Genomic DNA, 118950 nt, shown 5'->3' with positions numbered 1-118950 from the left:
CAGCCCACAGCGATCACTCATCTGTGACACCGATCCTGTTCTCCCACCATGCGGAAGTGACCAGGCCTGTGCTTTGCCCAGTGCTAGGCTAGGATAAATCAGACCCTGCCAGCTCCCACAGCCTTCAACAGACAGCAGCTGACGTGGCATCCCCTCTATGGAGCCAGGCCAGCAACCACCAGAAAACAGGCCACTGGCCCAGATCAAGGTTCCCATGGGACAAGAGAGGCTGTGGATTGTCACTGGCTGTAACTTGACACTTACGTGCCCCGTTAGGACTTATTCCCGGGGGAGTATAAAGGGAAAGGAGGGGACAGAACAAAAATACCCTAGAAAAACATTCATACCCATTGCAGTGGCCTCTAATTGACCCCCCTGGTTGGCAGGCTCATTGGAGGGGCCATGGACTGACTGGGTCCTCGAGCCAGCCTGCAGGTCAGAGCGAAGACGCAGCAGAGCTGCATTGCGGGAGGGGAAAGCTTTCCCTTCCTGCTGCCATGCCTGTTCTGTGGATAAATAGACTTCAATTTCCGGGAATGAATTCGCAGGTCATCCATCCGCAGGAGCCAGGAACCAGAGCAGGCCAGAGATGATGGATTTGACTTGCCCTGCCATCCCGGGAACAGCCGGGCTGGGAGCTGCTCTCCTCCAGCCCCAGCGGTGTACAGAAGCAGTTGGCGTATTTCATTCTGCTCTGGCTCCCTTCAGGTTCTCGCTCAAGTCAGCGCCGGACAAACTCACATACAGAAAAGCTCTCCGGGCAGCCTGGCTAAGCAGCCCCAGCGATGCTTAATGGGAAGTATTTTTCTGTTTCATTTTCCTTTCCCTCGGAAACTAACCCGGCCTTTCTGCAGCGAGACGAAACAAGCCCAAAAAATAATTCCCCTTTTGCAGCCCATGGCCTCTCTCTACCCCTCTCCCTCTTTGGAAAGAGAATGCCCAGCACTCCTGCCTCGTTTTTCCATATCCGTGCCACGTTTCCAGAAGGAGTGACGGTTTTCCAGGGTCCAGTCTCCTCTGCGGTTCACACCAATGGCTTGTGTTGGCTCCTTGCTGCTTTATGTTCCTTTTGGGTGAGATCCTATCCTGGGCAGACCCAGGCACTATTCCTGCCCCCCTTCAGGCTGAAGCGTTCAGGAATGGGCTCGATACGAGTCCCACGGCCCAAGGACAGCACACGTTGCACAGTGAGCAGCAGCCCTGGCTTGCCACCTGCCCAGCCACACTCTCCTGGCATGTTGTGATCCCTGCTTCCCAGCCTCGGCCTGATACACTGACCTCTCTCTACCCCTGCACTGCGTGAGGGCCAGGCAGAAGGAGGAGCCGGTGGCTCTAAAGCCCCCCGCAGACAGCTGCAGTGAAAGGGTGGCCCTGTGCGAGGGGTTTGTCCCTGCACAAGGCAGCAGGGGCTCTGTGCGGAGGATGGAGGGGGTGACTCGCCTGGGAACAGCAGGCTGGAGAGGACGCGGTTGATGGCCCATGTGCCTCTGCGTGATTACAGGGGTAGACGGTGCTCAGTGTGCATCATTCGCTTATAGTAAAGTAAACACGTCGCTTCCACAGCCCGCATTCGGCTCCCCCCCCCCCCCGCCTGCCCCCACCGTGGGTCAGGAAGGATCCTTCCAGCTCTTGGCTAATGCAGCTCTTTATTAGTGGGCTGGTTTCCCCTCTCAGTCACGCCAGCCGCCTGTACCATGTCAATGTCACTCGCTTTCCCCGAGTCAACCTGAGATCCATTTCGTCCGCCAGCTCCAAGCCCACACAGCCCCTCGCAGGGGGAGACAAGGCGCACATTTGCTCAGCTTGGCTAGCCTGCTTGACGACTACCGCAGCAGAGCATGGGAAGAAGAAGCAACTCTCTTCCCAGGAGATCAGGCCAAGATGTTTGTTCCCTCTCCCAGGCTGGCTCACTCCCACAAACCGACACAACAGCTATGTCGCTCTGGCTGTGCGGGGAGGTGCCGGCATTTGGTTTCCTCTGTTCCACATATAAAGCCCATGGCACACACACACAACCAGCCTCCGGCTGCACAGACAACATTGAATTCCTAACCGTGTATCTCATTGACCAAGGGTGCTACCCTGGCAGGGCAGAGCCAAGGTCCAGCTAGCCCTGTGTCTGGGCTCTGAGACTGGCTACCACAAGGTGAAGGTGCTGGAGCCCCATAGGAGCAGCCATCGGATAATCTGCCCCCTACATTGCACTCATCCTGCTCTCTAATGGCTGGAGACTAGCATAGCCCTGAAGCAGGAAGCTGAATATCCTCGATTCCCTGCCAATAGCCCATCCCCTGGGACATCCAGGCCCCTCACTATGGGGCAATTTGGGCAGCAACTAGGGAAGAGCAAATGTGAGATCCTTGGAACCATGTCCCATCTTCTGCACTGACCCTAAAGCAGAGGGTTCGGCACCCCTGAGGCAGGGTCTCCGGCCTGAGCTATGCAGGAGGTGGGGCTAGATGCTCAGGCTGCTCCCTTCTGGCCTGGAGTCTATGAATCCGTGCAATGTTTGGGGGCAGGTTTCCTCCCTTCACTGTGTGATTTCACACTCGTCTCCACTTCCAGGTTCTGGGTGGGACGGGGTCTAGCGCGCCTGGGCCTGCCCTTCGGGGGATTCACAGTACGCCTCCAGCAGGCCAGCTCTGGGTGCAGCAGAGGCAGGAGTCCGTGCGAGCAGGACATCAGCCTCTCCAAGGGAACCGTGCTGGCCCGCCGAGAAGGATGCTGTTTCCCCAAGCCAGGCTCTGCAGCCAGATGTGCAAAGCCTTGCGTGGCTGCTGAGGGGGCTGAAGAGCTCAGCCCGGATTCCCAGACTGCAAGGCCAGAGGGAACACTGTGCTCATCCAGTCGGAGCCTTCCCCCGGGAGCCTCCTGCCCAGCTCGGGATCCCACGGTTGAACTAGAGACCTCCAGATGCCAGTGGAGGGACACGTCACCACAGCCCTGGGTGAGCTGCTCCAATGGCTCGTTCCCCTCCCTGAACCTTATTTCCAGTTTGTATTGATCGATCTTCACTTCCCAGCCGCGGGCTCTTGGCCTGCCTTTGTCAATGATCGTTGTTCTTGAGTTGTATTCTTGTAGCTCCCTGCGAGCCCCAGCCCTGGCCCAGGCCCCCGTGACACTAGGCGTTGCACAAACACAGAACAAAAAGACAGACCCCGTCCCAATGAGCTTCCAACCCAAGTATATGGTGAGAGAGAACAGACGGGTGCAGACAGACAGAGGACTGCAGGGAACCAGTGTGACCTCACGTGTTGGTTTTCTTCTCCCCGGCAGATACTCGCTGAGGGAGAAGGTATCTGGCGCCCGGGGTTGTTCAATCTGGCATGCACAGCAGTTTCCTGACCCTTGTCCATTACTAGGGGCATAGGAAGGACGGCTGGTGATTAGGGAACTAGCCTAGAAGCCAGGTAACCTGGCTTGGAGTCCTGACTCTGCCACAGACTTTCTTTGTGACTTTGGGTAAGTCACTTAGCCATTTTGTGGCGCAGGTCTGCACCATGGCAGGACCTCTGCCTCCCAGGGGTACTGTCAGGACAAATACATCAGAGAGCGTGTGGGCTCAGATACCATGGTAACAGGGAGCCATGGCTAGGCCACCAGCTAGAACAAGGCTGTTGCTGGGATTGCAGAACAGACCAAGAGGGATCACAGTGATCTCAGCACTCCAGAAACTGTTTCATCAAAACTTCTGCAATGATCTCCCCTGGGAAGGGAAGGTTGGTAGCAGGGGGGGCACATTGGTGAGCTCCCCCACAAAGCTGCAGCTAAGGGAAGCCAGTGCCCTGCTCCCCCACCCCACGCCCTGTAGGGGAGGTGTTAATATTGTCCATCAGTAGCGGCCAGCTGAGGGTCTAGTGCCCTTCTCCTGAGCTGGAAAAGCAGTGCTCCAACAGCTATGCACAGGACAGGCCGTGACTGCCAGTTCTCCAGGGCAGGACAAAGAGAGGGAGGCAGAATGCAACTACCTGAGCTGGAATTTGGCCAGGACACCAAGGTTAACCCCCCCGGTGCCGGCCTGAGGCTCATCCTGAACTTACAACAAACATGAGAAGCCTGCTGTCCGTGGTGACTCTGTGGGTGCTGCCCCGAGCTCTCTGAATTCATCAGACACCCGCTCCCGTTAGCCAGTAAGGGAGCCTTATTTTCCCCCACAACGCTCATGTTCTTTCTGAGCAGCAAAGTTCTTGGGCTGGTTTTTTTCACCTGGCGTGGCCAGCAGCTGCAGCGTGGGGCTGGGAAAAGGAAGGATAGAAGCGACTTTGGCCAATCCAAGTGGAAACGCATTGTGTTTCAACTGGCAGCTGCCTCCTCTCTGAGATGTAGTGTGGGGAGCCGTCTTGTCCCTGCCAAGAAGGCTGGTTTTCTGGAACATGGCTCTGAAAAAGCACATTATGTATCCAAGCTGAGATCCAAATCCCTGCCTCTCTCTCGGAACACATTTATGAGCCTTAAGACATTTCGTGCATCTTTGTTTATGGCAAAACCCCAGCCTGGCTGCGCCTTCCCTCTAACACTGCTGCACAGCTCAGGGAAGGCTTCCGAACTGGAGTGTTTTGCACAAAGAATTGACTCAACTATTTCGTCTTTATTATTCTCCTTGTTAGTCGAACTGTTCCTCTGTGAGCGAGGGATCTGGCCATGAGGGAGGCTGTTCAAACGGGCCAGGGAGCGAGCTCAGGAGACGACCGGATGGGAGGTGGGAAGGGTTTCGTCTCCCACCTCTGCTCCACCCAGCTGTGAGGACCCTGGGCACTGAGAGGGATGTTTTCCTCTCTGATAAAGCAGGTTTAGAAACTGCTCCTCCACTGCTTCTGCTTCCGGCAGGGAACAGAGACGCCAGCTCCTCGGGGTCTTGCTCCCATCCCCTGCCCCCTCACCCTCCCAGCTTCGGCTTCCAGGAAGGAGTTTCTCTTGCTTTCCCTTCCTGTGCAATGTAAGTGACTATTGTGCTGTGGGACAGGCAGCCTGCACGCCCATCCACCGGGCCAGTGCAGCGTGACCACCCCAGGCTTCCCTGGAGGGACCCCACCTCGGGCTAGAAAGGGAGCTCAGTCTTGGTGCCCCATGCAGTGGCTGGCTCTTTGCTGAGCGATCCAGCAGAGGGGCCAGTTATAGGGGCCATTGTCACACTAGAACTCTGCAGAGACCCCAGCTCGCACCACCAGGCTCCCACAGGCAACTGGCCAACGCTGACTTTCCTTTGCTACCGGCCAGGGCTGGATTTAAGCCAGCACCCTAGAGAAAAACACGTCCGTGGCCCATTGTCAGTGCCCCGAGCCAGCCAGTGTGACCTTCCCACCATCTCCAGCCTGTCCCAGGCTGACAGCAAAGTGAGCTCTCCCTGGACACGTCTATGCCAGCCGTTCAGCATTGACGGCCCAGCCATCTGCTCTGAAGGGTACGTCTGGATTCACGTTCTGCATGGCGAAGAGCTCTGGCATGGTGGCTTTTGCCTGCCAGCGTCACAGCCAGGGTACGGCACTGGCAGCCAAGATTTCTCCTTGGCTGACAACGGCCTTGCTGCTGCCACTTCGAATGGCTTTGTGTTTCCTTGTGGGCCACTTTCTCCGCTGGCGCCAGTCAATGAAGCTCCATCTAGGTTATTGGCTGCAGCGGAGGGAAGGAATTGGCTGCCAGTCCAGCCTCCACCCCAGTGACTGCAAAGTCCTGATTCTGAGCCCCAGCTCAGGCGTGCATGGGCCTATTGCGCTGCATGGCGCAGACGGACAGCTGGATGGGAGGGAGGAGGGAAAGAAGGAGTGCACGTGCCCCATTTAATTCTCATTAGACTGCAAATCTCAGTAAGGCAGGAGCAGCTGCAGTCCCGGGCGGCTGGGAGATCCTGGTCCTGTTCCCAAAGGGAAACCAAAGTCCCAGTCTCCCCCGCTCTTGCTCCGAAGTGGGATTGGTCCCCTGCAGCAGAGGGAAGCCCCGAGAGCTGTTGTTAATGTATACAGCTGCGACAGCAGCCAGTAAAACACCTGGCAACCAGCTTGCCAAGAAAGAGAACCTTCATTTTTGTATTAAACAACCAACCATCCTGATTTCCCCTTTTCCATCCAGAACCCAGAAATAATGCGATTCCCCCACGCTCCTGCTGCAACTGCAGCCCTCGTGGTCTCGCTTTGCCGCCTGCGGATTCACCAGAGCGTGATGCTACTTTCCATTAGCATTAGTATCCGTGGGACTGTTTGCACAGCAGCACTGATGCCTGGGGAAGGAGCATGGTTAGAATGTGAGTGCGGTGTTCCCCCCCCTCCCCGGCCCTGTCCGGTGGATTTTGCATTCCAGACACGCTGTCCGAGCACTCCCTGGAGCTTGCCCAATGGCGGGGGGGGGGCGGGGGGAGATTTGCATTTTAAATAACACAGCTCCAAATGTCACCCGGTTTGATCCCCTAAACTGGATAAATGGAATTGATCTGGATCACTGGAAAGGAAAAAATCATGGATAAACACCTGCCTGGGTGTGTTTAATCTGGGATCAGCCAGGATGTGAGTAAATATTCCAGTGACCTTCTGCCTGCTCCACCCTGAGCCATGTGGGGTGCAGAGGAAGAGGTGTCTGAGGCTTCAAACGTAAGGGATTAAGATTTTAATGAATTTCATGTTTGAAGATTTTGTTTACGCTATGAGACTGGAAGCTGTTGCTGTCCAAAGTGTAGGTGGATTCCTGCAGCCTGCAGAGGGATTAGTGCCTCGACAGCAGCTAGAAGGAGCTAAAATTGAAGAGATCAAAGTGCACTCTGGAGGAATCCCGTGTTATTAACGAGGCAAAGGGAGAGGAACTCTGAGGATCAAACACCGTAAAGGTCTCAACAGCTGGACCTGCCAGACCCCACAGGAGCACATGCAAAAGGGCTATTCACACTTGCAATTTGCCCAGAGGTGGGGTTCCATACACACACCTGGAATGCACACGTGCATGCTGAAAACACCTTTACCAACCTGGGCCGTGCTGTGTGTGTCCGTGGAGCCCAGTGAAACGAGTATCTAGTCCCATTGGGGCTGTGCGAAAATTACTCACCCTTGGCCAGAAATTCCCATCCTGGCAGAATATTTTCGTCTGTTCATCCGTTGTCAGGTTTTTTCGTTTCTTTGTTTTTTGTTGGGTTTTGGGTTTTTTTGCGGCTTTTCCCACAAATTAACCCCGGGCTCTGCAGATGAAAACAGCTTCCATTACACCGGGACAAACGCTGGTTTGCTGTGAGCCGAGCAAAATTATGCAGTTGAGGATTTCCTCCCCCCCGCCCCCCAAAAAAAATTCCCCCTTCAGTAGAATTTTACCAGAGGAATGGATTGAATTCTGACGAGTGCTCCCAGAACCCGCACACAGAAGTGAGAGAGTCTAAGCCCCTCTTTCCCTTTCCCCGCCCGTTCACACTACAGCAGTGACATCTTGCCTGTCAGCTGCATGGTAAAGACTACACGGGGCAGCACGACGACTGGGAAGTTTGCTAAGGAAGAGTCCTTACTTGTTAATAACTCCCGATTAGCTCATTTTCTTCCAGGGAATTTGAGGGAGTTTCACTTGATGGTAGAGCAGTTTCCTCCAGGGAGTGAGTGACCCCAATCCTATTTAATTGATGCCTTTTTGATATATCTACAGTGCAAGTGAGCTGTCTGAATCACCCCCTTTGTTCCCGCTGGAGGTGTGTGCCTTCAGGGAACTCATGCCCCCAGGCGGCCATCAGCCAAAGAGTTTCAGCTGTCACACCGATGAAGCTGGCAGCCTCAGCCCACACCAGTGCTAGTCATGGGATGGGGTGGGGGCAGAGTTCCTGTGCAGGGACATACACACCCTGGGCTCTGCAGGGCCTGGGATAGGCCTGTCGCCTGCTCCAGTCAAACCCTCTTGTCTACAAATGGGTTTACCGTTGGTGAAAGCAAACCAGCATTTTCCTCTGGCCCTTAATAGAGCCCCCTTCAGGCTGCCAGGAGCTGATTCGATTGAATACGGGGGGGGCACATTGAAGGCAAAAGGGAAGAGGAGTCTGTAAAGCATCGAGTGTGCAGCACGTTTACTGCGTCCCTGCCTTTCTGTACATGACAGAGCACCTCCCTCAGGGCTCCGTGCCCACACCCTGCACCGCCGCGTGGGGGTGCTCGCCCGTCCTTCTTCTCTTTCCTTTGTACAGGCCTCTCGACCAGCACAGGTATGGCGAGGGAGGCAAAGGGACCGAATGCCTCTGACAAGGTTCCCACAACACCAGGCCAGGCTCAGCCAGGCAGAGTTCACTGGGGCTGGCCCATTCAGAGGCACAGACTTGCTTTGTTTGCCACGGATCACTTACAGGCCCGTGCCAAGCACAGGAACATTGCCACACACGATTAATAATCATTTGCACCTAAGGAGCCAAATTTGCAAACTTGGCTTCCCCAGTCAGCAGCCCTAAATCTGCAGGGCGGGTCTGTTAAAGCAGGGAGTGCTTGCTGGCCCCTGTGGGCCGATCGGAGCTGAAGTGGGCGGTCTCAGCTTGGCATCCGAGATTGAAAGTTGGGCCCGCTGTCGAAGGCAGGAGTTTTACGAGCATGAGAAACAATACTTGACAGTACAGCAGTACATCTGTGCAAGAGGAATGAGTTATAGTTGCCATGGAAATCTTAACTTTTGAGGCCCCAACTTCCAGAGTCTATAATTTACAAGCACGATTACCGGGAGGGCATGAAAAAACACGGGGACTGCCCGCGCACATAACGAGCTGGACACCCAACGGCCCATTTGCAGGTGCAGTTGCCATGACCACACACATGACCTAGGGCAGACTAGTCAGACAAGTACATTTTTGCATGCACAGTTCTGAAGATCTGGCCCCGTTTTTTGTGGTGTTGTTTTCTGAGCCTTAACGCTGCATGAATAACACTAATGTGTGTTATTCATGTGTTAATGGGGGAGAGAAAACCTTTTGTAGTGGTAAACACCCATTTTTTCATGCTTTGTGTGTATAAAAAGATCTTCTATACTTTCCACAGTATTCATCCGATGAAGTGAGCTGTAGCTCACGAAAGCTCATGCTCAAATAAATTGGTTAGTCTCTAAGGTGCCACAAGTCCTCCTGTTCTTTTTGCGAATACAGACTAACACGGCTGCTACTCTGAAAGTAATGTGTGTGTGTTAACAGAGCTACAGCAAGACAGAGCTATAAGGACACATGCAAAAGCACACAAGTGCTCATTGCACCATTAGGAACCCACATTTGCATGCACAAAGAGGTATCCTGATTTGCTCCAGCATTCATGTCTTCCTGCTCTAAGGTGGGTTTTCTGGGAGCAAGATGCACACACGCACACATTTCACAGGTGCACCTGACCTCTGGCCAGGAACATTGCTCCTCTCCAAGCATTGCATGGGCTGGGGCTGTCCCGTGAGCAGAGACACCCCCGCTTTGCAATCAGAGCACACTTCCTCCAATACAAATGGGTTTGAAATCTTTTGGAGAGGGAATAATTCCCTCTTTTAATGCATGGAAGCCTCCAATACCAAATCTATACCAACACAATTAGCATTATTCATATTCCATATGCTCAGCTCTCTTGTTATGAATATTAATCTGCGTCTTGCTCCCAGACACTTTAGACAGTCTTGCTCAGCGAGGAGCGTTAATGGCAGGGATTGTCTGAACGCAGCATTACCACAGGCTGCTGGAACATCTGCCCCTCCTACTGCTCCCTGAAGACTTTGCACCGCAGCCTGGTTTCTTACACTGTGGCCCTAGAGAGGCCCTGCTCAGCCTGTGCTGAATTGAGGCAATACAATGCCCTACACACACCTCACAGGAGGCTCCCAATGGCCCTCACCCCCCACACTGTAGTGGCAGCAGGTTTAAGAGTTACGAAGAATGAGGTTGACGACACCTCCTAGACCTATTGTTTCAGGCTGTCTGCAGACTCAGGCAGGCATCAGGTACGGTCCGTTCATGTTTTCGAGTGTTTCTTTGGGCTTGTCTTTACATGCAGCCCAGCTGCACCACTGTAGTGAAGACACTATTACGCTGATGCGAGAGATTCCCCCACCTCCCCGAGAGGCAGTTGCCCTGTCAGCTTGAGAAGCTCTCCTGTCGGCACAGCACTGTCTACACCAGGGGTTAGGTCAGTTCAACTACGTCACTCATAGGGGGTGGACTTTTCACACCCCTGAGCAGTGTAGTCAGACCGCCACACGTTTGTAGTGTAGACCTGGCCTTCGCCTCCTGGAGGCCTCGCAGCAGAATAATTCGTTGTTGTTTAATGAGAGCTGAGATGCGGATCCTGTCACGTGACTCCAGGATGCCCCTCTCCCTGGGGAGGGCAGTCAGAGAAGCCCCCCCCTCAGCAGATGCGTGCAGCAGCCTTCCTGCTCAAGCTGCCCCCAGATCAGCGGCTGAGCCAACCTGCCCCATCTCCTCTCTTGCAGGCCTGGCTGGGAAGCTGTGGTTTAATAGCACAATGGAGCGGGACGTGCTTTCTAGAACAATCGAGTGGCACCTGGTGATGCTGCAAAACGAGAACAAAGGGGGAAGAAGCCGGGGCAGCGTAATGCAGTGTGTTTGTCTGGCTGCCATTCGTTCACCGGAGCACGATGCAGTTTATGGAGGCAGGGGAGGTGTTACTGGGAGCTGTGGAGAGAGGAGGCAGCTAAAGGGGACCTGACCCGATTCTGGGCTTGATTCTCCCTGTGGACAGAGTGGAGAGGGCAGGTTGAGGGAGCTGGTTGTGGGTCCCTGAGTCAGAGCCACCTGGGCACAGGGGCAGCCCTAGCTCGCACCCCGGGGCATGGCTCCTCACAGGCATTGCACCATAGCAGGGGTGATCTAACAGGCCCCTCACCATCCAGCCCACACCGCCGCCTGGGACACACCCTTCCTTCCCCTGCCATCGGGGTGGGAACATCCGGTGCAACCTTACCACTGACTATCTTTGCTTACACGTGGCCGAGCGGCTGTAGCGGTCAGCAGAATCCAGCCCACAATCCCTTTGCCTCATGCCTTAAAGGCACCCAGCGCCTCTCCAGCCGCCACTGAAAAATAGCTCCAGGAATATCAAGAGAGGAACATGGCCAAGTATTTTAGGTAGGGGGCCGGGGCTCTGCCTGATCCCTGGTGAGCAAGGGGTTAACCACAGTGTAGGGTCCGCCTGGCTTTCCACAGGGGAAGGGTATCAGAGTAGGGGCGAAGGGGAGAAGCCTTCGGGAGGGCAGGGGTCTGTGTCCAGGCTCACGGACCGAGCCTTTCTCTGGCTTGTGTTATCGATTGGGATTTTGGGCTCACAGCGTGATCTGTTTAGGCACAGACCCTGCTAACGCTGCCCGCTGAGCCGGTCCGTCCCCTCACGGGCTCAGAGCTAGGCTTTCTTATTATTTAGAAGTGATGTTCGACTCCTGCCCAGTCGGGGTTGGGGCCCCATTGTGCTGGCTGTTGTACAAATTCAAATGAAGATGCAGTCCCTGCCCCAAAGAGCCTGCAACCTCAGCCCTCCGTCCTTCAAGCCGCTTTGCAAGGGCAAAGCCCTGCCCTGGCAATGACCAGTGCTCGGTGCAGGCCCAGGGGCTGCGTGCAAGGAGCAGCTTGCAGGTTTGGGGGCTAAGAAATAAAGTGACATACGAAGGGCGGGGGTGGGAGGATCCAGTCCAAGAGATACAAGTTGTACATACATTTATTTGCATTTTTAATATATGACTTGTGAGTAAAGCGTCAGCTCCCCCATCTGCTCCGCAGCCTAGCATCATTAGCTGGCTGGTGTCCTGTAAGCGTCTCAGCAGAGGTGGGTGTGGAGCGGAGGAAGAGAGGTGGGCGCCAACCCGTGCAGGGACGCTGGTCTCTGCGGCGTGGAAGAAGATGCCGGCGCATTTTTAGTGGCGTGGAGGTTTTGGGGGCGGATCACCACCTGGTGGACCCGGCAGGGATTGAACGGGAAGCGGGCTAGAGAGAGTTTAGAGTCTCTCTGAGTCCAGTACAAAATGTGGTTTCATGCAGCATATCGTTGCTGTCATTGTTCAATAAAAGCTTTTCATGGGCCCCCAAGATCCCCTGCTTCCTTGGGCAGGCTACCAGCTTAGTACCAAAGCTACAGGAAGGAGATCTCAGGAATGGGAGGTTTATAACTGCAGTGAAGACAGCAGGGTGCTTTCCTCAGAGTAACCTCTCTGCTGCAGTATTGGAAACCCCACGCCGCCTGCATCAGTGCAGGGGAAGAGAGCTGGGCGTATGGCAAAGGGACTGGACCAGGACTCAGACGAGCTGGGTTGGAGGTTGCCTTGGGCACTTCCCTCCCGCTCACTTTGCCTTCTTTCCCCGGCTGTACAAAGCAGGAGGCTACTCCCCAGCTTCACACCGGCCCGGCAGTCACTGACGGGGGGGAGGGTGGCGCTCAGCTCCGGCAGGGCCATAGGCCGTGATGCTGGCTCGCCTAGCCTCTCTGCACACGGCACAGCTCGATTAGGTGCCCGGGTTCTTCCCCTAGCAGGCTCACAGGAAGGCCCCCCCCACTCCCGCAGGACTGGCTGGCACTGCCTCAGCAGCCCCCCTTTAACATCCCTGCGTGCCCAAAACGGGCTCGGACACAGAAAAGCAAACACCAAGAAAGTGTTTTCTTTCCTTCGAAATCTTGGCCGCCTGCCCTTTCTCACAGCGCATTCCCAGAACTCCCACACAGCCCTGGCTCGCGAGGGCAGCCCTGGCAGAGCAGTGAGGGGAAGAAAGGGAGGCCCAAAGAGCCCCTAGGTCTCTCCTGCCCCAGGCATTGATAATGTCCCTTTTTGCAGTGGGTCTTGCTGGGCCCTGCTTAAAGGGCAGTTTCATTATTTTGTTTATCTTAGTTTTATTTTTTAGCTAAGTTAGAAAAGAGTTTGTAGTGAAGGCTGAAAAATGCACCCACCCCAGCCAGCCTGGAGCGCTGGTTTTAATTTTAACTGCGCTGCACATTAAACACCCCGCCCCCATTAGCAGCTGGTCGCCCTGCTGGGAAGGGGTTAAGTGGGTGCTGTTGACTCACTGTGATGGACCCCACACCCCCGGATTCAGAGAATCTGGGCACGTCGGTGCGGAGGAGGATCTAGGTCTGGGCTCTGAAATCCTTTGGGAGGAGCAGCCCTGCCAGGAAGGAAGAGCTGCAGGGCATTGCATGGTTTGTTGTTGTCCGGTTCTTTGCTAACAAAGCCAAACCCTTGGAAGAGGGAGTTTTGGTCCTGATATGGGGGGATGAGGGGGCTTCAGTTTAGAGCAGATCGAGGAACCCGCCAGCTCCCACACCCACTGAGTCCCGTCCTGCCCCTTAGCGCTGGTGACAAGCAGAGACTCCCCCTTCCTGCTTTCGCTCGCTCTCCAGCCCCCAGAAGGACCCCAGACACACTTCACACTCTGTGCACTTCGTTCTGGGGAAGACTGAACGGCTTTATTGATCGGAATGATTTCCTGCCTGTGCTCTGATCTCCTTCGTGGCTGGGGGGTGCTAGCTGTCTCCTCCCGGAGTGCTGCTCTGGACACTAGAGACAGAACTCATTGCTGATCACACCTGGACAGCCCCAGGCTTGCAGAGTAAATGCTGCGTGTCTCAGAGGAGAGCATGGCGTGTCTGCGCTGTGTATTCAGCCAGGAGCCCTGGACGTCGGGGGCACCTTCTCTGCCCCGGCACAGAGTTTACTGTCCTGAGGGCTGAAAGACTTTAGTCTAAGTAAAGTCTTCAAGCTCGATCTAGGGGTATCTGGGTGAAATTAATAGCCTGTGATATCCATGGGGTCAGACCAGGTGATCATTCTAACCTCCCTTCTGGCCTTTACCTCTAGTCAACTATGAACACAATGTACACAACTGTGCATGTGATCAGCATGTGTGTGTTCACTCTAGTAGATATCTCCGGCTGCATGTCAAACAAACCAGACCTGAACATGAGCTCCCAACACAACACAGCACAACGGCCAAAAGGGCTAATGCGATCCCTGGATGTATGAAGAGGGGAAATCTCCAACAGGAGCAGAGTGGTTCTCTTACCTCTGTATGTGGCACGGGTGTGACCGCTGCGGGAACACTGCAGTGCCCACAAGTCAAGAAGGATGGTGCTAAATTGGAGAGGCTTCAGAGAAGAGCCACGAGAATGATTAAAGGATTGGCCAACATGCCTTACAGTGAGAGACTCATGGAGCTCCATCTATGTAGCTTAACAAAGAGAAGGCTCAAGGGTGCCTTGATCAGTCTCTATGTGGGGAACAACTGTTGATCGTGGGCTCTTCAGTCTAGCAGACAAAGGTCTAACACCATCCAGTAGCTGGAAGTTGAAGTTAGATAAATTCAGACTGAAAATAAGGCTCAGTTTTAACATTGAGGGTGACTAACCACTGGAACTGCCCCAGGGTCACTGGTGGAATCTCCAACACTGGCAGTTTTTGAATCAAGTTTGGATATTGTTCTAGGACACCTGCTCTCGATCCACCAGGAATTCATTCAGGGCAGTCCTGTGGCCTGTGCTTTGCAGGAGGTCCCACCTAGAGGCTCACCAGGGCCTTCTGGCCTTAGAAGCTATAAATCTGTAGGTATGATTGTAAACCTTAAACAATAGTCCTCTGCACATGTGTGTGTCCCAGATTTTCCTTCATTGGTCTAGTGTCTAGGGATACGAGTCAGGAAATCTGGGTGTTGCCCTCCCATCCAGTGTTTGTCTTGTCTACACAGACAATAAGCGGTTTGGTGCCGGGACTGTCTCTCACTGTGTTGGGACCGTGTCAGGCACAAAGGGCTCTCTGGACACTACGGCTAAGAACCAGGTATGGAATGGATCAAGCAGGAAGAGGCTGTTTTCGGCGTGTCCTAGAAACGGGACGCTAAGCTGCTCCAGGCAATGAGCGTTCCAGAACTGTGTGGAATTATAACCATCATCAGAATTAAAGCTGTACAAATAGCAGGGGAATAATGTTCTGACTCAATTTTTGGATTATTTCTTTAAAGGACAAAATATTCCAGAGAATAATCCTCTGGCAGTGTTCAGTTCTGGAGCCTAGACTCCCTCTAACTCCCAAGGGGTCAATGGGAATTGTGCCGGCTGACACCAGGACTGAGTCTGGCCCTGAGGGGACCTTCCTGCCCAAGCCAGCTCCAGGGCTGGGACGCTGCCCCGAGGACACAGAGCTGCTGGCCTTGGCTGGGGGTGCCTGTGTGTCCGTCTGCACGGCAGTGACTGCAGCATGTGGAGATGTACCCGAGCTAGCCTTGGCCTAGCTAGCCAGAGTATCTATAGCAGGGAGCTGGGGGGGCATGGTGGCCACATGAGCTACCCCCACCCTGCTAGACTCTGGGTATTTATTTGCACAGTGGCCACTCGGCGGCTGCCTTGTTACCAGCTACTGTCACACCTCCCCACTGCATTGTGGATAAACCTTTGTCTCCTCGCTCGAGGGTCCGAGAGCTGAAGAGAGCCCTCAGCCTGTCCTCAGGAAAACAGGCAACCCAGGAATGGGAGGGTGTGACGGGGCTGCGATTTCCCCCCGGGCATCAGGACCCGGAGAGGAGAGAACTGGTCGCCCCCAGCCCACCGCACACCGTCTGTGGCCAGCTAGGGCCGGAGAGGCTGCTCTTTGTTGGCACTGCAGCCTGGCGCTCTAAGTCACTCTCCACTTCTCCTTCCCTGTTCCAGCCATGTCAGGTTTCTTCATTACTTAGCCAAGCTGTAAATTGTCTCGTTTGGAGCACACAATTTATTCCTAATGTGCATTGTAACAGCCAGATTTTGTTTTCAGGTGTGTAATTAATTTTTTAACATGATTACTCTCCTAGGAAACCAACGATAAACAGGGTTTGGGCTCCTTGGGAAAACATCATCAGTGCAGGCAAAACTCAGGCAACAAATGAGTCAGCTGAGTTGGGGGGCGACTGAAAGGCTCGGAGGTTCTCTGCTCTCTGTGTCTCCTTCCCCGCTCCAGAGCCCTGTCATTCACACACTCAACAGAGGGATGTGGGACTGTCTGGCCCAGCAGGACAGCAATGGGTTATGGAGACTCCACCTTCTGTTTGCCTGTTGAAACCCAGCCCTTTGCTAGTGTGACGAAGTGGGACTGTTCTTAATGTTTCCTCTGAATAGTGTGGGGGTGCCTCAGTTTCCCCTAGGCAGTTTTTAAGTATCTAGGGGGTTGGAGTAAGGGTGTATGATCATTGCAGAGCCCTAGAGGGCATGTGTGTGCAGGAGTCTGGACACAGAGAATGGCCGACACCCTGTTTCCTGGCAACTGATGGCCTGGGCCCTTCCCCCCCCTGCCAGGTGAGAGCTGAAGGGTTGGAGAACAAAGGAATCAGGTGACCACCTGGCCCGGGGAAAGGAACAAAGCCCAGAGGAGGAGGGGCTGGAGGGGGTTTTCAGTTTGGGGCTGCCTGGGACATGGAGTGAAGTACAGACGTGGTTGTCTGGCTCACTGCCCCCCAAAATGGACCCAGTTGAGGGGTCCTGTTCTCTGCACCTGCAAGCTCTGTTTTAGACCATGTTCCTGTCGTCTAATAAACCTTCTGTGTTACTGGCTGGCTGAGAGTCACGACTGACTGCGAAGTTGGGGTGCAGGACCCTCTGGCTTCCCCACGAGCCCCGCCTGAGCGGACTCGCTGTGGGAAGCGCACGGAGGGGCAGAGGATGCTGAATGCTCCGAGGTCAGACCCAGGAAGGTGGAAGCTGTGTGAGCTGTGTGTCCTGAAGACGGGCTGCTCACAGAAAGGCGACTACCCCAGAGTCCTGACTGGCTTCATGGGGAGCAGCTCCAGAGCATCGCCCAGGGACTCCGTGACAGGGCAGCTTTGCCGTCCCAGCGAGGGCTTTTCCGGGGTCAGCCTGAGACACGGTTCTGGGCGGGGGGGACGATGCAGTTTAACACCAGCGGCCCGGCGCAAGCTGGTGTCTTGTCTCACCCTGTCCGCGGGCAGGAAACTCTCCGCAGAGTCAGTGCCCTGCACAGCCCAGGGACCGCACTTCAGATTAGTAACTAAATCCCCTCCCTTCCCTTTCATCCATTACAGGGGATTGGGGGGGATTATCAGGGATTCATCAGCTCCAGGCTGAGCGGCCGTGTTCGTGGCTGCACGCTCTCCTGCTGGACGGAGAAGGCTGCTTCTCTGAGGCGGCACAGGACAGACGATGAGCCGCGGGAGCGCCGTGGCTGGACCAGGGCTAAGGAAGCAGAGTGCGACGCTTTGCTGCCCACACGACTCCCCGAAGGCCTTCACACGCCCCCCTACATGGGGCCCGTGGGTGTGCCGCTTCCTTCCGAGGGGAAGCAGCCCCTTGCGCCTCGGCCCAGCACCCTGAGGCAGGCACGCAGGAAGAGATGGACCATTCCCCTCTGGATACGAGCCCCAGCGGAGGCTTGGAAATATCATTGTGATTCCGACTGGCACGTCCCAGCCGCATGCCGGTGGCAGCCGTGTCGCTGCGACCGGACGTGAGTCGTCTGTATCACATCACCGTGTGGCGGGAGCCTGGCCATCCAGCACCCGGCCAACCTGCAGGCCGCTTGCACGGTGAGACGGGCCATCATCTAGTGGGAGCAGATAGAACTGGGCTCTGGGAGCCACTGACTTGCTGTGTGACCTCAGGGGAGTTTATTTTGCCACTCTGTGCCCCGGTTTAACCACCTAATACTTGCCCCTTCAGGGGGGGCTTTACTTAATCCCCATTTGAGAAGGGCTTTCAGTCCCAGGAAGGAAGCAGAAGCAGCAGATAACAGGGAGGTATTTCCGGCGGGAAGATGGTTTTACTTCCCCTTCCCCAGAGGGTTTCCCAGTGCAGCTGCCCCGAATGGGCACGTCCCAGTAAGACGGGCAGCATCAGCAAAGGGCTCAGGGGCGCTGACTGATTCACAGCTTCCTTCTCAAAGCGACTCCCGGGCGGGTGGGCGCGATCCAGGCCAGCCGGGTTTTCAGAGCATGTCCCGAGGCAAAACGAGGCGGCTGCTTTGTAAGTCTCAGGGGAAGGGGAACCGGAACCTTCGTGATGGGTCCAACTTCGCCCTCAGGGCCAAAGCACTGGGCCAGCCCACACGCCTGCGGCTTTCACCCTCCAAAGCCAGGCCCGTGTGCTGCAGCGTCGGCTCAGCTGGAGCTAAGGGGGTGCACTCAGGTGCAGGCCAGTGCACGCAACCGGGAGGGTCGGAGCGGGTGTCTGGGCAGAGGCCTAGGAGTTCCTGGGTTCTGGGCCCAGTGCTGACACCTGCTCCCTTGGCTTAGGAGCTACCATTGAATCTGCCTCAGCGTCCTCCTTTGTGCAATTGACGCCCTACTAGTGCCCTGACCTGTGTCCCCAGGGGAGTCGTGCAGACTACTTCGGAAATGCACGGCGCTTCAAAGCCCCCGATTTTAATTCCAAAAGGGACCACTCTACACTGAGCGCGACAGCCCCTGCCAGAGGATTCCTCCCCGTGAGCCCAGCATGGAGCTCATGACCTGCTCTCTCCGGGCTACTTCTTTCCTGCGCACCCCCGGCTCCAGCCTGCCTTCCCTCACATTCCTCACCAGAGCCCCCCGGTAGTTTCCTAGCTCGATGCCTCTGCTGAGACCTGGCCCTGGGAGCTCGGGTCACTTGTGACCCCCTGGCAGTTGGGAGCTGCAGGTGGTGAACCAAAGGTCTTTACTTTGGGAGGGTTGTTTTTGAAGTGCCCCTGCAAATAAGTGTTTCAATCCAGCCCCTCTTGAATTGCCATATTAGGCTCAGGTGCTCTGAGCCGCTGTCCTGTTACAGATTCAGTCTGCAGGGAATTACCGACCTTAGTCAGACTTAACATCTTCCTGGCTGCAGGGATTTGATTCGCTCCCGGAATGAGCTGATGATGGCCGGGCTGCGCTGTCAGCACCAGAGTAAATATTTTGTTTCTCTCTCGACAATGCCCTGCCCTGAGCTTCCCTCCCGCAGCCGCAGCCGGGCCTCCTGCTCCCAGGGGAGAGGTTGCTGCCAATGTCTGTCTCCGGGGAACTCCTGACCTCTGAGCCGAGGGGATGGAGCCCTGCGGCTGGGAGAGGAACGGCCCAGCTGTAAAGGCCTCGTTTCTTAGGCTGCGCATCCCTTTCTCCTTTGCCGCCCCGGGGTACCCTGGCCATAGCAGCGCTATGGTGCTCAAGGAATTTCAGCACCTTTCTTCCCCTTCCCTTAATGGGCACCTACAGCAGGGACCCCCCAGGAGCTCCACGCCCCGCGTGCTGCGGGAGGGTGCCGCCCAGCCCAGAGGACGTGTCTGCATTTCGCATGGGCTCCCCATTAGCCATCACACTTGCAAAATGTGGGCTGGCGTTTCCAAAGGAGCTAGCACTGACATGTACTAGGAGTTTGGTTCCGAAATCCCCCCGGCCCCTTTGAGACTCCAGCCATGGTAGCTAAGAGAGAGACACCGGCCCCTGTCAGCAGAAGAGGGGGGCCAAGGGGCATGGGCCCCACATGTAAGGCACTGAGGAATTCTCAGAAGAGATGAACATGGGCAGTAATCTCCAGACAGCACGACGCGCCTCTGCCCAGAATCTGTCCCCTGCACACACCGGGCTCCCCACACACTGGGGCTGGGGAAGGCAGCAGACTCTTTCTAGATAGTAAAGAGACGGAGAAATGTATCTCTGACGAGCCAGAGACGGGATGGGATTTTGCTGGTGGTTTTCCAGGTGAAAGGAGGTGAAAATCACTTCCATTAGCTGGGCAGAGATGGGCCGGAGAATCTGCCACGAGAGAGCTTCATGGCTCTGCGGCCTGACCCACCAGCCCTCCCTGCCCAGCTCCAAAGAGCCGTGAGTCACATCCACAGGGGAGAAGTTGGAGCGGGGGGGAATGCTGACTGGGAGTCACGCTCTGCCCCCTTCTGAAGGGACAGGTCTCTGGGGAACAGGGCATGAGCACCAGGATGTAACCCCCACCCCCCCGTTTGCTGGGTGTCCTGACCCATCCCGGATCATAGCCATCCCTGGTGAGACTGGGAGCCGCAGGCTCCCTGCAGTGGCCAGGTCCCAGCGGTGCTCCAGGAACCCACCAGCTGAGTAACATTACCAAGACGAGCTCCAAGAAGCAGCTGGGTGGCCCCTCCCGGCACAGGAGGGCAGTGACCATTTCCCCAAGGGGGTAGAGAAAAGCCGCGGGAGCTCCCGGGGGAAGTCGCCCCAGCGGAGAGACACCATTCGGCTACTGGGAACCGATTGGATGATTTTGCTTTTGGGGAGCGCAGGACGAGGTACCCTCGGTACTGGCGCAGGTATCAGGAATGTGGTGGTGCCCAGAGTCCCTGGCCAGGATCAGGTGCTGTACAAATACAGTGGCCAGTTTGACGGCCTTTACCTACACTGCGTGGAAGGTTCCTCCCCGCACCGTCCCATTGAAATCTGGGGGGCTCCTCGTGGAGTGAGACACTGCTCAGCAACAGGAAAGGTGGCAGAATCAGGCCCATCACAGGTCCCTGCAAACGTCTGTGTCCAGGCATGACCCCAGGGGAAGGGTGAAATTACTGAGGTGCTCTAGGCTTCGGCCCGAAGGAGACAAGCAAGGGGAGCTGGCAGTGGGGCGGGAGTCACTCCATCCCTTGGGCGCTGGCCAAGCCTTCTTCCTGGGAGCTGGAACTGAGCCAGGAGACCTAAGCAACCAGGAGCCATGAGCAACAGCAAGTCATGAACCGGCACCTCAGAGGCCTGCAGAGGAGGCTTCCTCGGGGCAACGCAAACCCGACGTGGGGAGCAAGGCGAGGGGCTTGATCGTGCTTCAGAAGGAACATCGGGGTTCCCGGCGGCTGCCGTGCTCCAAACAAGCATTAACTCCAAACAAGCCAAGGGACGCAGGGGCACGAACGCCCCACGGTGCTTCCCAGGCAACACCAGGGCCCATCATCTCCCAGCACCCTGGGTCAGTCCACCTGCCTGCAGCGTCTCAGCCTGCTGCTCCCCGACCATAGCGACTGCCGTTCTCTGAGCGTGCCGAGCGGCAAAGCCTCACGGTCAGCTGCAGCCAGGCTTCCCAGGGCTCAGCACCCAGGACCAGGGTCCTGGCGCACGGTGTGAAGCAGGCTAGAGCTGCTGCAGGTGAGTGCTGAAGAATCCTGGAGCTTTGCATATTGTCCATTTCATGCCTGGCAAGTCGGATGTTTATTATCTCCACTCACATAACGTTGCAGAGAGTATCTGCTGGGCAGGGGTCAGGATCCTGGCCCAAAGAAGCCAGAAAGCCCGTGGATTCAGCCCTCCATGGAGGAACCCTGAGGTGGCATATAGCCGCTGTAGCTGCACGGACACCACCTCCCTCCTACTGTAAGGTGTGTGGTCAAGGCAGCTGGATGTCCCAGCCATCGCCCACGGCCGGACTGCCGGTTAGGGATTTGGGGTAGATGGTGCAGCATAGAGCAGCCCCAAGGCTGCTCCGCTTTGTACCTGGGACCAGCCCAGCAGTCAGCCAATTGCAAGATTGGGGGTGATATAAAGACGGTTAAACCCCACTTGTGTCCCCAGCACCAGTACACACACACACGCACACCCACGCCCTGCAGCTGGCCATTATGTGCCATCAACAATACAGGGCCTGGTGAATTCCGCCCCAGGCGATGCAGGGTATGCGACACCAATGAGAGCACCGCTGACATAGCTACTGAGAACACACTGAGGCCTTGCTACTGAAATCAGCCTCCCACTCCTGGCAGCCTCCCAGCAGACTTCTTTGTCCCCTCAGCTCATGCACCCTTCATGGCTTTCAAATCCACCCTTGGCATTTGTTCCAGTCTTGCCAGGCCCCCAAGCCCATCTGCACATCTGCTCAGCCTCAGCCACCTCCGCTCCCCAGCCTGGTGATAGACAGAGCACACTGCAGGCAATTACAGGTTGGAGACAGGCTGTCACATTGCAGATCCTTTAGTGGCTGCTTTGCCTGGGGTTTTTTAAAGGGCTGGTGCATCCCCAAAGGGCAGATGCGATGGAAGAAGCCGAGTCTCGGCTCCCAGCCCTGTACCTCATGCTGTCAAACTTCAAGGAAAGGGATGTTCCTGATCGGCTTCAGGGTCAAAATGTAGGTTTGGTTCAAAAGACTCAAATCCGGTTTTCAGTCTGACTGAAGCCAGGGAGAAGCCGCTGGGACAGGCTGGTAAAGCCCAGGGGAGTCTGCTCGCGGGGTGTTGGCTGGTTTTGTAGCTGTTTAACTCTCCCCAGCAGCGCTGGGAACCCTCACACCAAGGCACTGAGCCCAGAGGGGAAATGAACCAGAGACAGAGAAGGAAACTGACCAGCCTGCTCTCACTGGAAGTACACAGCCAGCCTCAAGAGCCAGCGTGGATTGTACCCTGCCTTCCGCTGTGATGATCTAATGTGTGATTAGTGATGAAGAAAAATTAAAGGGGCCCTGATTTCTCCCCTCCGCTGCCAGGTGTGGACAGGAGCAGCATCTCAAAAGCAGGGTTGGAAGGCTCTTGAATGGGCACCAAGTGGGAGGGAGGTGCCATGGGGTTATGGTGCTAGGCCAGGCTGCCAGCGATCCAGGTTCTGTTCCCTGCTCTGCCACAGGCTTGCTGGGGGATCTCAGGCAAGTCACTTAGTCTCCCCTCTGGCTCAGATCCCTGAGCTGGCCAACTCGCTCCGCTCCCAGGTGGTGGTGGGGGTATGAGACTGAATCCCTAACTGCTGGGAAGATGGTCATTGTATATGGGAGATGTGTCTGGGTAGATACTATAGGCAGCCTGCCTCAGGACCCAGGGAAGCTCCTTCATTCAACCCCTGGATAGTGGGGAAACATGCTCGCATATGAAACTGGCAACGTTTCCACCTGAGGTTAAATGCGCCCTGCTGTCCATTCCCTATCGGGGGGCAGAGGCACTGAGATGGCTTTGCTGCTGATGCTTCGCAAGCCCAGCCCTGTCTGATCCCGCGCGCAAGAACCTCCCTGACGGACCGGGGGGTAGTAGCAGGGCTGGGCCAGCAGCTGGAGTCACTTCCCCAGGGTGAGATTTGTAATGATCATCCTTGAATCCACCAGGCACCTCCCATCAGCATCTGCCGTAGGAGCCTCCCAAGGATGCGCCTCGAACCAACCCACCAGACTGGCTCAAGGCCCCTCGGCTTTTCAGCCCAACTGAAAAGGAGCCGCACAAGCTCTGTCTCCGGCAGCAGGAGGCATCCCACAGTACCGGGGCTCAGCTAGAAGCACCATCCCTTCTGCTTCTTCCCTGGGGGATCTGAGCCCCAAGGGGTCTGGTTTGCAGGCAGCTGTTCCTGCTCCGCTTGGTGCCTTTGTGACATTCTGGGCTTGCCCCATCCAGGCTTCCCACTCAGGACGGGCAAACGCTGCCCCTCGTGGGCCAGCCAGACGTCCCAGGGTCAGACTGCAGGAGCTCCGACATTAGCTGAGGATCTGGCCCCTAGTCTAGCAGGAAGCTGCTAGGTTGATTACACATGGTGAGTGAGCCATTGCCAGGCAGAGGGAGAAGTGTCTCTTTCCCCCTCCTGCTCTGAGTAACCCTGCCTTCTCCGCCAGCGCCAGCTGCTCCCTGGGGTGGGGATAAGAGCAGTGTGCCATTAACGGCAGAGCCTGCCTGAACCCACAGTGCAGAGCCAGCCTTTGAAGGCTTCCTCTGGCAGCTCCTCTGACCAGAGAAACGAGTTTCCTCCCCGGGCAGCATGCCCCCTTCCATTGCCCCAGCGCCTGGGGGCCCTGGAGCAGAATAAATTGCCCCGGGTGTAGGGAGCTGCCCTGCTCTTTGAAGCACTGGAGGTAGAGGGCGCTGCTGAGCACTCTCCACTCCCACCCTGCCCTCCCATAGGGCCCACTGCTCAAGTCCTGGGAGCTGTCGCATCGTTTTGTGATTGATCAGACTCGTGACAAACACGGTGACCTTACTGGTTCTTTTCTGAGACAGGGTGGAGTCTTAGGCCACCTTCTCTCTGGACAGTGAATCAGGGCCTTCCGGTGGGTGATCACAGTGGATCGGTCATAACAACGGCAGGACTCAATAACAATAATAGCAGCTAATGACACTTTGCCCTGCTCATGTATCTGAGATCCCCAAAGCACTTTGCAAACATCCATTAACTCAGCCTCACAAACACACCTGTGGCGTAAGTAAATACTCTTAGTCCGCTTTGCAGCTGGGAAAACAGAGGCACTGAGCGGTGGAGTGACCTGCCTGAGGCTACCCGACGGATCAGCGGGCAAGCCAGGAACAGAACCCAGGAGTCCTGACTGCCAGCCCCCTCCTGGAGCTACTGGGCTCTCTCCCTTCCATCCCGGACAGCGCCGCTTGCACTGTGGATCCCTGTGCTGTACTGGCCAAGAACTCACCTGCCTGTCTCACCGAAGCCACAAATTAAAAACATGAAAATCAAAGCCCTGATTTCTTTGATTTGCTTTTTTTTCCTCCAGAAAAGTTAAACTCCACAGGTACCGACCGCAGTGCGGGGTGCTAGGCTGTTGAGAATAAATGAGAGGCCGTAGACTGTCCCTTGGAATTTCCTTATTAGCCAGGTGAGGCAGCCGAACTGCAAGGGGCGTGATAGCAAGGCAGGGAGCATGGCTAATGCTGCAGGGCCGGTGGAGGTTTTGGCTCAAAGCGGGATAGGTTAATGTGAGCTGGCAGAGGAAGGATTGCAATAAAGAGGAGAGCAGGCTGGGTCTGTAGGGCGCAGACGAGGTCTGAGCACAGCAAAGGGCAAATAAGTGAGAACCACTTTGGTGTTACCCATGTGGGTCTCCGAGGCAGAGTTTACATGCTCCAGAGTCACACGCATCAGCATGCATTTTATATGCAGCAGCAGGGTCACACTCAGTGTTGTCAGGCTAAGTTACTTGCCATGGGCTGAGCTCCTTTCCATGGGGCGGGGCGAGTGCGCCCGATGGCACAAACAGCTTGGGGCATCATGCCAGTGTGGAAGGAGGAGGCCGGGCCCCTGCACTAAGAGATGCTCCGATCTCGGACTTCGTGTTAGCCCTGGGGCTAGACTGGCCACTCTAATGGCTCGGCATGGCGAGCCCTGGCAAAGGGAGAGCTCTGCGGCCAAGCCGGGAGCCGCGGAGCCAGTCTCATCTGTCGGGGTAATAAGGATCTATAATTCCCGTACCGCAAGGTGACACTTTACTGCAGAGAGCGGCCAACCTTTGGATAATGCTATTAGGGGCCTAACTGAAACCGACTACATTAGAGCCCTGTTGGGCCCATTGAAATCCCACGCCATGCCCGGCGCCCTTAATCTGCAGCCAGGACAGACGCTTCCTGCCAGACGCTTTCGTGACCCCCAGAGCTCTGAGGGAGACACTGCCCTGTTCTTTGGGGCCCGTTTGGCCCCAGCTCCTCCCACTCCCTACCGTTCTGTTCCTCTTCATCCTTCTGCCCTTCCACAGCACTGGCCTGTTAGTTCTTCATGGTGGGTTGATTACCTGGGTAATGATTAGCACTTAGATAGCCCTTTTCACCCAGACATCTCGCCCCAAGTCACAGAAGGGGAAACCGAGGCGGGGCTCAGCTGCGGTCTCCCAGTGCAGCAGTAGCTCAGCAACGCTGGGACCTTCGAGCACGGCCTGGCTCTGGCACCGCATGGGCTCCGTGACAGGGCCAGGGCCAGCACACACCTGTCTGCCCGGTGTCGGGCGGCACGCTCCTGCCATTGCACAGGTGCTAATGCAGCTGCCCGGGGGATGGCAACGCCAGGAGCACCCGGGTCGCGCTTTTACCACCATGTCAGCTGGAGCTTTGTGGTGGGAGAAGCCCCAGCACCTCCCTGCTCTGCCAGCCCTGGAGCCGCTGTGCTGGGAACAGCAGCGGGAGATTTTAGCCAAAGAACCCCCCGGTGTACGCAGTGCTCCAGCTAGAGCACGCCCGCTGGTCCTGGGCCCCCGGTGACAGGCGGGGCGGGGGCTTTGGCTACCACGGAGCAGCAGGAGGCAAGCTTTGTGATTCAAGGGGCGCTCTTCCCAGCAGACCCACCCTGAGCCCATGCCCCAGAGTGCTGCGGGGGGCACTGTGGAGGCCTAGTCGAAGAGGAGAGGCCTACCCCAGAGGTGCTGAGCCGCTGTGCTCACTCATGGCCAATCTCCTCAGCGCCAGGCCGCTGGCCACGCCATCCACACGGGTAATTACTTCCTGCCTCCCTAACAGCTGGGGACGTTGCTGCCAGATGTTGCTTAACAGTGCTGGGCTCCGTTCAGCAGCTGCTGCATTTCAGGGGTGACTTCAGCGATCCAGACACATCCCCGGGAGTGTGGTGAGGCTTAATTAGCTAATGATATAACCAGCTTGGAGAGCCTCCAATGAGAGCTGCTACAGAATGCATGGCAGAATTATCCATGGGAATGAGCGGCAGTCTGGGGAGCTGCCTGGTTAAGACTGGTGCATGCTGGAAGGGCGTAACGAGTGGGGTCCCACAGGGATCAGTTCTGGGTCTGGTTCTGTTCAATATCTTCATCAGCGATTTCGATAATGGCATAGAGAGAACACTTCTAAAGTTTGCGGACGATACCAAGCTGGGAGGGGTTGCAATTGCTTTGGAGGATAGGATTAAAATTCAGAATGATCTGGACAAACTGGAGAAATGGTCTGAAGTAAATAGGATGAAATTCAATAATGACAAATGCAAAGTACTCCACTGAGGAAGGAACAATCCGTTGCACACACACAAAATGGCAAATGACTGCTGAGGAAGGAGTCCTGCGGAAAGGGATCTGAGGTCCTAGTGGATCACAAGCTAAATATGAGTCAACAGTGTAACGCAGTTGCAAAAAAAGCGAACGTCATACTGGGCTGTATTAGCAGGAGTGTTGTAAGCAAGACACGAGAAGTAATTCTTCCCTTCTACTCTGTGCTGATTAGGTCTCAGCTGGAGTATTGTGTCCAGTTCTGGGTGCCACATTTCAGGAAAGATGCGGACAAATTGGAGAAAGTCCAGAGAAGAGCAACCAAAAGGATGAAAGGTCTAGCAAACAGGACCTATGAGGGAAGCTCAAAAAAACCGAGTTTGTTTAGTCTGGAGAAGAGAAGACTGAGAGGGGACATGGTAACAGTTTTCAAGTACATAAAAGTTTGTTACAAGGAGGAGGGAGAAGAATTGTTCTCCTTAACCTCTGAGGGTAGGACAAGGAGCAATGGGCTTACATTGCAGCAAGGGCAGTTTAGGTTGGACATTAGGAAAAGCTTCCTGTCAGTGTGGTTAAGCACTGGAATAAATTGCCGAGGGAGGTGCTGGAATCTCCATCACTGGAGATGTTTAAGAGCAGGTCGGACAAACACCTGTCAGGGATGGTCTAGATAATACTGAGTCCTGCCAGGAGGCAGGCGACTGGACTAGATGACCTCGCGAGGTCCTGCCAGTCCTATGATTCTATGGTTCTATGAAACCCAGTCCCAAGGGCAGTGCGGCCGATTCAGGCTGGGCAGCGCGAGGAGCTTTGCCAACACCCCAGGAGGTTAATGCAAGGAGCCACATGAGGCAGGGACAGCCAAGGGCAGAGACCCCCAGAGAAGCAGCTTGTGATTCGCTGAGGGCTTGGGGTCAATGCTTGTATGGAGAGCTCCCAGCAGTGTTCCCCAGGATGCTCCCCACTGCAGAACAGACTGTCACTCCTGCATGGCAAATCTCAGGAAAACCCCACCACAGATGTGGGGCAGAGGGAACTTTCTGCACCGGGGGAGGGCCACGGTGGGCTTGAGAAGTTGCTGGTTTCCATGGAGAAGAGTGGCTGCGAGCGGTGCCATTTAAGGTGCCCACATGTCTGGCAGGGAGACCATGTTGTCTCCCCAAGGAGCCAGGCGTTGAAATCGAGGGGATTCAAAGAGTTGCTCCTCCAGTCCCCGCCCGGGGAGGATGAGGCTGCCACCCAGCGGCCCAGGGAGATTTCGCCAAAGGTTTGGCAGAAGAGGAATTCAGAGAACTGATCAGCAGAATCCGCTCCACCCCGCTCCGGGTCAGATCCCCAGCCCAGAGTCCAGATCCCGCCAGCTTCCCCCACTCACCTCCATTTCCACAGTGCACCAGAGGGAAGATCCTGCTCTCCGGGGAGGCTGAGTGCAGTGCTGAGCCAGGGGGCGGGGGAGAGGAAATGTTTGTGTCTCTCCCTGCTCTTGGCTTAGGTCAGGGTAGCCCCCAGAGCCTGCCCCCAGCCCAGCCTGCAGCCCTGAGCCTCACAGTGGCCATTCCAATGGCTGGGGTTTTACAAATTGTTTTTACAATTTTTATAAACTGTTTATTGCAGTCACAGCGTTACCATTGTCATTTCCCTTTTTTTAATCAGCAAATTAATTACAATGCAAACACCAGCCTCCTTCTGAGCATTTTATTGACAAAGCCACATACAGCCAGGAGCAAGGGAAATCCACTTCTCCAAGCTCAGGCACAGTCCTGGGGCTTTCTCTGGCTTAGCCTGTGAGGGCAGTTAGCAAGCCATGGGCTCTCCACCTGCAACAGGGTTAACTCTGTGAGACATCCACAGCCCCAGCGAAATCTCCTCCAAGCTGGAGCAGCCCAGAGAGAGGCCCCAGACATGGTGAAGGGGCTGGAGGGACTGACCCAGGAGGGAAGTGTAAAGGGTCCTTTGTTCAGAGCTTCGTTTGTAGAGAAGTTGCTCCAGAGATAAGAAGCAGGAATGAAGACAAAATGGAGATGATGCAGTTGCCTTTTATAGTCTTTTGCCATGTGGCTTTTACTTCCTGTCCCCCAAATACAAGCTTCACAGCACATGGTCTGAAAAAGCCGTAGCATTCTGTCCATAGACAGCCCCTACATGGCTTGCTGACTTATCAGGGGCAGTCCCTGGTCTCTCAATGGGTTCACTGTACAACTGATGTCCCTTGATGGGCCACCAAGCAGGCTAGGCAGTGCTGATGCCAATCTGTCTGGGGGTGTCACCCAGATGCACAGCACAAGTTTGGAAATACAGACATGCCCTACATATCTATAACTCACAATACAAAGGTGATACAAACATAGAAACAAGATTATCGTACTTGGGAAATTATAGCAGCTTGGCAGATACCTCACATGGCATATCTGGCACAACCCACTGCAATTTTACAATATTGGCATTCGTAATATCCTAAAGTGTCCCCCAGGTTTCATACAGCGTCTCACCATGAATCTTGAAAGGCATGTTGGGGGCTGGGGGTGCGTTACTGGTCATCGTAGCAGTGGAGATGTGTCTGCAGGTTTTCCATCTGTCGTTCTGGCAGCGTCTGGTGCCCCTTTGAGCTGGGGGGTCCTGGTCTGTGGGGAGCTGGCTTCTGATGATGAGCCTGGAAAGGTTTGGGGGTTGTTTGAACCAGAAAAGCGGGGTTGGGAAAGATTTCTTTCAGGATACAGTGCTCGTCAAGTACGGTGTGATGGGGTGTACATACCCCACACTGAGCAATAAGGGCTCAAGGGCTCATTTGGGGCTCGGCCAGACCCACCCCGCCACACTTGCAGCAGATGCTCCATCTGCTGGAGGAATTAAAAGGCAGCAAATTAGCTCAGCTGGTGAGCAGCGCTGAAGGTGAGCAGACCTGCAGCCCACAGCTCCAGCAGAGCAGAGCAGAGCAAAGGGAAACCGAAAGGCTCTGACGGGAGGAAACAGAGGACCCTCCGCAGAGACAAGCAGAGAGGGAAGTGTCCTGTGGCCCTGGACAGTGGTGACTCCCTCTTGCTTCCTCAGGATTTGGATTTTCCCATCAGGCGAAGGCCTTGGACTGAGGTGACCCCGGGGGGGGGAGACGAGAGGAAGAGGCCCAGGGACAACAGCCTTTAGTAGTCTTGATTGCCAGGTTACTGGTAGCTAAAAGGGTCCTGGGCCAGAGCCCAGTGGAGTGGGAGTGTCCAGGCTCCCCTCCCCATAACCCTCTTGGCAATCCAGAGTTTTGGCCATAGCCAGTAGGTCACGCTTCCCAACCAGACCCTGAGTGGAGACCATTACGTGTGGGTTTTAGTGGAGAGTGGTAGGTGACAACTCAGGGTGTGCACTCGGCGGGGCTATTTTTTCTGTGTTGAAGCAGGTTCTCTGGGGGCATTTGGGTGACCGGTTCCATGAGGCAATCTACTTCTCTGGTGACCTGTCCTTGTTTGGTGAAGGCGGTTTTATATGTGTTAAAGTGTGTATCCAGGTCTTTCAAAGAGCAAAACCTTCCCATACAAGGATCTGCAACCCACTACCCTTCCTTGTTTGTCCTATGACTTCAGAGGTGTTAATGGACCCTTAGAGTAGGTGCTAACTACTTATGTTAAACCATCTGTTCCACCTTGTATCTAGCTGTGACACTGAGGACCGTTCCCAGACCTGCAGGAGAACTCTGTGTCGCTCTCTCTCACCAGCAGAAATGAGCCCAGTCAGAGATATTACCTCACCCACCTTGTCCCTGGACTACCCCTGTTATTTTCCCCTTGTTAGCAAGCTCGGCTGTTGGCGCAGTACAGGGATAGCGCTTATTGCTGTGCTGTGAGTCTGAGCAGAAGCACCAGCCTGAAAATTGGATCAAAGCATCCTGTTAACAGCAGTTGGACCCTGTCTCTGATCCCTGCCCGGGGCATGAAAAGCAGAGCTGATGGGATCCCAAGTGGGCTTTGCCCACGACTTCCCTGCCACCTCCTCCTTTCTCTTCCTCTTTTCCTTGCCTCCTCTATCCCCCTTGCCCTGGGGGACTTGTCCACATCCATGCCATGGAAATACTGGGGGGGGGCCTTTCAGTGCACGGAGGGCTGGATACATGGATCCACCCCCTTAATCCACCATGTTATGAATCTTCATGTCCTGACCCGGTACCCACTTGGATGGTTAGAATCCCTCCTGCCCGTTTCTCCAGGGACTGCAATCTGCATGGCAAAGCCATCCTGCTTGAGCAATGCCCCTCTGCCATGTACATTGGTCAAACTGGACAGTCTCTACGTAAAAGAATAAATGGACACAAATCAGATGTCAAGAATTATAACATTCATAAACCAGTCGGAGAACACTTCAATCTCTCTGGTCACGCAATCACAGACATGAAGGTCGCTATCTTAAAACAAAAAAACTTCAAATCCAGACTCCAGCGAGAAACTGCTGAATTGGAATTCATTTGCAAATTGGATACTATTAATTTAGGCTTAAATAGAGACTGGGAGTGGCTAAGTCATTATGCAAGGTAGCCTGTTTCCTCTTGTTTTTTCCTACCGCCCCCCCCCCCAGATGTTCTGGTTTAACTTGGACTTAAACTTGAAGAGTGGTCAGTTTGGATGAGCTATTACCAGCAAGAGAGTGAGTTTGTGTGTGTATGGGGGTGGGGGGGATGTGAGAAAACCTGGATTTGTGCAGGAAATAGCCCAACTTGATTGTCATGCACATTGTGTAAAGAGTTGTCACTTTGGATGGGCTATCACCAGCAGGAGAGTGAATTTGTGGGGGGGGGTGGAGGGTGAGAAAACCTGGATTTGTGCTGGAAATGGCCCACCTGATGATCACTTTAGATAAGCTATTACCAGCAGGACAGTGGGGTGGGAGGAGGTATTGTTTCATATTCTCTGTGTATATATAAAGTCTGCTGCAGTTTCCACGATATGCATCTGATGAAGTGAGCTGTAGCTCACGAAAGCTCATGCTCAAATAAATTGGTTAGTCTCTAAGGTGCCACAAGTACTCCTTTTCTTTTTGCGTATACAGACTAACACGGCTGTTACTCTGAAACCTGCCTGAGAAAGGAGCTACTTAAATATTATCACTGCAGCACCCAGCAGACCAGCGATCCCCCCTGGGCTCCTGCTTTGTCTTCTTAGATGTTCCCCCCACCATTCTTCCACTCTGAACAAGTCTTTTTCTCCTGCAAGGTTTTAGTGCCATGTGATTATTATAAGCTCATCTGCCTAAAGGGACTGGCTGGTTTATCTGCCTTTCCTCTTCTGATAAAGGGCCCATTGCAGAAGCTCCAGGCTGCAGAGATAACATTTAAATAGCTTCTTTCTTACACTCCATTGGGGGATTTTTATTCCTTTGCCTCTTTCTCACTTTCTCCAGGCTGCTGCTGCTGGAAAAATCCAAGAGCAGGATCAATCACAAGCCATTTTAACCGACAGGGCAGTTGCATCTCCCTGTCTCCTGGGCCGCACCCCACAGCCCTGGCCTTGCTACAGGGAGAACCTGGTGGAGGTGTCCTTAGTGAGGTAGCTTTGCTCAGAGGGGCCCGTGAGGCTGGGCCAGGACTGAGGTCGGTCCCAAGCACCGAAGCGGAGGTCGGGCATGATAGCTGGCTGGTCTGGGTGTTTAGGTGAATTTATTGCGGGTACTAGCCCAGCTACCGTAGTAGCACCCGAAGTCTGAGCCTTATCCACAGCATAGATACGACATGGGCAACAGCAGGACAAGCTTCCCCATGCTGCCCAGCCCATGTGCTCCCGCCTTGCCTGGGCAAAGTAGAACTCAGTCTCCATGCCCCATTCGTTCCTCAACTTTCTGCCCGGACTGCCCATGAGGGGGCCAGTCAATGCCCGTTGTGGCAGTGGTTTTCCGGGATGTGGGCGCCCATCCTGGGGGAGCTAGGCTGGGACCCACCTGACGCTCCCCCCAAGACATTGCTCACACTCACTGTCCACTTGGGCTAGAGTGGATTCGACAGCCTTAGGGTGAAACGCTCCACACCCCGATCCCCCGAGCTGCCCAGCCTGCTCCTGCCCCAGAGCCTTCTCCGAGGCACTGGCTCTCGGAGCAAGAGAGCCTGTGTACAAGTCGCGTGTGCCCTGCCCCTGGAACATTTAGCCTACGATGAAGAAGCCAGTTTGTTCAAGCCCTCCTCTGGCCAGTCCTGGAAAACACTCAGTCATCTCCCAGCCAGTCCCCTGGAGCCCGGTACTTAGTTCCAGTGCTACCCATTCAAAGTTAAACAGGGCCACTTTGGCAGAAACAGGCACCCTGGGCTTCCCTCCCAGTTCACCTGGGGAAGGCTAAAGTTCACATCATGACACTCAGTTTGGCCAAGCCAGGGCATCTAGACTTGCAAAGAGCTTCTTCATGCCAGCTGGTTGACAGGAGATCAATCGCCCTGTTCTGTTCATTCCCCCTGAAGCACGTGGCACCAGCCGCTGGCGGCAGACAGGACCCTGGGCTGGGGACCACGGGGCGATCCAGCAGCGTGGCTGTGCTCATGGGATGACTGTAGCAGGGCCTGGAAGGTTCAGGAGGATGCTGAGCAGAACATCTTTTATCAGGCTCACACACAAATCAGAAACCCGCCCGGCTGATTAACACATTTCCCATAAGCCACAAACCCCACAACCTGTGCTCCCAGGCCAAGGTATTCCTTTACAAACACCTGCAGCTGTTCTAGTCCTGGGCCTCTGCTGAGCAGAGTCTGCCAGTCCCCTTGAACTGAGCCAGAGAGTCCTGCTCGGGGTGTTTCTATGCAGTGGGGGCTACACTATGAGCCCACCGCCACTTCCACTGCTGCCCGAAACAGGTCAGGAAAAATTCTCCTGCCTTCTGTCCCGCAGGTGGTCAGTATCTGGAACCCACCAGCTATTGCAGATAGTAACCTTGAGAATGAACAAGAGAGCGAGATGCAGAAACCTCTCCAGACAATGAAGCTGACTGACTGTTCCTGCTAATTCCACTCCACAAAGAGAAATGAAAGGGCCAGTGGCTCCCATTAGCACGGTAAAGACTAGGAAGAAAGATGATTATCTATTGCCCTTCACAGGTCATCAGCAATTTGTACACAGCTCACTGCTGAGATTTGTAGCTGCAGGAGAGGTATTTTGTCTTGCTGTGTTTCTTTCTGTCACTGCCATTCCTACCTGAGCTCCTAGGACAAACCCCAGCCCAGGGGAGACCAAGCCCCAATTCAGGAATGCACTTCAGCTCCTGTTTTAGACCCCAAGGTTTAAAGCTAAGCACATGCTTAAGAGTATTTGCTGGATTAGGACCCAAACGTGGATGTTTCAGTTGAAGAATTAGCCAGTATTTCTATGGCTTTAAAACGACTGCGGTCGAGGTGACATGTAGCATTTATTTGTGCCAGGGCAGAGTAGAGGCAAGAGGGGAAGGGACAGAAATGCATCTGTGCCCACTAAAGGCAAGAGGAGACATTGATTAGTTCGTAGAGTGAGGAGTTAGGAGTTAAAACCTGAACCTTACCCCCAGCTCTGTCTCCAGCTCCCAGCATGACCTGGGGCAAATCATCCAGTGCATGTGCTTAAAGCAAGAAGACCCTTGAGTTAGTCCAGTCCTCTACTGTAGTTAGAGAGGCCTGTATGCTTTGTTATGGCCAGTGCAGTAGTTCTGTACCATGCTAGGGAATAGTGATGTAGCCTAGATTAGAACACAGATGCCACCAGCCATGGCAGAGAAGCCAGCTGGCAGATGGGACTTCCTGCAGTGGGGAGACACCCTTGAACTCTCTGTGCCTCAACTGCTTCATCTGTAAAATGGAGCTAAGAAAACTCCCTTCCTTGCAAAGTGCTCTGAGCTCCTCGGATGAAAGAGGCTCTAGAAATGTGTATTGTTATACTTCTCATTGCTTTCACACCAGGTACAATGAAGAAGCTTGTGTGAAATCGTAAAGCAAGTGCAGAATCTCCCCAAAGGAGTTGAAAAGAAAAGAAAAGAAAAGAAAAGAAAAGAAAAGAAAAGAAAAGAAAAGAAAAGAAAAGAAAAGAAAAGCTGCCCCATTTTGCCACCCTAGAATATCCTTTCTCTCATTCTGGCACAGACAGGCAGTGGGTTGTGGAAATTACCTTCAGGTTGGGTTCCCTATTTATTTTTTTAGTTGGTTTGTTCACAATATGGATGAGTCTATTTACATTTTAAAAAAAAACCCTGAAACGTTTCATTTTCACTGGAGTTGATCAGAGACTGGTTAGAACCAACACCAAGGGTCGTGGTCATCCTTAGTGGGGCTCAGCCTCTGTTTGCCACATGTGCTTAACATCATCCCACTGGTTGGATCAACATTATGGACTGGCCCTGCCAACGGCAACCCATGGGGGAGGGGGGCCCCCGAAGGGTCACATGACTCTCCCCAAAACACCTGGGCGGGGGGGACAAGGCCGGCAGCTGGGGAGATGAAGGGGCAGGGCCAGAGCTTGCCCTCTTCCGCCCATGCTGCCTGCCTGGAACATCCCATAGAGTGCAGTTGCTGTGTGCCGCACCGGGCAGTGTCCCCGGCTGGCAGTATGGCTGGAGGCTGCCTGGGACGTGCATTAGTGGTTCCACGCACTAGGGGGACTGGAGCAGAGCCCTCCCCCCCGCCGCCAGGTAATGTGGAATGAGGAGGGGATGGGGAGAGCGCAGGGGCAGGGTGGGAATGAGTCACATGGGGGGGCTCACGTGGGGAGCGGGACGGACTCACGTGAGGGGGTCACGTGGGGGACAGGGAAGAGTCACAAGGGGGGGGTCATATGCCCCCCTTTAGCTGGTGCCCCCTTGTGTCCCTCCCACTAGTCACCTGCTGAAGGACCAGGTGCTCCGGTAGTACAGAGGAAGCCCCATAGAAGTACTGAGAGGTGGACTGGTACGGATCAGAATCTGATTCCACAGCTTTCCGTGATGTAAGCGTCTTCTTCCGCTTCCAGAGAAAAAGGGAAATCGTCCCTCCGGCATGCTCTGCCTGTGGCAGGCATAGGAATGGCGGCTAGCCCTGGTATGTTGAGTCAATCCTGTATTAAAAGACAGCACCAAAGAGTTACAAGACAGCATTTCAGCAGAGGCGCCGGGGCAGTTACCTACAGAACCAAAAAGGAAACCAGGCAAAGCTCTCCGTCCTTTTAGCAAAGCTTCTGTTCCCGTTTCCAGGCTGGTGAACCCCTAAGAGCGGAGAAAGTCAATCTGCATATTGAATGTCATAAATAAAACATGGTTTTAAAGAAACCAGTGCTGCCCACTTGGCTCTGGGCGGCTCTTGGTGCTCGGGCTGCGTCTACACTGGGGAAATTTACAAAAACCAGTTCTGCCAGCTCGAAGACCCAGGCCCCTCTTGCACTGATTAGAATGTGCCTGTATTTGCATCCAGGTTTTGCTGCCTCAGCGCTGGTGGGGATTCATTAATTCAGCAGCCCGTCCATCGTGCCCTATCACTGCAGGGCTCTGAGAGCAGCTGGATGAGATGTTAGCGGGAGAGTTGCAGAATGCAGGGGAATCAGAGCTGGTGACCCAGCTGCCAGTTGTTTTCCTGGCCCCATTAGCTAGGATCCTCTGATTACAGTAGGGTTTTGCAAGATCCACCCGACGTCTGTGAAATCTGAGTAGTAAATTCTCCCACTGATAGTATCTGCTTCAGTCCCCATCTGGCTCCCAACACCCCCGCAAGGGAGCAGCCCCCAGCATTAATGAATTCATCCTCACAACACCCAGTGAGGCAGGGGTAGCTTACTACCCTGGTGTACCAGAAGGGGAGCTGACCCAGAGAGATCAGATGACTTTCCCAAGGAGTGCACAGCAAAGCTAGGAATTCAGAGTCCCAGGGCAGGGCCTTCACCAGAAGATCAGCATTTCTGTATGACTAGTTGTGCAGGAAACCTGAAGCTAAACCCAGGCAGGCAGCAGTGAGGAAACATCAGCAAATCCCTGTCACCAAAGACGCACAGGACAGTAGAAAGTCACCTTGCTGGCCTGGGAGTAGTGTGCTGGGAAGGGAAAATGGCTGGTTTCTGAAAGATAGTCTCCAGGAGGCAGCCTGACTTACACTGTCCGTTACCCGACCAGTGACCTCATTTGATTTAAGGGCTTCCCCTATTAGGAGGAAAGGCACCAAATGTGCCTTCATCTACTGGAGGAATTGGTGTCTGGGAGGACCCAGAGCAGGTCTCATGCCAGCTGGGCAACAAGGATTAGTTCCATCAGCACCTTATTGTCTTATAATACATGGCACCAGCACAGCCGCCTGCTCGACTGATGTTATTGCCACTGACGAGATGCCAGTTCCGCAGTGTAATAGCCAGCGGGTCACAGACCTCTACGGTAGGATGTGGAATCCTCTTCCTGCACAGTGAGCAAAGTAACCAACAAGCCATCGCTCTGGGGAGACAAAAGGCAGCCTCCATGTGTTGTCCTCAAGCTGCTCTGTGCTCCCCGGGCTGTCCCCGTGCTGTGACTCACCTTCGGGATGTCCGATGCCCGGCTGGAATTCCTGAGGCAAGAGGGGCTGGGCATGTTCAGTGAAGGGCCCTTTGCTATGGCAGGATTTACGTGCTGTCTAGGCCTGGGACTCACACACTGGATGCTACGGCGGCTGGTTACTTTTCCCGGCAGCCAACAGCATGCAAGGTGCTGCCCCATCTCAGGTGAAAAGAACGTGTGCGTGCCCCAAAGAGTGGACAGTCTAATAATCGATGTGATGAATGAACAGCTTCTTTCCCTGAAGCACAATGCCAGCCGCACCGCTTAGAGCAGGCCCTCCCGCAGAGGGGGAGCCCGCAGCGTGTCTGGCACCATTCCCTCTCCCCCGACTCTGGTCTCCTCCTCGAGAGATGACCTGGCCCCATGCTCAGGCATTGGCCTGGGGCTCAAGGAACCTGGCCTTCCTTCCTGGCTCTGCCACAGATGCCTTGGGTGCGTCACTTAGGCGGTGACAACACGAGAGGGCACCAATGCAGCCACACTGCTGTAAGCTGTCGAGTGTAGCCACTCCGCGTCAGCAGGAGAGAGACGGGGTCCCACCACCTGAATCAACCCACCCCATCAAGCACCAACATAGTGCGGCCACACCGGCCCTCAGGTCAGTGTAGCATACATCACCTCTTGTTCACACGCCTGAGCAACATACATTATACCGCCATAAGTGGCAGTGTAGACGTGGCCTTCATCTGGCTAAACTAGATTCTGAATTTCTTCCTCCCAGGGGCGTGCAGTTCACATAAGAGCGGCCACGCTGGGTCAGACCAAAGGTCCATCTAGCCCAGTGTCCCGTCTGCCGTCAGTGGCCAGTGCCAGGTGCCTCAGAGGGAATGAACAGAACAGGGAATCATCAAGTGATCCAGCCCCTATCACCCATTCCCAGCTTCTGGCAAACAGAGGCTAGGGACACCATTGGCTAACAGCCATTGATGGACCTATCCGCCATTAACATTAGTTCTTTTTTGAACCCTGTTATAGTCTTGGCCTTCACAACATCCTCTGGCAAAGAGTTCCACAGGTTGACTGTGCTTTGTGTGAGGAAGAACTTCCTTTTGTTTGTTTTAAACCTGCTGCCTCTTAATTTAATTTGATGGCCCCTAGTTCTTGTTTTATGAGGAGTAAATAACACTTCCTTATTTACTTTCTCGACACCAGTCATGATTTCATAGACCTCTATCATATCCCCCGTTAGTCGTCTCTTTTCCTAGCTGAAAAGTCCCGGTCTTATTAATCTCTCCACATATGGCAGACGCTCCATCCCCCTAATCATTTTTGTTGCCCTTTTCTGAACCTTTTCCAAGTCCAATAGATCTTTTTTTGAGATGGGGCGACCACATCTGCATGCAGGATTCAAGACGTGGGCGTACCACGGATTTATGTAGAGTGTGACAAAGTTCCTCCTCTGCCTTGGTGGGTCCTGCGTTTATTGGCAGATTTGCTCGCCTCAGAGATTCATGGCAGCCCTCAGTTTGGCCACTTTTGCTAATGGCTCAAACCTGCCATTCATTCAGCTAACCTCATCGCTGGCCAGCATGGGGAAAAGGAAGGAGAACAATCCCCACAGTCTCTGCTGGTCCATCTAGTGGGTCAGGGGACAGGCCAGGGACCTTCCCCTCTGGTGGGACCCACAGTCCAGGTCAACTCCTCCTGTATCCAATAGGGAGTTGGGGGGAACCCGGGCCCACCCTCTACTCCAGGTTCTAGCCCAGGGCCCTGTGGATCACAGCTGTCTATAGTGTTTCGTGTAACACCTGTGTAACAGCTACAACTCCCTGGGCTACTTCCCCATGGCCTCCTCCCAACACCTTCTGTATCCTCACCACAGGACCTTCCTCCTGATGCCAGATAGCGTTTGTACTCCTCAGTCCTCCAGCAGCAAGCCCTCTCACTCTCAGCTCCTTGCGCACCCCTCACTGACTGGAGTGAGGTCCTTTTTAAACCAGGTGCCCTGATTAGCCTGACTGTCTTAATTGATTCTAGCAGCTTCTTAATTGGCTCCAGGTGTCCTAATTAGCCTGTCTGCCTTAATTGGTTCCAGCAAGTTCCTGATTATTCTGGAACTGCCCTTTTTACCTTACCCAGGGGAAAGGGACCTACTTAACCTGGGGCTAATATATCTGCCTTCTATCCACACTCCTGTCCCTGTTATTTCATTAGTTGTCCCCCGGAATCACTTGGCTTCCAGGTCCTGTGGATCCTCCCCTTAGCCTGCGGGTGGGCCCTTTAGCAGTGGGTGGGCTTCTGCCCGCCCATTCCTGGATCCCAATAGGATCACTCTCCTGTAGCGAACTGGCCTGACCCTGTCACAAGAGGCAATATGATATTTTCTGTCTTATTATCTATCCCTTTCCTAATGATTCCCAACATGCTGTTCACTGTTTTGACGGCCGCTGCACATTGAGTGGATGTTTTCAGAGAACTATCTGCAATGACTCCATGATCTCTTGCTTGGTTACAGCCAATTTAGAACTGAGACTGGCCACTCAGTGCCCCATCTGTGAAATAGGGGTGACTGTCCTTTCTTTCTCCCACCTTTTCTCTGTCTTATCTGCTTAACTGTGAGCCCGGGGGCAGGAACTGTCTCCCCCTTAGTGTCTATGCAGCACCTAGCACAATGGGGCTCTGATTTACTTTAATAGCGATAAAGACTGAAATCAGAATCACAGCCAGTGACAGAGCAGAGGTCTTGGGAATAGTCTGACACTGCACAGCAATGGATTGGTTTTGATTCATTGTCACCTAGGAACGACAGCAATAACCGAGAGAAGATCGGGTGGGATCGGACACCATCCCGGGCTGGTACCATTGTCCTTGTTTCATGTGTTTATAACCTTGGTTCCCAACTCCCAACTTTGACCAGTCCTTGGTGTCACACTGTGGACTCCAGCAGACTAAGTAGCTAATGCAGGTCTTCTTTAAGCATCCACACTCTGCTTTGGCCCCGGGGTGACACGTGCCTGTCACTGTCCTTCCTGCTCTTCCTCAGGTCAAGTGAAAGGCTGCTGACCTGTACTGTGTTATTTGGTGGCATCCTTAGTATCAGAAGCCATGCCAGGAGCTTTGCTCCTTACTCTGGTTTAGACATTAGCAAGATCATAACCCGTAGTAAGGGAAATGCTGAATCTGATCTCCAGCCTTGATGGGTACAGAAAAGAGGATTTTGTTTTGAATATATTTCTTACTTTTAAATCTCCGCATGTAATTGCACAGAGTTGGATTCTGCCACTCCTACTCACCGTGAGTTGGGCCTTGCTCCTTGAGGAGCCCCATCCATTTCAGTGGGACTACTCACCTAGTCCAGTGCTACTCTGCATGAATAAAGATGGCAGCAGCTGGCTCTTAAGCAGTTTTGAGGAGAGAGCCTTTCCACTCCCTTCTGAAGGAGGCTCAGAACCCATCAATTCTTGAAGTCAAGACCCTCTCCCCTCCTCCCTCCGTGAAAACAGTGGCCCTTTGAAGTCTTGCCGAAGGAATCTCAGCTGTTTGCTGGGGTGGCTTCTAATCTTGGTTGAGAGTTGTACGCTCAGCCCGTTCCTCGGATGCCATGGAAGGGAGCCCTTAGGACAGTAGTGAAGTTGGAGTTAACAGGGCCTGGTTTAATTAAACAGTCACTATATTGCTAGAGAGGAGGTGGGTGAGGTCACATCTTGTATTGGCCCAGCATCTGTTGGTGGAAGGTACACGCTTTCGAGCTGCACTGAGCTCTGCTTCCCATCTGGGGAAGGAAGAAGAGCTAAATACACCTAGGGACAGATTGTCCAGCAGAAGGGGAACCACATGTTGGAGGTGGTCCTTTGAAATGAAGTGGTCAGTTGTGGGTTAGATTGTTATGTAGAAAGGGTTTGAAGCAGGCAATTAAGGGTAGCGGGCAGTGTGGTGTGTTACAAATGAGCCATAAAACCAGGGTCCCTGTTAAGTCCATGGTGTCCAGCAAAGTTATGAATTCAAGTTGGCAGATCTGCCTTTTGCAGATGTTTGGCAGGTTTCCTTTGAGGACAAGTATTGAAAGATCAGCTAGAGAGTGATCTCTTTGTGAAAAGTGCTCGCCCATGGGCGACAGTGTGATTTTGTCTTTTATCATTTTCTGTTTGAGTTCATTTGAGAGTGTCGTGATTGTCTGGTTTCACCCACATAGCTGTTATTGGGCCATTTGATGCACTGGATGAGGGACACTGTGTTGTGACAGGCACGTGTTGGCCCAGGGATCTTGAAAGGTGTGCTGTGGGGGGTGTTGATCACTGTAGCAGTGGTCCTGGTCTGTGGAGAGCTTGCTTCTGGTGATGAGCTTGGCAAGGTTGGGGGATTGTTTGAAGGCCAGAAGAAGGGGGTTCAGGAAAGATTTTTTTCAGGATGTGATCCCCGTTGGCAACAACACTGCAAACAGTTGTATTGCCAGTCAGTCCCCCTGGAGAGAGGCCCTTTGGCCACAGCTATCAACAGTCAAAAAAGAACTCAACAGCAAATGATAATGGTGAGAGTAATTAACCACTGGAACAACTTCCCCAGGTGCCTGGTAGATTCGTCATCACTGGCCATTTTCAAATGGGGGTGGTATGTTTTGCTAAAAGCTCTACTCTAGGAATTATTTGGGGGTGGGTCTCTGGCCTGTGCTCTGCAGCGGGGTCAGCCCAGATGATCACAACGGTCCCTGCTGGCTTTGAGAGCTAGGAACCTCTTCCCAAGCTTCTTCTCCCAGCTGTTGGGCACAAACGTTCCCTTTCAGAGTCTGGATCAAACTTCCTCCTTGTCTATTGATTAATGTGCCGGTAATAAAGGGGCTTAGCCCTGCGCTCCCAGCTGTTGTGCATCGCACTTTCCCAGCCCCAGCAATGCTCCCCAAACCAGAGCGCCCCACTCTGACTGCGCCAAAGGGGGCTGTGGAGAGAGACCGGCAGGGGAAGGTCCCCGCTCACCTTGTCCGCCCAGGGGGGGAAGTGACACCCCCCCTGGCTGAGGCGGCCCGCCCGTGCTTTGGGGGGGCTGAGCCCCTTCCCCCCTCCCCTTCCCCGTGCGCTCCGCAGGTCCCAGGGAGGGGGCGGGTCTCCAGGCAGCTCCGCGCTCAACCCATCGCGGGCGAAACTTCAGCCAGCCCCGGCGCCGCAGCCCGCCAGCGCCGTGAACCCGCGGCTCCCCCGGCCGCCTCCAGCCGCCTCTGCCTCCCGTCCCGCGCCCGGGGAGCGCTGCCCCGCGGGCCGCCCGTGCCCCGCGGAGGGCGGGCGGCGGCTGTTTGCAGGCGGGGCGCGGGGTGGCTCGGACTCCGGCAGCGCGCACTCCGCCCGGCCCCGCCGGCCGCCAGCGCAGCCTCCCCGCCCGGCGTCCAGGTTCGTACCGCCCTTTGTCCGCCCGCTTCTCCTCCTTCCCGCGGCCCGGCCTCCTGCCCGCCTAGGCCCCGCTCCGCGCCCCGGCCTGCCGCCGCCGCGGGCTTCAGCACCGCGGGCGCGGACAGCTCCCTGCGCCCCGGGCGCGCCCCGCCTCGCCAGCCAGCGGGGCGAGATCCCCGCGGGGCCCGGCCCCGGCCCCGGCCCCCGGCCTCTTTCGCAGCAGCAGCCCCGCAGCGGCGGCGGGAAGGGGCCTGCTCGGTCCGGGTTGGGGCCCGGCTCCCCCGTGCCCCCAGCCCGCAGGGCTCCCCGCGCCGGCTCGGGGCTGCTCTCCGGCTACCCCGGGGCGCAGCAGCCCCCCAGTCAGGGCGCGGATCTCCCTGCCTCCGTTCCCCGCGCCTCTTCACAGCAGGGCGGGTTATTGTGTGTGTGTGTGTGTGTGAGAGCCTTTAATTAGCCCATGGCTCCCGAGCCTGCAGGGCCCTGGAGCTGAAACAATGAATAAAAGGGGCTCCCGCCCACCGCCCTCTTATGTAAGCAAGGTGAAGAATAGCGGCGAGCGGAGGACGAGCTGCGTCCTGGGGGTGGGGGGAGATGATGCGGGATTCCCCCAGGAACCCGCCCTCCACCCCCAGGGCAGCACCGCTGCTTCCTCCCCCTGCAGCCAGGGCTTGCTTACGGGCCTGCTTCCAGCAGGATTGCAGACCCAAGAACAGGGAAAGCAGGGGAAATCTTTGTCCGCTCCATGCAAAGAGGCCTGGGGCACTGCAGAGCCGCGAGGGGATGCTCCCCCCACCCCCCCCAAAAAAAAACCCTCCTGAAACTAGGTGTGGGGCTATGGAGGGATGGCTCCTGCTGCCCGCAATGAAGCCAGGTGTATGCACTGCGAGGTGGAAGGGGCCCAGGCAGGCAATGGGGCTGTCCCATGGCTAAGGAAAGGAAAGTGCAATTCAAATGTCCTATTGCAATTAGAAGGGGTTGCTGGCAAAGGCCATCTGATGAATGGCTCTTGCCAAGCCAAGAACAGGCAGGCCATGATAAGATCGTGGCCCGATAGAAAGCCCATTGGGCTGAATAGACAGACTCCCACTGAAGTCAGTGTGGTTTGCATTAGGCCTTTACACACTGGGGAAGTGCAGCTGGGGGCTCTCTACACACTTCCGGCATTTCTAAAAACCAGGTCCCTCGTGAGCAGAGCAGTCAAAGGGAAGCGAGTCGTCTGTCCCCTGCTCCATCACATGTCTCCCATCACTGCTCGGGTTCTTGGCACAGGCATCTACAGTTCCTTGGCCCAGCCAGTCCGTCCTAAACACCCCGCTGATGGACCTCGCACCTTACAAGACGTCTCCACTGGCCCTGTTCTTAGGCGGTTCCCTGGTATGCAGACTATATTCTCCTTTTCCTTAGTTCACCCCATTTCTCTTAGTGCTATCTCGCTGACCCGCCCGCCCTCCTGTGCCTCCCATGGTATTCCTCTCCCTCCTTATTTAACATCTTATTTAGACACTCATCCTGCCCCTCCACTGTCCGTCTCCTAGCCAAGCTGCAGCTGTTTAGCCCTTTTAAGCTTTTGTACCTCACGAACCAGTCCATCCAAACCCCTAATCATTTCCATTGCATTTCCCCCAGTCCCCTCTGTGAAGTGAGGAGCGGGGTGCACAGTGGGAGCCAAGTCGCAGCATCTGCTCTTAGAAGCAGGTTTTGTGAACACAAAGTGCTTTAGGCAGGTGAGCTGCCCACCTAACGCACGTGAGAAGGCCCATCAGTATTGGTGGGCTGACTTGCGTGAATAAGGCAACCAGGATTTGGCTCTGAGTTTCAGAATGGGTGGCCTGGGGAGGGCACCTGATGCTGGGTTTTTCAGAGCTATCTGCTGGAGCTTAAGACGTAGGGTGCAGGCTGTTAACGCAGGTTAAAAGAAGGAGTTGGGTTGGCGGGGCATCAGCCCATTCCCGCTTGCAGAACAGTGCATGGCTACGAACAGAGATCAGCCCCGTACTGTACACCAGCAGCATCTCAGTGCTAAGCCCTGCTGTAAGATTTGAACTCGTGTGTGTTGAAAGCTTGCTCAGAGTGCTATCCCCGGGGTAGCTGGGCCAGTGCTGGAATCCAGCGGCTCATTTACCTGTGTAGCAGAGGCCGGAGAAAGTTCATTGAAGACAGATTGACACATAACAACATGTTTCAAAGTCAGCCTTGGCTGGGGCTGAGCGTTTGTTTCTTCGATTGCCTTATGGGATAGCATTAGTATTGAAATGATCCCAACTAGTCACAGCTATTAACACCTCCCAGAGGGGGATGAGAAATGCAGTTCACGCCTTAACTACTCCTGGTGTTGATTTGGAGCCCCCGGCAGCCACACTGATCGAGCAGACCCAGTGCTCTTTGTCAAGGATCTCTACACAGGGAAGGAAAAGAAATGACATCACAGTTTCAAATCATGAGAAGCCTCAGCGGAGATCAGGGCTCCCGTGTGGCAGGAATGGTGGGCAGAGTAAGAGACAGTCCAAAGAGCTCCCAGTTTAAACAGACAAAGGCAGGAGACAAATACAGGTGAAGGGACTTGCCCAAGGCATGCAGCAGGTCAGTGGCAGGAGTAGAGGTCAGGTCCTCTGATCCCCAGGCCAGTGCCTAGCCACAAGGCCAGACTGCCTCCAGGGAACTTTTCTGTATTCTACTATTCTGTAGAAAGCAGCAAAACGTTCAGGAGGAACCAACCCCTTCAATTTCTTGTTGCAATGCGTTATTTTGTGTTACCGCCGTGAGCTCCTCAAGCAGGGATTGTGTCTAGCTTGATGTTTGCACAGCGCCTAGCGCATCCAGGTCCTTGTCCTCAGCAGGTCTCCTGGGTGCTACCACGTTATCAATATGAAATAAGAATGAAGGTGACTTGGGATTCTTATCAGCCAGACGGATCACTTAGCTTCCTCCTCTCATTTCATAGTGTATAGACAACACAAACCTTTTTAAGAAGAAAAAAAAAACCCTGAGAACTTCAGGTACAAGCAGGGGTTTAAAGTCAGAGTTATCAGCACAGATGAGAAGTCAGGCAAATGGAATGACTGCTCCCGGAAGTGTCCTTGGGAGAGACGCAGGGAGCTGAAAGGATATTTGTCTTTGCTGCTTCATGTCCCTTTTGTTGGCTTTTTAAAAGTGCCCAGCATTGGCCTACCTCTGTTCCCATTGAACTCAGTGCAGCTGCACTGATATGGTGAGTGCCAGCAGCGGGGCAGCTGTTCAGAGCATCCGCACAGTTTGGAACTTTCATTAGTAATGGAAACTGCCTCTGTGCCACCCACTTTCCTTGATCTATATGTTGCCCGACACCCGAGAGAGGGGAAATCCTAGCCTGACTCCCGGGCACTTCATTGCCTGGGAGTCTCTCAGATGAGACCTTACCCCGTAGCTTTGGTCTGCTGTCTGTGGCCGTTCATGATCCCAGGGCACGTTTTCATATGACTTGCTGCTGGCCAATTGTCTTTGTCCAAAATTTCATCTCCCTGCCATTGCTGCACTGCGAATTTTATGGTCGCTGCTCGGCCCCAGAGGTGGCTGCATTTAAGCGGTGCTGAATGTACAAAGTTTATAAAGTGCTTTGAGATCCCTCCAGACGAAAGGGACTAGAGAAATGTGATAGGTTCGTATAAACGCATGCACCCTATCACAAATGCCTGTGAGAACTGTTTGACCGTCTCTCTGACACTCTCCATTCAGCCCCTTGACATCAAAGCCCGGCTGCAAATGGGGGCAGATTTCAGGCCCCGGATGGGCTGGATATGGGGCGGGCAGATGGTGTGTTTTAATTGGAAGCCATTTCCCCAGAACTTAGCTGATCTGTGACCCTCTTTCCCACACCCGAACGCTCCGGCTGTTGTGGAACTCAAAGCTGCTGCTGCCGCGCTGGGAGAGCTTTGTTCTGCCGCCGGGGGAAGCGTTTTGTGGAGATGATTGGCACGAAAGACCCTGTGCAAAGTTTTCCTGCCTGTGTGGTTCGTGCGCCTCTTTTCCTTGCTCACATCTTCCTGAGCGGCAGTTTTTTAAAAATGCAGAGGTTTTAAAAGACAAACGCGCCCTGCTTTGAAGCGCAGATGCCCTGGGGGCGGGAAGAGGCCGCAGCCAGCAGGTCCCTAGGGACAATGAAAGGAGCCTAGGAGGGAGGTAGCATCTTCTGTATCATGGCTCCATACACAGTAATTTGACCTCCTGCAGATGAAAGTCCAGGGAGCTGCAATGGAGTCTTCTCAGTAACCAAATCCCTGGCTGTGCCTGGCTCGTTAGTGGTGTCTCCTGCCTGTGGGAGTGTAACACCTCTTCCCTGCTCCTTAGTGCTTTTAAAAGTGCGGCCTCCTATCCATTAGCACCATTGCTCCTCTGAAGTAGCTTTTGAGACGTGTTTTCCCTCTGCTCCCTTGGGTCATTTGTTTATCTACAATTTGCTGAATCTCCCTCCGTCCCCTGTTTGGGGAGAAGACTGTTGCTGTATTACAGATGAATATTTCATTTCCCGGGGAACCTGGCTAACCCTGTGGAAACATCGGCCTGGCCCCCCACTCTGGGCATTTGCTGTTTCTCTGCCCTCTTTCGGCTGCTTTGAGTTGCTAAAAGCCAGTGTTTTGCCCTGGGAGATTTCTGCATAGCATTCAGGGAACCAGTTGGTGGGTGATGTCACAGTGCGTTGCTGCGGTAATGGCGGTGATGTTGGTAGGACACAGTGATGATGCGCTTTTGCAACAAAGCGATGAAGGAAGAGAGGAACCAGCTCCGGATTGGTCTTGGAGACCCACAAACTCCTCCCCTTTTCCTTAAAGCTGACTTTCGTCCTGGCTGAAGGTGGCGGATTGCCAGCCCTGGCGACTGAGTCCCGTTGTTTGTCCCCAACCCAGGCAGCACCAGGGCGAGGTTCACCCCCCCCCACCTCCCAGGAATCTACCTTGGCTCAGCCCTGGAAGGGCCTTTTCTGGGGTGAAAGGGGCAACGGGGGACTCCCTCACCCATTCTGTTCTTGGCCTCTTAGCTGCTTCTGCCAGAGAGGGGGCCAGCCACTTCCATCCCGGAGTCCCCATCAGCGCCCCCTCTTCATCCCATTAAGGGCTCCCTTCCTGGCCAAGGCATCCCATGTGAATGGGCTCCCTGCAGTTCTCCCTGTCCGCACTCCCCACCATGAACCCCGACAGGCCACAGCCTCCCTTCTCGTCAGCTGAGTGTGACTCATTTCCATTCCCATCAGCACCTGCTGCCCCTCCCCACCCATCTCCCCATCAGCCAGAGTCCCACCTGGATAACGTAAGATCCTCTCTCAAGGGACTGAGCACCGTATCTGCAGTGCCTACAGCCCTGCCACCCCAGGGAGCCTGTGAAAGCAACAGCCCATAGACACCTTGGGGCTGAAAACCCTGCTCCAGGACCCACTATCCCATTTACGTGAAGACACCTACCACTTTCCTGGTGCTAAAAAGCCCATCAGCACTGGCAGGCGTTTAATGCGGCTCTGTCACCGTGCAGAGCAAAGGCTGCTGTGACGGTGCAGGTCCCCGGGGCCATGCAGTCATGCTGCTCTTACCGCTCGTGGGCTGCTGCTCGGTGCTTGTGCATATTGTCACTCAGCAGAAAAGGGGCCAGCGGCTTCTGGGTCACTTACACTCCAGGGCCGAGTTCCTAGTGATCTAAGGCACCTCCGTTTTGGGGGCCCATGGGGCCTGGCGCACGACAAAGGGGTCTGATCCTCAGAGAGCGCTGAGCATCTGCCCTTGGGAAATCAAGCCCCGCTAAGCAGTTTCACTGGCGATACATGAATGCGTAGGCCGAGGCTCCTCGCTTATCACTGGCTGCAGCAGATGGCCCCTTTGGTGTCTTGAGTCTCTCCATCCCCTCTACCAGGGAGCTGCCCTGCAGAGAGCTTGGCCTTGCTTCTTAGCGTCATGTCATAACAAATGTCACACAGATAGGAGCAGACACAAAATGATTGCCCCAAATACCTGCTCTGATCTGCCGTGGCTGTGCCAGCCGGAGACATTGTCAACCCCCTGATTTAGTCCTTGTGCCAACAGAGCTTCCCCCCGGGCCTAGCCTCCTGCCTGTTGTCATGGAGCCACAAGATCTGTGCTATGCCCCAGCTTTTAAACAGTCCCTTGGAGGAGCCCCAGCTGTGGAGCAGACCCCCAAGGGGTCCCACTCTTCCTTCAGGGTAGGCCTCATGGCCTCACCATCTCAGACTGAGCCGCCTCCTGCTTCACCCCATGAGCTCTGACCCACAAGCCCAAGTGAGACAGGCCCCCAGGCAGAGATTGTTACACTCTTTGGGCACCTCAACAAGTGTCTGTAGTGGCAACAGGCAGCGGCTTCAATACACAGGAGGGTTTATGAGTCAGCTGGAAGGCAGCACTGGAAGTGTAGGTTAGCACAGAGAAATACAGGTGAGGACAGAGTCCAGCTGGCCAAACCAGAGCAACTCGCCAGCCACGCTGCAGGAGACTCTAATGCAGGCTCCGTCCCGTTGTCAGACCAAGGTGAGAGCAGTCGAGCCTCTTCCAAAAGCCCACTCTGATGCCGGTGCCCTGACACCTCCCAGTCTGGCATCCGCTCACCTTCCCTCCTGAGAGGTGGGGAAACCTCCTTCCTCTCGGTCCTTGGTTGCTAGGCGTCAGTGTTCTGCCCCTCGTGGTTTTCGGTGTCTTCTCGGGTTTTCCATTGCTCTGGGTGGGCCTCCGCCAGTGCTGCAATGACCCATTCGGACCTCCCCAGACAATTAGTGACACCCCCACCCCATGTCCCTTGCACTTCCCCACAAGCAAATTCAGGCCAGGTCTACGCTCAAGTTATTGCTCCGGGATGTGAAAAATCCCGACCGCTGAGCCACGGAGCGGTACTGACCTAACCCCCCGGGTGGCCAGCACTGTGTCAGTAGGAGGGCTTCTCCTGTCGCCATAGCAACCGCCTCTCGGGGGGGTGCCTTAGCTACCCGGACAGGAGAGCTCTCTCCTGCCGGCATAGGAGCTTCTTCACCTAGCCACTGCAGTGTTTGCCCCGTGACACACACACAGGATTCATAAAAAGTAGTACCAAAAAATTCCCATTTTGTCGCACCTGTCTCCCACTGCTTGTCACAAACGCCTCTTCTTCTTCGGCTGTCCCTCGATGCGAGGATGGAGTCTGCCAAGGGGGTTCAATGCTGGGTTTTTAAGTGGCTGAGGAGCTCAATTCGTGCCCTGCAGATTTTCCCACAGAAGTGACAGGTGTAATCTTGGAGGAGACATAGTTGATGGCTGGAGCATTGTGCCCTTTCTTTCCTCCTCTGTTGCGTCTCGGTCTCATGAGCACGTCTGTTCTCAAAGTGAGCTGTGGCTTGGGGTCTGGTGCGGGGCCACCATGTTCTGTTCTGCCCCGAGTCCTCCCAGAGTGTTGGGCTGATGCTTCCCTTCGTCAGATGTACTTTCTGTACGTCTTTGAAACTCTTCCGCTGCCCTCCGCGAGCCCTTCTTCCCTGACTTAATGGAGAGAAGAGCACTTGCTTCGGGAGGCATACGTACACAGCGGCCAGCCCAGCGGAGTTGGTGTTTCATGACCTGCGCTTCTGTACTGCTGATGTTGGCTGCAGAGAGAACGCGGATGTTAGTGCGTCGGTCTCCCCAGCTGATCCCGAGAATCCTCCTGAGGCAACGCTGCTGGAACCACTCCAGCCTCTTGAGATGTCCTCCAAAGGTTACCCAGGTCTCACACCCACAGAGAAGGGTGGGCACGACAACTGCCTTGTAAACCAGGATCTTGGTGCCTGTTTGTAGATCCCTATCAGTGAAGACTCGTCTTCCTGTCACAAACACTGAAAAGCCCTAAGGAAATTCACAGACTAAAATCTGCATGAAGTTGGCATTAGAGTTGGAAGGACCCATCAGTGACATACAGGGGGTTGTTTTTATTTTTTAAAAAGCAACAACATTCTTGTTATTTTTTTAAACTAACAAGAATGTTATTATTTCAAAAATGATGTTTAGAAAGCCAGGAAAGTCAGAGTTAATATTAAATGTCAAAGAAACCCAAGCATTTGAGAGTTTGTAAATACATGGTTAAAGCGCCCAAACGGATTTAACTCTGCCCTAGGGAGAACCAGAAATGGGGTGAAACCCAAGGCCATCACGAAAGATTGTTTCTCTTCATCACTGAGAGAAAAGCCAGGCTGCTTTCTGCTCAACCATAGCATGGTTGTGGTGGCTTTTTACCAATCCCTGCTCAGCCATGTCGCCTCCTGACAGCCATCCTTCCTTACACATCAGTCAGGTCCCCGGTGCCACCAGTTAGACAATTGTAATTGGACACAGAACTAGTAATAACAGCAAATGCAATTCTCCTAGGTCCAGGCCATTAAATTAGAGAATTTAACCAGAGAAGAGCAAAGTCTGTGCAGTGATCCAGCATCATTCCTAGTGCTCGCCATGGGGGATATTTGGGCCAGGGCAGGGAGATCCCCAGTTGCAATGGGAGACAGTGGGACTTACAGCCAGGCAGCTTACCTAGCTTGAAACTGGTGAAGCAAACCCAGTGCCGAGCTCCCAGTGCTGGGCACCCTTCATAGAGTCTGGAAACGCTCTAAGAGCTGGGGGGGTGCCCCTTCTCAGTGCCCCGCCCACAAGCTGTGCAATGCTGCAGCTCTTGTAACATGCAGGGCATGGCTCGGTCCCGGAGAAAGCGGAGGGTGAGCAGAGGTGAGGTTGGCAGCGGTGCCATCCCTGCAAGAGCAGCCACCCTGCCACGGTGAGGATGCGCTGCCCCTTCTTCAAGGCCTCGGAGAAAGCCCTTGGTCCAGAACTCACCCGGTCTTCCAAGGAGTCTGAAAGGGAGCAATGCGGGGCGGGGCGGCCACTGTTACTGCCGGGGCCGAGCGGGGAGGGCAGCCATCTGAACACAGCCGCTCCAGACTTCAAAGGCTCTGCTTCCTTCGGAATGGAATCTGAACTCCAGCGTTCTCCACTTCCTGCTATTTTGTAGACCTGCCGGGCTCTAGGCTTTAACTCCGGCTTAGCAGAGTGCTCTGGGCTGGGGACTTTCCCTCAGAGAGAGGGAGAGAGAGTGGGGTGGGGGCGGGGGCTCCTGGCAGTAGATCCCTAACATAGGGAAAGCCAAGTTCCCATCTCTAGGAAGGCACGGATATGGACCTAGGAGAAGGAGGGGGCTCAACATAAACTGGGGTGGGGTCCACCAAAAGTCGGGGCCCTGTGCCTGGTAGGGTGGCTGAGGCAGAGAGGCTGGAGGGGGGCGGCTTTGGGAAATAACGAGATGCCATCCTGAGGGAGACAGCACGAATTGGGAGCCACATGTGCTCTGCAGCCTGCTGCTGTACCTAGGGCCGCTTTGCACACAGTGTGAATTACATTCTTGCCGTGGTGTGGGGCTGACGGATCCGTCCCAGAGATGGAGGGTCGGGAGAAGCTGCTCAGCTCCCCTACTCTGGCCTCCTCTTCTCTCCTCTCTAGGGCACAGGCTGCCCCTGACATGCTCTGCCCCAGCGAGGAGCCATCGTGTTAGTGCCCCGAAGACAAACGGACGCCTGGCTGGAGAGACACGGAAAGGTAGGCACGGCAGCTGCCCCAGTCCCCTGTGTGCTCCCCTGCACCACATGCAACTCTCCGGCCTGTCGCTGGCAACTTGCTCGCGCTCCCTCGGGCTCGGGGGAACCAGCCAGCTCCTGAGCCATCCTTCTCCCTGCAAACATTGTTCCCAGTAATGAACCAACAAGCACAAATGCCAGGAAGCGAGGTGCAGTCGTCTGCCAGGGCGAGCGCAGTGCCCCAGGGGCTGGCGGGAACCGCAGAGCTCAGCAAGAAAACAACAAAGCAGGCGTCCCGGCCAAAATCAGTGCTCGGCCTCTGGGCCCCTAGGAATCCTGGGCTTCCTTCTCCTCTCCTGGTGATGGAACCTCACCCCAGAATTAGAGTGTTTTCTATTCGCGCAGCACGAGGGCTGGTCAGAAAGGGGGGGGTTCCCCTGGACATTTTTGACTGTTTATTGAAAACCCCCAAACTGAAATATTTGGGGCCCAAAACTGCTGAAAACCAAAAACGAAACAAAACTAAAGGGGGGAAGGGCAGTTTTCTGACATAGTCAGTGATTTTCAAGGGAAGTGAAACTGAGAGCTGCAGAGGAAGGTCTAAGAACCCACCCCAGCAGAGGGGGATAACCTGCCCTCATTCAGGTCTCCAAGAGTTGAAGAATGACACCCCCTGAAGCAGGTGATCTAATCACCCTACCAGGATGCTTGTTGTCCTGCATTGTGATACCCATAGAAACGGCCAGTCCCTTTTGGGATCTTGTTAAGTTCTTGGCCTCCAGTGAGCTCGGCATTTACCTGCCTGCCTTCCCCTTCCCTTGTACGTGGGTCTCCCTTTCTCCATCTAGGTATGGTACTGTGCCCATCATTGTAGTATCTGACCATCCCTCCCATGGTCCTGCTACTGCCTTTGCAAACTGTGCCATTCCTCCCACACCATTCTGCTCCCGCGGCCCCCATGTACCTGGTATTTAGCAGGCGCCATTCCCCGAGTATCTGAGAGCACAACCCTTTGTGTATTTCTCCTGGCACCCCCCAAGGGTCCGGCCTTGCTATCATCCCCATTTCCACAGAAGTCGAGAAAGACTAAGGGCTGGATGTTTGGTTCCTAACGTCAGCTTAGGCTCCTAACTTCCACTGATTCCCATAGCAGTTAGGCTCCGGGCCGCAAGCTAGCACGCTGAGCATTGGGCCAGCCTTCCTTGCCGTGCAGCTGGCAGCCTGGGGCCAGTCCTCCTGGCAGACTTGCCATGCCTTGTCATGTGGCGGAAGCCATCCTGAGGGGGCTCTGTGCTACCTGCACTGCCCGTGGGGGAAAACACTGGCAGGACATGGCTTCTGGTGGCATCAAAACCAAAGTGTGTCCCAACCCAAAGCTCAGCTCCCAGCGTTCAGCTCAGACGGTCACTCAGATTCAGGGACAGTTCTCTGACAGAGCAGGGGGGTTGGCCCGGGATAAGACAAGAAGGGCCTGGCAGTGACCATTCCTGGCTCTGCTGGCAATTTGCCATATGATCCCCAGCAAGTCACTGCCCGTCTTTCTGCACCTCCATTTCGTCACCTGTAAAACAGGGACAATTGCAGCAGCCCCGCGAGGTTCCCCCAAGGCTGAGGCGGAAGCTGGCCAGGGCATGTGGCGGCCCCATTACCATTTGGGTGCCCACTGGCAACGAAAATAGAGCAGAAACCGTGCATCCGCCTCCCAGCAGGACAGTCTCCGCCTGAGTTATGAGTAGTGTTTGCAAAGTGAGCGAGGTCAACCGGGCACTTTATCCCCATCCATACCCGAGGAGCCTTCTGGATTGTTGCTTTCCCACAGATCTCAAAGCCTTGCTGTTGATGTCGGTGGGTGTTTGAAGCATCTCAGAGCTGTTCTGGGGACCGGAGGGGTAGGACGGGGGGTGGGAGAGGAGCTCTGCAGTGCAAGGTCTCCAGAGAAACCCTTTGTCTGATGCAGAGCGATAACTAAGTGGCTCCTGGTATTCTGCTCACAGCTCCTTCTCTGACTCCCCTGCAAGGCTTTGTGCATGTGAGCGCCTGCCATAAATATTGATGGGCTGGCCGAGGGGTAAGTGTGCATTTATATACCACATTAGGTAGGTAAATGCCATAAGAACCTGCTGTGTGGGTAGAATCATAGAATCATAGAATATCAGGGTTGGAAGGGACCTCAGGAGGTCATCTAGTCCAACCCCCTGCTCAAAGCAGGACCAATCCCCAATTAATAGGAGGTAGAATCTCCTTCCTTAGAAGTTTTTAAGGTCAGGCTTGACAAAGCCCTGGCTGGGATGATTTAATTGGGGTAAGGCCAGGAGAAGCCATGGCATTGGTGCTAGCATCGGGGCTGAAAGTGTTATGGCTCTTTAATGGAAAAGGGAATTTATACCGTGGGGGGAGGAATAAGGAAAGAACCTAGAAGAAATCTGCAAAGTCAGAAACCCTTTAAGAGAATCATCCGTATCTGCAGCAATTCCAGATACACAGCCTGAGCTTAGCAGGGACTTTCAGAGATAAATATCTGCTCAGAGAACCCACTTCCTGTGCAGCAAAGCCCAGGCAGGAAAAACACAGAGGGGCTGCAGTATATCTGTTTAATAATGCATGGCACAGACAGGCAAGGCACATGCTGCTCTGTAAAAACCATGAGGACGAGAAGTCTCCCCTCCAATAGAGTCCAGCCTGCATGCAGATATTCCCAGGGCAGTGCACGGCCATGCATATCACAGGACAATCTAGGTGTGTGTGCCAGTCAAACCCAGGTAACTTCCTAGGGTCGGCACCAACATGGCTGATTCCCCTGGAGCAGTGTGCAGAGGTCCCTGGTGACACTCGCCTTTACCCCGCAAGGAAGGAGTTTGCAAAAGGGTGATGCCAGGCAGGCAGAAATCTCTCATTTCTATGGTGTGGGGACAGCCCAGAGCATATGCGGCAAATCTGAGGGAATCAATTACACAGCAATTACAGGTGACACAGTAATGGCAGGGTTTGCTTCACTGAGCACCATGGAACCTGCCCGTGGGTTTCAAGGAGAAAAAGTATTAGTAATAGGGAGTATTAATGAGAATAACGATTCCTAATTCCGCACGTGCATGACAGCAGCAGTCGGGGACTCCAGTCAGGGTCAGAGCTGTACGGTGCTGGGTTCTGGGCAAAGGCAAATAGAGACACGGGCTCTGCCCCACTGAGCTTACAGTCTAAGGATAACACCAGTACCTTCCACCTGGGGTCAGTGACACTATTGCGGTAGTGCCCAGCAGCCCCAGTCAGGGAGCAGGGTCCCTCGGCGCCAGGCACTGCACATCCACAGACCCAGGAGCCCCTACCTCAAAGAGCTTCCACCTAAGGATCAAAGGTCGATCTAGCGGATTGGAGGAGCGGAAGGGAATAGCGGGACAATGAGCAGCAGCAGGCACAGTGCACCAGCTGCCAAGCCACTGACTTTGGTTTGCAGGCATCACAACAGAGGAGCGTGTGATAGGGCTGCCAACCCTCCAGGATTGGCCTGGAGGCTCAATTAAAGATTATATCATGTGACGAAATCTCCAGGAATACATCCAATCAAAATTGGCAACCCTAGTGTGTGATTGCCCATGGCCGGGTATTATTGTATACATGGGGAATCAAAGGCATAGAGGTCATGTGACTCATGCCAGGTAGCAGGCTTGTGAGGGACAGCTGGGAATAGAACCCAGGAGTCCTGACTTCCACTTCTCTGTTCTAATGGCATCATGGGACAAAACCTAGATCTAAAAAGCAAATGAGTGTTTGTGTCTGATCAGCCTTTCAGGGCCTCACTGCAGATAGATGGTGTCGCTGGTGACCCCAGCCACTGAGTATCCCAGGGGGCAAAGCAGCTTCCTCCTGGCTGCTATCAGTGTTGCAACCTGAGAAATCGTATTCAGGGGAGCAGAACTGAGTGGCCCTGAGAAGGGGAGTGAAATATGGACCCCTCCAGTGACTGTAAATCTACACCCCATGCCTGGGATTCCCTGGAGATGTTTGGTGCTTCCTGCTTCCAGTCGGGCTGTGAATCCCCGAGGGCAGGCCCAGGTACATCAGACCTTCTGACGATCCTGACATCACACAGTGAAGGGAGGAAACCTGCCCCCAAACATTGCACGGATTCAGACTCCAGGCCAGAAGGGAGCAGCCTGAGCATCTAGCCCTACCTCCTGCATAGCTCAGGCCGGAGACCCTGCCCCAGGGGTGCCGAACCCTCTGCTTTAGCATCAGTTCAGAAAATGGGCCAGCAGCAGCAGGGTGGCAAGGTTCTCCCAAAAGAAAGGACCTGCACGCCAATTTTGGCTGCTGCAGGATTGTCCGAATCGCCCAGGTTTACAGACAGACTCTGGAGCTGAAGAAGTATGTCGTGTATTCACTGCTTCAGTGAGCGATCAGTTCCCTGAAACAGGGCCCAGCACAGGGTTAAACGCAAGTGCACCCCCTCGTTCAGGTGCTGCCTTAACTACATTGTTACAAAGCGATTCATTATTTATCTTGTCTAAACACTTTCCTGGCTAGCACTGAGATTCGTTTGCTAACCCAGTTGTTTACCTGATTGGACGGTTGACCAGGTTGTTCACCTGATCAGGTCGCTGGCTCAGCTTTTCACCTGGCTGTTCGCTTGCCTTGCCAGACAAATCAGGCATCTTTTCACGTGTCCCAACACCTGAAACACTGTACACAGTCGACAGCCCAGGGTGGCCGAGTCTGACTAATGGCCTCTGCGGGTGTCTGACATGCCCAGCACTGTGTGCAAACAAAACTCGGCTCTGGCTCCGGCTGGGGTGTCACTCCACAAAATCTCTATTAGAGTCAATTACGTTGCTGCTGCTGCCAGGTCTCTGTCTCTCGCTGACAAATCACCGGCTCAGATTGGAACAGAGCAGCTGGGTGATTCTTTATGACCCCTGTCATAAATATAAAGGGAAGGCTAACCAGCTTGCCCTGCCTCTCTGGCGGTCTGGGACTGCTCGTATCGATCAGCATAAGAAGCAAGACTTTCTGCTGAGTCCATTTCCTTATCCCATAAACACTGTTTTATTTCCTCCTTGGACATATTCAGGAATTGCTCCTGAGCTATCAAATCACACATTCCGTCAAAGCTAGTGACGCCCCTTCCTTGGGCCCATTTATCTAACAGATCCCTTATCTGGTTTAGATAAGCCACATTACTTAGTCCAGGCCCTCTCCTAAGGGTTCGAAATTTTACTCTGTACGTTTCAGATGTAATTTGAAATTGCTTTAAAACCAAATCCTTGAACTTATTATAGTCAGAAGCCTCATCAATAGGCATCTTATTGAATATGTCCAGAGCTCTTCCAGTTAATTTTGCGACCAATGTGGTCATCTTGTGAGCTTCAGGAATTTTATGGAGAGTGCACAGTCTCTCAAAGGTGAGAAAATATTCAGCAATATCACTGGATTCATCATACTGTGGACATAGTCGCTCCCATTTGTGGATTGTTGGGGAAGGATTGTTAGGGTTATCCAGTAGATTCCGCTCAGCCCTTGCCTTCTCCAACTCCAGTTCATGCTTCCTCTCTCTTTCCCTCTCCTCCATTTCTTTTTCCCTTGCCTCCATTTCTTTTTCCTTTGCCTCCATAGCTCTCCTGTGAGCAGCCTCTTGGTGTTTTTCTGCCTCTTTCGCTGCCTCCATAGCTCTCCTGTGGGCAGCCTCTTGGTTTTTTTCTGTCTCCAGTTCTCTCCTGTGGGCAGCCTCTTTGGCTGTTTCTGCCTTGGGCTCTGTCATGTTTGCCTCTCTGTTTTTAACTAACTTTACACCCGAGAGTTAGAAATAAAAACAAACAAACAAACAAAAAACTTGGCTTGTCAAATATATATACATATATAGAGAGAGGTTGTGCTGTAACCGGATACCGATGTTCTCAGATCGTGACTGTCAGCCTACAGAAAAATTAAACCTTAAAAAAAACCCTAACACCTTTGTCTCCAGGCAAATAGACAGAAAACCCCTCGAGTTGCTCTTAGGTCAAAACAACTTCAGGTCTGTGAAGACTTGTGAATTTCCCTGTAGGAGGTTAACTACCCTGCCTTTAGGTAGAGAAAACTCCGGCTCACAAAAGACAATTCCCTTTTGTCTCTGCTCTGGCCCCCAAGCAGAGACAAAAAACCTCTAACTGCTTTCAGCTTAAAACCTGCTTTCCAGCAGCCCAAAGGAAAAAAAAATATTTCCTTTTAAAATAATCTGTGCTTCTGGTTCAAAAAATCTCAAATTGAGCTCAAAATGATTTCAAGTTAATCCCACCGCTCTGCCACCATGTCAAGGTTCCTTCCCCACTCTGAACATAGATGAGGTTTTTTGCAGGAGTGGGTGGGTGAGCTTCTGTGGCCTGCGTTGTGCAGGAGGTCAGACTAGATGATCATAATGGTCCCTTCTGACCTTAGTATCTATGAATCTATGAAACTCTAGAGTACAGAGGTGGGGACCTGCATGAAAAACCCCCTAAGCTTATTTTTACCAGCTTAGGTTAAAACTTCCCCAAGGTACAAACTATTTTACCTTTTGCCCTTGGACTTTATTGCTGCCACCATCAAACGTCTAACAAACAGGGAAAGAGCCCGCTTGGAAACGTCTTTCCCCCCAAAATCCTCCCAAACCCTACACCTCCTTTCCTGGGAAAGGCTTGATAAAAATCCTCACGAATTTGCATAGGTGAACACAGACCCAAACCCTTGGATCTTAAGAACAATGAAAAAGCAATCAGGTTCTTAAAAGAAGAATTTTAATTGAAGAAAAAGTAAAAGAATCACCTCTGTAAAATCAGAATGGTAAATACCTTACAGGGTAATCAGATTCAAAACATAGAGAATCCCTCTAGGCAAAACCTTAAGTTACAAAAAGACACAAAAACAGGAATATCCATTTCATTCAGCACAGCTTATTTTATCAGCCATTTAAACAAAACAGAATCTAACGCATATCTATCTAGACTGCTTATTAGCCCTTTACAGGAGTTCTGACCTGCATTCCTGCTCTGGTCCCGGCAAAAGCAACACTAAGACCGTGAGAACCTTTGTTTCTCCCCCCCTCCAGCTTTGAAAGTATCTTGTCTCCTCATTGGTCATTTTGGTCAGGTGCTAGCGAGGTTATCCTAGGTTCTTAACCCTCTGCAGGTGAAAGGGTTTTTCCTCTGGCCAGGAGGGATTTAAAGGTGGTTAGCCTTCCCTTTATATTTATGACAATCGCTAACCAGGAATTAAGCTGGTGGTCTCCCCTGCCTGCTCACCCCTCGCAAGCGTGCCCCTCCCTTCCCCAGCAAGTTCTCCTGTGTCTCAGAAACGGGAACCCCCTGGAATCAGACAAACAATTGTCCAGGCTGTTCTGACAACAATTTACAAACCGTGCCTGCGAACAGCACCTCAGGAAACACACACAGCAATAATTGAGCAAGGTGCCATATGGTGCTGCTGCTCTCCCCGTGGCCTGGTCTTCCTATGCCGTAGGCCTGGCAGCAACAAGCCAAGCAGCAGAAAACCCGAGCCGACTGCCAGCCCGGGCACCTGGGCAAGAGAAACACGACTGCAGGGAAGGGGAGCCCCACCCAGCACCCAGGAGCACACCTCCTGCACCCTGGGAAACAGGAGCTGGCAGCAAAGCAAAGGCAGAGGGTGGGTTGTGTCTTTCCATGGTGATAGACATTTGCTATTGTGGATAATTGGGGGCAGAACTGTGACCAGTGCCGTCCGGGGGGTCAGACTCAGCACCATGCTCCCCTCTGGCCTTGGAATCTACGAAAGGGGCAACCGCCAGGTTAAACACCAGCAGCCAGTTCCTGCCACCAGGCTGAGCAGCACCCAGCCCAGAGCAGCTCGCGGGGCCAGGCCTGGCTCCGTACATTACACGGAGAGCAAGCGTCTGTCTCGCTCTCACCCTGCCGTCCCTACTACGCCCCAGTCCTGAAGCTGGACCTGCCGGGGCGGCGCCACAAGAATGCAGCGATCTGCCCCGGAGGTTGCATGGCAGGACGGGGGTCTCTGTACTGAGATCAGTGAGATCTCTGCCAGGGGGAAGGACCCTCAGGGTTGGGCCTGGCTGGCAGAGAGACCTGCGTTGGGTGAAGTGAGTTCCCGGTCTGAGCTCTGTGCTCTTGCCACTGCGACAGAGGGTCTGCCCCAGTCGCACCATTTTGCTTTCACCTCTCATCAACCCTCTGTGCGTACTCGCACGCACGGCCCAGCCAGCCCGGAATTTGTGCCAGGGCTTGGCAGGGCTGAGCCCCAGCACCTCTGGGCCTGGCAGGTCAGAGCCCGGCACCTCTGGGCCTGGCAGTTCACAGCCTGGCACCTCTGGGCCTGGCAGGTCAGAGCCCGGCACCCCCAGGCCTGGCAGTTCAGAGCCTGGCACCTCTGGGCCTGGCAGGTCAGAGCCCGGCACCTCTGGGCCTGGCAGGTCAGAGCCCGGCACCTCTGGGCCTGGCAGATCAGAGCCCGGCACCTCTGGGCCTGGCAGTTCACAGCCTGGCACCTCTGGGCTCAGCAGTTCAGAGCCCGGCACCTCTGGGCCTGGCAGGTCAGAGCCTGGCAACCTCTGGGCCTGGCAGTTCAGAGCCTGGCAACCTCTGGGCCTGGCAGGTCACAGCCTGGCACCTCTGGGCTCAGCAGTTCAGAGCCCTGCACTTCTGGGCCTGGCAGGTCAGAGCCCGGCACCCCCAGGCCTGGCAGTTCAGAGCCCAGCACCTCTGGGCTCAGCAGTTCGGAGCCCGGCACCTCTGGCCTTGCTGCATCAGTTATGAATGTAAAAAAATTGCTTGAGCCATGGAATATAAATGCTTGAGCCCCGGCACCTGTTTCATTGCAAATGAAGCCCTGGGCCCTGCACTGGCAAACCCTGTGGGGGAAGGGCCATGCCTGTGTAGAACCGTCTGTTTCCATTTGAAACAGGACAGTGACCAAGCCTGGGGAAACATTTCCTCTTGGGGACATTTTAGAGATCCAGGGATTAGCGTCACATGACTAACGCCCGATGCATTTTCAAGTTGGCTGTAAGCGTTTCCCGTCTACCCAGGCCCAGCAGTCTCCTGCTGGTAACAATGGTGGAGGCAGGAATGTAGAAAGAGCTTTGGTAACTGGAGCCAACAACAGGGAAGTGAAACTCCCTGAGCCCTGTCTACACTGCAGCCTCCCCCACTACTGCCCCTGAGAAAGCTGCACCAGTGCAGAGTTCCTGGGATGACCGGTCCATGCATTGTCTCCTCCAGAAAGCCAAGGAAAGTCAAGCAGCAGGTTGTGACGCAGCTCATTATACAGAGGACTGCAGTTCCTGGTGGCCAATGGACAATTTGTGCATCAAACAATTTGCATATGTGCCCCAGTGTATTCTGGGTAATAATAGCCACATACTTGGGAAATCTGGTTGCCCAGGTTGCCTGTGTTTACTTTGCAAGCCCACAAACATCCCTGGGAAGGCAAAGCACGTGCTGGAACAGCTGTGGTTGGATGGAAGGCATTACGTGCTGACAACTTGCGAATTGGTGTTCTCTCTGCATGGGAAGAGCTGCTCCTAACAGCCAGCTGTCTGCATGGTTTTAGAGCTGTGATCAGGAGTTGTTGCGTAGCTACAGAAAGTTTGGATAACAAGATTCTTGGTTTCATGGCTCAGCTTGGCCCAGGAGTTGTGTGTGAACTGGGACAAGCCACTTACACTTTTGGAATTTGTTTCCCTGTCTGCAGTGTGGGGGATAGAAATCCCTTTGGGAAGCCAGGGGAGGTACTTGGGTAGCAGCTTCATCTCATTACTGCTGCTCTTTTAATTGTTCGGCAACTGTTTCAGCTTTGTCTTGCACCCAGCAATGCAGCCAGGTGCTGTTGTCGGAGCTTCGAGTCCACTAACTTTGGGTGAATCTCAAGTATTGCAGTGGATTTGGCTTGTGCTAAGAACAGGAGAGTAAAACTTTGAATGGGGACTCCTGGGGCAAAGCAAAGAGGAATAAAAAGTGCACATCTGAGATGAGCTAATGATTGCTGTGAGTGCCAGCCTTCCCTGGGTGCACAATGGCAGAGCTGTCTAGGGTGGGAAAGCTCCAGGCATCCACACGGGTGGGGTCCAGGGGGCAGCCCTAGGCACTGGGATAGTGGGGGGAGGCTGCAGGTTGGGACCAAGGGGTGTCGGCAGAGTTGTGTTTGGGGGTCCAGCACTGGACTAGGAGGGAGTTGTGAGCCAGGAGGGCATCAGCCGAGCTGTGTGTAGGGAGCCCAGGGCTGGGATAGCAGGGGGTCATGGTCCAATGGAGGCAGCTTGCAAGGAGGGGCTAGTTCCTGACTCAGCCACCTCAGTCCCTCCCTCATATTCCAGGAACAGTAAGATCCCTTCACCTCTTCCCATCCCCCTCGTGCAAAGGCTGCACAGTGTTGCTTTTAGCAGCACTCATGGGCATTGCAAGCCCTGCTGAGCCCCCCCCGACCAGGGCCTTTCCCCAAATCTTCAGGGTGCGCCAGCCCCCCTCTCCCTGCGGCCTGCGCTGCGAAGGAGTTTGCATTAGAAGACAGGCTCTTTTGGACGCTAATTCTAGAGCTTGCTTTTTTTACGGCCCCGTGAAGTGCTTTGGTGTTCCAGAATAGAGTAGATGCTGTTGTCTGATGCGCTCACGTACGTGTGTGTGTGCGTGCAAGAGGGTAGCTGTTTGTTTCCCTGAAGATGAGCACACGCGGGTGGGCGGTGCGTGCGTGAACACCTGTTCAGAGGAAGGTGCTTGCGTGGTCTACGCTTTTGTGCAGTTGGAAGTTTGGGCAGGTGCCCTGGTTGGTGAGTGCCAGGCTGGAGGGGTGGCAGAGGTGCCCTGAGGGTGTGCCCCAGATTCACCCGCTGGGGAAGGAAACACAAAGTCCCTGCAGCTGGTCTCACCCTGTCCCTTTGCCGGGGGCTGGCCTTGTTTCCTGCAACCAATTCAAATGCAGAACAAATCAACTCAAGCTACTGGGTAACTACTCCGCTCGCCCGCCATGTCCCCTCTAGCTGGGGAATGGGGAGGCTGTACACCTTTTCCCTAGGGTAGCCTCCTCAGCCCCCTTCCCCTGTGCTTCTATAACCCCGTCCAGACCAGCTGTGGGACCAAATAACCCATGCACATACCAGAGTGCCTTGATGCCACCCAGGTAGGCCCATGGCCTGTTGCTTACCCAAGTAGCTCTGTGGATTGTGCTGGACAGTGGCGTGACATTGGCCCTGGGGGATGGTTCCTGATCTGTATGGGTCAGGTACATCCCCAGGCTGGGCCCCGACTAGCCCCCGCCCCTCTGTGACTGGTCCAGCCCACGGGTACAGCCCCAATTAGGAGCGTTGCCCTCAGCAACATAGCTGGCGTCTCCCACCGGGGGCTTGGCATTTCTTGTCAGGCCTCGGTATAGAAGCAGCAGGAGACTCGCACACACGTCCTGGCTGAGCAGCCTCCTGGACCTCAGTAGAGTTAGCATCACCGTGTCCCGGCCCACGGCAGCAGCAAAGTGCCAGCAAGAGGAGCTTGTCCAGCACGGCTGCCCAGGCTGGGCGTTGCCCTGTGCTGCCAGCCACGTGCCATCAGTCAGGGCTCTGGGAGGGGTCACTGCAGCAGACAGATGGAGAGTGGCCAGTGCTTCTTACAGACCCCAAGAGTCAGACTCAGGGAGGCTCTTCCCAGCTGGGTCATTAAGTCCCTGGGGCAGCCACAGTCTGCACTGATCTGGGTCACTTCGTTTTCTGGGCATCCAGCTCTGGCTTCAGCAGCTTCTTTAGGGTGTCTGTTACCCGTGGGGCGCGCTGGTGCACGCGGTGTGGGGCTGGGGAATGAAACGCACCTGCCCCTGTTTGTGCTGGCAGGAGAATGGGCTGCAATGGGGTGGGGGGGGGTCAATTCTGAGCACTGGCCTCAAGGAGAATAAAAGCAGATCAGCCTCCAGGGAGTCGGGGGGGCAGTTAATCTTCAGGGGGCTGGGGGGGCAGTTAATCTCCAGGGGGCTGCCCCTGGTTTGAAGCGTGTGTGTTCTGGTGCATCGGGGGGGCACGCTGGCTTTCCTCCCCAGCTGGATGAGGGGACAGGACAGTGGTGGCTTCTCTAACGCCTGAGCTCAGAACGGGCAGCCTAGGGCAGGGCCGGCCGCCAGTCGCTCGCGCCGTGCAGGGAAAGGCTCCGACGCCCCGTGAACAGGGCAGGGGGTTGGAGGTCGTGTATGAGTCCGCACTGGTGGTACCGGAGGCCCAGGCCTGCCCTGCCGTCCAAGGAGGGGGGACCCTCCAGGCCAGGGTTGGTGCAGAGCAGCTGGGGGTGGCAGCCCTGCCAATGCCGAGCCCATTTGCAGACAGAGGTCACCGCAGTCCCCGGGCCGCCAGCTTGCACTGGTACCCGTGCCCAGGCACTGATTAGTGAAGGGCCCCCCCACAACCCCTCGCCCAGTGGGGTGCTGGGGCCAGGGTAACGCCCCAAAGCAGCTCACCCCCCGAACCTGGCAAAGGCTCTAAAAGACGTTGGGCCGGGCTCTGCTCCCAGCTACTCCAGCGTCACTCCGCTCCCCGGACGCCAAGGGACTGACTTTGGATTTCCAGGACTTGTCCCCTGGCATTTCCCAGGACGGGGGTGAGGTGCCTCCGGGCCCGGCGGCAAAACCCCTGGAGCTTTCAGCAGCCCAGACCCACTCATCTGCCAAGGGGTCAGCATGGCGCGGTACCGGTGTTTGCTCTGCTCCGCGGGTGCTGGCTTGGTTTTGTTTACAAAGCCGGGTTACGCATTTTAAACAGGCTCTTCCAAAACCCAATTACCTCCAGAAGACAGCCGGGTAAAAGTGGCATAAGTGGCTGTGTGGAAATCTCCCTGCGCAGCAGCCTGGGGAAAACCGACACAACAAAGCCTCTGTAAATTGAGTTAACCGCTTTTAATCCTCTTTACAGATGAGGAGAGCTGATAATTATTTTCTGCAGCCGCTGTCAGGGCCCGGGGGGGCGGGGGGGATAAATAACTGCCCTGCACCAATGGGCTGCGGCAGGCCTGGAGTTCAGCGGCCGTGTAGCCAGGTTGAATTATTCTCTGTTACACGCTGCCTCTCCCACCTCTCCACTCTCTGGCTTGGACAGCTTGTGGCTTGTGCCGGCCTTGGTGATGCCAGACCATTCCCCTGTTCCTCCACCGCAATCCTAAGTCGATCCGCAGCTTCCTGCTCCCTGGACCCTGGCCTTTCAGGTAACCTTCCTGGGCCTCCTCGCTCTGTGCCCGGGCTGGATGGCTGGGCACCCCGGCTCGTCTGCTGCTGCGAGCAAAGCTCAGGGGGTGGGGGGGTGGCTCGGGTCTCACTGTGCCTCTGGGGAGTCCTTTCAGGGCCGGGTCCGCGTTACGCAGGTAACGCCTGCGGTCCATGCAGCTGGGTGGAGATCGGAAGGGGACCATAAGGAAACCAAAGGAGTAACAATAGCCAGCTGCTGGTGCCTGCACCAGAGCTCAAAGCCGTGGGCTGGGCTGGAGAGTGAGCACGAGAGCACAGCTGCGCCGGGGGGGAGTCGAACGCGGAGCGAGAGGGACAAGGACAGGAGCCCCGCTGGCTGGGGTCTGCCGAAGGGAAGGGGGAGGCAGGAGGGACCCCGGAGCAGGGCCTGGGGGGCTAGGCGTGAATGTCCACCATTGGCCGAGTCCGTGGTGCTCACTGCTCACGGAGACAGAGGAATACACAAGAGCTGGGCAGACCTGGGGAGTGCGGGGCTCTGGCTGAGGGACGCTGTGTGGGGCCGGAGTCATATCAGCACTGTGGGGGAGCGGCCGCCATGTTCCTGTAGCGACCCGCATCCAGGGTCTGTCAGGCTGATGCGGCGTGTCCCCGCATCCATCCGCAGGGCAGGCAGCCAGGAGGGAGGGGATGTGCCGGTGGGCACGTTGCAGCCAGAACTTCCACAGCCTTTGTCCGGCAGGAGCTGCCGGCGCTCCACCCCGCCGCCCCCCGAGGGGCTGCTCTGGGCTCCGTTTAAAGGGGCGAAGAGTGCTAGCATTCAGCCTCCAGCCCTGTGCACTCTCCCCTCGGCCCCCCCGGCTGTGGGGCTGGGAGTGGGGAGGAGTCCATGTTGTGAACTTGGCAGCGCTGAGAACCTTCCCCACCTGGCAGATCTGCTGCACCCGCGCCCTGCCGAGCAGGGAGGCCGGTCAGTCACTCAGCCCTGTGCTGCCAGGGGCTCCAGAGGGCAGGAGCAAGGTTCTGGAGGCTGCGCGGGGTCTAGTTCTCCCTTCTGCTGTCACACTGAGATGAGACGATCCATCAGTGCCAACTCCCCAGCTGGCACAGGGTCTGCGATTAAACCAGGCTGGAGCATGAATGTCCTTCGGCCCTTGGCTAGAGCCAGAAAGGCATACCGCAGCAGGGCTGGGGAGGGAACGGAGCCTGGCCTCGGGGAAACTGACAGGGTCCGTCATCGAGCGCTGTCAGGGCTGTTACTTTGGGAAGGGGAGTAGCCAGTCAGCAGGATTGTCAGCATCAGGGCAGCCCTCCAGGGCTTGGCCATGCTCCCTAGGGACCCTGTTTGTCACTGAGCTGGGACCATGCTCGCTCCAGGGGCATGACGCTGGTTTCCCCCATCTCCTTCTCCCTGCTGGTGCTGGAGGAGTCTCTGTGCTTGTCGGCCTGTGTGGCCAGGGGCTGACTGCATATGAGAGACCATGTCCGTGTGGAAGCCAGGAGCCGGCGGGTGGCGGAGGGTCTCTCATCATCCAGAACAGGGCTGAGCAAAATGTAAGAGGAAGCTCATGAATATGCCTGAGAAAGTTGGCGTCATCTTGTTCTTCTAACCTGTTCTGCGTCGGGCCCATCCCCCGGGTATCTGAGCCCCCCGGTACAGTCACTTTCCCTGAACTCTCCTGCCATGGAGCGTCACAGGTGCAATCTCTAATCATTGGGGTTGGGAGGAGACCTTCTTGGGGCCAGATCCCCCATCTTCCCCTGCAGGGTCCCTACACCTTCCTCTGCAGCACCCAGTGCTGCCACTGTCAGATACTCAGCCAGGCAGCCCTGGGGTCTGTCATCCCGAACCCCGCAGGAGCCCCCTTTCCCCTCCTAAGCACAGAGTTTGCCTTTGGATTTTCACTCTTTTCTGTTCTCTCCCCAGGCTTTTACTGCTGCCCGACCCCAGGGTGGAGATCAAGGTAAGCACCAAACCTCCCCTTCCTGCTTTAGAGTGCGAGGAGATAACTTCCCAGGGGCTGCACCAGCCCATTACTGCCCATATCCCCCTTCCACCCAGGAACTCCCAGGGAAAGACTCAGGCCCTGGTTATTGTCGGGGAGCGAACTCAGCGTGCTGTGATAGACTGGGGCCGACTCGCGTTAGCCTGTGACCCGCCCCAACCCCCGGCATTCTGGTGGGATTTGTTGTATCCTGTGATGTTGCCCTGAGCTGGCCCTGCACTGCTGATGCTGAACTGAAATCCTGGGGGGACTCTGGCCTGCTGCGTGTTGCAGAGCGTTTCGGGTCTGGACAGCGTGCCTAGGAGGCTGTTTAGTTGGGGGCGGGGGGAGTTGGGGCCAGATGCCCGGGGTGCTTTGTGTTGCTCTGGCCCCATGTGGATAAAAGTTGGGCAAAGCAGCGAGATGGCCGTGTTGCATTCAGGCTTTCTTTAGAACAGCTGTAGCGCCCGGCCTAACAGGGAGCTGGAAAGAAACTGAAATAAGTCAATAAACCCAACTTTCTCCTGGGATCCGCCCGCCTAGATCCATTCTGCCGCAAGGCACAGAGTGGCAGCGGCTGGGGGTGTTCGGCTCAGCGTGGTTTGATTTCTGTCCTCGTTGCTCATTTGGTAACAGGAGCTAAAGCACTGGGGCCTTTTCTAAGCCGTTGCTGTATTGACCGGGCATTAACTCTCAGCTGTGGGGGTGTTGCTGAAAGGGTGGGGGCAGCATGCAGGGCCTCAGTCTGTCCCCTCTTCCCCCGCTCTTGTTCCATGTGCAGAATTTCGTATGATGAGCCCCCTGGTGTGCAAGGGAGACAGTCCCCTCGGAAGAGGCTCCCTGAGGCGGCTGGTGGAGGGCAGGGGATGTTGATCTGTCACCAGAACAACTTCTCCCTCCCCCTCGCAACATGCTGCAAAGCCCAGTTGGGAGATCTGGCTGGGGAAACACTTACCTGCCCTACTGAAGGGTTCCCCACACATGCCATCGGCTGCTCTCAGCTGGCCCTGGGTCGGGAGGAAAGCTACGCCCTGATGGGAGCTGTGCAGCGGGCATAGGGTTGGTGTATCAGGGCAGCAGTTCCTAACGCACCCGGCATCTCCTGGCGTTCGTGAGTGGTGCTTGGGGCTTCCCCTCCCCACACTGCCGGCGAGTTCCAGGGCCAAGCCTACCGGGCACTGTGGGTACCAAGCTGCCCACACTCAGAGCCGAGGGAACGCGGCCTGCCTGCACTGCTGACTCTGGGCAGTAGCCGGGCGCTCACCCAGCCAGCTGAGAGCTGGCACACGGCGGATGGCGCTGCCCGGCCTGTGTCTGGTTAGACTGGCCCCAGCACCTGGCCAGGCTGAGATGCTGCCGTAGTGCCTCGGGAAAGGCTTAAGGACCCAGCCCAGGAACAAAGGAGGCGCTTGTCAGGCGCTGATAGATGGGCTCTTTCATTCCCCCGGCTGTCACACTGATCTGTAATGAATCTCCACTCGGCTGGATTATTTTTAATACAACAGGCAGCGATGTCTCTCTCCCGCCCACCGCCCGGCTGCTGGGGGAGCCGCACATAGGAGCCTGCAGCGGTGCTGGCAGTGAGGTCGCAGAGAGAGGGCTCGCTCCCCCGCCCAGCACGCAGCGGCACCATTGAACCGCATGGCCGGGGCGGCTGGGAGAGCTGGGGGCCGGGGATGGTCGGAGCGATTGGTCTCTGAGGCTGTTGGGGAGGCGGTGACTGTGCGGGGGACCTGGAGAAGCCATGCCAGGGCCAGCAAGGAGACAGGAGACTAGCCCAGCCTGCGGAGCAAGTGTGCGGGGACCTGGGCTCCAGTCCTCGTTTGCTTGTCACCATCCCAGGCAATGGCAGCTAGAACGGGGTCACCCTCTGCTGCACCAGAACCCGTCCCGACTCCCCTGGCTCCAGCGTGCTGGGTGCGAGGCTCTTGTCTGGCAGGGAACGGAGACAAGGGCCGGGGGCTTCAGCCTGCAGTGAGAGAACTGGACCTTCGGCCGGCAAAGCCTGTTGTGCTAGGGCAGAATAGAGCCGTTTCCTGGGGTCCCTGCTAACCCACCGCCCCTGCGGGGAGTGAGAGGCTTGTTCCGTGCAATGGGGTGACCTTGCATCTGTCCAGGGTGGAGTCACTTGTTGCTGTGTTGCCCACGCACTCGGAGTTGGTGATTCCATGTGCATATAGTGCTGGCTGCAGCCCATTCGCCTGGCCGGGGAGTGGCTCTGCGGCGCAGGGCCGATCTCTGCTTTGGCAGGACTGGATCGTGCTGCCTTGCCACCAGACCCCGGGCTCGCCTCCCACGAGGCCACACGGCCCGTCTCTGTGTGGGCAGTGGCTGGGATTTGCTTCCCCCCGGGGACTGTGCTCCAAAGAGCGAATCCGTCAGGACAGATCCCGGGGGAGGTGGCCGCCAGGTCCGCCTTGATCACAGGACTGAGGCTCCACAAGTGATGTGGGGCGGGGAGGACGTCTCGGCGAACCCGCAGAGCCCCACAGCAAGGAGACGCTCGGCCACCTCTGCCCCAGCAGGCGGGGTTGTGGTCAGAGAAGGACCTGGCTGGGGAGGTTATTTCCCCATGGGCTGCACCCGGCCAGCACTGAGTGAATGCCCCTCCGGCAGGCAGGTGAGCCCGTGGGTACTAGCCACTCACCACTGCTCTCAGAGGCAGGAGGCCCAGCCATTTCCCCTGGCTGGACCAAGCCCACAACGGTTATTATGGACTCCTCCATGCAGGGGGCTGCATCCCCTCTTGCCCCATCCCAGGCAGGTACCAAGGGCGGGTGAGAGCCGGTTCTCCCCGTGTCGCACGGTGGCCCGTGACCATCCAGCTGCACCACAGTGCAAAGAGCAAGGCCCTGTCCACGCAGCACGGTTCACCTGGATTTTAAACGCGGGTCGTCGTGTGTTGAGCACTCCAGAGGGGCCGTGCGGGATGGCCATCGGGGATCACCTTCTCTCCGCAGCGGGCCGCGTGCGTCGCTCGCACCTGGGCACAGCGGGGGTGAAACACTACCACTGACCGTGCTCCTCTGGCAGCATTTCACCTTCACCTCTCGGGGGGGGCTGCAGGTCAGGATTGAGGGGCACCGGCAGGACTGTGGAGGGAGCCCCAGAACGGTTTCAGTCCCTGACATCCCTCTCGGCCCTTTCCCTGCGGGGCAGCTCAGTGATAACGCCCCCCCACCCCACCCCGCCTTAGGAATCGCCCTGATCCTTGTTCTCTGCCTGTATCCTGCCAGAGCTGCCCAGGTTTCTGTGGTTGTCTCCAGTGCCCCCACCCCTTCCTCTGCCCATCTTGGCTCCCCACAGCGCAGGTTACAAGCTGCTGCTAATAGCCCTCTTCTCCTCCGCCGTGTTCATCTGCTCTCCTTGCCACTTCACCATCCATCATTTGGACACAAACCCTCCTGTACGTCTCGAGGTCCCCTGGCCCAGGGCCTGCAAGTACAGTGTCAACTCCAGCCACGGTGTAACACGCACACCCTGTCCCTCCTTGTCCCAGGCTCCCCCTTCCTCAGGAACCTGCTGCTTGCCAGCTTCCCAAATTGCTGGGCTTCAGGACCTCCCACGAGGCTCCCTCGCTGCTCCTGGAGGAGGACTACATTTCCCAGCATCCCTCTGCCCAGACTCACAAACAGCCAAGTATCTGACTGGGAGCTGGGTCCAAATAACTCTTTATAAACTAGGCTGCCCGGCAGGGGAGAGCTGACAGCACTGTGTGGTTGTTCATGTAACGAACTGCAGCTGAGCGCCCAGCCCTTTAACTCTGGTGCTTAAATGGCCCTAAAAACCTCCTTCCCTGCAGCTGTTGTAGGATTACTGGTGAGCGCTGGGTTGTCGTTCTTGTAGGGATGCTGGTGTGCACTGGGTTGTCATCGGGTTGCTGGTGAGTGCTGGGTTGCGTGCGCTGGGTTGCCGTTCTTGGAGGGTTGCTGGTGAGCACTGGGCTGCACTGGATAGTTAGCATATCAAAAAGAAAAGGAGGACAGCTACAGCAAATGCATCCGATGAAGTGAGCTGTAGCTCATGAAAGCTCATGCTCAAATCAGTTGGTTAGTCTCGAAGGTGCCCCAAGTCCTCCTGCTCTTTTTGCGGATACAGACTAACACGGCGGCTACTCTGAAACTTAGCATATCAAATGACTCTGGAAAGCTGAGCCCTCCCCACGCCCTGAGCAGAGGTTCCTCCCCTGCGTGTGCCGGCACCCCGTCTCCAGCAGGCAGGTGAAGCAGGTCTGCCACCTCTCCCTGAGCCCATCCCCATTGCTCCGGGCTGCAGACCAGGGCTGGCCCTACAGTGTAAAGCTCCGCGAACCCGAAGCCCCCTGGCCTTGCCTGGTCTCGGCCGGCATTAGGAAGTGAAGCATTTCAGCGCCATGTCACAGCACGTGCTCCCCGCAGAGCTGGTAAGAGCTTTGCTGGGTGCTAAAGATGCAGCTAAAGCAGGTGACCTTAGCAAGAGCCCTGCATTCCTAGTGTGCTCTGCATGGGCAACCCTGATCCTGCCCGCCTCCCCTAGGGCCTGACCTACAGCCCCACGGGAGCTAGTGCAGGACTCTCATTGAGCCTCGCTGGTCATCGCTCGGTGCTGGGGCTGCCGGCGTCCTGCCTACGGTCAGGAAGGAAGTTTGGGAAGGAAGGAAAAGCCACAATTGCTTGAAGAGCCTCAATAATGCAGCAAAGGCCTGGCCCAGCCATGCTCCCGTGTTCCAGATTTCCCAGGGCTCTGCGAGGCCGGGGCTTTTTCACATGGCTAGAGAGAACTGAGAAATAAGCCAAGATCTGGGCACGTTCCAGCTCCTCAGTCCAGACTTAATGTAGTCGCTGAAGGATGTCCCCCTCATGGGGCTAAGCCTCCAGTAACCGGAATCTGAGCTAATCCATATTTGCCAGCAGCCTTGCTCGAGCGGAGTCCATCCCATTTGGAAAAGTTGATTATTTTGTTTTTAATATTCTCGAGTCAGATTAATTAGGAGATGCTAATGGTGTCCCTCCTCTGGGCCCTGTTAGCTTCGCCGTGACCCTTGTTAATTACACAAATGGCCCCAACTCTTTTCTCTAATTTAAGACAATGACGGGGAACGTGGCTGTCAATTCCCCATCCTCCCCGGAACAGTCATGGAAAGTGCTGCCCTCCAGCAGGGAGCTGGGGCCTGGGGGTTGGACTCTCCTGAGGGTGAATGGCTCAGAAGATCAGGTCCTTGGCCCTATCCCCACCCTGCCGCCTTATCTACCTGCGTATTTGCCCCTCTGCACGATACTGGATGGGGCAAGCCCTTTATTTTGTGCATTGGGTTTTTTGTGGCCTCCAGTGTCTGAGCACCTGGCACCCAGCCCCGGGAGATATAGAAGTATCATTCGCCCCACTTTACAAATGGGGAAACTGAGGCACGGAGGGGTGAAGTGACTAGTCTAAGGTCATAGAGGGAGTCTGTGTCACCAGCTGGGAACCGATCCAGATCTGCTGAGTCCCAGCCCAGTGCTTCAGCCACCCCTCCCTTGTACTCAGGCTGTGCTCTCACCTGCCCCACGGATCAGCAGAAACCCACTGGCAGGATCCCCACAGCTGCAAGCAGGGTGGGGGCCCTTGTTCCCCCCCCCGCCCCACACACTGCAGGGGGTAGCTGTGCTCCAGGAGGGTGCGTTGGTGGGTCCCGGGACCCTCCTGCCCAGTTTACACCCAAAGAAAAGAGATTTATTTAGTCTTCCAACCTCCACTGATATTAGCAACGACCATCCAACGACCCCCAAGTGGCACTGGGGAGGGTATCGGCTCTGTGCTCACGTGTTCCTGCCGTGGCACTCTCCGGGCGCCATGCCCTTTGTGGCAGAACTGGAGAAAGGGGAAGGGGGGAAACAGCCCTTTTATCTGCCAGCAGAACCTTTGTTTTTCTTCCTGATGCTTTTGCCGAAATAAAAGGGATCCGGTGTCTGAGCTGCCCACCGTATGCTAATGGTTTGCACTTAGAAACGGGCTCCCTTCAAAGCAACACTGTCAAGATGAAAAACCTACTTGAAAATAACTCCCATGGCTGTGTTATTAATAACCCCTCGGATCGTCCCTGCTTCTGCTGTGGGTTTGCATCCTGCAGTTTGATCAGTTTGGTGGGCAAAGCCCGGTGAGTCACTTTCACTCCCTGGCTCTTGTGCAGGGCCCTGGAGCCGCAGGGGCAGTGCTGGGGCTGGTTCGATTCCCAGCAGGCCATTTTCTCATGACTCTCCTCTCCCACCCCCAAGTGTGAAAACATTTCTCAGTGTCTCCAGGCCCGGGGTAGGGCACTGGGCTGGCAGGGGACCTGGCCTAGTCCTGGCTGTCCCACAAACTGGCTGCATGAGCGGGGGAAAATCAGTTTCCCTCTCTGCCTCTGTTTTCCCTCCCAGCCTCCTTCTGCCATGTCTGTGTGGGGCCAGGACTGTCCCTCACTAGCTGTCTGTGCGGCACCTGGCCCAACAGGGCCTCGAAGGCCGCTGATGCTAGCAGGCAGTGTCAGTTGTAATGTAATTGACACTGTCTCTTTCAAGATCTGTTACTCCGGGAAACTGCTGCTGAAGACAATTGTTGTCCCAAATTAGAAAAGGTCTGGGGTCAAATTCCCCGCTGCTGTGAACTCCGTGTGTAAATTGGCACCAATTTACAGCAGGTGGGGATTTGGCCCCTTGTAACCTGTGTATTTCTGTCCTGGACAGGCTCGGAGGGCCCCCCTGGGCCCCATCACGTCACTGAGTGTGTCCCGGGCTCTCCCCACCACACGGCAGAGCGTGAACTAGGATGCTGGAGGGGTAGATGGACAGCAGGAATAGGTAGCCAGGTTCAGTCTAAAGTCGCCCACCCCCGAGGTGTTTGAGCTGGTCCCGCTCCTGCCTTTGTCATCAGCAGAACAGAGTCCCTGCAGAGTGCCGGGCTGCCCTGGGTCAGATACTCTGGAGACTATTCCAGAGGCTTTTACTGACAATCACCCACTCCAGAAGCTGAGCGGCTCGGGAGGACCCTCTCCCGGGAATGCATTTTCAGCCCCATGGACTCCTCTCCATGCTCTTCAAAGGGTGACTCAACAGATCCCAGAGATGGTCACCGTGATTGAATTTGGGCCAGGCAGGGGGGAGCACATCCATCTTCTCCTGCCCTGGCTTCAGCTCAGCACTGGTGTCTGCGGGTACCAGCCCAGCCCTGATCCGTGGGGGCAGTGTCCTATTGGGGAAAGATAAACTGGCAAATCCAGATTTGCCTGAACTGATTTCTCCCCCTTTGATTAAAGGACGCCTTTCTAACCCCTCTCTCCTGAGCTGAGAATGAGCTCTCCCCGTTTGTTGCAGTCCCCAGTAAACAGCAGCTTTTAGAGCTTTCAGCGGTTAAAAGCCGTCCAGATCTCCCAGGATGCGGGACCTTGGGAGGAGAGCTGTGCTCGGAAGCCTGCATGAAATGGACTCGGGCCAGGCCGAGGCGTCAGGTGTATTCCTGCAGCAGAGACCGGGAAATGGCTTTCAAAGGGCCCGTTGTTCTGGGACAACTCTTCTCGCTATTCTCCAGCTAGTCAGCATGGGGGGCGGTTTGATGTTGGGTTTTGCTGTTTGTTTTGCATGGCGGGTTTTGTTTTGTTTTGCTGCTGTTGGGTTCGCTCCAAAACTCACCAGATTGTTCTCTGGTTTAGCCTGTTTCATGCACCTTGTCAGCACCATTTGAGTCTATTAAAAAATACCCCGAGGAACCAGCACACTGAAAAACAAATCAGTTGCCAAGGGAGGACGCCAAGGCTAAATCTGGCTTGTCCAGGTCCAGCTGGGCTCTGGAGCAGCTTTGAAATTCACTGTTCTATTGTCATGAAATCTGCTTAACACCATGTCGGGGACGAGTGCCAGTCAGTGGGTCTGCGTCTCCCTCCCCCTGCAGCTGGAGTGAACCCAAAGTCCCCGCTCTGGCTGCGGGATGCCTTCGCTTTATGGCAGCTCTAACAGAACACTGTCCACCAGCATCCAAGTGGCCTGAAGAATCAGGGAGAGTTTAGGAGCTCGGGATTGTCCCTGCTGGGGTTTGAGGTGGGGGGGGGCAATAGTGAGGCAGCACGGGAGCTTGGGGGAGACAAAGACCTCCCTGCCATGGAGCTACCTAGACCAGAACCAGCAAGATGTTTGTATTTAAGAGTTACAGGGGAGATTTTCCAAAGCTCCTAGATGAGTTAGGAGCACAGGACTTTCCCACTGACTTTCCCTGGGGTTTGGGCTCCTAACCTGGATGCTTTTGAAAATCCCTCCTGACATCAGCATAAGGGGTGAAACTGAATTCAGCGTCTGAGCAACCCCTCCAGCCTGTCTGTCTCTCTCACCGGCTTCCCAGGAGATACCTGCAGGGTCCACCAGAAGGTGCCATGCCATGTGGCACAGGGTAAAAATTCTGGTCCTGAGGGCAGGCAAGTCTGTGCAGCTGCTCAGGATCCTGGATTTCTCTCAACCTGGAGATGAGTCCTAAGCCGCCACCTCCACACTGGCCAGATCTGAACAGCCTTCCGTCTGGAGGAAGGGGGGAGGGATTAGTGTCCAGATGCAGGGTTTGCAAACAGCCCCTGTCGTTGGCCCGATACCTTGGATCTGAACCAGCCCGGCTGCAAAGCCTCCTCATCAGCGTCAGCCCCTCCCCTGGGAAGGCAGGAGCCAGCCTGGAGCAAGGGGCCGCACAGCTGAGGTGAGAGCAGCACCGTTGTGCGCATGCGGCCGCTGGGCTAAGGGAGGTGCCCGGTCCCCTGCAAAGAGGCTGTTGCCCTCACCCAGCTTGGCAAGAACCTGGGAAAAGGTGACCCCCTTTTGGGGGGGGTACACAGGGGCCCTGTTCCTGAGGGCTTGTGCTTGAAGCAGGCCTGAGGATTCTTCAGGGAGCCCTTTGCATCAGCACTCTCTTCTGCGTCCTGACGGATCTGGGCATGCTGGGAAAAGTGCCTTCCCCACACCCTCTGGAGAGGCCTTCCCTGGCAGTGACACTTGCCTTGTGCAGCATAAGAGCGGCCAGGCTGGGTCAGACCAAAGGTCCATCTAGCCCCGTATCCTGTCTTCCGACAGTGGCCAATGCCAGGTGCCCCAGAGGGAATGAACAGACCAGGTCATCGCCAAGTGATCCAGCCCCTGCCGCCCACTCCCAGCTTCTGGCTAACAGAGGCTAGGGACACCATCTCTGCCCATCCTGGCTAATAGCCACTGATGGACCTCTCCTCCCTGAATTTCTCTAGGTCTAGGAGCTGTGGTGGGGCATGATGCCTGGGCCCTGGACAAGTGCACAAGAGATGGGCATGCTCCCCGTGCCCCTCTCTCCCCCCTGGCACGCTGGAGCTGGCTAGGCACCCTCTTGCCTGTGGTCACCCAGAGTCGGTGGCAAAGCCAGGGCACTCAGGAGTTTGCAGCCTCTCACGCTCCGCCCCGTAAGCAACACTGCCCCTTGCTTTCCCTGTCACCTCTGCCCTGCAATAATTAAAGCTCCTGTAAAAGCTCCTCCACGTGGCTGCTGTACGAAGGTGCCACCATGGAGCGGGGGAGCTGCTGCTGTTGTCAAAGCCCAGCAGAACCCTAATTGTGTGCGCTGAAAGCAATCACGTTAATACCTTCTGAGAACACTGCTGGAGCCTTAAAATGCTCCGATAAGCTCCGGAAAGGCATAAAAGAGCCTTGAGTTTAATTTGTAGTCAGCAGGACGTTTGTGTCTCATGGTTTCTCCCTCCTGCATCCACACACGCTCAAGTGTAACGTTAGCCGGGGAGGTCAAGGGCTGTTCTCTCTGCTGGCCTAGCCTGGTCTGTGCTGTGGGCTGCTAGCTTTGAGCCCCATCCTGCTTGTCCACCCAGGGGAGGAGCGTCTGGATTTCAGAGCCTGAACGGGCCTCACATTAAAGTCATGGCAGGCTGATGAGGAAGGTCCTCCAAGTTCCACTCTTGACAAGCCGCTCACCCCTGGCCAGAAAATGTTAATATGTTTTTTAAAACCTTGAGCCCCAATTTAGTGAATTGAATTTAATTGTGTAGGCTCTATATAAACACATAGGGACAATGGTGTAACTCCATTAGTTTCCCTGGAATTGTTACAAATTTGGCCAAGATTCCCCCCTCCCCACCTGGCTCTGACATAGGAGATTCCCCCTCCCCACCTGGCACTGACTCCTGATGTATAGCCATGGCGACCCCTTGGCTTTGATGGGTTCAATGCACATTCTAGCCCCTGGAGTTTCTCTGACTCCTCAGCAATGCTCCTGGCAGGGACAAATATTCTGGCAGAACATAAAAGTTAAAGGGACAATGTCAAGAGAAAAATCCTCAATCCTCTCAGTTCCTCTTCTGGCTTTCTGAGGACCCCTCAGCTCATTAAACAAGCAAGAAGATGAAAATCCATTCATACTTTTCACCCCCCGGGCAGTTTGTTTGTGCTTTACACTTCACTTATCTTAGGAACATGGAACTTGGACTGGTCAGTTTCACATCCTGTTTACAGCCAATTTCACTTCCCATTCATGGTTCACTAGTTCAGTGCTGCTGGGTTTGGGTCCCTAGTCCATACAAGTAGGGCTGAATTAAAGCATTCTTGGGGTTCCCATTGGGCCTGACCCACACTGTATCTCCTCCCCCGTTTGGGTGGTAGTTTGTTTCAGAGTTAAGATGAATGTAGCTTTTTCCACCTTCTGGAACTGTTGTTTCAGGCCATGGTAGGCATCAGTTACCCTTGGGTCACCTTTTCAAGTTTTTCTTTCCATCCACGAGGGCTAGAATCTATAACGTTTTGTGTAAAACATGCAAAAAAACAAATTAAAAGATTAAGTTTACAAAGTCAAGCACTCAGAAGTTAGGAAATGCCACCATTAAAGTTCCCTGTGCAATCTGAACCCACACGCCCCCCGGTGCGTATGCATTGTGAGAGTCTTTCATTACACAATCACCTAGTGTTTTTTTCCACGGGACGGGACCCCATTTGAAGCTCTCGGTGTTTGCCAAATGGGAAAGGACGAAGCCCTAAAGCAGCCTGGCACCCATTACAAAGAGTGGCTAGAACAGACCTGGAAGCTGTTTTTCTAACAGTAGGTTGCTGGAGTCATTTCATTCCCGTTAGTGAGCTGGTGGGCAGATTGCTGCTCGGGGAGCGCAGTTACTGCCCTCACTGGACCAGGTTCACATTACTTTGTAGAGCTAGAGTCGAGTGACTAGCCAGTGAATCTGTCCCTTAGTTCTGGGGACCTGACCCAAAGCCCAGTGAAGTCAGTAGACAAACCCAGTGATTTCAGTGGCTTTGGATCTGGCCCCATGTCTATACGGAGAACATGGTAATGTACGTAAGACACCCTAGTGCCAACCCTGTGTGCACACAGAGGGGAGGATGTAAAGTATGGGGAGGACGTAAAGTGCTTGACATTGCCAAATACCTACGTACTCCCTAAAGCTGTGACGGCCAGGGAAAGTCTCCAGGGACTCAAGATGTCACACCTGGGATGCACCGACGACCAGATCTGGAGGCAGACTATGAGAAAATGGAAAGCAAGGGCCAGGTTCCCCATTGGGCATCAATCACTGTCGCTCCACTTAACAGAACTGCCGGGTTACGCCGGCTGAGGATCTGGCCCAACGAATGTTGCGATGGCAGAAAGAAGCTCTTTGCTTCCCAGTGAAAGGTCAGGACCGACGCTGGGAGCGGCTAAGGCAGGGCCCAGCCCAATTACCAGGCAGGGTGACCTACCGGCCGCCCGGGTAGGTGTTCATCACCCTGGGGTGGTACGAGTCTTGAGAGCACCACGTGACTCCGGGGGAGCGTACTGGTGCACTAGTCCTGGCTCGCTATCGCTTTCACAAGGGCTGGGCATGGTTTGGCCTCCCATTCCAACAGATGAAGCACTTTGTGGTGTATTCTGGGGGGAGTCGGGGGTGGGGGAGTAGTATTCTGAGCAATAAAGAGCGGGATCAAAAGCAGAAACACCCTCCTGGGTCCGTCACCCAGTTTTGAGCCCACCTGTTCCTGTCCTTTGAGCAGTTTGGCAGATGAAATGAAGGACCCGTGCCCTGGGGGTATCGCAGCTCACTCTCACCAGCCCCTGCCTTCCCCTGAGGGCACCAGGACAAGACACCAGAGACCTGGGGCTTGGCGTGTTTGCCAGGAGGTGGGGGAGGGGTTAGTCTGTTCTCTCTTTTCCAATCTGGGGCCAGCAAAGCAAACCAGGCTCTTGCTCCAAATTGGGAGCTCTCTGCGGAGGCCTGGCAAGCTGCGCTTTCTGCCTGGCTGTCACACTGGACGGGCCTCTCCTGGCTCGTGCACACACAGGGACGTGTCTTCATACCAGGGCCCCGCTCCGCTCGCTGGAGGCAGGTTGAGGGCGAAGTTCCTGAGAGTCGTGCTGCTCTGCGGAGGATCTACAGGGTCTGTGCAAGGCCCTGGCCTTTAAACAGGCTCCCAGGAGTAACCCCTTCAGTGTGCCAGACCCCAAAGGACCCCACTTTTTCACAAAGGTGACTCCCCCTCCTGCCCACTCCAAGACTGGACCTTCAGGCTGCCTTCTCGCAGCAGCTCTCTGGAGCGAGTCCAGGGGCTGGGGGTGGGGCTCTCGGCACGGGCCCGGGGCACAGGACCAGCAGCAGGGGTGTGGGGCCAGCGGCCAGGTCCCGAGCCCCACATGCGGGGTTGGGGAGCGGAGTGCAGGGCGCAGGACCAGTGGCCACGGAGCCCCAGGCAGAGGGCCAGGAGCAAAGACCCAGGTGCAGAGCCAGCAGCTGGGGTGCAGGGCCAGCCCCTGAGACCCAAGCCAGGGACTGGAGCCCAGGGCGCGGGGCCGGCAGCCCCATATAAAACCTGGTGTGGGCTGCAGCACCCCTGCACCCCTATGTCCCGCGCCTCTGCAGAGCGGCTGAGATGCAGCCCTCGTGTTCCTAGAGAAGCTGTGGCATTGAAAAGAGGGGAAACGGGGGAGGTAGTACGTTGCAGGTGACTTTCCAGGCGTGCTTGGCCTAGGTGATTTGGGTGCTTACAGGCTCCAGCGCCCCTGAGCACCTGTGCATGGGAGGGTCAGCAGCCCAGCCAAGTAAGTGCCCGACACTGCTGACCAAGCCCTCAGCCCCGGAGCATATAGACGCCTTCGTGCCCGTTAGCTCTTTCTCTGGGAAAGCTCCTGAATGGCCAGCGGAGCAGCGCTGATGAGTCAGTGACGGGGCCGTGCATGAGGCCGTGCATGAGGCCGTGCAGGCTGGAGACGAGGCAGAGGCTGCTGGTGCAGCCAGGGTGTAGGTTGCCAGGGGCATGGTGCATCTGGGCATGCTACAGGACACAGTCCCTGGGCCGTCTGGCGAGGGAAGGCAGCTGCTGTGCAGGGTGAGGGGCAGAGGCTGTGCATGTTGGCATCTGACTTCATCTGCTTCTTCGTGCATGGAGGAGAAGGCGCCGTTCGTCTGGCCTGGGAAGTAGGAAGGGAGCTGTGAAGAGGGCTGGTGCCAGCCGCCCCCAGCCCGCCCCGGCTGCTGGCAGAGACAGGGTGTCACAGCACCAATCCTGCTCCCTCCACACTGTGACTTGCCTTGGAGGGGATGGAAAGGGCCCTTGGCATGCTCTGCCATCAAGTCTCCAGGGGCTCAGCAAGGGGACTTGTTTCAGAGTCCATTGCAGACGCCCCTGGAGCCAGCTCAGCCCCGCGCCCCGTGGCATCAGGGAAGGCTCCCCGGGGAGGTGTGTTCTGGGTTGGGTGCCAGGAGGAGCAAGCTGTGCTGTGCAGAGGACGTGGGATTGGCTCGTGCTCCGGGTCCTGCCCTGGCCTTGGAGCAGAACGGTCCAGAGGATCCCAAGAGATCCAGTGATCACACCGGCCTGTGCTGTGCTGCTGGCAATCCCAGCCATTGCCTTCCTGGGCAGGTTCTGCCCGATGCTGGGCAGCGGTTGTGGGTAGCTGGGACCAGGAGTTGTCCCCATTGTCCCCTCATGCTGATCTCCTGGTCAGGGCATTGCCCCTAGGCAGCAGGGTGCCCTGCGGGGGAGGTCCCCCAAATGCGTTGGGTATCGGGGCTCAGCCTGGGCCTGCAGATTCATGCTCCAGAGCATGATGCTCGGGTGGCAGGGGGGAGAGGCCAGGGCAAGGGAGCTGGCAGACAGGTGTATTCCAGGCAGGGGCTCAGGAAGGGGCTGGCAGGCAGGTGTATGCCAGGCGGGGGAAGGGGAGCTGGCAAAGAGGTGTATTGCAGGCAGGGGGTCAGGAAGGGGATGGCAGGCAGGTGTATGCCAGGCGGGGGAAGGGAAGTGGCAGACAGGTGTACTCCAGGCAGGGGCTCAGGAAGGGGCTGCCATTCACATATATGCCAGGCAAAGGGGGGCAGCGGACAGGTGTATGCCAGGTGAGGGGGGAATGAAGAAACCAAAATGCTTGACTCTTCCTTCATCCAGCCACCCAACCTGCCTTGTCGCTCTCCTTGCCCAGTGCCGGGATGTGGGGCTCCCATCCATCCTCAGCCAACGAGTCCTTAGTGCTGAGCCCAGGGCGATGAATGGCAAAGCCTCATCGCTCCCCTCCTGGCTCCTTTTCCAGCTGAGGCCCCTGCAACACCCTGCACCCCCACTTACCCCGCCACTCCTGGAGTGCTGGCTGCTGGAGCCCTCCTCTGCCCCCCGAGCACTCACACCTCGGTTCCCTGCCTCTGCCTTTGGAGCCCCATAAGTGCTGGGACCGGATCAGCACTGACTTAACCAGCTGTCTGCGCCCCGTGTCCCAGGAAGCGATGTGCTGGTCACGCGGGGGCCAAGCTCGCAGCAGGAGCGGGAGCCGCTGGGGAGCAGCAGAGTGCAGTGCAAGGGGCTGGGGTGTGCCCAGGGGGTAGGAGACTCTGCGAGCAGGGGGCTGGGAGCACACCTGTGTGTGCACTCGTAGGTGGGAGTGCCCGGGTCACGGGCGAGTGTCCGAGCGTCTGCTGGGAATAACCCAGCTGCTCTTGGGGGCAGCTGAAGGCCGGGCCGTGACTTCCCTGCTCTGGCTGGCCCCGGAGGGGCCCATCCGTGGGCTCTGCCCTGCTCCTGTGCAGAGCTGAGCCTGGGGCTCTCTGGGGGCACGGCCGGTCCCTCCTGGGGGGCCCTTAGCTCTGCAGCCTGCGCCCCGCCCTGCCGCCCTGGGCACCGCATGGAGGAAGCACAGGCAGGCAAGCCAACGCCTCGTTCAGTTGCTAAGTGTCAGCACGGCGAATGGTGAGCAGCACGTGAGTGAGAAGCCAGCAGGCAGCGGGGGGCAGGCAGCGGGGGGGAGGAGCCCCCAGGACCAGGGAGGGGTCCGGAGATGGATCCGTTTGAGGTGAAAGGGTGGGCGGGGCAGCTTTGTGCTGAAAGGATCTGGCAGCAGGAGCCAGCCCCAGGGGCACAGGAAGAGCCGGGCTGCCTCAGGCTGCCGAGCCCTATAGGTTGCCTGGGGCTGGGCCCTGGGGGTGGCTCCCACTGGGCAGCCGGGCGGGGTGGGGGGAGCCACGGAGCACGGGGTCTATGGGCTGGGTGCCCCTGCCACCCTCTGCTCCAGCCCCCTTGGCCCTTATCCCGTCTCGCAGGCTGAGCTGCTGCTCTCTCCCCCCACCCCATTACGGAGCCGGGGCTGAATTCCAGCTTCCTCCAACCACCCCAGGTTAGTCGGCTGTAGCCTTGTCAGACACGCGCATGCGGGAGAGGTGTGAGCACACTCGCTCACACATGCAAGGAGAGGCGTAGGCACACACACACCCAGGGAGAGGCGTGCACACGTGTGGGAGAGGTGTGCGCACACAGACGTACAGGAGAGGCGTGCACACACGTACAGGAGAGGCGTGCACACGTGTGGGAGAGGCGTGTGCACACGTGTGGGAGAGGCGTGTGCACACGCAGGGAGAGGCGTGCACACGTGTGGGAGAGGCGTGTGCACACGTGTGGGAGAGGCGTGCACACGTGGGAGAGGCGTGCGCACACACAAAGCCCTCACCACACAGCAGCACAAAGGCGGCCCCATGCACATCTGCCCAGCAAAGGCAGGTGGCTTTCAGGAGCTACCTGCCGATGTTGCGGAGGCCCCTCTCCAGCTGGCGTGCACACAGCTGCTACATGCCGATTAAATGGCCCCTTCTTTTAAATCCATTTCTCCTGCTGATTAGAATTAAAACAGGAACAGAACACTGGCTGCAGCAGGGAGCGGGGATGGCAATCAGCGGCGGCTGCTAATTGGAGCCATTGTCGAGGTAACTTCTAGCCAGGTACCCTTCAGCCCCAGGCAGGCTCTGTGTCCAGACCAAACTGGACAGTTTTCTCCTTTCAGCCCTGAAGAATCAGGAGGGGGTTGAAGCAAACCCCACCTAGACTCTAAACAGAGCCTGGCCTAATGCTGACCATGCTGGGAGGAAGTGTGGGGGGGTCACCTGGAGACAGTGGCGCTCCTCCCACCATGTGCTTCCGAAGGGACTTAGCCATACCCCTGTCCGACTTGGGCCATGGAGGGCCACCTAATGCACTAGACCAGCCCCCGGCTATTACCTGTGGGAGCACTGGCTCCCAGATCCGCTCTGATCCAGTGTGGGTACACAGGGGCAGGGGGTTCCTTGACCCCCTTTCCTCCCGTTCTCCCACTCACAACAGACCTGAATTTCCCCCCTCAGCCAGAAGGGCTGCCATTGCTGAGAACAATACATTTGTGCGGGACCTACACAAAAACAGTGCGTGGCACTCATGAGCTCCCTCTGCTGGCAGTGCCGTGTAAAGGAAGCAAACAAGCTGGTTCCGGAAAGGTGTTGGGGGTGGCTATCAGCGTCTGGCAACCAGAAACACAGGGAATCTAAGGGAACGCCAAGCTGCCAGGAGAGTAGAGTGAGCGGTGGGGAGGGGACACTCGAGCCATCTGTCTTGGGGCTTTATGTTGCTCCCACCCCCATGGTATCTGCGGGCCTTCCATGTACAATCAGTAACCTAGTGGACTTCCTGGAGTCTCTGGCACATCTCCCTTGTCAGCTTGGGCTAGGGTTGTTGGGTTTTTTCAGTTGGCTGGTTGGTGTTTTGTTTTGGGGGGGTGAGCGGGGTGTAGGATTCAAAGGGGGGTTCCTAGCGCCACTGTTATCCATGGTAGAAAGGCATTTCCAAAGGGGAAGGTTTTTGCAACATTTCCTGAAGCTGGCCAGCTTCTGGGTTCCCCTGGCCGCAGCTGGAAGATCGTCCCCCAGCTGGCTCCCCGGGGAGAGGCAGCTTTGTCCCCCGCTCTCGCGCTCCATCCTCCATTTGGGCTCTGCCCACTCTTAGAGGAGTGCAGGGATCCCTGTGGCCACATGCTCACCCAGGAGGAAGGGATGACCCTCCCTGGCGAGCTAGAGGCGAAAGACATTTTTGGAAACTGATGCAGCCTGGTCATCCAAGCTTAGCGAGGAGTCCAGCGGGCCCCCGCGGCTTCGTGCCACCTGATGACCGGGGCCGTGAGCCCTGATGGAAGGCAGAAACGCGCATGCCCCCTCTCCGACCAGCACGGCTTTGTCTTGGCTGGGTTCAGTGGGCGCCAGCTGCTCTCCCTCCAGGAGCTGCTCTCCTGCCGGCCGCCTGGCATTTGGTCAGGCCAGTGGTTGGGTTGGTTGAGACTGAGATGGGTGCGTGCCCTGGCAGCCAAGCCTGTGGTGTCTCCCTCTCCCCGCAGTGGTCTCGGGTAGCTATTGAGGGGAAGTGAGGAGAGTCTGGATCTCCGCGGGACCCCACTGGCAAGGGCCTTCAGGGAGGGGGAGCCGTTACCCATCACCAGAGAACGGGGGACCAGGACTCTCCGGCTCTACGCCTGGCCCTGGAAGGAGGCTCGACCTACTGCTCAGGGCAGTGGACTGGGGGTCAGGACTCCTGGGTCTTGTTACCTGCCCTACCACTGACTCCTCACTGCATGACCTTGAGAAAAAATCCCTCCTCCCTCGTGCCTCCGTTTCTTCATTTGTAAAATGGGGATGGTGATATCTCTCCACGTCTGGGGGGAGGGGACAGGGAGGTGCCCAGGCCTGTCTGCCCATCGCTGAGATCCCTGCATGGCGGGGGGGGGGGGGAAGCGGGGTGAGCAAAGTGCATTTTTCAGCAGAAAGGCAGGTAGCTGGGAATGGTGCCAGCAGCGGCAGCCTGGGGGGGTGGAGGGGACTGTGCTGCATGGGGCTGGCCCTGCCTTTGAAGCTCTGCACCACCTCACAGCCGGTAAGTTAGGGGGTGTCTGTCCCCCCCCCCGCTCGTTGGCCCCCCCGGGGAGAAGGGGAAGGAAGCGGTTGGTGCGGGAAGGGAGCCTCGCAGCGTCTCTGCTGCACCAGATGAGAAGAGGCCTGTAATTTCCCACCCAACAAGCAGCCGAGTGGAGAGAACAACAATAATCATCATAGCCAGGAAGCCTGGCCCCCGGCGCAGCCCTTGGCAGCGTGGCTGTGACACGGGGTGGGGGGCTGCCTGGCCGTGCCGGGGCGCCCCCTGCTGGGGAGACGGGCTGCCTGCCCCGGGGGGGGGAGCTGCCTGGCCGTGCCGGGGCGCCCCCTGCTGGGGAGACGGGCTGCCTGCCCCGGGGGGGGGAGCTGCCTGGCCGTGCCGGGGCACCCCCTGCTGGGGAGACGGGCTGCCTGCCCCGGGGGGGGGAGCTGCCTGGCCGTGCCGGGGCGCCCCCTGCTGGGGAGACGGGCTGCCTGCCCCGGGGGGGGGGAGCTGCCTGGCCGTGCCGGGGCGCCCCCTGCTGGGGAGACGGGCTGCCTGCCCCGGGGGGTGGGGAAAGCACCAGGTGGGGGTGGCGCTGCTGCCCTGGGGGAAGCCACAGGCCGCTCTGCACAGAGGAAGGCGCCAGAATCCCCTGGGGGCCGTTTGGAATCCCTGGGCAAAGGGGCGGGCCGGGCCCCCTAACCCGGGGCAGGGCGGCTCAGGCCCCGAAACCAGAGAGCACAGGTGCCACCTGGTGTGACGGTGGCTGCTCCCGTGCAGGCCAGGCTGGCAGCTTCCCCCTGGCCAGCAGTGCCGTGGGGAGGGCTCCCTTCCCCCGCCGGAGGCCTGTGTTGCTCACGCTAGTGCGCAGAAGGGCGCCTGGGCACAGAGTGAGGCACGGCCCAGTTTTTAGCACCTTTAGAACACGTGACGGTGCTCTGTAGCTCCCATGCTCCAAGGGGGAGAGGGAAACCCCCGCCTGACTGCAGGGCACGGCCCCGGGGGCATGAGGGGGCAGGGCAGAGCTGGGGGGCAGGGCAGGGTAGAGCCAAGAGCAGGGCAGAGCTGGGGGGTAGGATGTAGAGCCAGGGGGCAGGGCACAGAGGCATGAGGGGGCAGGGCAGAGCTGGGGGGCAGGGCACAGAGGGATGGGGAGCAGGGCAGAGCTGGGGGGTAGGATGTAGAGCCAGGGGGCAGGGCACAGAGGCATGAGGGGGCAGGGCAGAGCTGGGGGGCAGGGCACAGAGGCATAGGGGATCTGCTGTTACGCTGGGTGCATGCGGGAAGGAGGCTGCAGCCCTGGCCCCGGACACCGGAAGCCCTGGGGCATCTCTCCTGGGCTTTCCCGCGGAGCTTGTCCATTCTGCCGGCCGCTGCATTGGAGTGAAACGTCCCGGGGCTTCTCCTCAGACTCCTCCAGGCGGAAGCAGCCGAACTCCACCCCTTGGGGCTGCCCCCTCCTCTGCCCCCCAGACTCAGGCTGTGTCCTTCCAGCCACAGTCACTGTGGAGCACGGCCATCCGCGGGGCACTCTCTGGGCGCCCTTCCCACCGGCACATCCCTGCCTTTCCTGCGCAGTCCGAGACAAATGCCCTACGCCCGTTGCTTGTTTCTGCCAGGCAGTGGGACAGCGTGGAGCCAGCAGAGCTGGAGGAGAAGATAGATGCGTAGCTGCCTTGGTGCACTGGGGTCCCTGGCACCTTGCAATCTCTCTGGGCATGTAACAGTGAGAAGCTGCTACTGGCTCAGCGGCATGGGGCTGTAACTGGCATACGGCTGAGTGGGCTCAGCACCCTCCCAGGCTGACTGGCACCTTGGTGCGGCTCAGGGCTTGGAGCCAGTGGATGTTGGTATTTCGATTATTCAGTGTGTGGACCACAGTCTTGCCTTGGAACCAGCGGGAGAGCACAGAGCCATGGGACTGGGTGCGGTGAGACGTGGGCTGGGTAAACGGCAGTAGCCCTGCAGAGCCAGGCCCTGACATCTGCCTAGGCAGGACAGCTCCAGGGCTGGGCGGGCAGGCGGGGTCACCCGAGCACCGTGATCGGAGGGATGGGTTACAAGCATGGGGTGCCACCGTTGGAGTGGGTCGCTGTTGAGGGGTCCCCCCATGTGCTAGGAAAAGAAGGTTTTTAACCTTAAACTCCGTGCTCCTTCCGAAACCCCCGCCGGGGGAGCGCTTGTGGGGGGAGGAGGGGCATCGCCCCTCATTCCACGTCACGCTTCGCTCTCTGGCTTTGCTCTGCCTGTGGGAGACACCGTGCTACGGCACCCGGGCAGGAATAAAGCGATTGCATTCTCTCTTGGCAGCCCCGTGGCGCCTCACTAAAGCATGCAGCTGCCACCTGCAGCGCGCTCATGGCCCGTTAAATAATGGGGCTAGCCCCAGGGGCACCGCCCAGCTGGGCCTGAGCGCTGCACCACTGCCTGGCGAGCACCACGCATGGCACGGGGCAGAACGGAGCTGGGGAGGGGGCGTCCTCCGCCAGAGTCAATTAGCCGTTATGCTCCTCAGGAGGCCTGGCAGCTGGAATTAGTTCAGCATCTGAATTTACTTAATGGTATTTATTCTGTGTGTTTCTAATGAAACTGCTTCATGGGGCAGACGCTGCTGGCCCCCGAGGGGCCGTCACCCCGGCACAGGGCACTGAACCCAGAAAACCAGACAGGCAGTCTCTGCTGGCAGGCAGCTCTCTGCTCTGCAGCCGTCCGGGGCCCGGCACCGGATCCCTCCCTGGCCTCGTTCTGTGGACCGCAGGGATGAATGCGGCCCACTAGCGTCGAGTTTAGGGACTCCCCTGACAGGACAGCAGGCCGGGCTGTCTGCCGGACAGGTCAGCAATCGGCCAGGAAGCTCATCCTTAAAAGCTGTCCAAGCCTGATGCTCCAGCCCGGAGACCTTCAGACTTTGGGCCCCTAAAGGTCTGGAGCTGGGTGTGAAGGACTCTTGTACACCTGAATGAAAAACACACTCGGAACCAACTCAGGCCGTTTGCTGAAAAGAGAGCCCCAGAGGTCAGCTCCTGGAAGGTGCAGGCCAGAGGCCAGGTCGTGGCCTAGGCCTGCCAAGCCTCCCATACACATGTACTGGGGGAGGGGTGTTTGCCACTGCACACAGCTGTATGTACACAGGGACACACCTTGCACACGTGTGTCGAGTCACTCAAGCCCCCACAATCCCAAGCCCTGGGAAAAAGCACTGGGGTCTGTGCCTGCTGCCGAGCACCGGGGGGAAAAATGCTCCTGCAGCTCTCGCTCGATTGCAGAAGTTTCTCGTGCGCCCATCACCCTCGTGTCCCGTCACTAAGATCACCCTTCATGCACCAACAAGCCCAAAGGTGGGAACTTTGCTCCTTTTAGAAGCATTTGGGCTGAAACAAAAACTTGAGGCAGTGACTCGTCCGCCGGGCAGGAACAGGCCAACGGATGGTTGCCAAACGACTCCTGAAATGGTCACTCTTCAGCCCCTGCGCTGGTGAACAGTCTGTTCTGGAATCCCAGAGCGCCCCAGGATCTTCCACGGGGCCTCTCTGCAGACACTAGTGCACGCGTTCGTAGAGTCAAGGAAGTTAAAAACTATCTCCTGCTTGTGTTCTGAGCCTGTCTCAATAAGCCTCCTCCAGGCAAAATTCCGGTCTGAACACGACCTACCAAATCAAAATCCAGCCTGTTCTTCCCTAGGAACTTTATCAAAAGCACTTTTCATCCGATTCAAATGCTAATGTAGAACCCTTTTCCAAGTAGACAGGAGTGTCCCGCCTCTGCAATTGTCACAAATAACCTGGTCCCACTTTGCGGGGATTTTGCAGATAACTCCTCTTCTCTGCTCCTCAGGACAGATCTCCCTTTCCTAGACCATTCTGTACAATGTGCCATGTCATTCACAGCCCTTCCTCGGCATTTCAGCACCTCTCCTACCAGGGCCTGGTGGTCTACTACTCTTCAGTCGGTTTTGAAGCCTCGAAGGTCATTGCTTCTCGTGATATGCGTAAATCCACTGTTTCGTCGCAACTCTCCCTGTGCATTCGTGGTTCTGGCTGGCTGAGCACGGCTTAGAAATGTTCCCTCCAGCGGGCGCCCTGTCCGTCCTCTGGGGTTAAAATTGTACCAGCTCGAGCCGTCTCAATGGCGCAAGTAGATCAGAGGCAAACTGGGCTTTGTCCAGCCAAGGGCTCTGTTGGCAGCTTGCTATGCTTCTGCGGGCCACAGCTAGCTGGCAGAAACTGCAGGTCCCAGCATGCCATGCTCTGTCTTCACTTGAGCCACCTGGCCAAGTGGCCTCATGGGGCCTGAAAGTCCCCACAGGCAGTGGCTTTCTGTACCAGAGGATGGTGGGTCGGGGCCCCGTTGGCCTGGGTCCTGGGCACAGCCCCTGCCCTGGAGAGCACTGCAGCAACAGGCAAGGTAACACTCCCTGCTCCCTCCTGCCCTGGGCGACTGGCCTCCAGCTCGCCCCGGCATCTTCCCCGGGCAAAGCAATTGGCTGGGACAGAGGAGGGAGAGGAAGCAGCAAAGCTGGGATCCCTCCCCACATTCACTCGTTCACAGGACCTGAGCCTTCATTACGCTGACGCTTTCCGACTGGTCAGCCGGGCTGTGCTGGGAGCCCAGGTACTTAGCCCCGGCTCAGTGAGGCTCGGAGGTGGCACCTCATGAAGTCCCTCCCCCACTTTTCCAATAGCTCCGGCTATTTCCAATAGCTCCGGCGGGTACAGCTCCAGCCCTCGCCTGGGGTTTCCTGGGTGCCCCTTGGGGGAGACGCTTGCACTGAGCTGTTGCTCGTGTGACTGCTGTGGGCATCGGGAGCTGAGCAAAAGGCCTGGCAGACTTACCCTCCTCCGGCCATCCTGCGGCCTGCACGGGGTACGGAGTAACTGCGTCAGCCCTTCCTCCCTCACCCTCATCCCCTGCCACTGGTCCTGGGCTGGGCACCTCTGGTCCTCACGCTAGCCATGGGCACGTGCATGCTGCCACGCCTGGCTGGCAGGGTGAGGAGGCAGTGGGTTGTGAGCAGTGTGTCTAGCCAAGCGTGGCAGCATGTCTGTGGTGTTGCAGTGAGGGAGGGGGGTTGGCCTGGCTTGCAGGGAGCGAGGGGGCCGCTGCACGGGAGCAGGTGCAGTTTAGATCCCTACAGTGACCTGGGACCCGCTGCTGGGACACAGACGTAGAGCTGCTGCACCAAGCCAGACCCCGTGGTGGGGGAGGGGGTCCACACCTCTGTTCGCCTCCTCTAAGAGGTGAAATGATGAGTAGCAGGCGCGCTGCAAGGGCCAAATGCAGCCTGGAAAAAGGGGGAGCAGGTCCCCGCGGAGTCTCCAGTGACCTAACAAGGGGAGGAAACCAGGTGTACGTGGTAGTGTGGTGTAACTGGCCTTGATCGGGGTGTGCTCTGGGTGTGTCAGAGCGTGTGACAGGCCACCAGTGTCTTCAGGGTTGACCCCACTGAAGGAAACTCCGCTGGGAGGGAATTCTCTCCCCATGGCGCGTTTGTGAGGCACCTAGCACGACAAGGCCCTGGTCTGATCATAATTGATCATAGGGGCTCTGTGGGGTCAGTGAGGCAGGTGGCTCAGAAAGAGGATGTTGGGTGTGGGCTGAGCAGTGCTGAGCGAGGAGCCCCAGGGACAGCCAAGCCAGGGGAAGAGTTCCTAGGTGAACTCTGCTCTGTCCTTCACGACTGTGTTGTTAACGCTGAACAAAGACAGTTCCGACTCTACATTGTGTGTGGATTCCAGAGCAAGCGTGGGTAGGTCACTTCCACCCGGGGAGGCAGGGAGGGGAAGGGAAGTGTCACAGAAGAAGCACTTCCCAAGAGGGTATCAAAGAGGAGACACCACAGAGTGTCCATACAGCCCTTCGCTACCCCGCCCTGGGAACTCCGGGAAAGGTGACTGCCGGGCTCTGGTCACCCACTTGCTGAGTCCGGACGTTTTTTCACGGGGGAGTGAAATATCTGTTTCCCCCCATTACCCTCAGTCATGACAAAGGGCGGGTGAGCAGATGCGGTGCTTGAGCGGATAAACGTTCATGCCCGTTTTGCAAGGCTGGGTCCCTGGGGTTTGAAAAAAGCATGTGAAGTTATTATCGTAGCAGGGAACAAACACACACGCACACGGCTGGGCCTGCACGCACATACAGACGCCTGCCAATATGCACAGATGCACGCGGGGAGCCATGCGTTCTAACCCTGGGCACGCGGACTGTCACGGGGTCCCCGGGCGATGCTCGGGAGCTGCTCCCCAGGAAGCCAGGCAGGACTCTGGGGCAGTCGCCTTTCTGGGAGCAGCCTGTCTGCAGGACACACAGCTCATCCGGCTTCCACCTCCCTGGGTCTGACCTCGGAGCATTCAGCCTCCTCTGCCCCTCCGTGCGCTTCCCCCAGCGAGTCCGCCCAGGCGGGGTCCTGGGGAAGCCAGAGGGTCCTGCCCCCCAACTCTGCAGTCAGACGGGACTCTCAGCCAGCCAGTAACACAGAAGGTTTATTAGACGACAGGGACATGGTCTAACACAGAGCTTGTAGGTGCAGAGAACAGGACCCCTCAGCCGGGTCCATTTTGGGGGGCAGTGAGCCAGACAACCACGTCTGCCCTTCACTCCATGTCCCAGCCAGCCCCAAACTGAAACTCCCTCCGGCCCCTCCTCCTCTGGGCTTTGTTCCTTTCCCGGGCCAGGTGGTCACCTGATTCCTTTGTTCTCCAACCCTTCAGTCTTCACCTTGCAGGGGGGAAGGGCCCAGGCCATCAGTGGCCAGGAAACAGGGTGTCGGCCATTCTCTGTGTCCAGACCCCTGCACACACCTGCCCTCTAGGGCTCTGCAATGATCATGCACCCTTACCCCACCCCCTAAAGACTTAAGAACTGCCTAGGGGAAACTGAGGCACCCCCACACTATTCGGAGGGAATATTAAGAACAGTCCCGCTTCGTCACACGGACACACAGAGACATGCCCACACCCCCCAGGATACAGGCCCGTGCACAGAGACGTGCCCCGAAGGGACAGGCACAGGTGTGGAGGCACCCACATGCCTGGCTATGGAAATGCAAACACAGCTACGCCCACGGCCAGGCCTTGCGCCACCGGGCCCCTGGCTTGCAGGGCCCACTTGCTTGCTCTTTGATACCAGGGCACAGGTCCCCCCCTCACCTTGGCTGCGTCGGGAAGCGTTTGATCTCTTTGGAGGATAGCACCTTAACTGGCAGATGGAGACACAGCCGGGAGTGTAAAGGAAATCCCCACTTGTCAACAAATTTGCATCCTTTGACATTTTAATTCTTTCCACGTTGTTTTTTCTCAGACCGGCGCACAAACCGCTGTCATTAGCTTCCCCGATGAGCTCTCAGGCCCAGCCAGGGCTCATTACAGGGGCAGAGGTAGGGGCCTCCCAGCCAGCCCTTACTTAGTTCCGCTAGCAAACACGCAGCAAAGGCGGGGATATTGGCTATAAATCATTTCTAAGTACAGACGTGGATCTGCCCTTGTCCGGACTCTCTGCGGGGTCGGGTGTGAGGCCGGCTTGCCGTGTAAACTCCAGCTGTGTGTTCTCAGTGGGATCAGCAGAGCTGGAAATGGAAAAGAAAAGGAGAAAGGCCAAGTGAAAGGAGGGGGGGACGGTTAATTCATGGGCTGGGGGGCGGGGAGGGGGTTGTCTGCTTCGGTTTGGAGCGGAAGAGAAGGGAGCCAGACCCGCTCTCCAAACCGGCAGCCCAGAATAATTACCCGGCTGCTGTGTGTGTCTCTCCCTCACAGGGCGCTGCGCCGGGGTCAGCGCTAAAACGGGGAAACCGGCTGGTCCCGATCCTGCTGTCACCCCAGCGGTGACTTCCGTGGAGTTACTCCGGATTCACCAAGTCTGAGCTGCAGCAGTCAGACCCCTCCCCGCCCCTTCCATCCTGCAGCCCCGCCGGCCGGAGGCCGCGCAAGATCCAGCCCCGGCCCCCACCGCGGTGGTCAGGGCTCTGGCTGGCCGCTGGAGAAGGGCGCGGGGCCCCCCTGGCTACCAGCAGGCGCCGGATGACCCGGCTGGCGGGCAGGCAGGGCGCTAACCAGGGTGCTGAGGACGGAGCAGCCCCCTAGGGCTCCAGCCCCCTGCCCCCGGGCGGCCCCGTGGCCGCGCTGGGGCCGCTGGCAGGCGGGGCGCAGCGGAGCGAGCCGGCCCCGGGGCTGGGCAGAGGCGCCCCGAGATGGCGGGGGGAGCCGGCAGCTGCCCACTCGCTCGGGGAGGAGAGAGGCAGGCGCGTCAGGGGCTGGGGGGAGGCACCGGCAGGCTGCGGAGAGGAGGGAGACGGGCTCTGCGCGCAGGGCTGGGGAGCGCTCACTCCCCGCCGGCCACGGGCTGCTGGAGCGTCCCGGGTGAGTGGGTCCCGCGGGCAGCCCCGGAGCGGGAGCGGGAGGGGACGGGGCTTGGCTCCGCGGCCCGGGCGCATGGGTCTGGGCGCGCAGCGCACCCGCCCCGGGCCTGCTGGAAGATGGGGGCGCATGGGGACGGCCCCATCCAGGGCTCCGGGTCCGCGGGGCGAGACGCCCGGCGCGTCCCGCAGCCCCCCGCACCCGCCCGCCGGTCGCTGCTGGCAGGAGAAGGAACTTTTGCGCAGAGGAAGCGCAGGTTCGCGTCCCGGCGCGGGGGGAGTCAACCGGGGCGCTCCGATCCTCCCCCTTCCCTCCTCCCCGCAAAGCCAGAGGCTGCCCCGGGGGCCTCGTCTGTCCGGGCTCGGGCTCAGGCAGGAGCCGAGCGGCCGGTGCGGGGCTCCTCGGCCCGGCAGGTGCCCCCGGTGGTGGGGGTGGGGGTGCCGGGGTCCCTGCGTGCCCCGCTGGGTTGTGCACGGCGCTGGGCGCTGCCTCCGGGCACATGGACCCGCCGGCAGCGCCCCGGGCTAATGGTAAAGTGAGTCCGGGATCCCACTGATCCCCCTAGCCGCTCGCCCGCCTGGCGCACCCGGGTTACTCCGGGCCAGGCTGCGCCCGTGCAACTCCCGCTGTGTGTCCCCGCGGCGCTGCCCCGGCCCCTGCCCACTACAGCAGGGAAGCGACGCCGGCCCCTCACCGTCCCCTCGCGGCTGCGGCCAGCGGCCGGGACACACGCGAGGCACTGGGGGCCGAGCCGGGGAACGTGCCTCCCTGCGGGTGCGGGGCTGGGACAGGGCACGCGGGGCTCAGCCAGAACTAGGGAGCCGCAGAGCCCCTCGGGGAGCCACCATCCTGGGCTGGCGACCCGCCCCCTCTCCCTGCAGCCAGCCGGGCTCAGCTCCCAGTGCCCGGAGCCCCGCACAGCCCAGTCCGCCTGCCCGGGCTGGAGACAGATCCGGGACACGTTCCCCAGTAGCTGCCCGCGGCCGAGCCCCGGCAGAAGGACGCCCCAGCTCCGCGGCGCGGGGGGCAGCTGGGCACAGCCTGTCCTGGGCTGGGCTGCGTCCCCGCTAGCTCCGCCTCACACACACCTGTGTTTGCACCCCGGAGCGGCGAGGGGAGCTGGGGCTCCGGGCTGCAGACCCGCTGCGCCAGGCGGCATTTGCCTTGGGGGTCTCCTGTCCTCTGCATGTGCCAGAATCACAAGAAAACCGCTGGGGGAGGGGGGCGGGCTGCCTGCTGGACCCTCTGCCCCGCTAATGCGTCCCTCCCTGGGCGGCTCAGGGCTCCCCCCGCCTGCCGCTTGCCTGCCCCTGGCCATGGCCGGGCGCTCCGGGCACATCCCCCGACACGGCACGTACACCCCAGGGCACATTGTAGACCCCGGGCACCTCGCCCACCCCCGACACGGCACGTACACCCCACGGCACATTGTACACCCCGGGCACCTCGCCCACCCCCGACACGGCACGTACACCCCACGGCACATTGTAGACCCCGGGCACCTCGCCCACCCCACGACACGACACGTACACCCCACGGCACATTGTACACCCCGGGCACCTCGTCCACCCCGCGACACGGCACGTACACCCCAGGGCACATTGTACACCCTGGGCACCTCGCCCACCCCCGACACGGCACGTACACCCCACGGCACATTGTAGACCCCGGGCACCTCGCCCACCCCCGACACGGCACGTACACCCCAGGACACATTGTAGACCCCGGGCACCTCGCCCACCCCCGACACAGCACGTACACCCCACGGCACATTGTACACCCCGGGCACCTCGTCCACCCCGCGACACGGCACGTACACCCCAGGGCACATTGTACACCCCGGGCACCTCGCCCACCCCCGACACGGCACGTACACCCCACGGCACATTGTAGACCCCGGGCACCTCGCCCACCCCCGACACGGCACGTACACCCCAGGACACATTGTAGACCCCGGGCACCTCGCCCACCCCCGACACAGCACGTACACCCCACGGCACATTGTACACCCCGGGCACCTCGTCCACCCCGCGACACGGCACGTACACCCCAGGGCACATTGTACACCCCGGGCACCTCGCCCACCCCCGACACGGCACGTACACCCCACGGCACATTGTAGACCCCGGGCACCTCGCCCACCCCCGACACGGCACGTACACCCCAGGGCACATTGTACACCCCGGGCACCTCGCCCACCCCCGACACGGCACATACACCCCACGGCACATTGTAGACCCCGGGCACCTCGCCCACCCCCGACACGGCACGTACACCCCAGGGCACATTGTAGACCCCGGGCACCTCGCCCACCCACCGACACGGCATGTACACCCCGCGGTACATTGTACACCCCGGGCACCTCGCCTGTGCCTCCCTTCACACACACAGACGCCAGCCAGAATCGGCGTGAGACCTGTTCCTGGGGCAGTGCTGGGAAGGGGCCCTGGTGGGGCTGGACAGCGTGTCCATCTCTCCAGATCTGTCCAGCCTTGTGGGCTCACAACTCCTCACCCTCAGTAGCTGCGAACAAGGGAGACAATCAGGTGGAGCAGGTGCCCTGTCGTGCGGGGGGGAGAGGGGAGGGGCTCTATGAGACCATCATGATCCTGTTACACTGGGGGCTGTCTGTGTCTCAGAGCTCAGTGCCCACCCTGCACTCCAGGCCCCAGGCTCTCCTGCCACACTGCTCCATGGGAAGTCCCTGTGGCCAACTCCAGCTGGGCACTGGCCATAGGGAGAGCATGGCCATGCCCATCCCCACCACCTCGGGCCTGGAGCAGTGATGCAGGCCCTGACTGGGCTGAGCAGAGTCTTCCTTGGTGACTTTTTTCTGCAGGAGCAATGGGGGGGGGGGTGTCAGGGGCTCCCCAAGGGGCCCAGAGCTAGAAGGGACAGCCTGGAGGCTGTGGGTCGCCCCTGCAATCCAGCTCCTGCCCCGCACCCTGCTCCCCTTGTGATACACTGAGGCTCCAGAGCCAGGTTCCCTCCAAGCCCCAAGGTCCTGCAACAGCCGGTCCAGGCGCAAGGTGACTCTGTGAGCCCAGGGAGTGGGCAGAGCCCTCAGGGTTCGGGAAAGGTCGGGGACACAGTCCAGGCTGAGTGGATGGGTGTGCTTGCTGGGATTGTTCTGGGCTGGCTCTGATCCCAGACTAGGGGCTGCATGCACCAGACTGGAAATAAGGTGTAACTTTTTAATTGTGAGGGTGATGAATCAGTGGAAGAACTTCCCCAGGGTCCTGGTGGATCCTCCATCACTTAACATCGTTAAATCCAGAGGGGAGGTTTTTCTAACTGCTCTGCTCTAGGAATTAGCCTGCGGCAGGTCTTTGTCCTGTGTTATGCAGGAGGTCAGACTAGACAATCACAGGGATCCCTTCTGGCCTTGCAATCAGCGAGGAGCTGCAGCTTGTGTGCAAAAATCTGTGTTTGTCTGAAACCTCTTCCCTGCCCGGCCCCCCACATGGCACAGTGCTGACAGGGGGGCAGGGGCAGGGCTGGCTGAGTTCACAGCACTATATAAATACGCCACCGTCCCATTCTCCCCAGGCGGGTGCTGCTGGCACGGTGACTGGCAGCGCTGGGTTAGGCAACAGAATCGTTTCCTGGGGGCCGTGGCAGATGTCCGATTGCCTGGGGGTTTTACACCTAGATTGGACCCTATTCCAGGAAATGGCGAGCCCAAATCAATCCTGCATTGGCAGGGAGACTGCCTGGGTGATGTCATAGGTCTTTCCCCTCTCTAGCAGCTGTGATTCTGTTATTTATGATTATTGCTAAGATTTCTCTTCCTTGTGACTCTGTGGCGACTTGCCAACAGCCTCACTTATCCAAACCTCGTTCGTTCAGAACCTCCTGCTTCCCCCAGGGAGCTGGCGTCCTGTCCCTGTCCCCCCATGTGTGGGCTTTACGGAGAACAGCCCTCCCAGGTGCCCCATCCCACCCCCAAATTATGCTAGTTAATTTTCTGATCCCCGATTCCACACCCAGAAGGCCGGGTTCGCCTGGGGGGGGTGGCATGAGACGTGAGGGGGGAGAGCCACTCTCCCAGATATTAGCCGCAGTGCTCGCAAAAGGAATCGTCTTCCTGATGATGATGCTGTATCAAAGCATTAAATCAAAGGGGAGGGGAGGATGCAAATTGACTACAAATGCTCCGTCAGCAGCCGGGCCCAGCCCGGCCTGGTGGGGAGGGACAGGCTGGTGCTAAGTGCTGAGTTGAGAGCCTGCCTGAATCCTGCTAACGAGCCATTAACTGCCACGACCTCGACCGAGAAGCGTTCTCTGCCTTGCAAAAATGAACTTAATTATCAAGAACTTACAGTGGCTAATTCATATGAGGCAGGGCTAAAATCAATTGAGTGGGGAGGCTGCCTGCTTTCCCGGGAGCAGCAGGACCCTCATCCCCTCGACACGGGGCTTGCTGCGGTTTGTAGTGGCTGACCTGTGTTTGTGTTTGAAGCAATGTGGTTGACGGGGGTCTCCCCCTGCCCTCCAGCAGCGACAGGCCAGGACTGACGCTAGTGAATGATGATACAGGTGCAGGGGATCTAAGGCAGCCGTGCTCTGCCGGCAGGTGCCTGGCTTGGGAAGCAAGCTCTAATATAAACCCAGGCTGCGTCTCCACTAGAGATGTGAGCCGTTTGTAACTGACCGGTTTAAGCCATGCTGAGGTGGCTCACCGTCTGAATCCATTTCATTCGCACGGCCCTCTGGGTGCCAATCCCCACCTGCTCCACTCACTCCCAGAAGCAGGGCCGGCTGGGAGATCCTGCTGTCGGAGGGTGGGGACGGATCGAACTGTTTCTGCTTTAATCAATTACTAAATCGGCTGCCAGGCCAGCAGGACTAAGCAGGGAATCGGTGTGTGTAGACCCCAGGCGTTCCCCAAACCTTCCAGCGGCCAGGCCCCAGGGCCCAGGCCAGGCCATGGTAAGAGTGCAAATGTGTGACTGCAACCGTAACACCCGTTCCCTGGGCTGCTGGAAGCACCGCTTGAGACAAACCTCCATGGACACTCCCCAAAGCGGCAGGCTTCATTCCAGCTTCAGATGTTCCCGTGTAGAATAGAAATTGGGTGGAACTGCAAGAACCCCTACCCCAGAGCAGCAGGGCTAATGGGGCCGTGCTGCCCTCTAGTGTTTACCGCAGAGCTGGCCCTCCAGTTCAACGAGCAAGTGTAGGCATGGGGCTTGGTACCGAAGGGAGTCCCTCTGTTCTCCACGTGTGCTGGCCAGGACTGTACTCGGAGCACTCTGCCGGGTTAGCTATCCAGGCACGTTACACCAGCAAAGCACTCCAGCCTGGATGCAGCTGATTCCATGGTTTGTGCGAGCAGGGCTTGTATCAGCCCCTCAAGCAAAATACTCTGTAGTGGCAAAAATGCCATTTTGCAGCTATAGCTGTGTCTACACAAGGAGCTTTTGCCAGCAGGGATCACACCTCATCACACACCCCTGGCTGACACGGCTAAGCTGGCAAAGGCTATCGGGGAGACTTGGCCTCTGTATCCAGGGGCTCACAGGGGGCACGAGGAAATGGAAAATGCTGAGCTGGCTTCCACATTACGATGGAAACAGCCTCCTGAGAACCCAGCTGAGGGCAGTCTCCTCTGCCGGCTGTCTCCTGCTGCAGAGCGGGAGGGATGAGGGGGCATCAATTCATACACTGGGGCAAATAAGGAGCTGGGCATAAGCAGGGGCACTCGCCACGGACTCTGATAGGAGTGGTCTCCATTTACGTGAGGGCTGAATTTGGCCCATTGTCTGGCCAGGACATGCCGGGCTCCATCCCGTCCAGGCAGCCAGCAGAGTTCCCTGGCAGCTGTTCAGCCCTGGGAGGGAGCATGCGCAGTTGCTCCATGGGGACAGAGCGCGGGCAGTCCTGTTGGCATGTAGACGCTGCGAGGGGATGCAGCATGCTCAGTGCAGACGGACTCTGCAGAGAAGTTGGCTGCTGAACCCTAAAAAGGTTTTACCGAGCTCGTGTGAACAGCCGTTTCCAGCAGTTCCAAACTTGGGCAGATTTCCCTGGGGAAGACAAAAGGCACGTTCCTGACACCAGGGTGCTACCCCCAATCGCCTTGTGAGAAGTGGCTGAATCATTTTTGCTGAAACATTCAGAAAAGTCCCAAATGGTTAAACTTTGTCAAATTTACAAGCAGCTGAATACTGGGTCTTATGATGGGACACGTCAGGCAACCTTAAGTCTAGGAGCTGCCCATCATCACTGGATGGAATGGGCTGGAGCTCTTCCAGGGGTCTCCTGCATGGTTCTGGAGATATGCAAAGAGGAGTTAGGAACACGGAACCCTTCTGAAAGGGAAAGGAAGGCGCTGATCTGCATGTTAGATTGGTCGTGCATGAGTCATTGGCATCACGGCCGTGCTGCCTGCCCTCACGTCAAATGGTTCTGGGCACATTCCGCTGGCCCGCGAAGGATCAAATCCCTGCTTGTTTCCAGTCACTTAACCCCACAGCCGAGAACGAGGTGCTCCCAGAGGGCGTCGCTCCAGAAAGTAGGCAGGGTGCAATGAGCAATCTCTGGATGGGCCTCCAGTCAAGCTTGTGCCTTTCACTGTTGTAAAGCCCCATCTGGAAATGCAGCCACTCGAATAGGCTGCAACCTGGTGTGCAGAAGCAGAGCCTCAAGAACTGTCTCCCAGGGACAGTGCAGCTGGTGCTTCAGTCAGCCTAGGGTTAAATGTCCCAAGCGATGGGACTTGCACCTATGCCCTGGGGAGACAGTGCAGCAGCCTAAAGCAGTGCTCAGAGTTCCCATTCTCACTCTGGGCCTGTGACTCCTAGCCACACCCTCCGTGGGGTTTGCACCCATCCAGTAGTTGCAGACTGTCGGGAATATTCTGCACGACTTCTGCAGTAGGGAGGCGTCGGAGGTTTATCAATGTCCTTGGGCCTTTGTTTGCACAGGTGGAGTTTTGGTTCAGATAGAGCAGGGACTCTGTGCTTGTACAGCACCTAGCACGATGGGGTCCTAGGCCATGACTAGGCTCCTAGGCGCTACAGCAAGGTACCCCAGGTAGTCCTGATGCAAAGAGCAATGTCAGGTTACTACAAGAAGAGGACAGGGGATTGACAGGAAGTGAGGATGCTCCAATGGAAACAGCGTAAGGAGAGGGGAAGCCACCTTTCAGCTGTTTGAGGGGAATCTGTCCCCAGCTGGGGTTTGAGGGGCAGGATGGCCTAGTGGTCAGGGCACTGGCCTAGGACCCAGGAGACCTGGGCTCAATAACCTGCCCTGCCACAGACTCCCCAACTGATTTGGGGCAAGGCACTTAGTGCCTCAGCTCCTCACCCATAAAAGGACCCTGACAGCACTGCCTTACCTCGCAGGGGCACCAGCGGCTCACTGTGATAATGGGGCCATGTAAGTAACGAGGCAGACAGGTGTGAAGCAGGAAACCTCCGGGCTGAAAGCTGCAGCTTTGCTAAGTGGTAGCTGGGCTTGTCGCTTCTTTCCTGGCATCTAGCAAATCTCTTTAGCAGCACCAGAGCAGATCTGCTCCCCCGCCAGTTAGCAGAGGTGCCCACACAGTCCGGCCAGCTCATTGTACCATGAACCCACAGCAGCCAAACACAGGGTCACTCCAGTATCCATCCCGGACCCCACGTGGGTCCCTGAGGCAGAAAAACAGCCATACGTCTCTGTACAGCTGCCAACTGAAAAGAGCTTAGTTCCATCCAGGGCTCCATTGTATGCGGGGGGCTGGGTGGTGGCCACGGTGTGTCATGCGGCTATTCCAGCCAGGCTGGGGCGAGCTGCCAGCTGGCTTTGTCCCCTCTGGCTGTCTGGCCAGCAGTTGGCAGACAGGAGCCCTGGATCCTTCCAGCAAGTGGGAAGCAGGGTGGTTGTAAGTCTGTCTGAAGCTGCTGTGGTGTAAAGTGTGTGTGTGTGTGGACAATCGCACACTGAGCGTGGGGTGAGCGTGTGAGAGGTAGACTAGGTGTGCGGGAGGTGCATGAGAGAGAAAGAGCCGGCTTGTATTTATCAGTCTAATTATTTCCCTGAGTGGATCCATGACTAATCCTGCGAAGGCAGCTGGTGAGCGGGGGCCAGGAACACAGCCCTGGGCACCCACTTTCGGTTCTGGATGCCAGGGATTCTGCATGTGTTGGCCTGTATCCATCTGGGTCAAACTGGAGTGTCCCGCGCAGTCCCACGTGGCCTGCTGCACTTCATCCCTACAGTCACCTCCCTTTGGCCCCGGAGACAAGCTCACCCCGTCATCGTATGCGCCATAGGCTTCCGTGGGGATTGTGCAGGGAGATTGGGGCCTGAAAGTGATGTCAGTGGAGTTAATCCTGATTTACACCATTGCAAGTGAGAGCAGAATCTGGCCCACGATTTGCATCTCAATAGCAATTCCTTTCCCCCGCCCTATCACCGCCTCTGGTGAGTGTGACATGGTTCCCTTTGGGCCTGACTGCGCCAGCAAAGACTAGGGCTAATCACAAGAGCAAGGTTACCCCAACGCTCCTTGCCCCAGGCTCTGGAGTACTGGCTGTCAGGGGGTCCCCGGGCGATGCTCTGGAACTGCTCCCCATGAAGCCAGGCAGGACTCTGGGGAAGTCTCCTCTCTGGGAGCAGCCTGTCTGCAGGACACACAGCTCCCCCGGCTTCCACCTTCCCGGGTCTGACCTCGGAGCATTCAGCCTCCTCTGCCCCTCCATGTGCTTCCCACAGCGAGTCCGCCCAGGTGGGGTCCTGGGGGAGCCAGAGGGTCCTGCCCCCCAACTCCGCAGTCAGTCGTGACTCTCAGCCAGCCAGTAAAACAGAAGGTTTATTAGACGACAGGAACATGGTCTAACACAGAGCTTGTAGGTGCAGAGAACAGGACCCCTCAGCCGGGTCCATTTTGGGGGGCAGTGAGCCAGACAACCCCGTCTGCCCTTCACTCCATGTCCCAGCCAGTCCCAAACTGAAACTCCCTCCAGCCCCTCCTCCTCTGGGCTTTGTCCCTTTCCCGGGCCAGGAGGTCACCGGATTCCTTTGTTCTCCAGCCCTTTAGCTCTCACCTTGCAGGGGGGAAAGGCCCAGGCCACCAGTGGCCAGGATACAGGGTGTCGGCCCTTGTCTGTGTCCAGACCCCTGCACACACCTGCCCTCTAGGGCTCTGCAATGATCATACACCCTTACCCCACCCCCTAGATACTTAAGAACTGCATAGGGTAAACTGAGGCACCCCCACACTATTCAGAGGAAACATTAAGAACAGTCCCACTTCGTCACAAAGGCCTCTGCACTGGCTCTCAGCCCATCTCACTGTGTCTCTCCTTCCCGGCCAGGTGGCACCTGATCCTAGGAGTCCGGCCCACAGCACTGGATGAGAATTCTGCTGTGGTCTAGAGTGCACTGATCCGGCCCGGCAGCATGGACTTTGTAATGAAACAAGCATTAGGGGGTAAGTCTGTTCTTCATATTTGGATCGTGCCCGCCTGCCTGCCCCACGCCCTCCTGGCTGGGTGTCTGAGAAAGGGTCCCACACTGAGGAGAGCTTGGCCTAGGACTGTCTCAAAGGCTGCTGCTAAAGGGGGAGACCCATGTGGATTGTTTCTCTCTGTCTACGTGCCACCTGGGTGCCAGGAGCCAGGTGTAGGGAGTTCTCCCAGGGGAGCCGAGTCCAGCTGTGGTCCCATGCACCAGCTCCCCGGTCTCTCTCTAACGGCCATGCTGCTATTCCCTCGCGTCCCGTCCCGTGAAAGAGCCAGAAGCAGCAGGGATCCTGTACCCCTGGCATCAGGCTGGCGGGCCAGGAAGTGCCTGGAATACCTGGAGAGCTGACAAACCCTCCACCCCAGCCCGTCCCCGCTTCAGCAATAGCCCCGCTCACTCACCCTGGGGGTCCGGCAGCTCGACTCTGCTGGGAATGGAGCCCACAGCTTTGAGACCCTGGGAAGTCCCCAGTATAACTCACCGGCGAGCCCCAGGCAGGCAGACGGGGGTGGGTGCTAGCCACACGGAAGGGCTAGATAACGACAGGCTGAGAACAGCTGTAGCAGGACAGAGGTGGCAGCTGTTTTAATCCCTGAACTGTTTCATACTCAGAGCTCTGGCATCACACACTGAGGGGAACTTCCAGTGGGGTTTTGATTTTCCTGCTGCCAGGTGAGGCCGTTAGCCACAAGGGTTCCCAGGGCCACCAGCCTCGCTGACTGGCTAGCGTTTTCCCTTGTCACCCTGGCTAGTGGAGTTGGTTTGTGTTGGGGTCCTAGCGAAGGGACTTGCCTGGCCCCCGTGACTCTTGTATCTGAGCCCCTCCCAGTCTGTAATGGATTTACCCTCCCACCCCCCTGGGAAGACGGGCCAGGGCTTTGATTCCCGTTGAACAGACTTGCCCACGGCAGCTCAGGGTGCTTGTGGGAGAGCTGAGACTTGACCTCAGTCCCACTGGGCTGCCCTCCCCTGAGCAGCCCCTGGCTGATCGGGAATCCCTGTCTGGTTGAGGTCATTGTAGCTTGACAGTGATATGAAGGGCCCTGGGGAGGCAGCTCCCTTCCCCGTGGAGTCACAAGAGACACTAAACTGAGTGGTTTGCAGAGCCCAGGGGCCTGGCATGGTCAGCGACACGGGGACAGCCCAGCAGCTATGTAAGAATAAACCAACCCCCCTGGATTCTCCGGGGGAACAGCAGGGCACCTGGCACCGAAGGAGAGTGCAGTGACAGGGGAGGCCGGGGAGGGGCAGGACACAGCAGAGAGAGCAGCCAGTGGGGCTGGGGCTGCAAGCACGGCCCAGAGCGTCGGCCGAGGGGCAGAGCGGAGCCACAGGACATGACGGTGGGCCGCGGGTGTCTGAGAGGAGACGGTCACGCTGCTGCCCTGCCCCACGGGGAAAGCCCCCTGCCGGCAGTCCAGAGACCCAGCTCCCTAGGACAGGCAGAACTGGAACCCCCGGAACCCAGCACCTTCCTCCATGGCATCTCTGCCGTTCTCCCCACAGCGAGCTCAGCCCCAGCCCAGCCCCCAGGCCGCTGCCACGCGCTGCCCTCCTGGCTCTAGGCTGCAGCACTGGCCTCACTGGCCTGGGCGAGGGGCCAGCCCGGAGCAGCTCCAGCTGGGAGAGCTGGTCCCTGCATGGGGAGGCTGCTTGGCAGGGACCAGCACACTGCACCAGGGATCGCTGGGCACCAGGCTGGGTGCTCAGGGTGCTCTGAGGGCTTGCCCTCTCTGCGGGGGGCGCCCCAGCTCCGCAATGTCTGCTCCCCAGCCCCAGGCCTGATGCTGGATGCGTGTGGGGCGGGGGCGGGGGGGCAGGGCAGCTCTGTATCAGCAGTGGGTGGCATGTTGCCAGGGCTGCCTAGCCTGATGGGGCCTCGCGAGACATGGTCACACCCCAGCCTTCTGCTGCTGCTTCCAGCCTGGTGCCCCCGGGCACTCCCCGGCACGGGCACCGGCTGCCCCACCTCCCGCTGGGCCCTGGGCCTGCCCTCTCCCAGGTACGCCTCATGCCACACTGTGGGTCTGCAGCACAGCCTCGCCCCCTTGCCCAGCACTGCGGGCAGTAGCCCCCCAGCAGTCTCTGTGCTGGTCCTCACTGGCTGGGTGCCAGGGGAGCCTGGCATCTGCAGCGGCTGGGCAGCTCCACTGTGGAAGGGGGAGCCCCTCAGCCTGGCCCTGGCACAGAAGGTGGCAGGAAAGGCCCCAGGGGGCCTGCTCTCTCTGAGGCCGTGCTGGGCCCAGGACAGGGATCTGGCTGCGCGTCCAGGGACCCTTCTCCTCGGCATCTCGCTAGCTCACGACTGGTCTGCTCAGGTTCTTGCCTTTGCATTCGTGGGGGACAAAACTTCACCACCAGCTCCGTGGGCTTTGCCGGGAGGGTCTGGCAGTGCACCTGGGCGCCCACCCAGAAGCGCCCGGGGGGGTCCAGGTTCCCATCCAGAGAGGTGTGGAGGGTCTCTCCCCATCTGGGGGGTCTCCACTCGTGACCTGCGGCTCCGGGGTTCCATGCTGAGTGACTTGCACAGCTCTGTGGCTCACGTCTCTGCCCAGCACCGGGCCAGACCTGCCGCGGCCCCTCCCGGGAGAAGGCACTTGAGCTGAGCCGTGGGTCGCCTGTTTGCTCGCTGCTCCCATTGCTAACCTGTAAACTCGCCGTCTCTGCTGTCAAAACACATCAATCTGCCTCCCATCGGAGCAGGGAGGGGCGAGGGGAGCCGCTCCTTGGGCCACAGCCTGGCTGCCCCCTCCCCTCTGGCTGTCCCCTGGCCCGGCTCCCTGCATCCCCGCTCCTTTGGCATTAGCTGCCACTGATGCTTGGCCACGTTGTCCCTTTGCCATCACCCACCTCTGGCTGCCTCCTTGCTGGCCCTGCCCAGCTCCGAGGCTGTGGGACGCACCCCGAGGGAGCCCCTCTAGCCCTGCCCAGGGTAAGACTGTTCCCTCCTGGACATTTCCTTACCGTTTGTCCAGGCTGGACTGCCTTTGCCAGGCCCTGAGGCTCCCCGCCCCCTGCCAAATGGGCTGTGTCTGCACGTGGGGGCTGCTTTGCAATCGTGTCCCCCGTTCAGCTCCTCAAAGGGGAGCCCAGCTAGGAAGGGGTGGTCCCAGCTGAGGCCTGCACACAGCCCCCCCTGCCCATGCAGCCCCCAAACTGCACCGGCTGGGTGCCCTGCCAGGGCTCATTGCAACCCGGGAGTCAGCGAACGTCCTGTCCACAATCGCCCCCAAGTCTTCTCTCCTGGCTACTGCTTCCCGGGGGAGGGGGTGTCTGTGTGGCAGGCTGCGGCCTTTGGGATGTCTCAGGGGCAGGTGCCTGTGCAGAATCTCCCACGGATCTTCCCGGCCTTTCCAGGCGCCATGTCACGCTTGCCTGCCCTCCTGCTCTTGGCGGAGCCTCCCTCCCTCCATTGAGGCGCCTGTAATTCCTCGGCTGAAGGGCACGGGCCAGACCCAGCCTGGCACAGAGCCCCGGCCGTCCCGCAGCCTGGCTCTGCCGCGGAGCAGGGCTCTTTGTTCAGAGCCATGCTGCAGCCAGTTTGAAAACGAATCAGCAGGCGCCGGGTGTGGACACTGCCCCCTGCGTAGCAGAGGGGGATTCCCCGAGACGCTGTCTTGGGAGCCTCGCTGGCACCCTGCCGCCCTGCAGCTGCGCCTCAATGACAGGAGAGAGCTGGGTTCCCAGCCCACCAGCCTGCGCTGCTGAATGCCTGGCCCCGGTGCTGGCAGCTGGCACTTCCCAGACTCACTCCAGGGTTACTCTGTGCCCCAAGCCCCTCGGCTGCCAGTTTACGGGGTCCCGGCAGTCCAGCTATGAGTCAGGGCTCCTGCTGGTCTCCAGGCCAGGCCCCGTGAGTGCTGGGAGACCCCGCCCCAGATGCCCTGGGTAGAGCCTGTTCTCCGGGCCTCCCTGCCCCAGCTGCCAGATGGGGTACAGCCCTGCCTGGCCCCCAGGGGCGTTATGGGATAAATACAGCGCGGCTGCTGGGCAGACAGGAATGAGGGACAGACAGGGAGATACGTCAGTCCCGCCTGTGACACGCTCATTCGCACTGGTGTAAATGACTGCACTGGAGGAGGGGCAGGGCAGCCCCAGGCCGCTGGTGAGCTGCAGCAGCGTCTCATTCCCTAGTCGCCTTCCTGCCTCTCCCAGTTCTGCCCCTCCTGGCTGCGGCCAGGCGGGGGCCGGCAGGGGATGGCGCCAGGCAGCTATTGGAGGGGGGCATCTGCTTGGGGAGCCCCGAGCCCCGGCCGCAGCCTTGCTCCCCTTCCCATGCTGCCTGGTGTGTCCTGTGCAGGGGCCACCAAGGACATGGGGAAGATGCTGGGCGGAGAGGAAGAGAAGGATCCCGACGCTCAGAAGAAGGAGGAGGAGCGGCAAGAAGCCCTTCGCCAGCAGGAAGAGGAGCGGAAGGCCAAGCACGCCAGGATGGAAGCCGAGAGGGAGAAGGTCCGGCAACAGATCCGGGATAAGGTGGGTGAGGCGGGGCAGCGGGGCTGGAGTGTGACTGTGTCACACAGACGGTGCCCAGCCACAGCCTGATGGGCCCATGCGGGAGTCGGGGGAGCCCTGTGCGGAGATGGCTCGGGGGCTGGCGCTGTGATCAAGCTGGGGCCATAGCAGGGCCAAGTAGAGAGGGACTCCCTGCTCTGGGCAGTCACGGGGCCACCCCGGCAGCTGCTGCTCCCTCCCGCCGCTGCAAACACCCCGGAGCTGGCTCAGCGCCCCTCTGCCCCCTCCCAGTGCCAGACTCTGGACAGCCCCATGGGGCGGGGCTCGAGTGACTCCGGCTCAGCCAGACATGCAGCAGTTCTGCAGGAACCTCCCATACGACACCCCTGAACGCCGCTCGCCTCCTTCGCCCCTCCTGGCCCTGTGCTGAGCATGCTGCCCACGCTGCTCCCCGTCCTGTTCTGTCTCCCCGTCCCGCCTGGGCTCTGAGACCGGTAGGCTTGTGGTGTAGAGGGTGGTGGTTTAGGGCATCTGGGCTCCACCAGTGAGTAGAACTGAGCCTGGAGCCAGGCAGGGGAACTGACCAGGCTAGTTTTGAAGTGCAAAAGGCAAAGGAACTGCTCTCTGAGCTCTGTGGGGTGGGGCAGAACCGGCCCCCAGGCCCCTGGTGCTCTGCCCCGCCGGACGTGGTGGGAGCAATAGGGTTTTTCAGTGGGCACAGAGGGGAGGGCTTGTGGCTGCAGGGATTTCATCTGGCCGCTCTCTGACTGCGTAGCTCCCATGCAACCGCCAGCCCTCTGCGTCCCAAGGGCTGCGACTTCCACCTGTAACGAGAAGGGCGGCAGGTCCCATGTCAATGAAGGAGATGGTGCGTCCTGCACACACGGCGTCGGGGAGGCCGTGGGGTGCAGAGTTCTGTGCACTGGATCACTGACTCCCTGCCCGGGGGCCTGCCTGATCCCGGCTCATCTCTTCGCCAGTGTGCTGAGCTCCAAGGGGAAGTCAGTGTCCTGTCCTGTGCTCGCTGCCACGGATCCCTGTGCCGGGCACACTGCCCAGGTTTAGGGTTGGGGTCTCTGTGCCATGGCCAATGTCCAGGCCTAGGGATTCTTGCATGGTTTCTCAGCTGGCTGCAGCCAGGGCAGCTGCACTGGTGACAAGCTGCACATTCTCCAGCCTTGCTCCGGGCATGGGGGGGAACTCTGCACAGCTCCTCTTCTGGGAAGTCAGGAAGGGGAGGAGGCTGGGGACTCGGGCGGGGGAGGCCAAATGCGTCATTTCCCCTCTATGCTGTGGGATCCAACCTGCCCCAGGTGGGCAGGGAGTGTTACTCCCATGGGTGGCCCATGTATGCAATGAGCTTGGTGGGTCTTAGCCTGGTGCTTAGTAGGGCAGGGTCCCCATCACTAAAGAGCCACATCCCCATTGGCACTAAGTGGCAGCCTGAGCAAAGACGGGGAGGACAGACTGGGCCATGGAGACACAGTTCCCGTCTCGGGCTGGGAGAAGCGAGCCACTGCCCTCCCTGGGCCTGTTCTCTGCATGGCAGGGGAGGCCCTTGCTGAGCTCGCTGCGGGGAGCAGGGCAGAGCTGGGGCTCTGGTGTCCTAGAGCCTGTCAAACCCGGGCCCATGGGAGCCACAGGCAGAGCATGTCCCTGGCCCAAAGCACCTGAGCAGCAGTGAAATGCTGGTAAATTAACGACGGTTCCCTGGGGCCAGGCACAGTGCACGTGTTACCCGCCCTGGTGTAACACCCCTACCCTCCTCTGCATGGAGGGGGACCCTGCTCCAGCACACACACCCCTTGGCACATCCGGGGTCTCACACACCCCTCCGTACGCATCCCCAGAGTGCCCCCTGCACCTTCACACACCCACTGCTGCGCACACAGCTACACACTTGCTCCCACAGAGCCCCTCTGGCACACACAAAACCCACCTGCCTATGGCCCCCTCCCTGGCCTGGCCAGCCCTTGCAGCAGGAGCCCCGGGTGCTGCTGCCTTTGAGCCTGGGTTTGGACACAGCCGAGGCTTGGCCCCTTTCTCACTGGTGACACTGTGAGAGGCAGCAAGACCTGACTGGGGAAAAGCTGCCCCAGAGATTCTCCCCCTTCGCAACTGCTCCGAAACTCTGCCCCACCCTCGCTACGCGCCCCTCCTGCCACCGCAGCAGGGGATTAGCTTGGAACGGGGGTGGGCTGGGGGGGGGGTCCTTATCTCCCCCGCCTGCTGCAAGCGGCCGCATGACAGCCTGGAATTGTCGCTCGCTATCTGCCATCTTTAATAACCCGCTGAGGAGCAGATAACATGGCCACATCGCGCCAGGAGCTGCCTCGGCCCAGACGCTGGGGAAGCCCGACTCTAATCACAGATGCCTCCAATATCCTGTGAGCCGAGACAGATGGGAACAGGCGATTTCAGGCAGCGGGGCTCTGCCAGCCGGTTCCTCCTTTAGCCCGTGCGGGAGTGGGGGGAGCTGCACCGTGTCCTTTGCGTGGCCGGAGGCGCCCCAGGGCAGCTGGGGACGGGGAGCCTGGTCGCTTTGCAAGCTGGGCCTGGCCGTCTGCCCCGTTCTCGCCTGTGGGAGGAAAATGAGGAAAGGATGAGTGGCTGTGATGGGCTTCGGCCCACACCTGCCCCGGGAGCCTGGCAGGCGGCCTGCACGGCCCGGGCAACGCTCTGGGCACCGCTGCTCACGGGCTTTTTTCTTATGGAGACAGCAGCACCTAGATGCCAGGGTGGTGGGCATTAGAAACATGACAGACCAAAGCGCATCCCCCAGCCCGCCCTGGAGAGGCAGGCAGGGTAGTTGGCTGGGTGGTGAAGGAACGTGGGCCTGGCCAGACACATGCCCAAGGCTGGCGTCATGGCAGTGCCAATCCCCCTTGCTGTGCTAGGCTCTGGCTGTTACCCGCCGCGGGCTCACAGGGAGGGGCTCGCTGAGGGTATCAGCAATGGACGGGAAGGCTGCTCTCTGCTGGGCTGGCATGTGTTCAGACCCGCAGAGAGGTGTGTGTGCATTTGCACACCTGTCTGCACACTCACAGCACTGCACATGCTGGGGCAGGCCAGTGGCTGCAGACCTGGCCCCAGAGGAGAGGGGCTCCCCAGGCACTGAGAGGCCTGGTCTGTCTCTGCCCCACAGTACGGCCTGAAGAAGAAAGAGGAGAAGGAGGCAGAGGAGAAGGCGGCGATGGAGCAGCCGTGCGAGGGCAGCCTGACGCGCCCCAAGAAAGCCATCCCGGCGGGCTGCGGGGACGAGGAGGAGGAGGAGGAGGAGAGCATCCTGGACACGGTGCTCAAGTACCTGCCCGGGCCCCTCCAGGACATGTTCAAGAAGTAACAGCCCCGCGCCACCCCCCCGCCCGGGCCCACCCCCACACACTGGGGCGCACTGGACCGGGGGGGGGGATTTTCATTTCTTTTATTTCATTTGGTTTTTGTTCCAACTCAGTTTCGAAGGGAAGATCCCAGATGTGTCCCCTGTGCCCAGAACCCCTCGCTGCTCCAGTGGGGCGGACGAGGCAACCAGACCAAAACCCACCCCCCGCCTGCTGAGCTCCGGGCAGCCGGAGCCCCAGGCTGGGCACTGCCAGGAGCCCAGGGCTCCCCCTTCCTCCCTCGCCCCTCAGCCATACGGAGTCGGAGTTCTGTTGTGCCAAAGTGCCAGCCGGTTGCTTGGCAAATCCCCCCGGGCGTGGGGGGCGAACTGGGACCAAATTCACTGCAGTAACCTCATGTCGGCCGGAGGGTGGGGCAGACGGTAGGGAAAGGCACGGCTCTGCCCGCTCTCCATGCCCCGTCCCTGCCCTTCACTAACTTCAGACATTCCTCAGTCCCACACTGCCTGCCTACTGCCAGGGGTTAGGGATGTGCTGGCATCAGGAGAGCACCCGCAGGCTGGGGGCTGTGCCCCCCACAACCCCGGCCCTGCCTGGTCTCAGCCCATGGAGCAAAGCAACCCTGGCCCGTTCCAGCTCTGCAGCTGGTGGCTGTAGATGTCCTGCCGGGCCAGGTTCCAGGGGCCATCCTGGGGGCTGGCGCAGAGGGGACATGGTGGGCTACAGGCCTGGCTCCCAGCGGCGCCGCCCCACAGCTCTGCCCCCCGCCCCGCCCCCCAGCTGCTGTGCCCATTTCTGTTGCATTTTGTTTGGGCTTCAGGAAGGGGCTGTTGGGTCCAGCCCCTCCCCTGGTGCTGGGCAGCCACACGCTGCCCCTCGCCTGCCGCAGCAAGCACCGGGGAGAGCCCTGGAGCAGGGGCTGCGGTACACAGGGGGACACGTGGACTCCCCAGATAACCCTGCCCCGGGGCAGCAGGGCAACTGGTGGGACTGGGGGGGCCGGAAGGAAAGATGAAGCCTTCCTCACCACTCTGCCTCTGCCCCCAACCCCTCCGCAGGCCCAGGCGCGACCCCAGCCATGCCTGTGCCCCGGGAGTCACGTCCCCCGCATGTCTCCAGCCAAGCCGAGCCCGTATGGGCGTCCCTGGCCGAGCTCGGCCCTTGGGGGGATCAAGCCGAGCACCTTTGCCATATTCAAGACCCTGCCCATTAGGGCAAATGGTTGGGGAGGAGATTTATAAAAAAAACAAGGGCCAGAGTTGGGCCCAAGGAACTGGGGGTTCCCGCCTCCGCTCCCAGCCCCGCTGCACAAGGAGTGTGTGGGGGGGGTCTTGGGTCTGGGGACGATCCTAGCATGTTGCAAGGCTGGAGCCCAGAGGGCGGACGCAGCAGTTAGCCCTCCGGGTGTCCCCTACCCAATGATTCCCATTATGGCAAGGCTGCCAGCACCTGTCTCCCCAGCGCTGCCCTGAGCTGGCTGCGGGCAGCCCGTGGCAAGGCTGAGCAGCCTCCAGGGGGGTCCCACTCAGCACACTTCACACCCTGGCCCTCGCCCACATTCCTGCTATGCCCATCGCTGTGGTATCTGGGCACCCGTGCCCACTGACATACACTGAGCCCTGGCTGGAGGGACCCGTCCTTCTGCCACGCTCGGCCTCTGCTGGTATCTCTGGCTCATGGCTCCTGCCTCTGGGCGCCAATCTGCCCCTGCATGGCTCCAGGGAGCTCCCCCCATCACCAGGGCAAACCAGCCCTGGCTCTTCCCTCCACGGCAGCACCAGCCCGCCCAAGGACACAGGCAGCCTCTCCTGCGCCTAGCCCGGGCTGCAAGCTCATTGCCCAGCTGCAGCAGTGCTGAGCCAGGCAGAGCGAAGCGGCCGAGAGCTGCCCGCCCGAGCTCTCACCAGCAGAGACAGTCCCCCCCATGCCCTGAGGCGGGTTCAGAGGCCCAGGACTTGTCTCCTGTTTCCCAAAGGGGTTTCTTTGCTTGGGGTGGGAGTTCCCGATTGCATCCCAGGGTTTCCCTTTTCCAGGGGTTTTGTTTTTGCCTGCGGGTTGAGTCTGAGAGAAGCCACAAAGTCTCGCTCGCGTCTGTGTCCTTCTCCGATAGTTAAAGCCATATCAGTTAGACTGCAATACATGCAACGCATGCCAGCGAGCCGCGCCGCCGTGCTCCAAGCCTGCGCAAAGGAGCAGAACCGGGCGGGAGCCCCCGGCCCCCAGCGTCCACGTCTCAGGCCACCCTTGGCCCATGTGTGTTTCCGCATTAGTGTTTGTGTAACAGGGTACACTCACCCCAACCCTCTCATCCTGTCTGCTAGTCACTGCACCAGATGGTCACCCCATGGCCCAAGGGACCCCAGTGCCAGGAGGGGCAACGGGGGGGGCAGGGGCCCAGGACTAGGAGGGGGGGCACTGTGCGGGTCGATGGCACTGGCCCTTTGGCACCCGCAGCCAGGGCTGACAAGAGCAGGGGAATGGGGGGACAATGGGGCTGGGGGCCTGAGGCCAGGCGGGGGGGGGGACACACACACAATGTATGTAACATCTGTGTAAATAAAGTGAACCGGGAGGGGGTGGGGCTGCAGTGACCATGTGGTTCCAGGGCCCCCCTCATGTCGGGTGAGGGGCCTGCCCATCACCCGTTGGGCAGTGAAGCACCATGCACTGCGGCACCGCTGCTGTGTATTTTCCCCACGTGCCCGCAAGGAGGGAGAGTGGGGGTCACCTGCTGCGCTGCCCAGGGCTCCCCCCAGCTCGTTTCAGCTGCTTCCATTGTCTGACGCTCCCAGGGCTGAATGGCTGATGTCTGCAACCTGCAATAAACACAAACTCCACCATGGGGCAAAGGGCTGATCCGCCAGACCCGGGCTCCCCCTGGGGCGGCCTGCGTTTGGTTTATACTTTTACCACTAGACCGAGAGGCCTGCGACCCTCTGCGGAGGAGGGCGACTGGAGCCGACCGCACAGCTGGCTGCCCCGGGGTCGTGCGGGCCTGAGCAGCTGTACTTCACGGCTTGGTGAGATGAGGGGCCGGCCAGCAGCTCACAAGGCCAAGTCCCTGCAGCTAGGGTGGGTACGTGAGGACCCCCCCGCTCCCCAAAGGGGCTGCAGGCCCAGGACACAGCAGCAGGGTTTCTCCTGGCTGTGCCACAAGGGCGTTTCAAAGGGGCTCGATTCTTGTCACAGGCTTTTCCTCCCCACCTGGAAACTGACAGGAGAGAAGCGCCAATCTTGTGTGTGTGTGAGAGAGAGAGAGAGAGAGAGAGAGGGCTCGCGTGTTTGTGGCTTTGAGTGCGTGTGCAAATGAGTGTACAAATACGGCTGTCTGGCGCATGAGAGCATGCCTGCGCACCGAACCATGTGCCGTTTGCACCTGAGCAAGGGGACAGTAGGCGTGACAGGGAGCGTGCGTGTACACGGCTGGATGTGCGCCTGTGGGTGGGTGGACGCCTGCGCACGCTTTGCTTGTGTTCCCGCCCGTGCCCTGGGGCCGGCCAGCCGGCAGAGCGTCGCCAGAGCCTCCAGGGGCATCCCAGCGCCCCCTCTAGCTCTCACCTGCTGGCAGCGACACCAGCCCTGGGGCTGAGCCAAGCTCACTTGCTCGATGTGGGGAATGTAAAGTCCTGCACGTTAGCCCACCAGACTGCTGGATCCATTCTCCCCTGCCCAGCCCCCTGATAGTGCTGCCCAGCGCAGCCCCCCACCCACCCCGGGGGCTGGCTGACCACATAAGGAGGGGGACAGGCCCCCCCAGACGGGGAGAGCTCCGGGGAGCACACTAGAGCACCAGGGAGGAGGGTTCCTTCAGTTGCTGGATGTGTGACCCTGCACTGACCCCCCAACCCACAGAATACACCCCCTCCTGATCCACCAACCCCCTCTCAGCCACTAGCTTCTCTGCAGAAACTCATGGGGCACAGAAGGGCCCTAACCTTTCCCTGCCCCCTGATCTCCTGGTGCTCACACCCACCTGAGAAGTGCTCTTGGGACAGGGGCCGGCCCAGGCAGGGGTCCCTTGCCAGCCATGCGGTGACCATCCCACTCCAACTAGTCTTCGACGAAATAATAAAATAAAGGAATTTGTACGTTGCCCTACGTCTGCCCTGAGTGCGCTGCGGCCCGCAAGCTGGGACAGCCCCCCCACCCCCCAGGTGGGCCCAGCACGGATCAGTACGGCCAGTGTCTGCACTGCCGGGGGCGCCAAGGGCTCCCAGCGTTCCTGGGCCTGACCCGGATCCAGAGGGGAGCTGCCTTTCCGAAGGGGCCACAAGGTAGGGCAGCAGGACAGGGAGCAAAGCAGAGCTGGGGGGCAGGGAGAGACTCCAGCCTGAGCAGCTCCAGCACGGGCGGGACTGGAGGTGGGGGACCAAGGGCCGATTACAGGGCTGAGGCAGGAGGAGGCAGGTGGTGGCTGAGGCCTGCGCTCTCATCACAGGGCTCCACCTAGGGAGGCCCTGGGGAAGGGGACTGCATCCCCATGACACCCAGCTGGAGGGACTGGGACTGTGAGGCAGGGGCAGAGGGGCTGGCCAGAGAGGGAAAACTTTGCAGCCCTTTCTATCAGCACGACCTGCTCTTTCCTGGCATAAGCTGACAGTCTGGGGAAGTGGCAGGGGGCATTGGCACTGCTGCCCAGGGCTCTGGGACAGCCACCCGCCGCGCCCTGCAGTGCACCCATCGGCTGACATGCAGTCCCATCGCCTTGAAACTGATGTCGTTAGAGCTGTGAGCTATTGGCCTGCACGGAGGGCAGGCAGCCAGGGACTCCGGAGCTGTGCTCCTGGCTCCGCAAACACCTCCCCCATGACCTTGAGCAAGTCACCTCCGGTCTCCCTTTCTCCATCTGCAATACAGGGCGACTCTACATGAGGTGCAAATCACCATTGTTAGGGCTGGAGCCTTAAAAAGCAGCCCCTTGGACTGCAGCTGGCAGCTGGTGCCCTGCAGCGAATGGACCCAGGTAGGCACAAAGGGACAGACTGTTAAAGGTGTTTAGGTGCCTAGCGGTGCAGGACAGCTAGTGCCCCAAGCTGGGTGCGTGACTCCTGGGATGGCAGCTAGGGGCTAGGCCCTTCTGAAAACTGTCACTAGATGCCCAGGAGCCCAACTCCCAGCGGGGGAAAGAGGAGGGAGAGGAGAGGAGCTGGCAGAGTTTCCATTGGGAGTTAGGCACCCAGGCACTTCTGAAAATCCTGCCAGCTGCATCGTTAGGCACCTAAATACCGTTGCAGATCTGCCCCAAGCACTCTGCACACACCATCAGGTGCATGGACGTCAGCTGGCCTCTCCCGACTCGGTCATTGCCCCTAACTCCCAGAGCACGCAGTATTGCGACCCGCGACCCATGAGGCTCATGCCGGCCGAGTTTCACAGGCCCCAAATCTGCAGCCCAAGCCAAGCCAGCTGCAGGTGTTTAACTGCAGGGTAGACAGAGCCTGTGAGGGTGGGCCCCCAGGGGGATTCCCTCCTGCCCCCACCCCACCCCAGCACAGTCCCCCATTCATACTCGCTCTGATGTACCCGGACCCGTTGCCAAGCAGCATGGTGGGGCTTGTAGCTCTGCCCAGGAGCTGCGACCTGCTGCCCCCGCAGGCTCTTCGAGAGCAGATGGTTCCCAGCATCCTGGGCTGCTCAGCTCAGTGAATTTGGCCAAGCGGAGCACAACCTGCCAGCGCTCAGCACCGGCCCGGCAACGTTGTGCCAACAAGCTGCTCCTGGCATTCTCCATCCCTGAGAGCCATTGCCCAGGAAGCTGTGTGGGAGCAGGACGTCGGGGTTCCCCGCTGCTGCCCTGCATCCAAAGGGACCCGCATTTCTGTGCCTCCTGGACTGGAGTCTGCCGGGGACAGCACTAGGTCCTCATTAAAACCATGTCACTCCAGCCACAGCGACATTCTGCACTGGGAAGCTTAGCCAGGCTCCAGGAGCACACCAGCCTGGCTCCAGGATTGTCATGGAGCTCCCAGGCAAGCAGCTCCCTTCAGCATCCTTCGCTTTGCCAGCACCTCCCCATGGAGCAGGTACCCGACCCGCGGGGGTGCTCCCCGTGAGCAGATGCTGCCTGCGGCACGGCCCTGGCCACCTCCCGGCCCTGTGCCCACTAACCCAGGGGGGGCCAGCCTGGGGCTCCGGAGCCCCACGCGGCTCCTCAGACGTTAACAGGTGGCTCCCTGTCGAGGCACCGACTCCGGGGCTGGAGTTACAGGCGCCAACTTTCCAGTGTGCTGGGGGGGTGCTCCCTGCTCAACCCCTGGCTCTGCCCCAGGCCCTGCCCCCCACTCCCTCCCTTCCCATGCCCTCCCCTGAGCCTGCCGTGCCCTCGCTCCTCCTCCCTCCCCAGCCTCCTGCACGCCATGAAACAGCTGATCGGGAGGTGCGGGGAGGGAAGGGGAGGTGCTGATCAGCGGGGCTGCCGGTGGGTAGGAGGCGCTGGGAGCAGGGGCAGGAGCTGATGGGGGGGGCTGCTGACCTATTACTGGGGCTCTTTAGCAATGTACATTGGTAAATTCTGGCTCCTTTCTCAGGCTCAGGTTGGCCATCCCTGCACTAACCCATCACCCGGGACTTGCCCCCCGGAGGATGGAGAAGGCTGGGGCTGGCATCCCCCCTTTATCACAATGCAGAGAGGTAAACAGCAGAGTCCCCCAAGGATCTGTACTGGGACCTGTGCAGTTCAATATATTCATAAATGATCTGGGAAAAGGGCTAAACAGGGAGGTGGCAAAGTTTGCAGATGATACAGAATTACTCAAGATAGTTCATCCCAATGCAGACTTCGAAGAGCTACAAGGGATCTCACAAAACTGGGTGATTGGGCAACAAAATGGCAGATGAAATTCAACGTTGATAAATGCAAAGCAATGCACATTGGAAAACATCATCCCAACTATGTATATAAAATGATGGGTCTGAATTAGCTGTTACCACTCAAGCAAGAGATCTTGGAGTCATTGTGGCTAGTTCTCTGAAAACATCCACTCAACTTGCAGCTGCAGTCAAAACAGCAAACAGAGTATTAGGAACCATTAGAAAAGGGATAGATAATAGGACAGAAAATATCATTCTGCCACAACGTGAATCCATGGTATGCCCACCCCTTGAATACTGCATGTAGTCGTCATTGCCCCATCTAAATAAAGATAACATTCAAATTGGGAAAGCTGCAGACAAGAGCAACACAAATGATGAGGGGTGTGGAACGGCTTCCGTATGAGGAGAGATTAATAAGCCTGGGACTGTTCAGCTTGGAAAAGAGACGACTCAGGGGGAGATGAGAGAGGTCCATAAATCTTGGCTGATGTGGAGAGAGTGACTAGGGATGTGCTATTTACCACTTCCCATAACATAAGAACCAGGGGTCACCCAAGGAAATTAAGAGGCAGCAGGTTTAAAGCAAACCAAAGGAAGTGTTTCTTCACACAACACACAGTCAACCTGTGGAACTTGTTGCCAGGGGATGTTGTGAAGACCAAAAGTATAACTGGGTTTAAACAAGAACTAGGTAAGTTCCTGGAGGACAGGTCCATCAATGGTTGTTAGCCAGGATGGGCAGGGACACAACCCCATGTTCCAGGTTTCCCTAAGCCTCTGACTGCCAGAAACTTGGACCAGAGGTCAGGGGACGGATCACTCGATAACTGCTCTGTTCTGTTCACTCCCTCTGAAGCACCCGGCACTGGCCGCTGGCGGCAGACAGGACACTGGGCTGGGTGGGCCATTGGGCTGACCCAGTCTGGCGGTTCTCATGTTCTTCCGGAAGGCCCCTGCCTGCACTGTCAGCCTGGCCACCGTGGCCTCAGTTGGGTTGTTTGGACGCTGTTGTTTGCAGCACAGAGCTTGGGGGAGACTGAACTGTGGGAGCCCCAGGTTTTCCTGGCAGCATCGCAGCCCAGCCTGGCCAGACACTGAGACCTGCAGCCACGACAGGCATGAAGCATCCCCCAAACCCCAAGGGCAGGTTTGGAGCCAAGCGAGTGCACCTACCCCAGCTCCTCACACGGGTAGACCCCAGACAGCCAGGCCCTTTGCCTCAGGATCCGGAGGAGACACCCGAGACATCCTGCCTTAGCGCTTGGCTGCCCATCCCTGGGGCACGCTGGCACCAGCCGGAGACAATCGCTGCTGACTGCTGCGAAGGCGAGCAAGCCCAAGGCGGCAATTAGATGGGGGTGGGGATAATAGTAGCTCTCCAGGCCGGAGGGCCTAGTCCTTCACCTAATGAAATGAACATAATAGCCATAATCAGTAACACTGGCAGAGCTAGCCACAGA

General features: G+C 57.5%; 1 protein-coding gene across 5 annotated transcripts; it reads left to right on the top strand.

Moving 5' to 3' along the window:
- The first annotated feature begins 42032 nt into the window (after positions 1 to 42032).
- Positions 42033 to 113143, top strand: CPLX2 (complexin 2). Of its 5 annotated transcripts, none has more exons than XM_084636355.1 (6): positions 42034 to 42295; positions 51757 to 51852; positions 66904 to 66940; positions 102734 to 102849; positions 107182 to 107357; positions 110482 to 113143. In XM_084636355.1, the coding sequence occupies exons 4-6, from the start codon at positions 102819 to 102821 to the stop codon at positions 110677 to 110679; spliced, it is 405 nt and encodes a 134-aa protein (XP_084492481.1). In that variant the 5' UTR covers positions 42034 to 42295; positions 51757 to 51852; positions 66904 to 66940; positions 102734 to 102818; the 3' UTR covers positions 110680 to 113143. The 5 variants fall into 5 exon arrangements, with proteins under 5 accessions (XP_084492484.1, XP_084492481.1, XP_084492482.1 ...); XM_084636356.1 differs by lacking the exon at positions 42034 to 42295 and adding an exon at positions 43588 to 43669; XM_084636358.1 differs by lacking the exon at positions 51757 to 51852 and having other exon boundaries at positions 42033 to 42295.
- The last annotated feature ends 5807 nt before the right edge of the window (positions 113144 to 118950 follow it).

The sequence above is a fragment of the Lepidochelys olivacea genome (genome assembly GCF_965140295.1).
Source record: "Lepidochelys olivacea isolate rLepOli2 genome assembly, chromosome: 8".
In the NCBI taxonomy this organism is placed as follows: domain Eukaryota; kingdom Metazoa; phylum Chordata; order Testudines; family Cheloniidae; genus Lepidochelys; species Lepidochelys olivacea.
This window is presented reverse-complemented; position numbering and strand designations above follow the sequence as displayed.

Bases quoted from the DNA above. Each gene is read 5' to 3' on its own strand.
- CPLX2 (XM_084636358.1), top strand. From the start codon at position 102,819: ATGGACTTTGTAATGAAACAAGCATTAGGGG. The intron at 102,850-107,181 runs GTAAGTCTGTTC...TGTCCTGTGCAG, and splicing joins AATGAAACAAGCATTAGGGG to GGGCCACCAAGGACATGGGG. The intron at 107,358-110,481 runs GTGGGTGAGGCG...TCTGCCCCACAG, and splicing joins GGCAACAGATCCGGGATAAG to TACGGCCTGAAGAAGAAAGA.